The following is a 144,179-nucleotide window of genomic DNA, read 5'->3' on the forward strand; positions in this document are numbered from 1 at the left end:
ATTATTTGCAGAAGAAATAAACAGAGTGGGTTGTTTTGCTATGCTAGATCAGCCCTAAAATTATCTTTAAATTTTATCGCATTTTAATAACTCGAGTCATGATAACAGAACGTCATTTTGGCCCATTTTCAAAGAAGAAACCAACATTTTCCGAGTGAAACGCGGCAATACTGGCGGCGCATAAGTTATTTACTTTCTTTCTCCCGTCATCTTGAACCACGTTAATATGACATGTGTGGAATTAATTAGTAAAACGAGATAATCGATATTGAGAAATACACTAGTGAATAGGAGGATAATATGTGAGGCAATCCATGTAGTCTGACCTGTCACACAAATGCGGCAAAATTTTACACGGAAGCATTAATTGGAATGGTATGAAAGGTCTGCTTCTGCATACAATTCTTTAAGACAACACGTGTAAGAGTTGACAGAGTCTAGGAAATTTAGCATATACGAGAGAAATCGAACTTACAACAACGTAAATTGGACAAGTGGCCAAGTGGGACAGAAAATAAGACAACGACAGAATAACTTGTCATCTGCTACTCTCTGTGTCACGACGTATAACTTCTCCTTGTTCTAAATTTATATAGATATTAATAAATCTAGACATATCTATACAATTTATATACATTAATTAATAGATAAATCTAAACAAGACTATATATTTTAGTATAAACTAAGGTAGTGCATTGGAGCTAATGGGGCAGCAATATTTGATAGAAACATATCCACAACGAGGAGAACTTACGTATGTTGGTGCGTCCAGTGAAAGCTTCTACCGAAGAAACAAATCAATTTCACGGTTAACAAGCGAGAGAATCCCAACAGGGGCGACCTGAGAACACACGAGCATCCCAACCAAAAAAACAACATCAATCCATCACGTGTGTTCCCAGCACGCCCCCGTCGGAGCTCCCTCGCGTCCCTTCCACCCGCGCGCGTCGCCGCCAACTGCCATAGACAGTACTCTCTTTCCAACCCTCCTCCAAAAAAACATTCTAACCGACGGTAGGGTGGATGCGATTGTCTCCACCGGCACGCGGCAACTTATATAGCATCTCCTCTCCTCTCCTCTCTTCTCTCCCCTTCTCTTCTGGGTCGATCAGGTGGTAGTACTAGCTTTTCGCTGGCGGTAGGGCGGAGCTGCGAGGGAGGGAGGGGAGGAGTACGTGACGTACGTACGTACTACACCGGCGTTGGCGTTGGCGCTGGCGCGGGAGCGATGGAGCGGAGAGTAAAAGTACAACCTTGTACTGCAGGCCGCAGCAGCTGCCTCCCCCCGCAGTACAGTGGACGCGCATCGTCCCCTCCCCTCCCCCGCACGCAGCTCGGCTCGGTCGCGGTTGCTGTCCAGGATTAACAGCTGGTTGATTAGTGGGACGGGGATGATAAGGACAGTCAGGTCGCTAATTAATTAGGTACTGCTTCCTGGGACGACGTGTGTGGAGCGGGAGAAAAAATTGGCAGCCATCTAACTAATCTTCGAACGGATCGAGGAATTGATTGATGTATTTGCGTGCTTTGATTTTAATTCGTTTTGCAGGGTATATGTATATACGTGGTTGTTACAGCTTTATGATCGGAGGGTGGGGGTTAATCAGAATTGTGGTTATGCTGCTTCTGTACCTAGTTTTGCGACTATACGGTGGAAGTGCGGGATAAGACTTCTGTAAATTTAGGGGCTGGTAGTTGTTTTTTATCATAATTTATTTTATAACATGTGATTTTGAATCAGTACGAATATGTATATATAAGTTTTACCTGTAAATTAGTTTTTTTTAAACAAACAGTTTCACTTTTCCTCGTTACAAAACGAAACGATTGTAGCCTAAATTCAATATATACTATGCAGTTTGCAGTCTGCATAAGAAAGCTGAGTACATATACATCCATATACTAGTACACCTAGGACCACATAAGGAAGAGAAATTACATACAGCTCCCTGAGAAATAAAAAAAATAAATATCTCTAAAATGATATAACTTACTTCCAAGTCAAAGGGATATTTAATTATGTCCCACTCTTTTAAGTGATGCTTTCTTATCATGTTTCAGTATTTATATCTTGCCACTGAATTAGTGTGAAAGGTCTATTTTGCCCTTCCTCTCACCTTCCCTTCCCTTTTATTCATCAATGATGATATCCTCTGCTGAATCCTACCATGAGGTGGAGACGATGATGGCATTGAATCGACATCTTCCCTCCATTTATTCTTGATGGCTACCGTGGTCATTTCATTCACATTCTCCACGTCCAACCCTCCACTGGCTTCATGCTTTAGGGTCGGGACCTCCACACGAGGCTTTGCAAATGTGTCTATGGTGAGGCCGAGACTACTATCCAATGGAGTGTGTCAATAAGTGTAGACATATTTTGTCAATAAGTATAGACATATTTTGTCAATAAGTGTAGACATATTTTGTCAAGGACGGTGGCAGGACCGGGCGCCGAAAGAATTGCCTCGCACAGTGGTGGACAAGCCGACTACAAGATAGGCGTTACATGTCCTGCACCACCGACGAGTCTCTACCTCCATTTGACTACATCGTCACTAAGGGTGTGTTTGGTTGCTTGCATGGCCCTAGCCTGACCCATATTTTCCATCCAGGTTAAGTGCGGCCTGGCTGTGAAGGTACGCATGCGCTTGTTTGGTTGCTTATATTAGATTAGTCTAATTAGCATGAGATTGTGCTTGGTTTATTGTACAAGAGATACAGTAGAGAAAAGATTTTGTTTGGTTGATTGCATATACGATATGTAAGGGTACCAATATATTTTTTCGATCAAATGACCAATTGATGAAATATCAATGTAGTACTTATATCCTATATAAAACAGATACTTTCTTAGAAAATCAATGGGAAAGGAAAGATAAAGAAAAAGGGAGGAGCTCCAGCGGTGCCGGACGGCATCAAGAAACTAGCATGGCCACAACGGCCCTCGGTGGGGGTGGCATCGAGTGGCGGCGACGATCGACGGCGTCGAGCTGCACCGGCATGGAGGCCACCGACGAGGGTGGCATCGAGTAGAGCAACCACAACGACCACTGACAGGGACGGTGTCAAGCAGAGGATCTAGGGAGTAGTGTGGCCGCGGCAGACACCAACAAGGGCAACGATGGACGTCATCGAGCAGGCGGATCTAGGGAGCAGTGCGACAGTGATGGACACCGACGAGGGGGGCGTCCAGCGGCACGAATGCGATGACCATTGACGGGGGCGGCGTCGAGCGGTGGCAGCAGATCTGGGGAGCGGCGCGACTACCACAAACACCAAGAAGGGCGGCGTCGAGCGGGTGGATCTAGCATTGGGACTTTCTGCGACAGGGCCTTGGTAGGGAGGAGCAGGTAGGAGCTCAAGCTCGTCGGTGACCGTTTGTTTGCATCCACGCCTGCATGCGTCGAGCCTGGCCCAAGAGCGAAGCTCGCTCCCTGCGTTTCTCTTGGGCCTAGCCGCGGGATTCCTTTTGCACAAGTTGAGCCTGGCTAGGCAAAGCATGCAGGCTACCAAACAACAATTCGTTGCATCCACTCATGCGGGCCAACCTCTGTACATGCAACTAAACACCCTCTAAGAGATCAGGGATGGTCATCATCACCGAGAGATGAGGGAAGATGGGCAAAATGGATCTTTCATTAGGTATCGGTGGAAAAAATAGAAACCACCATAAAATTTGCATTCAAAAAGTGGCGAAATCTAAAAGTTTTAAATAATTAAAGGAATAAGTCCACTTTAGGCTCCTCATGTTGACGCCAAGTTCAAAAATCGTCCCTCAACCTCCGTTAAAATACGCCCCAACTACAATACCAAAAATCATGGACCCTAAACTTGCGAATCTCAGTTAAAATATGCTCCAAGCCGTGTAGAGGGATGGTTTCGCTGGAGTGACATCCTAGTCAGCAAAAGGAAAATTAAAAATTATAAAGGCTCTATACTGGCTGGGCTACAACCTCCGTGGCCACATGTCGCATCCCAAGTTTACCCATAGGACCAAATTTTAAAGAAAAAGGAATTGGAAAAAAATCATTTGATCAAGTCAAGAGGTAATTAAGCCAAAGCAAGATTATTAAATAAATGGATGAAATCGCCAAGAATTTTTTTCATGTATTCTTTGTGCCAAAATACAATAACATGATTTTTAGAGCAAGCTAAGCAATTTAATCAATTAAAAATCATAATCAAATTAAAATTAAACTAAAAGGGTTAAATGTCTCCATTGCTTTGTCCATGGGATGGTTCCAGCCCACTTTCCTCTTTGGGCTTTCCCGGTTTGTTTTGCCTCCCTCTCCTCTCATCCCTCCCGGTTGGGCAGGTCCACCCCTCTGCCTCCCTTTCCCCACACCACTCAACCCAATAGCGGCCCATCACCCGCTCTCCATCCTGGCCATTGACAGGCAGGGCCTGCCTATTAGGCCCTCCCTCAACTTGCGGGTGATTCGGTCGGATGGGAGCTAGCATCTTGTCGCCATCTATTCATTAGTCACATGTGCATATGGCCCTCCCACATACCCAGGTCGCCTCCCAGTATTGTGTGCCGCCGTGCAATCGCCCACTGCACCGCTCGCCCGTGACCACCGGTGGTCGTTCTACACCGCCTAGCCGCTCTAGCCTATAGTCCCCTTCAAGCTCCCCTTTCCTTTTCCCATCTCTCCCTTGCTCGCAATGGCCTCTTTTCGCTGTTCTCTAGCGCCGCTGCCAGCCAAGCCTACCTCTCCTCTCTAGCATCGCCTCCCACCGTCACCGCTCATAGTGAGGCACATCCTCTTCTTCCCCTTCGCCCTGCGCAGTCGTGGACCATGTCCGCCGAGCCGGTTGGCCGTCGTCGTCATTCTCTAGGTGTATGAGCGTGCATCTGGCAACGGGCACCGCGGTCCACTATCAATTGCGCCTCCTCCCTTGTGCACCCACCGTTGAATCGACCCCAAGGGCCAATGTAGACCGTCTGTCTCCCAACCGCCTCCCATGCCGCATGGCACCTGCACGTGTTCTAGCAGGGCTGCCATGTGGACTACCACGTGGTGCGTTGTCCGCTCACCCACACGTCGTGGATACAGTCCACGTGTGCCACCGCCCTGTGGTGCCATTGACAGAGGGTTCCACCTATCGGCGCCACTCCACCTTTTGCTGATATTAGCCCTACAATGATCGGTGCGATAAGTTGTTAAATTCTTTTCTATTTAACAAGAAAACATCAATAAATTTCTAAAATTCCTAACTAATTCATATGTCCTCCAAGTCCTTTAAAATTTCATTAATTCTAGAAGAATACTAAGAATGCAATAAAAAGGTTTCTGAGTGAATTGTGCTACTGGTCTATGAACTTCTGAGGTGGGTGCAATTTAGGCCCTGTTTGTTTTAGCTAGGAATTATTGTGATCTGGATATTGAGTCAGATTACTGTAAGCTGGATTATTATAAGCTAAAGTGGAAAGAAATGACAAATATGTGTTATTATTTTAAAGTATTCAAGGGTAGTGGGTCTAAAACCAACCAATGATCTAGAATAAGCACCTTTGAGTGAACTTATCAGATTATAGTAAGTTGGGCTCTAGATTATAATAATCTGTTATAATAATCTATCTGTTTGTTTCAGCTTACTCCTAATAAGCCAGATTATAATAATCCCAAGTGGAATCAAACATGGCCTTAGTACATGAACTTGTAAATCACTCATTTGGGTTCAGAAAACTTTCTAGTGCATGGAAAACAATGTCACCAGAACATGTCATAACTAATTTCAATGAATTAAATATTGATTATGATCTCGTTTGGGCTCACATGTCAGGATATATGACATATACATATGCTTGATCAAACATAGAGTAATTTATTTTATGTACTTTTTATATATAAGATATAAAGAGAGTACAAAAAGATAAGAAATGGAAATAAAACAAATAAAAAGTATACACAAAGTTTATTTGCAGAGACGACATTTCGTGGCCTAATGTGAGCATGTGACATACTAATTGACTCCAACTCAGCATACCATAACATAATCTTTTTGGTGCATGATTTACCGCCCCCCCCCCCCATTATGTTGTTGTGGACTTGGTTTGCACACCCTAAACAAGTATGTGCACCATAACGAGCATTTTACATTTTTTGTGTACTAATTTCACCCACATGACAAATGTGTGCACTACCAATCCAATTTACTCCAAGTTTCTTTTACTGTTTTTACTATCCATTTTATTGTTTTGAATGTTTTGCCTTGTATGTTGTAGATTTCAATGATTCAGACATGCCATTTTATTACAAGATTGTAGCCCAGTTCAGTACAAAGCCACAAGGCAAGTCATGGTCATGTCTTTGATCATATTGTACCATGTTTTAAATTATTTTCACATTTTTAATTTATTTATGCATTATTTTACAATTACATGCTATATGGGTATCTACTATGCTTATGCTATTATGACATTGTTTTATTTCCTTTACCTTGTCACTTTGGGTTTATTAATATGCTGAATAAATATAAGTTAGTTGGGACACTATTTCATATTCATGTAACATATCGAGCTAGGAGTTCCTAATGGAAGCAATTGTTAGTACATGATTATTCTAAATCAACTAAAATATGGCTAATGATGGGATGTGGGTGCATGGTTTTGATAGCAGCAGCCATAACACTTAAGGACCGGTTTATGAGAAACCCTTATGAGACAATTTGTACTTACCGCAAGTCAGCTTGGGTAATAGTTGGGCTAGGAGTATAGCTTTCTTCTCCTACATACCGGGGCAAGGGTAGGTGGGATGGAGTCGAGCCCACAAGGGGTAGGGTTGATCGGCTATCACATCTACCATGGTGCAAGGGGGTAGACTGCTCTGTAGGGTTGGCAAATGGGGCAGGTTAGGGCTGGTTTGGGCAAGAACAGCCCAGGCCCCAACCTTAGCCCCAAGTGAACACCGGGGCAAAATCCATCCCTGTCCCTGGCCCCGCGGATCCCCATCACCCGCCCATGTCCCTGTTACCTGACTAGCATGGAACTTGAGAGAGGAGAGGAGAAACTGACTTGAGTTATCAGTGTGGGGAGGAGGTGACGTCATCCTGGGCAGCCGGTGTGGGGAGGAGGCGGCAGTGGCTTGGCGAAGGCATGCAAGAGGAGTTGGTGTCATGTGCTGCCGGCGTGGACGAGGAGGAGGTGGTGTCATGGCGATGGCGTGTAGAAGGATGTAGAGGCAGAGGATGAATCGACATCTTGTGCTACCGCGGTGGCTGGAGAGGATGTGACGACTTGACTAGAGGGGAGGCGGTGGCTGGAGGTACATGGAGCAGGGATTAGGGTTTTCTATGGGTTTAGGCTATTGGGCTATTTTACCGAGGTAAGTTGGACTTTTGGGCCCCGTAGGTTCCCCGTAGGGGACTTTCTATTCCCACCCTAGCCCCACGAAATCATCAAGGCTCCAACCCCACTCACCCACGGGTCAAAAATATCCCCCGTTCCCATCGAGGCAGGTCCCCACTGGTGCCTTGGCCCTACCGTGGGAATTGCCAACCCTATTGTCCGGTAGGGTGTATGTGGAAGGTGCAACCTCAGCGTAGTGTGAGTAGTTTATGAATGGGTTATGTGGACGGTTCTATCACGTCCTCTCAATGGGGTGACGTGGTGGCACACTAGCATATAGGTATGTATGTTGGGGATTGTCTTGTGAGTAATGTTGTGCACTTGTAGCCAGATTAAAATTGTTCGGACAGCCACACCCACGGTTATGGGTGAGCAATCGATCTTCACCATGATTAGTATCGCCCTTTTATAATAATTAAAGATGATGTAATAATTTTATAGTATGGAGGGTGAACCTAGTGTTGCGTGCTATAGCACGGTACTAGTGGATGGTTGGGTCAAGTTTAGTGTGGTGCAACACATGCCGGCGATTGTTTTAATATTGATTAGTAACTACTAAACAATTTGCTTTTGGAAAATAAATATTTTATAAAGGTTGTTTCCTACAAAATAACCATAAGCATATCCTTTATACTCTTGTACATTAAATTGCATTTTGTCAATGTGACTTGTTGAGCACGATGCTTGTACTCAGTCATGCAAATTCCCTATGTTCATTAGAAGAAGGCTTTTATTTAGATGAATGACCCTTCAAGGATTAGGCATGTCTCTATGCTAAAGGATGCTTGTTGGTCGTTGCCATGTTAATTAGATTATTTCTCTTTTCTGCTACTTTGTAAGACTGTTAAATTATATTTGTTGATGTAAGGATTACCACTATTATTGATTTGTCTATTTGTTAACATCAAAATTTGGTAAATTCCCGTATTGGATTCGGATAAGGAAAGATGCAATTGCCAATAGAAATTTTATCCGGAAGAGATCGAATCCAACAGGGAATCATGAAGACCAAGGCTTGGCGGCGTAAATTTATCTGTTAATTAGAGTTAGTTAGGATTTTATTTTATCTCTAAGAGATTAGAGTCCGATCGGGACTTGTGTGTGTTTTATCTAGTAGGAGTTAGAGATAGAGTCCGTATAGGACTAGTTTGTTATTTCTTTTTTATCTATTAGGAGTTGTATGCCGTGTCCAACATGTCCTAGTCTCAACCCGAGGGTATAAATATGTATGTCCGGAGTCATTATTTTTATCTACACATCAATTAGATCAATTACCTTTGGCGCATCGCCACCCTCCTAATCGAGGTTTCAACTCCGGCGGAACTTGGCACCTGACGTGGGGCTGCATCGTCTCGATCTCCGATGGAGGGATAAGTCCTATATTCCGCTGGGCCACGGTAATCGTTTGGCTAGATTAGAGCTGTCTCGGTTCGGTCTGATCTTCTAATCTAGTTGCGGGATTGCTAGTTATCGTATTAGTTTCAACTTAGATCACTTTCATGTTTTGAGTTGATCTGGTCGACCACTTTGGGCAATCTATGTTGATTTAATATTCGCTGTTTGACATATTCAATCTAGTACTGTCTCGGTTCGGTCCGATCTAGTAGATTGCGTTTATCAGATGGTTTATGTCAGATCAATGTATTTTGTTCATTGTTCTATCGGAGTACCAGCCGATAAGTTACCAGTCATCGACTCATCGGCTTGATAGTAATCTAGATTTGTTTAGTATCTATCCTGACATTGCTAGGTTTAATTTTGAACTGTCTCGGTTGGGTCCGATCTTTTATGATTATTCTTAGCAATCTGGGCTAGATATTTTATAGATCTTGGTTGTTTGTTCGTCGTCTATAGCCGATGATTTTTGCCGATCTACATGCTTTCATATTTACATCAATAGAGTAGCCGATTGCTTTACTGTATTATTTCTATACCAATCGGCTTGATTTAGTTAGATCGGCAGTCATTTGTGTTGCATCGACTTATGAGAATTACATGGGAGTTGGGTTTAGCCGATCGTAACATATGATTCATGGTTTATTCCAAGTAATTTGTTGGTTTATCTATTAGCCTTATTGATCTTCATGTTTCCTATAATCATATCATGCTTGACTGCATACTGTTTTGGTTAAGTCCGATCTCTGTATGTCTAGTTCGATCTGGTTATATGGGCTTGTCCGATCTATTAAGATTAATAAGTGACTTGGCGGATTATATTGGTCTAGTATTTAATTCAAGTTTATTTCTATCAAGTTTCTAGCCGATCCAAACTTTTTACAGCCAATTGCTTTGCCTATCGGCTAACCGTTGCAGCATCAACACCCGATCGGTTGGATTATTAGTTGCCTATCGGCTTGCTTTACTGTTTATCTTGTCAGTTGCAGGATCAAACTGACTGGCACACCCAGGGTTCACGATCGCGTGGTTACCGCGGCGGTAATCGCGTGGTCCGCGGGGGTACGGTTTCGGTAAGTCACAGTAACCGAGTTTAAATTTAAGGAGAATTTAAAATTTTTGAGAAAATTTAATGGAAAAAATATATGTTGTATATGTTGATACATAATGTAGTTTTGTCAAAGAAATTCATGAAAAAAATATATTTTCGGTGTAGTTAAAAATCATAAACGAGAATTTCGGGAAACAAAATTAAAAACTAGCCTGCTGCAAATAATATTTCATAGGAAGATGGTTAAGAATATTTTATGTTGAGTCACTATTAATTTACACTAGACACTAGTGTATATAATGTTGAAATACAAATATATATCGATGGATATATGAAAAATATATATGGAGAAAAATTATACGCGCATGTTAGTACATACATAATAGTTTTATTCGTAATAATGGGTAGTAGGTATAGTTGTGACGCAGCAATCAAAATGAAGTTGTTGTTACTTGTTATTGTTGTGAATTATTTGGTGAAGGATAATATGACGGTGTATGTTTTTCCTATAAAAATTTTCTTGTTTTCCCGATAACATATCATATATTTCCTATGTCATATTTTCACAAAATATTTTTCCTATTTTTTCATGATTTTTTTTAGATTTTTTAAAGTTTTTTTGCATTTGACATTACACCCGCGGTCTCCTCGCGGTAACCGCGGTTTTCTCGTGGTAACCGCGGTTTCGGCCGCAAAAACCGCGCGGGAAACCACGGTTACCGCGGTTTTCATGCGCTGTTTCAGCAATTACTTACCACGGTTACCGCGCGAAACCGCGCGGTAATCATGCAAAACCGCGCGGTAAGCCGTGAAAACCGCGTAAGTTTAAATTCAATTTTTTTGGATTCAAATTTATCACGGTTTTTGCGGTTTCCGTGTGGGATCCGCGAGAACGCGGTACCGCGGTTTTGGCGGTTTACGCGGTAAGTGAAGCCCTGGGCACACCCGCACATCATTTTAAGAATTTAGGTCCTGCACTGAAGCTGTCTAAGATTGACTTCCAGGCCTTCGTGTGTGACACGTCATCGGATCGTATTTTCGATGTCAGCACTATTGTGTACCCGGGTTCGTCCTGGACTAGTATTTAATACATTAAAAATTTGGAAAGTGGTTGATTTTCTAGGTTTGACATGATATGTGCTTGGTCAGAGGGAAAGGGAGACACGGGGACATGTGCAGAGGTTTGACGAGTTCGCCAACATCAGCCACAACCCAAGCAGTTGATAGATTCAATCGGGTTGGCTCAATCCATATGAGTAACGATGGGGGGTGGCTCTATATCCACTCCAAGGTCATCGACCACATCCACGGTTAGGAGTAGCCTAGCCTACCTCTTTGTCAGCTCATGACCAAGTAGGGGTGCATGTGCGAGTCGTCAAATGGGAAGACAACGGGAGTGAAACCAACCACATGAGGAGACAAGGGAAAGTAGGTCGTCGCCGCCGCCGCTCCAATTTGGTCCATCATCACTTTTTTCGATAGTTGCGTTGAGGTTGGTGAAACCACAACAAGGGCCCTCCTACACAATTATGATAGTGTCGACAGAGGGGGCAACGGCAAGCTCGTTCTCCTTGAGCAAGAGGTTGGGCAGAGGCAACTGAAAAGCAAAAGGGACTTCACGAGACCACTGTGACTCTTTTTGCAGATGACGAGGTCCATTCCCATCCCCATCCCCTTGAGTCCACATCCCCATCCTCTCATGCTACACCGCTATTATTGAGGTCCTTGAGCACCTCCACGCTTGGTCTGGTTGCTTGTAGCCACCAATCATCGTCTAGCTGGTCGAGAGGAGGAAAAAAAAGAAAGAGAGATAGGAGAGAACGAAGAAGAGAGAGTGTTCTGTTTTTTTTCCTTGTTTGACTAATAGGTGAACCACAGTGAATTTTAAAGTTATAATTTATTGACTAGAATGCTATGCCAGCGTAACCACCCATCTTACTGCCTTGAGACTATTTTAAACATGATTCTCAACTTGAAGGTCCAAAATTTTTGATATTGTGGTTTATGAAGAATTTTCAAACTCGGCTTCAATACGAGAGACCTAAAGTGGACTTATTCCGTAATTAAATATCCCACGAAACCATGCTCCTCTTGCCAATTGCTTCAAAGCACGGAAGTGCGTGCGTGTTGAGTAAATGCCAAAGTGATTTTATTAAAAAAAATTTTAATTATCTTTTATCATAACTATACATGTCTCCGCTCTTTTAGTCCTAAAAGGGAGTAGATAGATAAAAACAAACTACATGTATTAATGATTAATGATGTAGTATACATCTATAGCTAACTACCACTTCACTCGTATAAGTCACTACAGACGTTCAAGTTTGGCCAATTTATAGTATATTTATCCGTTGTTAAAAATATTACTATATATTTATATAAAATTAGTTAAATTTAAAGAAATTTGTATTATAAACAATCTACAGTAATCTATAATATATAAAACAGACAAAGTATATTGTATAAATCAATATATGTGCTATTAAATTGATTAAATTGATGGTATATGATGTCTCAGTTTCTAATGGCCCAACTAAACTATGCTGCCCTTTTTTTCCCTCTCCGGAGGCCCAAGAATTCTTTTATTTTCTGGCCCATTTAACCACGATACCACCGGCGTGGGGCGCCGCGCGCCGCCTCGATCCGACGCATGCGGCCTCTCCCGCCGGCCGTGGCGGCGCGCCTGGCCGGCGTCCTCGCCGACCCAGGCGGCGTCCCGCTCCCGGTCTTCAACTCCCTCCTCTCCGCGCTCGCCTCCTCCCACGCCCACCTCCCGCTCCACCTCTTCCGCCGCCTCCTCCTCCTCCCGCGCCGCCGCCCCGACGCCTTCACGCTCTCCTCTCTCGCCGCCTCTCTCCTCCCGCCCCACGCTCCCACCACTTTCTCCTCCCCCTCCCCCGCCGCCGCCGCCGTCGGGTGCCTCCACGCCTTCGCCCTCCGCACCGGCCTCCTCCGCGCCGACCCCGTCCTCGCGAACTCCTTCCTCCTGCTCTACCTCCGCGCGCCCGGCCCAGGGCCCGGCCTCGCGCGGCGGCTGTTCGACGAAATGCCCGCGCGCACCGCGTCCACCTACAACACCCTCATCTCGCACTCGCCCCCAGGCGCCGACGTCTGGCCCGTTGTGCGGCGTATGGTCGCGGACGGGTGCGCGCCGGACCGGTTCACCGTCTCGGCCATTCTGCCCGTGTGCGCGTCCACGTGCCAGGGCAGGGAGCTGCATTGCTTCGCTCTCAAGTGTGGGATGTGCGGAGTGGGTGATTTCCATGTCGGCAGCGGCCTTGTGTCAATGTACTTCAGGGTTGGCCTGCCATGGCTTGCACGGCGGGTTTTCGATGGAATGGATTACAGGAACGTGGTTTCTTGGACTGCCATGGTGGGAGGGTACACGGAGAGCGGGATGTTTGAGGATGCGGTGGATGTTTTCCGGGCAATGTGGGTGATTGGTGGTGTTCTGCCGAACAGGATTGCGTTGATTAGTGTGCTCCCAGCTATTGAGTTCCTTGCAAATTTGCCAGCGGGGAAGCAGGTGCATTGTTTTGCAGTCAGGATGGAGCTGTCTGGGGAAGTATCCCTGAACAATGCTTTGGTTGATATGTATGGGAAATGTGGGGCCCTGTGGTATGCACGGCGGATCTTTAATGATGGTAATTGGTGCAAAGATGTGATCTCATGGTGTTCGATGATTCAGGGTTATGGCCTTCATGGAGATGGCGAAGAAGCAGTTGCCTTGTTTGATCAGATGCGTACTTCTGGGGTTATGCCAGACAGCATGATTGGCTTGGGTGTGCTTTCAGCATGTTCTAGGGCGGGTTTGGTATTCAAGGGCCTTGAGATATACCACTCTCTGGTGAAGGATTGTGGTGTTCATCCAACTGAGGAGATGTCTGCATGCATAGTTGATTTACTTGGTCGATCAGGGCTGATTAAACATGCCTTGGTCTTTATAAAGTCCATGACTGTAGAACCAGGCCCTAGTGTCTGGGGAGCACTTCTGGATGCCTCCGTTATTCACAATAACAAAGAAGTTCAAGATTTGGCCTGCAGATACCTTCTTAGATTGGAAGAAGGGAACCCATCTAATCTTGTCTCAGTATCTAATCTGCATGCCTTTGAGGGAAGCTGGAATATTGTTGAAGAAGTGAGAGCTAAGATTAAACAGGAGGCACTGAAGAAGACACCTGGTTTTAGTTGGATAAGTCCAACATAGTGAGACAATAATTATTGCAATGGATTGTTAGTGGTCTTCTCAGCATATCCCTGAATCCTAGAAGCATGGTCTAGCTGGCTGTGCTATGGAACCTGTTATATTGGAGATGAAGAGACGCCACATTTATTGGAATAGGCAGTTTTAGAATATACAGTTACACTGCTTCTTCAGTTTTGTATACTCATTTTCTTATATCGTCTAGTATTGGAGATTGCTTTCTAAAGAAACTGTTGCCTTCCTCAATGTGAAGCTGTCCAAAATTTCTATTATTCCCATGTCCTGATACACAGGTAACTCATAATTCCATTTTCTTATTAGGGAAAAGTTTACTATACCCCCTAACTATTATGGTCAGTCTACTTAACCCTTGGAACAACGGAATTAGGTATTCAACACCCTAAACTACGGGCATGACTCAAATAAGTACTGGTTCAAATAACTATTTGCAGTGGTTTTGGCAGTATGGTGGTTGATGTGGGATGACTCAAGAAAATGGCATTGGTGTGGTCCCTCACTGTCACTGGGTTGCTGTAATGCAGTTACTGAGGGTGTAGCTGTAGGTGCACTTTGTCTAGTGACTGAAGGTATTAACCAAGGAAGAAGATGGGAGTGGATAGTGAAACACGCGAACTTCATAGCCACATTAGTTGCCATGGTGCCAAAACCACCTCTAAAACCGCTGTTGGGGTTGATTTGAACCAATTGTTCATGGTTTAGAGGGTACAGCATTGGGTTCGTAGTTCAGAGGGTTAGCCAGACTGACCACACTATCTCAGTGGGTCGGGGGATGGGTTAGACTAATTACTTCCTGTCGTTTGTGTATTTGGAGTTTTTGGGTCTATAGTAGTAGCAGCTGTAGTCCTATTTACATAAAACATTATTGCAGGGCAACCTATAGACCGGGTTCTGAAAAGTGCAACAATGGAAGTATGAGTTTCTCTGGCGGTTCTGGGTGAGAATTGAACCCTCCTTGTGGCTTATTGGTAAATATGTTAACCAGATATGTTTGACATTATCTTTATTGCAATTGTTATATAGATAGTGCCAACTGCATAATGTCATCTTACAAAAGTAATCCATCTGTTTCATTTTACTTGCATTTAACATATGATGGCAGTCTCTGATACACATCTTTGACCATTACTATTTGTAAGAGCATCCCCAGCTGCTCATCTAAATTTAGTCATCCATATTTTCATTTGGATGATCATCTAAAATACTTTCATCTTTCATATCCCTTTGTACTTCAGCAGATCATCTATATATGGCATCCCCCATATCTATTTGGAGGATCGGAGAGAGAATATCTAAATATAGAGTTTCTCTCCTAATATGGATGACATCCAAAAATAGATGATAGGATAGATGTTCTGCTGGAGCTCAACTTTTACTCTTCATCCTCTATTTGATAGGATGGATGAGCTGTTGGGGATGATCTAATCGAATGTGCATAAAAACTGTTAGAAGTATAATGACATGAAAATGTTTTTCGTTACAAATCTATGGATGCCATCTTTTATCACCAATATTTTACCCTTTTTTCTTATGAATCAGGAGCTTAATTTTCACTAATCATACGAGGAGCATTATCCTTGGCAAGGCAGTTACAGAGGAATTCAAGCACCAGCTCCCACAGCCCACAGGCAGGGCTGCCGCTTGCCTATATCCAGGTACTGGCTTAGCACCAGTGTTTCTCATAGCTCTGATGTCATGCAATAAAGATCATCATGAAGCACGAAAGTTTCAGAAACAAGAGCATTGATCAAGTGAGAGGACCACCTGTATTGTTGCACATTAAAACTTTTCAATATCAACTCTAATGATAATTTGAAGCGCCAATCTTTTCCGCTTTATTATATCACCCATGTGCCATTGATCTCGACATAGGTGACACCTAAAGGTGTCATCGGTTCAGCAACATGATAGACCAGATTCCTTAGTTTCTTTTGCTTCCTCACGATCAAAAGCCACATCTCCTGCCTACACCGATTGCAATGTATTGTTGATAGACCACATTTTGACAAAGGATTGTTACCACTTGAGAATCTTGGAAGAGGTTAAAACAAAATTAAGCCTTATGCCCAATTTAAAGGATGTGAGGATTTTTATATCATTTCTTTCATTGCATCCCAAGATGATCTTATCCAATTACACTGCAGCATGGAGTGGTATATAGTCTCTTCCTCAACCCTGCAGCAATCCTGTCCATGTGCTGCTCTCTAAATTTGATCTGGGCTACAGAAATTCATGTATCACCTGTCAACAGTTCTTAACTTTGGTGGGGCAGTGAGCTTCAACAATTTTTGCATACGGAGTGAGTCAGGGCATACAAGGACAACCCTTACGGAAGAGTACTTCGTGTGCGCTATCCAATAACAAGTGATGCACTAAGCAGACAGAATAGTTTCCATGCCTTTCAGCTGAGGACTCGCATAACTTTTCTTAACTGTTGACCACCAGAATTTTGGGAATTGCAAGTATTAGGTGCAAGCATATTTTAGAAGTACCAAACGAGAATTCCACTCAGTTCCATCCAGCACCGGTCATTCTTGAATTATAGAATGTCTGCTACACCCAGATGGCCAAAAGGTTATGGTCCTATTTTCCGCTATCCATGGATCATACCATACATCTATGGAAGAGCGTTCGTCCACCAATCTGGTTAAGCCTCTGTTCTGACTTCTGATGCTTCTCTACCACTCATAATAGCTCCTCATATGTGAATTTATCTTTTTATTTTGAGCTCACAGGAAATCTCCACGAGGAGGCCCTGGCACATTAGGACTGTGGAGTTGTTCATAATCTTCATCATGCTTTTCAGGCATTTGACTCTGGTTTTGAAATGGTTTGCTGCTTTTGCCATCCTACCCTCCTCTTCTCAGCACGGCTGATCTACCAGTGTCTATACTGGTCGTGATTTTCTTGCATGTACAAACTGATGACATGAAACAACTCAAAGAATATATTGGTATTGCTTTCACCATTGATTTAATGAGCACCTCCTGATCCACAATAATTTTCTTTTCAGTCCAACCAGTCACAAGTTACTGAACTCAGGAAAGAAGGTGCTGAAACAGCAACCTGGATACCTAGTGAGCATGAATACCAACACAGACAACCTGGTAAAGGAATTATGGTCCTTAGTATTTTGGACTAATGCGAAGGAAGTGATTTGAGAGTTATCAAACAATTCAACCAAACAGATGAGTTCGGACAAGTGGTCCCTCCTCTATTGGTTTAGTTCTAACCTCTCTCCCTCATGAATAAGGCTGGAAAAAAAGCATGGGCTCGTGAGCTCGGCTCGGGCTCGGCTTGGCTCGGCTCGGTAGCTAAACGAGCCGAGCCCGAGCCCGAGCCGGCTTGCGAGCCGCTCATTTGGCTTGTCAAGCCATGTAAAATATGGTTTGGGCCACCTGGCCCATTAACAGGCCCATCTAAAATAGTAAACTCTAGGTACTTCGTATACTCCTAGATGACTGGATGTCTCCCTCGGTCGGCACACATGACACACGCATCGAATCGAGGGGCGAGGCTAAGGAGTCGAGGGCAGGAACAGGAAGGAGGCGGCGTGCCCGTAGCAGAACAAGCCAGCTCGAGTTGGCTCGAGCTTTCAAACGAGCCGAGCCGAGCCGGCTTTTTTGCTCGTTTCCACAACCGAGCCGAGCCGAGCCAAGCCTCCTTGTGACCGAGCTTTCACGAGCGGAGCCGAGCTTGGCTCGGCTTGGCTCGTTTCCAGCCTTACTCATGAAGGGCAGCAACAGTCTCAGCCCATGTCATTGATCATGGCTCCAGATCAGGTGGCTCAACCAAGGGAAGCAAGTTGACACATCGGTGGCTTGGTTAGGAATTTTGACATTTTGGTCCTTTTGAAAAACTTATTTTACAAAGACCCTTGAAAAAAACTTATTCTAGATATGGACCCTTTGACGGTGCCAACGTCATTGGCGCACTCCTTCAATAGGACAGCACCAATGACATTGGTGCTGTCATTGTGCCACATAGACGGGTCGGGGCGGGGAGGGGCTGACGTGTCAGGGGGGCGGCGCCAATGACATTGGCGCCGCCGGCTGACGTGGCAGAGGGCGGCGCCAGCATCATCGGTGCCACCCTTTGGGAGGGACTTAGCCGCCCGACCCCCTCCCCCACCCCCACCCGAGCCCATTCAGTCCCAGCCTGTTGTTCTACCTCTCGCCCCCTCTCTTCTCCTTTACCTCCCCTTCTCAAATCCACTTCATTCGAAAGCTTTCTTCACGGGATTTTTTTTAGGAAATCGAAGAGCAAGGTAAACTCCACCGTTCCCCTCTTGTTTCGTTCGTTTTCGTTGGTTGGTATTGTGGAGGCATTTTAGTAGCATGTCATGTGTGTGATTGGTACTAACACTTTAGAAATGTATGGATAAGCTTGGGGTTATATCATTAGTTAGATTGCTAGCCGTAAATGTATATTAATCCTAACTATGTTGGTACATGCCATTTGATAGAACATTGGTTGTGAGATTAATGCATTGTATTCGTAAGAGTTGATACCATGTTAGCTTGTGATAATTTTTTTAAATTTATGGAACCGTTGTGTTATGTACTTATGGTAGTGAGATCGTTTTGTTGGTTCGGAATATAGGATGTTTAAGAAGGACAAATAGGGATATTGAGCCCGTCAGCTGCCACCTCCTGATGCTCCCCGTCCAATGTGTTGATGTGGCGACGAATGCGCGTTTCAACGTAGTGATGGTTGGTACACATACAACCAAAGGTTTTGGATGTGTCGGAACTACGCCTATAGCCTAGAGAAGCCGAAGCCACTACAGCCCAAACCGAAAGGGAAGAAGGCAAAGACGAAGAAACCTGTTGAGGTAAAAACCTACTACCTCGTGTTATATGACAGTCAAATAACCTACAAAAGTAAATCACAAAGAGGAAGGTTAGTACGCAAGTTATTTTGTAGATATTGGTAAACACAACATCGAAAGATTAAAATTACTTACATGGTTGGGCTGGAGGCTGTCGATCTCGTTGGTGTACTGCTTGTAGGCCACCTCGGTACGTACATGCGTGGGCAGGACTTCGTCGAACATATAGGCCGCCGAGGGCCACATGTCAACGTACGGCCAGTATCTGCATTGCCTCCACTTAGGCCTACCAACGGGCAGGCACAACCACATCCAAACTTGTACAAGGAAGACACATCCTGTCAAGTTCGAAGACTTCCCTTGACGGCAAGAAGACTCACAAAACTGGTGATATGTCCATGCAAGCACCACCGAACCCCAACTGAAACGGCCCAGACTATCCAAATCCATTATGAGAGGCACCCATATAGAGGAAGCTGTCCCCTCCAGCGTCTGGAAATAGAACCCCTCTAAGCAGGTATAGGATATAGACCCGAGCATAGCACTCAACCCTCCATGGCTCAGCATCCTCAACAAGATGTGAAAAGTTATGATACAGCCAAGACTGTGGGACACCTGTGGACTTCTTGTCAGCATCCCCTCAATGACTATGTTCTGACCGAGGAGTTGCTCCAATCTGGGCTTCCACCCTCCTGTTTTAGATTTTCCCGTCACCGGCTGACCCTTCAGCGGCAACGCCAATATCATCGCCTTATCCTGGAGGGTGATCGTCATCTCCCCACAAGGAAGATGGAAGTTGTGGATCTCTGGCCACCATCGGATGACACATGTTAGTGTTGGTATGGTGAGAAATCACCGACATCTTTTTATTTTTTAAATGGTGTATAAGCATCACACAATAATACATGCACTAATTTCGATTTAAATCAACTAACAATATTAAATTATGGTCTCCAAAAATAACATCATCAAAACCACAAAAAATCAACGTAATCAAAATAATTTGCACCTACCCAACCGTGTTTCTAGTCTCAATTATCACCATACCAACACTAACATGTGTCATCCGGTGGAGGCCAGAGACCCACAGCATCCATCTTCTTTCTGAGGAGATGACAATCACCCTCCAGGATCAGGCGATGATATAGGCGTTGCCGTTAAAGGGTTAGCCGGTGACGGGAAAATCTAAGACAGGAGGGTGGGAGCCTAGATTAGAGCAACTCCTCGGTCAGAACATAGTCGTTGAGGGGATGCTGACAAGAAGTCCTCAGGTGTCCCACCCTTGGCTGTCATAATTTTTCTCATCTAGATGGGGATGTTGAGCCATGGAGCGTTGAGTGCTACGCTCGGGCCTATATCCTCTACTTGCTTGGAGGGGTTCTGTTTCCAGACATTGGAGGGGACATAGCTTCCGCTGTATGGGTGCCTCTCATAGCGGATTTGGATGGTCTGAGCTGTTTCAGTTGGGGTTCGGTGGTGCTTGCATGGACATATCGCCAGCTTTGTGAGTCTTCTTGCCGTCAAGGGAAGTCTTCGAACTTGACAGGATGTGTCTTCCTTGTACAAGTTTGGATGTGGCTACGCCTGCCCGTTGGTAGGCTTAAGTGGAGGCAATGTAGATACTGGCCGCACGTTCCGAATGACATGTGGCCCTCGACGGCCTATATGTTCGACGAAGTCCCGCCCGCGCATGCACGTACCGAGGTGGCCTACAAGCAGTACACCAACGAGATCGATAGCCTCCAGCCCAACCATATAATTAATTTTAATCTTTTGATGTTGTGTTTACTAATATGTACAAAATAACTTGCGTACTAACATTCCTTTTTGAGATTTACTTTTGTAGATTATTTGACTGCCATATAACACTGAGGTAGTAGGTTTTTACCTCAACAGGTTTCTTCGCCTTTGCCTTCTTCTCTTTCGGTTTGGGCTGCGGTGGTTTCAGCTTCTCTATGCTATAGGCGTAGTTCCGACACATCCAAAACCTTTGGTTGTATGTGTACCAACCATCACTACTTTAAAACACGCATTCGTCTTCACATCAACACATTGGACGGGGAGCATCAGGAGGTGGTAGCTGGCGGGCACAATATCCCTATTTGTCCTTAAACATCCTATATTCCGAACCAACAAAACGATCTCACTACCATAAGTACATAACACAACGGTTCCGTAAATTTAAAAAAATTATCACGAGCTAACATGGTATCAACTCTTACGAATACAATACATTAATCTCACAACCAATGTTCTATCAAATGGCATGTACCACCACTGTTAGGATTAATATACATTTACGGCTAGCAATCTAACTAATGATATAACCCCAAGCTTATCCATACATTTCTAAAGTATTAGTACCAATCACACACATGACATGCTACTAAAATGCCTCCACAATACCAACCAAATGAGGGTTCAAATTGAGCAAAACATCCAAAATCATCAAATTAGGGTTTCACCCTGATCTACTTATTCAACCAACGAAAACGAATGAAACAAGAGGGGAATGGTGGAGTTTACCTTGCTCTTCGATTTCCTAAAAAAAATTTCGCGAAAAAAGCTTCCGAATGGAGTGGATTTGAGGAGAGGTGAAGGAGGAGAGAGGAGGAAGAACAACAGGTTGGGACTGAATGGGCTTGGGTGGGGGTAGGGGAGGGGGTCGAGCGGCTAAGTCCCTCCCAGAGGGCGGCTCCAATGTCATTGGTGCCGCCCCCGTGCCACGTCAGCGGCCACAGCTTCCCGGTGGTCTACGTGGCATATGAGGGCGCCAATGACATTGGCGCCATCATGTTGAGGGTCGGCGCTAGCGACGTTGGCGCTCTCAAAAGGTCCATTTCCAAAATAAGTTTTTTTAGGGATCCATTTGTAAAATAAGTTTTCTAAAAGGACCAAAATGTCAAAATTCCAGGTGGCTTGGTGGTAGACTTTGCTAGCTAGTTTCCACAATGCCTGTGGCGGGGGAGCCAGCGCATGTGGCTAGTAACACAATGGCAATGTGGGTGCCAATGTTCAGATGGGGAGGTGAGTCGGTGTTCACACCTGAACTAATGGAGAAGGAATAGATGTTCAAGGTGAAACAAAAAGACAGAAGACTGGTCCCAAATTGAAAAGATTGGCTAGAGAGTTTTTGAAGGTTGCCTCCACTCATTTAAAATAACTTGAGAATGTGTTGAGGGGGGAGAGGGGTTTGTTTTGGATTAGAATGCTGGTGCTGCATGCTATGCATATGTGGCAGAAATTATGTCAACCATATAAATAGAAGGCATTATGCAATATACAAGGAAAAATGACATTTCACCTACCAGGCCTGTAGACTGCCAAGCTGGTTGTTGAAATTTATTTTGGTGCATATCAAGTATGCCTTATTGATGAAGACATTCCGATCAAGTTTAAATATTGGATTCTGAGGATAAGATACTTGGCACTACAAAAGGGATGCAATACCATTAGACCTAGACTGGGCAATTCCAACTACCATTGGCCACTCGATGTATTTCTCATATCGTAAATTGTTTAATTAAAGCAGCAAGGAGTTAACTTGTTGCACCAGATGTCCAGATATTACAAACAATACAATGCTGTGAGTGTATGGTATGTAGATGTTGTTGGAAATCTCATATTCAGCACTTCGGTTTCTATTCATTCGGTTAATGAATATGCATTTTAATGTGTCTTGTTTGACTGCCAATAATCAGGGTTGAATTTGTCAGCGGATGCTTTCCAAGACCAAGATCAGTTGATGGGAACCCATCAGTCCATGTCTTAAGCAAGCTCATTTTTCTCTCAATTTTATTTGAGTCTTTGTAGACTTTTCGACTTCAAACAATATATGAAGCATGTATGACTCAAGTGAACAGTAGCACCACATAATAAAGAATATTCTAACAGGGAGCATTTAGCTCTCATGCCTAATTGGGAGATCTGGTTCATGGTGGCATCTGTTCAGTCATTGAGTGGTCACTAGCTACACATATTGATTTATGCTTGCAACTTCTGTAACTTATTAGTATCAACCATGAAATCTCCATCAATCTGGCAATCTTATCTTGTAGACACCTATAAACTGCGTGTTAATGCATAGTGGTCCATGATTGAAAACCAATTGGGGTTCATTGAATAGAGAACCTGCTCTGTCATATGAGAAAGTTGCATTGAGGTTTACATGATCAGTGTACAGTAATTGTGGCATTCAAGTTGTGATAAAATTGAGTGGATGTCTTTTGTGAACAGATAAATCGCTGTGTACACTTTAAGCTTGATTGCATAGGCGATGCAACAGCAGGTATGACGTCCAGAGGCTTTCTCTATTACTACTGCAAAACTTGTCCTGATTCTTGCATTTAAAGCCTGTGGTCTATTGTTATAACATTTTGTTGAGATGTACATATCTCTGTTAATCGATATAATTCTGTGATTATCATTCTTTATGAAATACCATTTGGCTTGTTTCTTGATGCTGGTTAATATAGTTCTTTTGTTGTGTACTATAATTTGTCTAGAAATTGTTCACAATCATGCTTTCTTAGTAATATCTATAATATGGACAAAATAAGTTCGCTTGATTTGGCTTGTTGGGTTGCTATCAGTAGTTGGTGAACAATAAGAGCCTTTTCATCTTATCTTTTCACTGTTTGTGAATGTGCTCAATGTTTACTCTCAACCCATTTTCATATGGTTCTTGCAGTTGTGATTGATGCTTACAGCAATAGTTGCTATTGAAGGAATCTGCATTTGTAGTTACCAGTGTTGGTTGAGACTGGTGGGACATGAATTCATCTAAAATAGCAGTAAACCTCTGTTATTTATGTATAGTTTGTGGGATATATTTATATATGTAATGCATTTTTTCAAGACTTTGTTCATATCCGGTTTCTTGATATGTCGATTTCATTATTTTCTGTTCAGTTGCCATCACCCATCTATCATTATACAAGATATGATGGGTGAATTATAACCATCCATTCAGTATCACAACATCATGTAATCATGCCCCATACTCTATCCAGATGGAGGTTGGTAACAGACTAACACTTGCTTTGTATAATACTGTAATACATGTATTAAATTTGACCCATTACTTTAGTCATATATTTTTTATACCAGCCTCTACGATGGTAAGGAAAGGTATTTGGAGTGGTAGAGGGGGCTCTTCTTGGCCTTACTTGGACAGAAATCTTTATTTCAGCACCCACATGAGATAAGGCCACTATTTCATTGACATGAACCTGCAAAGGTGCTGTGGTAATTTTGCATCGTCTTATTGCTATGGTTAGAGGAAAGCATATAGTTAGGACCAAATTTTAGTACAGTACAATCTGCATTTGTATATGTTGCTGTGTTCTACTTGTGGCTTGAACCTAATGTTGTGCTATGTTAATGTGCTCCTGATGATGAGAGCAAACAATGTTCATATAATAGCATTTCCTTGACATCATGGAGTGACGTTTTATAATTCCTGTCGTGTTTTCTACTTCAACATTTAATCATTTGTTTCATGTTTTGGTTATATTGATCTTATGTTCTGATTGTAACAATTGTTTTCACTGGCTTGTTTGGCTAACTTTTCAGTAATCTTGAACACCCAGACAGACGTGAGTGTGTAAGTACGAGGTCAGATGGCCATGTGATCTCAAGGGGTAAACTGTCAGACCGGCGTCATGATAGTTGTCATATTTCATAGGCCTCTCCCGCGTTGCTTGGAACTGATGTCAAAAGTGATTCTTTGCTTTGGTTAGTGCCATGAGCAAGGTGCCATCTAGAGCAATCAGCCCTCCCCTGATTGGGCCGCCACTCAATTCACTTTCAGAGGTGACAGAAAGTTTGGTCTTGTGACCTTTCAGAATATATCTTGACTTGTGAGTCAGGATTTTGCAATGTAAGGGCTGTACAGTTCCATGTTGGTTAGATCCTCACCATCACACATGCACGAAGAAGAGCACAACCTCAATTTAAGCATGCTCTTGACTGGAACAGATTGAGGAACTGTAGCCTTTCATTTGAATTTTTGGTACCGTGTCTTAATTATTCTGGTCTAAACATGCTTTGTGCGGGCTGCTAGCGCCCTTTCAACGGGCAATTGCACTTGTCTTTGAAGATAGCGGCATACTTATAGCTTGTTGAGTCATTTAATATGATTATAAAGCTCACCTACACCAAATATTATTATTCTGAGAGGCTTGTCCACTTCTGAGTTGATTTCTGCTTCAGGAAGGCTGGATACACAGCGCCCTCAGTTTGGACTTGACCAGTTTTGCTCTCCTCAAGGAAGTAATTTCTCACAAAAGGCAACAGCGAGTTGGTTCACAGAGGTACACGCTTGCCTTTTACTACTTATTCCTGGCATCTATCTATCTAGTCTATTTACAGGCATTGCTCATTACCCCCATGCATGTTGCCATATTGTTACCTCATTTCTATGCTCGTCTTGTGAGTTGCCCTTACGAAGTAATTGTGATACGGACCTGACAGAGCACTGATAACCAGCCAATCATGAACTTGTACCTTGTGCTATTAAACTCCGTCTGCCCATGAAGAACTCACGTGGATGGGATCCACCGCGCCACTGTTGGATCCAAAAGTACGCACTTGAGCAAGGGTAAGTGTCCGGACGGACGGCCGGACAGCCGGCTGGACCGCCGGCGGCACAGTTGCTCCGGGCACGGCGCGATTCCACTGCGCCGGCCCAGCCCAGCGCTGACGAGCTGTGCCACGGCCGCGCCGCGGGCGCCATGTCGGAGGAGTGATCATGTGGAGCTCACATGGGCGCGCGGGGGACGAAGCAGAGTTGGCACCGGCGAGCCCGTCGGCACCTTCGGCTCTCTTGGGGGCGACAGCGACGGTAGCCGATGGGTCCAGGATCCATTTATTCCCTGGCGTGGCCCCGCAGGCTGAGCGGGGCGGGCGCGTCGCGCTCTGGGACGTCGCTCTCGCGGCCAGTGAGATCGCTGCAATGGACACAGGGAGGCTGGGAAAACCAAAGCCCGAGGAAAGAAAGGAAGGAAGGATCATTTCATTTTCTGTCATCCTGTTCTGGTGCCCGTAGCACCCGCCATGATTGCGCCTTGTTGGATACCCGGATTGGCTGCCTGTCCGTATTTGCTTGGCACCACCCTACATCGCCTCCTTCTAGGTGATCCCCCCTCTTCATTCCCTCCTCTATTACAATCCTGTTTGTCATTGGGTACTATGGTATGGTATGGATGGCAGTAACTCAAGTTTCGTATTTCACAGGAAAACTATACTGGTGTATCTCGTGCACCAACCAGTTCATCCAAAATCATGAAATCTCGCAAGAGTAATCTCCCATCACTGGACCTTACCGAGTGTGCTGCTGATGCTGTTCATGGTATGGATGACAGGTAAGGTGGCACAGCATGCCGCGTGCGTGCATGCACCCAACCCTGGATCAGTGAGAAGGAATGTTTGAAAGTTGAAGTCCGGCACTAACCCTGTTGAAGCACCTGGCATGTTGCATCATCATATGACAGTTCTGTCCTTGCACTCGGCCCTGCTGATGAGGTTGATGCTCTCGCCGATTTGGACCACACGGGAGAGCGAGCGTGTCTCCCGAAGCTTACACCGTGAAATTCTCCGATACAGCTCAGACCGTCTGACGCCTCTACAACCACAGCGTGATTGGCTGCACACATAATACATTGGTACATAGGGCATGCATGCTGGTGTATAGAAGTATAGAATAAGGCAATTATAATGCTGCTGCTGAGTACACTATCATTCATCATCTAATGGAGCTGGGTAGTATAATCCTGATATTGTAGGGCACCTGTCGTCCCTGTCCGCGTACGGACATGTGCACGTGGCACGTTGATTTTTGGGTTCAAAGTACGATACAATGGGCATGGCTTGTCCTAAACAGTCGATGGGGGAACCTTGTGCAGTTGCTGACAGCGGACGGGCTACTGCTGATAATCGAGTGCCTCTACTACAGTGCAAATCGACAGAGGGCTTCTGTGTCCTGACGTATCCAGCCGCTGAATTGAAGCTCGCTGGAGTCGCCGAATTGAAAAGGCCACATACAGATACGTACAGCTCAGGCATTATTGATGCTCGACAAAACAAATATATATTATACTTGCATTGGCTGCTGAAGATGGGCCATTCTCTTCTACACCTCTGGTATGCTTGCTGCCCAGAAAGCTCTTGTGAACTTTCCTATGCGCAATGTCACTGGCAGGTTATCAGATTATTTTTTCCTTTTGAGCAACAGTCACTTATAGATGATATAGGGTCTGTTTAGTTCTCAATTTTTTTTTCTAAAAACATCATATCGAATCTTTGGATACCTAAATGGAGCATTAAACATAGATGGAAAAAAACTAATTACACAGTTAGAGGAGAAATCGTGAGACAAATCTTTTGAACCTAACTAGTGCATGATTAGTTATAAGTGCTACAGTAAGCCACATGTGCTAATGACGGATTAATTGGGCTCAAAAGATTTGTCTCGCGGTTTCCAGGCGAACTATGAAATTTGTTTTTTCATTCATGTCTGAAAATCTCTTCCGTCATCCGATCAAACATCTGACTTGACATTCAAAAATTTTTATTTTGCAAACTAAACACGCCCATAATGTTCTGTAGATGGGATCCATGGTACCCACCTGATACTATGGCAAAGTTTGAGCTATGTGTTCACGCGTTGTGCCATAGTGCTGTTGCCTCCAAAGCTTTTAAAACCTTAAATGGTGACTAGTATTGGTATGTACTTCACTATCCCATGTTAGGAAGGCAGAATGGTAGGCCCTGTATATTCAGTTTTTTTTCCTACAGTGTATTCCTTCATGACAATTGACAAGGAAGAAACTAGAATCGAGTCAATTGGCTGCTGGCGTGAAGTAGTCAAAACTTCAATCCAGGAATCCCCCATAGTGATCAAGATGTGCCTTGTGCAGGATTGAAGGCAGGTGTAAGGATTGTACAGTCGGAACAGCACATCATAATGGAGGATTTGCACTGAAGTTACTCTCACTCTATTTTTCGTTTCTTCGGATATATGAGAGCTTCACAAATTATGTTCTTTTAGCAACACCTTTGGAAATGCGGTAAATTTCACCTCCTTCGCAATAAATTGACAGTATAGGCTAAAAATAGCTCAACAGTCACTTCTATGTATGGGAAAAATCCTCACATATACATAACTTTCCGATCAATCCATTTGATTCCTAAGAGGAATGCTCAATCACATACATAGCTGAAGCTTTTTTTTTTGTCCCCTGTATAGCTAAACTCAAAACTGGAGAAGGAAATGAAGTAGAAAGATTGGAGGGCGATTTGTTCTTTTGTGCTGGACACAACACCTAACTGCTAGGGATAAGAAGAAGAAAACTCGGACACATAGAAGATAAAAACATAAGATAAAAACTCAGGGACATGTAGAAGATAGAAAATGAAACTCAATGGAATGCAGGAGATCAAGTATTATCATAGGATCACGGAAGGGACGAGTGGAAAGTTGGAAACCCCCAGAGGACATAAGGTATTGCCTCTTTATGCCCATGGAAAATTTTCAGTTTTAATGAATAGCTTTATATGATATTTGTATATAACTCGATTGATTTTTTCCCCCTTAAAGTTGTAATCCCACTAAGTAGAATATTTGCTCGGTGTTATGATAAAAAATTTATATAATGCTAAAAGTTAAGAAAAATGCATGTCCTCTTTTTAGCAATCAAATTTGTATGTCTTGTATTTATTAAGGACGCAGATAATGATGGTAATTGATTAACATTTGGAGTTATGCAAAAAGTTCTGGACTGATGCAATAGGATAAAGATAGAATTGTCTACTAGATAATCAGTCTATTGGATTATCCTACAGATGCTCAGTAAGAGCTGTATTCATATTAAATACCAACAGTTTAATACTTCTAGACAATCAAGTGGTTCACGAAAGCAATGAGGCCATGAAAGCTACTGCTGCAAGGGGGATTTTTCGGTGGAATGTTGTAGCAATTGGGGAATGTTTTTGGTGACAAGACTTGGGATATAACAAGTGAGACTTCTGACATGACTAACCAGAAATCTTGATTATTCGGTACAACTATAATAATTACGGGATATCAAGTTGTCAATTATAAATAATTGAAGCATAGTGTTATTCTCCTTTTGGAGAGAGTAAGCATCTTCCAAGTAGCATAGACAGACAACTTTACTAAAGGTACTATTTTTTTAATAAAAAGAACTTGTGAATATTAGAATTCGAAATTGAGCCTCATCATTATCACTCCATATTACGTAAACATTAATCAAGTACATATGAATGTCAACTCTAGATTCCCTACTAACCATTAGATGTACACAAACTCCACTACATAACATTCTGTACATAAAGGCCCATGGGTACAACAAAATTTGGGCTCTACTTGATGTATCCTTAATCTGGCCTCCTCGACAATGTTAAGCTAAGCATCCATGGCACCCTTTTCTTCTCTCTCTTTTGTAGCATCCATCTACTGAACTCTCAAGCTTAACCTCACCTCTCTTTACGTTCTCTGGACCCTGTCTTTGTTTCTTCTGATTCCTTTGTTGTCTGTCTGAAGTCTGAACAGAGTTTGCTGAAGCTCTTAGCCAGCTGAGTGCCATGTTGTGCCTCAAGTTTTGATTGGACATGCACCAATATGATTGATTGCTAAGAAATTTGCAGTTAGCAAGGTGACAATGGTTAATTTCCTTAGCAAGCTAATCATCTTGTGGCGGTTTGGTGGTTCCATGCCTTGGCGATGTCCTGTGCAACCTTGACAGCATCTGACGAGACACCAGAGAGGCCTCTCCTTGTGAAGCCAACAGAGTAGAGCCCTGACTCTCCCTTCCAACCATCTGGGAATGGCACCCTTGGGTATCCCTCTTCGGTGAAGAAGTCACTTCCCTAATCATGGCAAGCAATTAACAACTTAATTAATGGAAGGTTTTTTGGATTAAAGTAAAGTACAACAACATAGAGGACGAAGGGCACACTTTTAGTACCTAACACCTTTCTAACTGCCAAATTAACATTAGAAAGCCCTACTTTGTTAGGCATCATTATCCATCCTTTTTTTTAGAAGCTTTTTTCGGCAGAATACACCTTGCTTTGTCCTCTAATAAACTAGGATCGATTTTGGAGAAGAATAAATTAAGCTTGGGTTGGAACTTAGGTGGTGTTCTTTCCGTAATTGTTTTCAATTTAAAACTCAGTTTCTGATTAAATATTGTTACATTGAAGTTTCAAAAGCCGCCCAACTATTGTAACTGCAATTATTAATAATAAGTTAAGTTTTGTGGGTGCGAATTAATCACTTATTAGGATTTTACCTTGAGCCACTGTGGGACGTTGCTTTGGTATCCGGTGGCCAGTATGACGGCGTCGGCCGCGACGCGGCGGCCGTCGACGAGCTCGGCGCCGCCGCGGAGCAGCCTCCGGATCCCCGGCACGACCTCGATGTCGCCGGAGCGGATCCTGGCGAGCGCGCCGATGTCGAGCACCGGCGTCCTCCCCTTGCTGTTCTTGAGCTCGAGCGGGCCGCCGGAGGGCCTGGTGATGCCGAGCTTGGCGAGGTCGCCGAGGAAGAGCCACGCGAGGAGGACGAGGATCCTGTCCACCAGCCAGAGCGGCAGGAACCGAAGGAGGAAGACGGCCACCGAGAAGGTCGCGACGCCGAGCATCTCCCGCGGCAGGACGTGCACCTTCTTGCCATCATCAGATCGGATCAGATCGAGCACGTCAGGTGAGAATTCAGGTATGGTATTTGCTGCTTAATTTGGTATAGTGTAGTGGTGGTTAATGGTTGTTAGTTTGCATGTGCGTGCGTGCATGGCATGGGCGTGCTCACCGAGTCCCTGACGACCATGGAGGGGAGGGCATTGTGGTGGCAGAGGTCCAGGCACACCTCCATGCCGGAGTTGCCGCAGCCGACCACGAGCACGCGCTTGCCGCGGTACGCGTCGCCGGACTTGTACTCGGCGACGTGGGAGACGGGGCCCTCGAAGTCGTCCGCGCCGTCGATCTCCGGCACGACGCGCTCCGCGTTCTCCCCCGTGGCCACGACGAGCCACCGGCCGATGTACTCCGTCTCCACCGCGGCGACGCCGGCGGCGGCGGCTGCGGCGTCCTCGGCGCGCACGCGCCAGAGGCCCGCGGCGGCGTCGTAGCGGGCGGAGGTGACGGACTGGTTGAAGCGCGGGGCGACGGCGGCGCGGGCGGCGTAGGCCTGGAGGTAGTCGACGAACTGGCGGCGGTCGGGGTACTCCGGGTAGTCGTCCGGGAAGGGCATCCCGGGGAGCTCGCAGAACTGCTTGGGGAGGTGCAGGCGGAGGCGGTCGTAGGTGCGGCGCTGCCACAGCGAGGCGATGCAGTCGGCGCGCTCCAGCACCACCGCCGGCACCCCGCGCTCCCGCAGGCACGCCGCCACCGACAGCCCCGCCGGCCCCGCCCCGACCACGATCGGCCCGTTCACCCACACCACCCTCGCGCCCGCCATCGATCGATGATCACCTCGCCCAAGATCGATCGATGGGACGATGCAGATGGAGAAGAGGAGGAGTAAGTGTGAGCGCGCGAGAGTAGCTGAGCTGAGCTGAGGTGAGGTGTAGGAGTGAAGGGCGCCACTGGGGTGGGTATAAATAGGGCAAGGGGAGGGTGGTTGAAAGTGATCACTAGTATGCTTGATCAGTAGTACTAGACTCACTCGGAGAACGGCTATAGCAAGAGGGGGGCAACGGGTACCCTTGGATTCTTTCGTGACCTAAAATCTATAAAATAACATCGTAGCCCATTGTATTTTGAATCTAATTAGAGGAGAAAAGTTCGTATTAATACCCCTATGGATATCGCTTTGGTGGGCCGCTATTCTTTCCTTTTCGCTCTATGCTAACGTGTGTAATGCTTAAAACAAATTATCGCATGAGCTAATTATTTAAGATGGTTATATAACTCAATTAAATTAATTAAAAAATATTTTAGTAGCAGATAGTTTAATAGGAGTGGCATATATAATACAGATTTTTGTTTTTCAGATGGCATGTTTCTGTAGGTGTGAAGGAAATAATCTGTTATAATAAACTGAAAAGACATCGGGCCCAACTTTCAACTAAATATTTTTCATTCTTTTTTAAATTATATAGTCATGAAAATATTACGTAAACTGTTTGTAGATGATAAGTGTACTGATTAATGGTTTTTACGTGTAAATTGGTTAAAATACTAATTTGATTTCACCGGATTTGAGGACGTCACCTACTGTACTTCATAGAGGAAAGTATATATACTAGGTAGTTAAATTTGATTCTGGCCTTGGCTTTGCCTAGATGTACGTGCTAACTAAAGGCCGTCCCACCTAGTGCCCTACTGAACTACCGTCCTTTTTCTTGAGTTAATATAATTGAAATTCCTGGCACCAATTTGGGTTACACACAAGCGGCGGTCCCAGAACGGAGATGAATTTTCATCGATCCCTGGTTAGACAACCCCCTCTTTCGTGTATGCCATTTATATAATTATTAGTTTTTTTTAAAAAAAATCATACGGTATATGAATATGAGATATATCACTCGACAAACATGCATGTTCAAATTTGATTTCTACGAGTTGTAAAAAAATTAAACTAAAACTAGTATGCACACATTCATGATTAAATTTTTTATTTTTTCTATGACCTGTAGAAGTCGGATTTGAACACATATGTTTGTTGAGTGATATATCTCATATTAATCTATTTTTTGAAATTTTTTAATCTTATTTTTATGATTGTTTAGGTGATATGTAAGAAAGAGTGGATTCTCAATCAACTAATAAAAATACTTTCTCGTTCAGAATGTGAGTATTTTTGACGTACATTTTAGGGTCCAATTAATCGTAGGACATTTGGATTTGGACGTCGATTTTTGAGCATTTCAAGTCAAATTGGTGTTATGTTGGAACCAATTAAGTCTTTTTTTTCATACTACTACTTCCGTCATCTGTCATAAATATAAGTGTTTTGGCATAGTTTATGACAGATGAAATTACTCGGTGATCTTTTGTTTAACTGGGTAACATCATGCCTAGCAGTGAAACTACCGGTGAGCAATAATAAATGCCATAGTTGAATGAATTCAGAAAGTGGCATTTCAAAATCCTTTATATTGGAGTAATGTTTATGGATAAATTTTAAACCTAAAATCTCTTATATTTACGGAAAGGAGTATCAAATGTTGAAACCAAATAAAACTTACCAAATATTTGAACAAAGTAAAACTGATGTTATGTTGAAATACCCTCATTTGATAGCAAAGAAACCAGCTCTTCATGGGTGGTCCGGTAAAGTCGTAGCTGATGAGTTGTCAAGATTTTGGACCATTTTTAGATTTTCTTTCCCTTGTCTTATCTGCAGGAAATTTAAGATCCATTTAATTTCTTCAAATATGTTGAAGTTCATTCAATACAAATATGTTTAAAACGAAAAATGAACTTGGTGAGATATCTGCTCTAACTCAAATCCTACACTTTTAAGCTACTAAAAATCCTAAATTTTATTATTTACTAGCAAATTGTCTATGCGCTGCAATGAGAAAATAAGATGGGACATAATATCTAATTAGTACTTGTCTAATTAAATTTTCATTAAATAATTATTTAGTTAATTGGTTCCTCATGTTCCATAATTATTCACGTCTTGGACAATGACGTGGTCTTGAAAACCTATCTTTGACTACAATATTTTATTATTAAAAATAAGTAAAAGTTACTTTTCTGAAAGTACCTCAAAACCTATCTATGACTCAAATGTTATTTTCTTTAAACTAAATATTTTAAAAGTTCTTGATAATCAAAGTTTTATTTGTTTTACTTTAAACTTGTCCAAAATACTAAGAATTATGGAACAAGAGGGAGGAGTTAAATTCTTAATTACCCCAATAATTTATAGTGTACGCACTGTGTCCAGATTATTATATATATAGATAACAAAAAACGGAAAACAAAGTCTATATAACTATGAAATAATCTGGCAAGGGAAAAAAAACAGAGAATTTTGTTACTTCGAAAGCATGATGGATGAGAATACTGAAACAATAGATGGAGAGCGTAACAGGGACGACGGAATCATCTCGCATTTTTTAAGTAGTAGAGATGGCCTTATTGACCAGGTTTTAAACTCTGATCCTTGCATCCATTCACATTTTAAGTGTACATTAATTGAAATTCTTTGAACTTAACAGAATTAGCATATAACCCTTTCTCGGTTTGAATGGAGAGGCACACTGGAGGATGTGTGCACGCAAAAGCGTGTTTATTGTACGTGTTGTCCTTATAATTGCAAATTGAAAATGAAAAGGAACTTGTCACAGTTGGCAGTGTTGTTTAGTCACAAACCTACAATTGGCTGGCAGAACAATCACAACAGTATTAAGGTTCACACATGACAAACATCATCAAAGTCGTCCATCGTGTTAGACCACACACATGCACCCGTATCTTTCTGCTTCTCTCTATGCTTATAGCTTAAAATTTAAATTTTTAACCTTAAATTTGAAGTTAAATTTGAGGCTTTTCACCGAAGTTTACTTTCTAGCTTTAACTTTTAAATCGCTAAGAATACATATATAAAATTTTAATTCATAAATATGCCGTTAAGCCAAAGAATCACCACCATGTACACAGCCACCGTACCAATTGATTAATATATATATTAAACCCCCTGGTCATCCATAGATCATCTATCCATACCTCTGAAACCAAGTGCTGGCTCGATGATCTGTTTCATACTCTCATGGATGGAGTATATACACATGATTATATACACATGTACATGTATATATGATCTAGGCATATGGAGTGTACATGTAGACTAACTAGTAGCTACTAGCTAGCACAGCATGGTTGCATGTATGGGCAGTGTACAGTAGCAGTATACTCTACTCTACTGCTTCCTCTTTGAGTTCTGACTTTCGGCCGGCTAATATAAGCTAGTAACCAAAGCAGCGAAATTGGGAGGAAAGTGGGTATAGATAGTCCTACAAGCTGATGTGATCCCAATTTTTTACTAATTACTTTTTTTAACGTTTAACCATTCATGCTTAATCATGCTTAAAGTTCTTTTGATAATAAAGTAAGTCACGGACAAAATAAATGATATTTTTATAATTTTTTAAATATAACAAATGGTTAAACATTGCATGCAAAAAAAATTCAACTTCTTATATTACGAAACAGAGGGAGTACTAAATTGTATTCCTCACCTTTTGGAGAGAGCACGCGGTGCCGGTGCTTGCTACCTGCATATTGCATTTGCATATTGCTAGCTAGCTAGTGGCCCATGGAGTTTTCAATTGAATTTGTTTACATGCATCAGTGGATCGAGCACTGCACTACTGCTGCTACTGCATGCCTTCTCGTACTTTAGAATTTAGTTTACATGCAGATGCAGGCAGGTCGATCAGGCTGATTGATCGACGGCCGGTTACATTACATGGCCGCGTCGGTGATTAATTAACTGGGGCCTTGTGTCTGTCTTTGTGTTCTTTTGACCGGCCGGGACCTGTGGGGTAGGGGTACGTGATTGCTAGCATGGCAAAAAATGTTTCTTTTTCAACATGGAGCAACTTAATAATTACCTTTGAAGGCATCATATTTTAACTGAAATTTCTGTATATACATATAGTAGTATCGACACGGTTTCTTGTGCTTGTGTTTGATCAGAGCATTTCTTTTCTATTTATTTTGTAGGAATATTGATTAGTATATCATCAAACCAAATAGAACTGTAGTATATAATGAGTCTATTCATACCATCTATACATCACTAGTATATATGCTTTTAGAAGTTCAATTCTCATTCCTCTGATTTTTGACATCGTTGAATTTTAGATGTATGTTTAACCGTCGGTCTTATTCATATTAGTTTCTGTAAATATTAAAAATTATAAGTAATGTTTAAAGTACCTGTAATGATAAATAAATCATAGTAAATCAATAATAAGAACATAGTTTTCTAAATATAACGAATATGTAAACATAGATTAAAAGTGTACAAGAGGTACACTGTATTTACCATAATACTCGCTACATGTATATTCTAAATACACAAACTGTTTTGGATATTTTGCTTAGAGGTGGAGTTGCCTTTCTTTGTTCCTCATCTACTAGCTGGTTCATTTACCACGACCAAAATTTGAATTGTGAAATTGCTGTTCAATCGTAAGGTATTTTTTTCAAAGTCTATATTTTACTCTTGGTTTTCAAACTACTACAACATAGTTATGAAATTGTACCCATAAATTATTTTTTGTTGCTTAGTTTATTTTTTCAACTACTTATCAGGTGTAACTATCCTACGCTTCCATTATGCTGGATTGGCCAGTAGTGATAGACGCAGAGGCTCACCTCTAATGGCCGGTCAGACGCTCATCACAGCTAAGTGGTGACTGCTAACTATAAGTAGCTATGACGGGTAATCGCCCGTAAAGGTAAATATACAAGTAATGGGTCATAGGAAATGCTCGTCACAGGTAAGCATTGACCACCATTATCTGAGTGATTACTGCATATCATAGGTGTGTTATCTCTCATGTATTCTAATATTTCATATCACTTTTCAAACCAAATACTACTTAGTTTGATGGTTCCATATGTTACCTTAGCGACTCTAAAAGCATATCAAGCTGCCCAAAATTGTGGGAGGTATGCCAATAAAAAGAGTTAGGTTGGTTGAGGCAAGTCACAAATGCCTTGTTAGCAAAGCTTAGATGTGATATTAGGCAACATTGCATTGTTCTTTTTGTGTGAAACACAGTACAAACACAAATACTCATAGCACAATGCACACATGTACAGCAGCCTACTATATAGTTACCTGCCATCATATATATCTTGAGATTGACAAAGTGATCCCAGACAAACATTATATTATTATCATGAAACGCAAGTACCTTATCAAATATAGGATTTGCATCGAAATGGGGTAATTCCAACACAAGAAAACTGGTCAGTCAAGCTAGGATCTATTAGTCAGGTAGCACATTATATTATCAACGGAAACACCATTAAATTGGAGTTTTCCATCTATACAAGGATTTTTGTGCTGATCTATTGAGAAATTTGCTATTCTGCCATTATCAAAAGTGAGTTTCGTCTATTTTGCCATTTCGGATTTGAGTTTCGCCAAAATGCCATTATCAAATGATGTCACTCCGTTGGTTTGCCGTTTTCTCTATTTCTCACAATTTGAAAATGTTTTTTTTATTTTTATGTGTTGCATGACTGTTTTGCCCCCCATGTGCTCTGTAACACCAAGGCTGGCCTCTTGTTCTGTGGTCTATTGGGCAGAATAGCAAATTTCTTGATCTATTGGGCCTTGTTCTTATGGCCAGTAAATAAATGACTTAATTTTATCTCAAGAAAGCATTTTCCTATATATGGCTTCACAATAGTTTTACTCGACAAATACGGAAAAATACAAATAAATGAAGTGAATAAATTACCCCCTCCATTCTAAAATATAAAACACAACCACTTTACTCCTCTATTCTAAAATACAAGACACACATTAATTATATTGCTATATGCATTGGTAAAACAATAACCAAAGAAAAAATAGATAGCATGCATTGGCTGGTTTGTGCTAAGTAAATATATAATTAAATGTTTTTTATTCTTTGTATATAACTCTATATTTTTTGAAACGGAGGGAGTACAAGTTAGTTGGTTAGAGTCCGTGTGCTGAAACCTGCCACCTAGTCTCGAGTCATAAATTTAGCACGGATGCTTATATTTTCTTAGGATCGATTTAGGCCTTCAAGCTTGACGCACATCCACGTGGGACTGTGTGCGCGTAAGTTTACGTACGTGTGGGTCACCAAAAAAAAGAAACGAACAACCGAAAAAGAAAAGATCAAAACGTAACACACACTAGACACGTACGCTTTCCGGTTTAATTACGTAATTAGCTGTGGAATAAAGGTTAAGAGGGCACATCATATATATCACACCGAATGTTGAGGATCTTCATTCTCAAGTTGCTTGCCGGTTGGTAGGGTTTCTGCAGCTTAACTCTCGAATTTCCATACCATGTCTCCCCATTTCAGTCAGTTTTTTTGGCTGGGGTTTGGCCAAGCAATTAACATTCTTAACTTCAAAAAGATATTGAAAAGGTAGTAATTAATTAAAATTCGTAACTCCCATCTTTTCACAAATGTGGACCTTCTAGAAGCTGGTCCAAATAGTGCTTTTCTATATAACCTGCTCTAAACGGTTCATAGTATGTGCTTTTGCATTTAGCTTTCTCTTTTATACCCCCGTGATAAATAGGTCATTATTTTGGACGTTTTCACTAGTGTTGAACACTAAGTGACGAGCTACTACTTATCCTTAATTTTTTTTAAAAGTAACCGAGTAAGTGAAAGATGCATGCTAATTTAGCCACGGAGCTAGCTAGAGGAATCCCATAATTACTGGGCATGCATGCATGCATTTAATTTGGCCAGTTAATCAGGAGTGATTTTTACTCTAGTTAAAAGGGCCAAAGAGCCAGCTGCTATAGCTAAGTAGTACTCTACACTACTACTAGTACTAGCTCTAGTTAGTTTAGTTTCTTAATTAAGATTAAGTGAATGGTAAGTTTCAGCTTATCATATATACACAAAACCTTTCGGAAAGGAAGCAGCACTAACAATAGATTATTGTTTACGGCGGCCGGCGCCGTCTCCATCATTTCCTTTCGAGCCAAGAGATCGGGCAAATTAGTTTTAAAACAAAAAAAAGCCTAAGCGTTTTGAAAATTTAAATTATGAGGTGGCTATAGAAAAATTCTCTGCTACACTTTGTAGAGGTAGGACCGGGGAGAGTACATCAAGATCACACCTTTCAGGGTTTTTTTCAAATGTTAAACGAGTACTGATTAACTTAATTTTTTTCCGACCCGATCATTAATTCAAATCCAAAATATGTAGTTGAGTATAAGCTGTTCCCACTTGGTGCATCTTGGACATATTCAAAGTACAGACGTCAAAACCATGAGTGGTACGTAGCACTGTGCGCCAATGTTAGGAAATGTGTGGGGTTATACTCATATACAGTACAGAAAAAACATGTGTTTCTTGTAGCAAATATGTTTTTGACGTCATGAAAAAGATGTAGAATCTGGTAGTACAATCGAAACAAAGTTTACACTATTTCAGGTACAAGCAAAAAAATAAATCATGTATCTATATGTACTATGTACATTGTATTGTTCTAAAAATTTAATTATTGGATGCTACCTATAACTGAGTGGTGGAGAGAGCGGGAGACGCCTAGGAGCTTGATATCCCTAAAAGCAACTCCCACAGAGCTCTTAAACAAAGCCCTCGAACTATTTATATGGTTTGAGGCAAAGAAAACAGGTTCATTAGAGCTCCTACGAGAACCGTTAAAATAGGATGGTCTTGAATCTTACCCCACCACATCTAACCATAGAGGCTTTAGACCCAACACATGCACATTGACTGTTTGCTCCTGCGGGAGAACTTTTTGTATATCTCCGTCCTTAACCATCCCCCTGCTAATCAGTTTGCCATCCATCTTCATTATCATCGAGATATCTGGAAATTAAAACTTATTGCCACCAAAGTTTCATTTTGTAGTTTTCATAATTATTTTATGTCAGTTCTTTGATAGTGTCTAGTTGAGTGTTTGTGTACTATGGATTAATTAAGATTTATGTAGGCAGCAATCATTTGTGGATGTGCTTGTATGTTGCATGAGAGAAACAGAAAAATAAATTCATAGCATATTCAGTGTCTAGTCGGTGTTTGTTAAAATAGAAAGAAAAGACAGACATACGGGTAAGATATGAGGGTCACCCTAGAGTTGAACTCAATTTTAGAGTCTTAGAAAAATAAGGGCAACCCATCCTCGAACTTTCCGGGCTTTGAAATAAGGTTTATTGTTGGAGATGTTATAGTAATTTAAGATTTATAATGGTTCTTATCTATCTCAAGTCATTTTTAAATTTACATTATCGGACCATGTTAGCAACTAGAAAAAAAAAATCCTGGCTCCATCGCTGCTGAAGCATCACCGTACCACCTATGGACAAGTCCAATAGGCTGCACCCTTCTTGAAGATTATGTCAGGTTTTTTCTCGATTTTTACGCGTCCACTTTCTAAATTGCTAAGTAGTGTATTTTTCCTAAAAAGTCTATTATACTATTTTTCAAAAGTAGATTTTAAACTTTGTAGTAATTAATTCCATCATCCATACTATTAAATATCTATAAAAGATAAAACAATCTTTCATTCTTAATCAACAAAAGAACACATTTATACCTATACATCATGGTCCCTTTTCTTGTTCATAGTTAGATGTTGGAGTTTTTTACATCGAATTTAATTGTTGATTGATAAAATTAAGACTACTAAGGCCGCATTCGGCCGGGTGGCTAAGTTATCTTAGCTCCCTCGTTTGCCACGTGCATGTTTCCCAAACTGCTAAACGGTGTACTTTTTGTAAAAGTTTTCTAACGGAAAGTTGTTTTAAAAGATCATATTAATTTATTTTATATTTTTTAATAATTAATAACTAATTAATCATGTACTAATCTATTACTATGTTTTCTGCGCCGGATAACTAACCCACCCTCTCGCTCCAAACGAACGCAGCATAAGTTTTCCATGTTGATGATAGACATTTGTATCATGTGTTATTTCTTCATCATACTAGTTACATGCTCGTGTATCACAATGGAACTATATTTATTTGACAAGGAAATAGTTAAATCAAAGCACAAACTTGATTTCTAGTTTACCAACAATAAATAAGCTTTACAAATATTAAGTAAAACATTTAACAAAGAATAATAACATATAAAATATTTCACATCCATACATACTATTTAATAAATTAAACAAGCCATATATAATATAAACACATGTCATTTAATTCTACAATAGTATTTCGTAGTATAAAGAAGTAATTGTATGAAGAGGTATAATAAGTTAGCACATCTTTATAGACAATATTCTTGGTATACGTGCCAACAATACCTATATCTTTGTTCTTTTCTGGTGCAGCAAGTGCTATAATTTTCTTGTATCTTCTTGTATAAATCATATGCACCAATTTCCTATAATGTTTGGCCTTCCCAATATGTAATATGTGTGTGTACGTAGCAAGTACAAGAATTCATGATACAACATGTAAATAGTATGAAACCCTAGCTATCGGGATGGCTGGCTATTACTAAACATGATCTCGATGACTTCTCTAGCAAATGGGGGCTAGTCAATAAGTTTCTCATGGCACTTGATTTATCTAGAAACTTGGTTGGAATTTCTTGGTCTTCTTATATACCCACACCTCCACTCAATGGCAGAGGACGGGAAAAAAATAGGTGTGACCAAGTGCCGCAAAGAATGACAATGATGGTAAAGCAAAAATAACTTTGTGTAAAGATAATGGCTTATATGACACTAAATGGAATGATAAATCACAACCCATTGAAACATTCTGAAATTATATTTTCCATATGTCCATTAATATAAAATAAACCTAAATAGCTATACAAATATACAAATCAAACAATAGAATCTTAATCATTCAATTGATTTTATACTAAAGAGTAATCGCAATAGTAAAATCATAATGGTCATTTTCGGTCTAGTGCTACTAGATATCACTAATCTTTGATCCTACCTGGCCTCATTGTCTTTATTCCTTGAGCTTGCATAGTTCATAAATCCAATACAAGCAATAGAAGAAGCATCGCTCTCTTTGCATCGCATTGCCTCGTTCGTCTCTCTCATTCGGTTGAAATGACACTATACATGACAGATGGATAGCACAAGAATAAAAAAATGAATGTTCACTACCACAGTACCACGTGGTAGGGGGGAGGGTATTCGTGTCCTAGGCAAACCAAACCTTGCCATACTAGGTGCTCCGCCGTAGACTTGGTATCTTAGTCTTCGATGTCTTGGTGTCATATCAAGTAGTATGTGCTAGTTAGATTCCTAGATGACAACTATATCCCTTTCGCATGACATTAACAATATCAATTCTATCCACAACACAATCTCATAAAGTACTAGAAACAAATCACTTTTTTACCTTCTATGTGTTGGTTGATTTTGTCGGTTAGACAACGATAAAAGGAATAGAGTCGGAGAGGGATAAAAGTTCACCATATCTTATTGTGTTCTTCTCTAACAAGAAACATATAAGAAAGAGATAAAGAGAAGTTTGTTTCTAGAGAAAATCTAACAAATGTCATTGACAAAATCTTAATTCTAAAAAATACCATCAACGAGTGTGAGTTCTACAAAATGCCATCAAACAAACAAATTTATCTAAGAAATGCCATCGCCGTTAGGGTTCCGTTATCTTTTTCTGTTAAGTGCTATAATATGAACAGTGTATTTAACGACAAAAAATGGATGGAAACCTAACGGCAATGACATTTCTCAGACAAATTTATTTATACGATGATATTTTTTAGAACTTGCATTCGTCAATGGTATTTTTTAGACTCACATGTTTGTCAATGGCATTCGGTTAGACTCAGACGTTTCTATGGTTGGTAGAATCAAATTTCCTAACTAAATGAGATATAGCCCTTATCTGCACGAATGCTTAAATACAAAGGAATAGGGGATGCCCAATTCCTTCATACCAAAACTAAAACTCTAGTTGTCTGATCGACTAGAAGCATTGGAATAGGATTGTGTAGTGGTCTAAGGGCAATCCAAATGGAGACCTGAAGCCCATTGACACCCAATCAAGGACCGACACTCTTCTTCTGCGTCAAATTCCCATTTCAATGGCTTTTCAAACTTGTTACTAGATCGCTTTTTATTTTGCATAAGCAAATGTGATCAATGTTTTTAAAACCTTTTTAATAAATAATTCCGTTACTAAACCTAGCAGGTAAATATTTTTACTATTTGAACCTTTTAGCCACGCCACCTTGCTAGTTATACCAAGATAACACTGTCACGTTAAGTGGTTGGTGTGGCAGTGCTTCCTAACATGTCAGTGGTGGCGGCTTGGCAACCCTGTGACGCCATCTAGCTTGGTGTGACAATCCTTTTATGCCATGTTAGGAGAGGTGGCATGGCTAAAAATGTTCAGATGGTAAAAATATTTATCTAGAAGATTTAATAATAAAATTATGTATTATAAAGGTTTAGAAACAAAAAATCTATTGTTGGATAAATTATCCAACACTATGTGCTATCAATCCATGCTAAGAATAACTGCTATTCTCTGTTCTTGCATAGGTTCTTCCATGTTGTTACCTTAAATTATCCAACACTATGTGCTATCAATCTATTGTTGGATAAAAATCTATTGTTCAGCATGATAGGTACTTCCATGTTGTTACCTTAAATTTGATTGCATGATTTATACGGACATATAATTAATAAAACAAGTATCAACCTATGCATTAGCGGCCACGCAGATATCAAATGACAAGTAACAACAGAACACAAAATGTGGTACTGCCTCTGTTTTATAATATAAGATATTTGACTTTTTTGGTTGTAATGTTTGACCATTCATCTTATTCAAAAATTTAGTACGAATATAAAAAATAATAAGTCATGCTTAAAGTTCTTTTGATAATAAAGTAAGCCACAAGCAAAATAAATGATATTTCTATAATTTTTAAATAAGACAAATGGTTAAATATATTACAAGTAAAAAAACCAAACATCTTACAGGGAGCAGTAAGTAACATGAGAAGCTTGAGTGCAGTTCAACCAATGGTAATATAAATGCTTTGATAAGTGAAAAGTTAGCACTGTTCGTCGATCGTGCCGGTGCAGCAACCTATCAACATGATGGTCTCTAGGAATAGAAGAGGTAGCAATTAATCCTCTCATATGCATTGTTTGGTAACATGATGAATTGACACCAACAAACAGTTAGCCCCTTGGAAGCAAACCGGTGTACAACACACCATTAAGGCAGCAGAGAGCTGATCTTGATCGATCTAGCTACACACAACATATATATGCATGCATGCAATGCATTGCACCAGATCAGAGATGGAATCATTGCATCCAAGAAATCATCAGGCGATCCATCCCTCCACACAAACAGTGGCCAAATTGCCTCATCGACAGCATGGACCGTGATGCTAGCCAGCTACGCGGTCATCTTGGCTTTCTAAAAGCAAAAAAATATGAATGAAATATTTTTTAAAAAAATAATTTATGAATAAAATTTTTATATACATGTTTATAGCGATGTAGAAGTCAAACCTGAAAACAAATTATAATAAAAAGCATCAAAATTAACTCCAATTCTAAAGTGAAAAATCCAAATTTTAATCTTAAACATAAGCAAATGGCAAAAGATGGGGTGATACCGTGATAGCCACTAGATATTTTTTACTACTTTTAATATATAATCTTGGTTATAATTTTTTTAAAAAATGGTAAAATTAGTGGCACAACGTCAAATAGTATGGGACCATATGGAGAGAAGGATGTTGTTGTATGCTGAGCCTGCGAGGGGCTGTCAACAGTGAAGTGCATTGAATTTTTTTTTCAATCTTCGCAGCCACGAGGGTCAGGGATGGACTGCAGATCGATTAGCTTGACCGGTCGTTTTCAGATCGTTGGGAGGCAATTGGAATTCTGCTCAATAAGAGAGAGAGAGAGAGAGCATGCTACTGTTCAACTCTCAACATGATGTCACATCTAATCATCCAATCGTAGGGCATTGATCGATCATCTCATCTCTAATATATACATGAGGCATGATGATCATATATATATATATATATATATATATATATATATATATGACTATGACTTTTTCTTAGTGTGACAGCCTCATTTGTCGAAGTAAATTATGAAACGAAAACATAAGTAATCGAACCTTGAGCATAAAGAAAATTATATGTACTAACCCACAGTGCTCGGAATATTTGACTCAGGGTGTGTTTATCTAACCTTTGTAAAGTAGATATTTAATTTTGTATTAGTTAATTTTATCGTATATACTATTAATTAGCAAAGAATTTTTATCTTTTATTTTTCATCGACCAAAAGAACACAACCTCAATATCGGATTCGCTGCTGATCTGGATGTATATATATATATATATATATATTCCGTTAAGGCAACGTCGAGATCTGGAGTACGTTATATACAGGGATGGTCAGAAGCAAGGGACATATATTCCTCTCTCATGAACAGTGCAATCATCTAAAGAGTCGCAGGAACCATCATGCAACTAGTGGAGTAGCAGCACATAATAATAGCAGCTAGCAGCTTAGCTACAAAATTTGGGCGTCGTTTCTCTGCTGTCCTGGCGAGATCGAGTTAAGCAGCGACGCATCCATCGATCGGTGTCGTCGTCCATTTCAAAAGCCCGGCCACAGCAGCAACCCGATCGATCGATCGAGCCGGTGGACGGTGGTTAACGAGGGAAAAGTTTTATGTTGCATGCTGCTACTTTGACAGCGATGCCTGGAGGATTATGTATTCATGGATGTGACTAATTAGTTCTAAGATATTTTTAGTTTATTATGTACTTCGGCTGTCCTGAATTTCTCCATCCGTTTACAGATAATCGATACCAGACATAGCTTGGATGTAATTAAATTAATTATAAGAATATTGCATCCTACATGTAAGCTAGTATGAAACTTAAGTTCATTGTAGTTTAACCATTTCAAGGAGGTGATTGTTTGTTTTTTTTAATAAAAAAAATCAAACAGCATATTTACAAATAAAAAATAATTTGTGAATAAAACTTTTACGTACATACTTGTAGGATCTAAAAGTCAATGCTGGAAAATAAACTTCGGTGAAAAAACACACAAAATCAACTCGAATATATATATAATATTTAAAACTCAAATTTTGGCTTATAAGTATAAACAGAAGCGAAAAAATAGGGTACAAAAGTATCAAGTGGTCAATCTAAAAGTGGGAAGAGTGAATAATACTGAGGTTGTAATTATTTTCCGACGTGTTGCAATAAGTTGGGGTGTTAACAGACTTGTTCTTCTCATTAACAAAGATAGGTTTATAAACAAGTGTCAGAAACAAATTTGTAAAATTATACTAATGTACTAGTCAGAATTGGGAGCTGGTTGATCTGCACTAGTGACTCATTAGTGATAATTAATTGTATACACATGATTTAAAACCCATATGCTTGCACGAAGCTTTTTAGATATGGACTTGTGGAAATACCCATAAGAAAATGCTAAGAGGCACCAACCAAAGCATAGTGTGGATACACGCGCACTCCCAATTCTCTTAAATATATCGTATGTATGTGAATGCATGTGTGCCATCATGGCATGCCCTTAATCAAACATATGCAGCTTTGACCACACTAATCATATACACTTGTAAAGTTGATCGAAAAGTCTATAGGTAGCTAGCTAAGGCACTTCATATATAGGAAAAATCCTGGCCGTTCAACTTGGTTAAACTAAGTCATGGTCATCAAGTTTAGCTTAAAAGCTACACATGGGAATTTTAATGTCATAGTTATTTTTTTAGATCACTTGGGCTTTCTTTTCAGCAACACAAATAATCTTCTGCCTGACTAGTACCTTGCATGCATGTATTAACAATTAGTTTGAAGGTTTGATCACACGATCAAACGATGCAAAAATCGGTGTGAGAAATATCTAGGATACCATCAAGAGATTTTGCAATAGTATTTTATTACGTGCATATACATCGATTTTTTTTTAAAAAAAATATATAGTATCTAGACGGTGATCAAAATAAAAATTTTGCAGATGATAAATGTTGAAGAGTGTGACATGTATTTGTAATTAAACGGGGGCGTAAATATAGGAGCCCGTTGCAAACATATGCCTGTCAATACTGTGACAGTGGCAACAAAAATTAAAGGAATTTCAGGCCTGCAGCGATCATCTTATGCAGGTTAATTGATAAAAGTTATCGCTCTCGAGATGTTGACCAGAGATGGGGACTCAAATCCTCTGGGTACTTCTAGTGGTGGCAGCTGTTGTCGCTGTTGTTGTTCATTAATTTGTTCATTACTGAATTGGATGAGAAATTGTGTCTATATATATAGCTTAATTTGCATGTTTTGTTCACTTGTGATGATCATCTTTGGTCCATCTGAGAAATCCAACAAGGCATGCATGCAGCTGATCATTACCACCAATTAATTGAAGATTGATTATTGCAAATGCCTTGTTGGGACGACTTCAGACATGCATGGATACATGGTTGTAGAAACCTACCCTTTCCACTTAAGTATGCATGAGTAATGAGTTTGAGTTAATATTTATTTAGTTTTAGTACAACAAATTAAGCTAGCTTATGTAGACATGTAACGGTTACTTAGATTTGATAGATTTGTGTAGAAGTAGACATCGATCTGAGGAGAGAAAAAGATTATACTTAAAACATAATTGTATATTTATTTATTTTGTATGGCCTAGATAGACGGTTTATGATTGTATCTGTAATTTTCCAGAATTAATTGGAAGTTTGATCTCAATGCTTCGTGACAGCAATCATGAAATTAAGCATCAACTCATGGATTAATTGGGCAAAATCAGTGGAGACATCAAGCCTTTCAAGGTCAAGTTCGACTGTTTAAGTTCACGAGGCGGCTATTTATTTATATAGTGTAAACCGTGACACTCTCTGTGGTGACCACGCCGGTCAGCATAGCAATTAATTTTCTCCATGTGACCATCCCAATGACACATTGTGGTGTCAACGTTTCAGAGACTTAATTTTCTTTGAAAGATTAATATCGGACGCTGAAGAATTGCGTATATATTAAGCTGACCGAACTAGCAACAAATTAATCCTCATGGGCTTCAATTTAATCTAGGATATACATGGAATTTTGCAGTTCGGAAATGGGACTAAAAAGCTAGCCCCCGGCCATAGCTTCTGTGGGCTTACATTTCACAAAGGCGCACAAAAGATGTGGTTTTCCCCTATTCTCTAATTAAGTTAACGTGTGAAATATATAACCCGAATGTTATGTGTTCCGTGGATAAATTTGTTTTCATAACCCTGAACTTCTATATTAGTCTAAATAAATGAATAAATATTATAAGTTACAAATTATTCAATTCAAACTATCCTAGACATATACTTTCAACATTAATTTGGTATATGTGGATTTAAAGTTGTTTTAGATGATGCGATATATACGGTATATAAGATTACCCCATTTATTGGACTTGACGGAGACATTCGTCTAGTTTAGAAGATAAAATATGTGGTACCATTATTTAGGGGTACATATATACGTCAAACTATAGCACAAGAAATAATGCAAGTCGGTTAAACTGACATGCCATCTTTTACTGTTTTTCATATCATGCCAAGAATCCTAAGGAAAACCGATATATTGTTTAGATTGTGTTAGCTAGAGAAATTCTGAGCTGTAAACAAATGCTGGCACATACTTCTCTGTCCTAGTTGAGTTTTTTATATACGTTTTACTATTTATTTTATTTAAATTTTTTATAAAATATATAAAGCTATATATATAAAAATATACTTAGCAATAAATAAAATGATATAAAATAATTATTAATTATGTAAATTGTTTGAATAAGACGAATGGTTAAATATGTATTAAAAAATTAACGACTTTAACTATTAACTATTAGGTAGGGAGGTAGTATACAGCAGAAGAAGGGGCAGGTCGTCCGGGTGGATGGATATAGGTAGGTTTCATCAAAAAGTATCGATCCGTTACCGTTTTTTTTAAAGAAAGTGATGAGCTCAATGCGGTTAGATTAATATTAGCTGTAGTGTCAAAAGAAGAACGCGTTAGGACAGCTACGCCCCCTACCGCCCTACACGGGAGTACCGGATGCTCCAATAGTCGAATATTTATATATATATGACCAATGCTAATTCTCTCGCTATCGTACTTGCAAGCGCCATGTGCTTCTCAATGCATGATCGACTAGATGCACACAATCATCATCTGTGTGGCTAATAAAGTTTAACCTTAAAAGTCTGGAATGTTATTGTTAATTCATACATGAAGCAATAAATTAAGTACCACATAAAGTTTCTGGGTTCAAATCTTCATATGAGCATGAATTTTAAATTGAATTATTTGAGGGGCTAAATTTGCTACTTGGGCTAAGTTCCGGAATTAAAAAAAAAAAGATGGTTGCATATATTCGGTTGGATATAGAGGTCGGGTAAAAATATCCTTATCTTAAAAAAAATTCATACATCAAAATTTTCAAAGTGGCATAACTGGCCACAAAATTGGAACAAGGTATTCTTTTTTCCGATCTCTTTTTTTCCGCAGAATTCAACATAATCATTTAAGTTATAACAGGTGTTTGCACAGGTACATTAAACTTTTTGCCACACGTTAATTAGTCCTTGCGTTAGTTTCCAAAAGTTAAGCAAGGGTCTCCCACGGCTACAACGGATCATCATAGGAGGTTTTTGAACCTTCTGACTTTATGTTGTTGTTGAACCTCTATTGGTAAGGCTCTCAACAAAAACTAAAACCCTAAAATTCTTCAACTATGAAAAAAAATAAGTCAAGTGGATGAACTGTCTGAACTACTAAACTTAAATGATTTAATCCCTTTTTTTAAAATTATTTATTTATTTATTTTGAATGAATTTAGATCAAATTAGAAGAAAATTCAGAACAGAACAAAATTATCTAAATAAATAAAACTTCCGATGCCTTTCACTAATTCATGTTTGAAACAAAATTTTGGGTTTCAAATAAATGTAAAGAAATCAAATGTAAGGTGAAATAATCTAACTAATGTGAAATATCTAGTATTTTCACCCTCCCCCCTAAATTTGGAAAACTAAATTTAGTTCTAGGATTATCTTCAAATGTTTTTGAAATTCATACCAAAAAATAAATTGTGACGGAGAGTTCTTTCATTTAAGAGTGAAGTGTACCAGCGGTCTCTAAACTTGTGTGCATGTGTCATCTAGGTCCCTAAACTCTCAAAATGCATTTTTGAGTCTGGGGTGTCATATAGGTCCAAACGGGCTCTGACCCGCTCCATCCGCTGACGTGGCATGCCACGGTGGCACCTACGTGGCGCTGACATCGCCCGGCCGCCACCCGGGCTGTCACGGGCCAGCTATCTCCCACTCGGGCGCACACATATGTGAGAAGGGAACGAGGTAGCACAAAAAGGAGTGGAGGAATCGAGAAAAGAATAAGGAGAGAGATACTGATATGTGGGACATACATGGCCCCACAAACACGTAGGCGCCACCATGGCATGCTATATCAGCGGATGGAGCGGGTCGGAGCCCGTTTGGACCTATATGACACCCTAAACAAGTTCGGGGACCCAAAAATGTATTTTGAGACTTCAGAGACCTAGATGACACATGCGTAGAAGTTTAAGGACCGCTGGTGCACTTCACTCTTCACTTAATTAGTTAGCACGCCAAGCGTGCGTTCATTTAGAGGAGTTACGAAAAGATTCTCGATGCACGTAGAATAGAGTGGTCAAGTAACACATGATTAATTAATTGTTATCTAAAAAATTGAAAATAAATTAATGTGATTTTTTAAACAACTTTCTAATAAAAAAATTTAAAAAAATCATTAGTATTCTAGAAAATGTGCGTGAAACGAAATTGTTTTGCTTGGGAAGAAGAGGGAAACAATGCAGACTAATATCATGTTCGGTTGGATAACAAAGACGGTTAGTTATCCGGTGCGGAAAACAGTAGTAGATTAGTACATGATTAATTAATTATTAATTATAAAAATTGTAAAATAGATTAATATAATTTTTAGAGCAACTTTTCTATTGAAAATTTCCGTAAAAAACACATCATTTAGCAATTTAGAAAGCGTCGGCATGAAAAACGAGAGGTTTGGATAACTTGCCCAGGTGCCGAACACGGCCTAAGGAGTCTAATATGTAACATATATGCTAGGTGCCTTAGGCGTCGTAAAACTAGATAGATACACCGTGCGTTGCTGCGGGAGAACTGTGTGATAATATAGTAGATATGAAATCTAATAAAATTTCTTACCTACTATACGATTTTTTTCTTGTGTTTATATATTTTTTTGTGCCTTTATCAATTATTGATATGTTATAAATGGTTCGGTTGTATGGTGTTCCTTTTAGGGGAAGAGATGCAATTTATTACCTCTTGCTGAATCATCCAAAGGCTAAAAACAACTGAGGTGATGTAAAAAGATACAATTTACACTCTTGATGTATCATCTATCGTCGTAAGGATAAAAACAGTTGAGATGATGTTGTTTAATTTACACCTTTGATGTATCATCATAAGGCTAAAAATAATTGATGTGATGTGGCCTCATGAGAGAAGAAATAACAGTATTAACTTTATAGAAAGTATGGAAGAAATAACAGTATTAACTTTATAGAAAGTATGGATTAGAGAGAGATTTCTGAGGCCATTCTCACGGGAGTTTCATCCTCAGTTAATATAGCAACATATTAGTTAATGAATGAGAGCTATTTGTTAGTTAATGAAGAGAGTCATCAAATAAGTATATCATCTAGATGAAACTCTGTTTATATTGTTTTCAATACAACTTGTCTCTGGCATATATTGCTTATGAAACAATGAAATAAAATAATACATGGTAGGTCATTTTAATAATCAATTAAATATCTTTGCAGACGTGTTTTTTTTTGAAAAATAAAAATGAAACCTTCTACATGGAATGGCCTAACAATTAGTCCTGGCTGAACGGCACTCTGATGAGACGGGACCTGTGTCCATTGCCCATTGGCCTAACCTAGAAAAGGAATACTAAAAATCAAAATTCTAGGTTAATAAAACTATCAATAGGGCACACTACTCTATATGGGCCACATCTAGCAAGAACTTTATCAAGGTAATGTTCTCTAATCTCAACAGGTGGGAAGCTAAAACTCATCTGGCATGCATAGAAAACAAATTAAGGGGTTATAGGGCATAATATTGTCTCTTAGGCATCGTTAAGGACTTGTTTTGAACGTGAGAATTTTGTAATGATTCAACAAGGTCAGCACCTTCAATGAATGTTCTGTTTACTATGTATCATGCATGAGTGTGGTTTTGGAACCCAGAGGATTATATATATTCGACAACTTCATTAGCAACATATTAAAATGGTTGAAAATTATTGGTACGTATCGGAAAGTTCATTGTTGACTTACAAAAGTGAGTTTCAAATTGACATAGATACCAAGAAATAAAGGGGTAATTGTTCAACATTTTCATGGAAAAAGCCAATCTTACGGTATATTTGCTAATGAAAAATAATTTGTGAATAAAACTTTCATATATATATTCTTAGCGATGTAAAAGTCAAGGCTAGAAATAAACTTCGGTGAAAAACCCCTAAATCTACTTTTCTTCGACTATTTCATATAATTTTTATAGGATTATTGAAGTTGTACCAAGTAGAAAGATTTTCAATAGAGTCCAAATCCTACAAATTTACTATGTTTCTCTTCTCACAAAACTAGAGAAAGCTTATGATTCACCTTGGGTGTTGTGCAGCTGCCGGGCTCTAGTTCATTTCATTAATTAGGAGATAAAACATAGGCTTTGTGGTTCTTTACCTTATCTTGACAAAGGTAAATTAAGTAGTCTGTATCTTTGATTCAAAAGGGTATCCTACGATACTGATGAGAATGATGGATTCATATTAATTATATATACTCTATGCTAATTATGCATGGCTACACGAATTAGGGACGTAGGGTTAGTTTTCTTCACAACTGTGCCTAGATAAGGAGTCCAAGGGTTTAGCTCCATGAATCTAGCTAATTTTGTTTTCTGTTTGCGAGGATCAAGATTCCAATTGATGACTTAGGAAGAAATGCCATGTTCCAAAAGCTGGTATTGAATCGTTCCTAGGACTTAAGTACTGTTAAGTCCATTTGCCAGAACAATTAATTGATAGTCTAGTTCTACATATATCTACAGGCCATAACAAATGTGAAATGCTCCGGCTAGATTAGGCCATTAGGGTGTCCCATTACACTAGCCCAATAAAACTAGTCAATAGATCATGAATAATGCAACACATTCCATTTCCCAAATCAGCGCAAACTTTGTAACTAATTAAGCACGTCATCGTCATTTCAGCTTTTGGCTGGGAGTACGTAAATTTGGAAGAAATCCTGAATGAGCCATGTAAGGGGTCATAATTTGGGAAAACGTCAAACGACGTTTTTGAAAAGAAAATAATTATAAATAAAAGTTTTATATACATGTTCTGAACTAGGCTTAGCAACTTTTCTGCCGGGACAGGGACTTGCCCCGGCGAGGACGAGTTCGGGGATAAAATCGTCCTCATAGGGATTCGGGGTTGGGACCTGCTTTTTTCGGGGACAAGGACGGGGACCATATTTCCCCGCAAGGATCCCTACGGGGCCTTGAAATAGAAAAACTATTTTTAGGCCATTTATAATACATAGTGTATTGGGCCTTTGGCCCATACAAAATATAAATTCTAGTTTTTTACTCTCTCATGTTCACTGTCTCACACTCTCACAACTCAGCCCACCGCCACCTCCCCCCATCTGCCGTCTTCCAACCACCTCACCTCCTGCTGCCGCCTACGGCGAACGCCACCGATGGCCTCTAGCTAACGATGCCAACTTTCGTCGTCCGCCCGCCGTCGCCGATGGCCTCCGCCCGTCCGCCCATCCACCCAACACCACACCTACTTTCGCCGACTATGTTGTGGAAGTGACCGACCACACGTCTTTGGACAAGTACACCTCCGAGGAAAACGGGGCCATTCGAATTTTTCCTGGATTTGATTTTATGGCTGTGGCCGGGCATGAATTTGGGGCCCCACTCTATTACCAACCCTATTCTTAAACGATATAAAACCATAAGCTAAAAGTAAACTACGATAAAATTCCTAAAAGTAACTCTAAATTTAAAATTAAATATATCGTGTTTAGCTTGTAGGTATACTCATATGCAAAATGATAAGGCTGGAACCCACTTAAATACCGTTGGACGCAGATAGTAGGCAGTATAAACTATTGGGTTCATATATATACTTCTAGTTGTTGGAGTGTATAAACAATTACCAATCTTTCCCTAAAAGGCTAATTAAGTTGTGTTAAGTTAACTGCACCAGCTAGGTGCACCTAAAAGCCTAAGCTTATAGAGAAAGACAGACAATTCACTTTATACACTCCAACACTCCCCCTCACGCGAGACTCCCTTAAGTCCCAAGTGTGGAATATTGGAGTGGGCTGCAATTATTTTATTTAATTGTGCACCAGCCAGGATTCAAACCATGACCTCTCAGTCTGATACCATGTTATTACATGCACCAGCTAGTTACACATAAAAGCCTAAGTTGATAGGGAAGAACAGGAAAGTCACTTGATACTAGTAGAAGACTGTTGACGTTGAAAATGATCAACAACGTGTCACACACGAAGGCCTGGAAATCACTTCTCAGAACGTTCCAGTGCAGGACCTAAATTCTTAGAAAACCGGACGTGCCAGTCAGTTTAATCATGTGACTGACAATATATAAATATAGAAAAGCAGTTAAACCTAAACCGCTATCGGTCGAACGGCCGATACCGCTTTAGGACACTAGTCGATGCGCTAAAAAATCGACCTTAGAGGAAATTCAGCCGATCGAACCGATCTGGTGCTTATTGTACATGCAGTCAATAGCCAATAGGAGACTAAACATGAAATTTCGAAATAAAACTAGATTGCTATGCTAACTACTAATACAAAGCAATAACAAGTAAACACACATGCTCACGCTAGACCTAGAAGATCAGACCAAACCAAGACAGTTCAGATCTAAACATAACCACGCCTGAGATCAGTATAATATTGCACTACGTGAGTAATCAAATACCAAACTAGCGTAATCTATCGATCTATCTTCTAATCTTGGTTGATCGGACAAGCTCCTATAGCCGGATCGGACCAAACTTACATAGATCGGACCAAACCGAGACAGTATGCAGTCGGGCTCGATATAACTATAGAAAACATGAAGATTGATAAGCTTAATAAATAAAACGATGAATTACTAGAAATAATGCTAGCTAGAACTCCAGCGATAAGCCCTCACGAGTACTCAATCCAATCTAACAATACAAACCCAGTCAACGAGATTGATCAGACTAAACCGAGTCAGAATCAAGTTGAATAGGTTCATATTGACAGATCAAATAAAGAACTCGTGAGGACTTGATCGAGAACCTATCACTACTTCAAACTAATACCATAATAAACTAACAACAAGCCTTAGATAGGCCGTCGACCGGCTAGGTAGGAGATCGAACTAAATCGAGATAGTCCTGTTCTAGCCGATCGACGGGTTGACGAACACGAACTACCTTACAAAGCTAACAATCCTCGCGCCGAGAGCTCGCTCTATCGAAAAGGTTGGCGATGTGCTAAAGATGTATCGAATGAACTGATTATTCTTTTTACAAAGCTATGGGATACCCTATTTATATCCCAGAAATTAACTAACCTAACTGGATACGAATCGTATTAGCAACTAACATATTACACATAGACTCTAATTAGATATAAAATCCTAATCAAACTCTAAGTTACAGATAACTCTAAATTACACAGACTCTTATTAGTTTTGAACCTATCTCTAACCATGTGGGCTCAATCGGACTCCAATTCTTGTTCGATTCAAACTCTATCGGTTGAACCCTTATTGCCTTCAGGTTATTCCTCAGTTCGATTGCCCTTTTCTTATCCGATTCAGTCTCTAATAGTGCATTGATCTTCAACGGTTATTTACCAAAATCCGGCGTTAACAAAGACCGACCGAGACAAAGAAAAAAAGAAAAAAGTCAAACCAGGAGGCCGGAGCTGCCTTCAAGAGACTTCATCAAAGCTGCAAGACATCATTTAGCATTCTTTTTTTATGAATAGTAGACAAAGCAAGATTTTTTTCGATGAACTTTCGAGTTATACAAGCTTGCATGCAAAAAGAATTGATTAATACTACAAGCTTGCAAAAAATACTTGGCTAATTACCGAAGTGTTGCGTTCATACGAGTGTGAAATCATCTTCATGACATTCACCTATTATCTAATGAATGGTCGGTGGATTCCACTAGACTCAATTTCTGTGAACACATTCCGTTCAGCGGCATGTTTCCAGAGCTGCACGGTACGACTTTTGCAAAAACTTTATATATATGAATCATTATAATATTATTCCAAATTTATTTCTTTAACTTTGTAATAGTTAATTCATTTATTTTTATCTGTAAAAAATATCATAAATCATTTAGCTATTCATCTTCATACCTTGGGCATACTGTACATATATTCTAATATATTAGCTTAGACATTGTAGGTGACGTGGGAACCAGAGCTCTCTTACTAGCTGTCCCATCTTTGCATTTATGCTTATGTTTATAAGAAATTTTTAAGCTTAATTTTAGAGTAGATTTTAGGGTTTATCATCGTGGTTTATTTTTTAGCTTTGGCTTTTAGATCGCTAAGAGCACGTATACAAAATTTATGTTCACAAATTAGTTTTTATTTACAAGTATGCCGTAAAAAGCCAAACAATCACCCTCATGTGGTTCACAACATCCTAAAGCACGTACAAGAAGACAAAAGACTAGAAGATACAAGGTGGCGGATAATCCGACTGTCAATGATAGTCAAACATTGCCAACGGGGGTTGGGCCACCCCGAGAAGCAAGCGGAGATGTCCCACGCCTGCCAGCATGACATGCGGCTGAAGGTTAACGGGGGACCCATGGAGAGAATGTGTAGCAAAGGGATCACATCTACCTCATTTAATAGCACACATGCATCATGTCAGGAATATGTAGTATCTGAGATGCTACCCTATGCAACTGCATTAAAAGAGATGAGAAATACGCTTATTATTCTTTGGATAGGTGTGGAGAAAATGGGGAGACACCTCTCTCAGTCCACCAATCCTATCATCATCGTCACCAGTGTACAAGGGCTAACGGATGCCGTTAGCTCGATTAGCGGTCAATTGTTATCACCCACAACTGATTGGTCCCTCTTCCCCTTTCAAAGATTCCTCGATGGTCAACAACTCCATCTGCCCCTTTGATGTGCAGTGCACGTGGGGTTGACTAGCCCAAGAGTCACCCACTGACTTCCTACGCCACCAATCCCATCATAGCCCTGTAAGTAGAAACATGGTGTGCCCATTAGTGGCTCCTCTAGAAGATTTCTAACATATTTATTAGGTTCCTATAGATATACTCTTTACACGACAGTGTCGTATCCTCTTGAAACTATAAAAGAAGGAACCCACCTAACCTAGCAAGGGGCTGGGAGGATTCAATCTCAACTAATTTAAGAATATCGAGGAATTTAAGCTTTTATCTTAAGCCCTCTCCACTTTAATCCAAGAAATCATACGAACACAACAAATAGTAGGTTGTTATGCCTCCGTGTGGCTGAAACCTATATACTCTCTTGGTGCTAGTGTTTTCTTCACATTTACTTCATCGCATTTGAGCTAGTAATTTCTCCCAACTACCTGAGATCAACACAAAAGGAGTCCCACGATATCTTGCTCAAGGAGTTCACATTCCGATAGGTATCTATTCCAATAATCTGTTTAGTTTAAGGACATGTTCATATTTTAATTGCAGAATTTGATCGGCGGAGAAAACAACTGTCTCATTTATCAGTATCATTTCATATTGTTGTTATATCACTACCTTTTCATGAAATTCGCCTATTCATACTGATGAGCACTTACATTATCATTACTGAATGTTGGTTAATTATTCAAGTAAAAGATTAATGGAATGAATTAGTATCCGACGGCTGGTTCTTTCCATGGCCAACTACTCTTGTCTTGATAAATATGACTTTTTTTTAATACTATTCATTGCATGTACACTCTAATCAGATAGTTTAGTTTACTATATATCGAAGCAAAACGTTGAAAAGATTTGTAAATAAGTATGATATAACATGTGTAGCTCCTGACCCACTGTTCAATGGAGAACCAATTACTACAGTAAGGTGGAGAAAAAAAGGAAATACTAATCGAGCAAGAAAAAAAAGATGACTTAGCATTTTGATATTTCCCGAGTTGAGAATAATATTTATAGGGACAAGGTTGTCACTCGGTGACGATGAAGATGGAAGATGTGAGTGACCGAAGATTTGACGGACCAACTCAAGTGATCGAGGCGATCAATGGCTCCAATCCGCTCTTGGTAGCAACAACATTTTCTTGGTTTTGCCGTCATCCTACCATAGGTGGGTCTCTAGCACTTACATGGTAAGGATACATCCCAGTCATTGGGTGCATGGCTAGTTGTATCTTCCATGACCAACGCATGCATGAATTATTGACCGTGAAACACATGGCTAGAGAGAATTGACTCCACATCTACCCTACAGCGCATAGACATGATTTACTTGTCATCATCATCATGTGACACATGTAACGACCTAAATCAATATATATCAGATTGGACAGTCGATCTGACTCCTCTCTCTCCAGTCGCCTCCTCACCTCATTTGCCCATACTCAAACCCAAGACGTTGTCGTCACTGTCACATGTCCGATGCCTATCCCTGAACCCTAACCCCCGTCATCGTCGTCGTCGCACGTCCGTGGCTTGGACTCGCCTTCGCCTACTTCACCATGTCCATGCTACGCCACCGCCCTACTATGCCCCACCACTCTCATCGCCGCCCCTCTACGCTCTCCTGTCCCTGCTGGATCGGATTCCTCAGTCCCCCGTTCGTCGCCTCCTTTACGTCCTAGGTAGATGCAGCATGTACTCAAGGTTACAGAGCTTTTTTTTCATAAATAAGGATATTACTACATATGTAGAAAATGTGAAATAACAATAACTGTGAATAAAAGTAATTTTGTAATATGTTTGAAGTTCTGAAACCACAAGTTCAGTTCAGCTCAGTTCTGAAACCAAAAGTAATTTCGCATGTCAATAAGTTCATCTCTAGGACAAGTTGGTTGCGGATTGGCAAATATTTTAGCTGGAGAACATCACATTTGCATAGTGAAACAACATAATGGAGATATAGCTGCATTTTTTTCACAGAGGTGTATATGGTGTTTTTCTTAACAACCTTGCTAATGACGATAGCTGTCAAGAAACTTGACAATAAGCTACTAAAAAAAGTGAAACAGTTACAAACAAAAAGCCATGAAGAAAGTCAGGTGTTGATGAAGAAAGTGTCAATTATCTCGTTGCATGCTTAATTCTGAATGTAATATGCAAAGTGCAGCGCACTACGTATGAATATTTTTACAAATGCAGCGAGAACCAATAACATAATATTCCAAATGAATCATGATCATAATTTTATTACCATAAACATGTACAGATGAGGCGAGATTAAACTTCTTGTACAAGCAGTAGCCAATATAATTTCAAGCATGCATAAAAATACAACTATATAGATTGAGATCTGGGAACGTAGAATGTACTTTTTGGAAAAGGATATACCATACTTTGACGAAACCAAATAGATTCTACAATACACCATGTCCATCGTCGCCTCTTCCTTGACCTGGTCATCCGTCGCCACCTCTACGCCAGGTGTGTCGCCACCTCTTCCACACCCTAGTCAGCCACCACCGCCTCTTTATTTATTTGAAAGACTCAAGTTCCTTTTCTACCCTGGTACAACTGCAAGATTCAACTTCCTTTTCCCCTAAAAGAAAGAACTACAACCCTATATTATCGTGCAACAGTGCAATCTGCTTACTAATTAGTAATATTGTCTCCTTCCCCAATAGTTCTAGAAAAAATAAAATTCAGACAACAAAAGAATCTTAGGGAAATTCAGACAACAAAATAAACCTAGGAAAAATTAAGATTGAAGGTTTTGGCAGTGGCAATGATGTTGCGTTAGCAACTGAAATTTGGAATGTTTGATCATTTTATAAGAAATGAGATAAAGAAAAACACGGACCCTATGTCGAGATGATAAGAAAACTACAAAGACAACAACTTATAATTCATTTAATAACAAAAATGAATTAGTTGTTTCTAATAACATTGAAATGGATAAATTTTGGCCTTGTAGAGCATTCTGCTAAGCAATTTATAGGAATGTGCAAATATCAAGTATTTTTAAAGAAAAAATAATGATTTAATTCTAAAGTTTGCATTTTGAGATAGTCAAAACTTTTTCATTGCGCCTCCTTTCATTTAAAAAAAATGTCATTTTGCTGAAAACGTATTATCTAAATTGAATGTATCCTTAGCCCATTTTCTGAATAGTCTATTCAATACTATTTTCTTTTCCAATCTTAACAGCATGGTAAAGCAAAATTTTGTCAGAAGAAGAGGAAGATCATCACTGGCCTGGATAATCTATAAGTTGTAACTATTGGCTATTCTAGCATTTTAAATGCTTACATGTTGAATCAAACTATTCCCTTCATCAGACATATTATTTTTGTGGTGTTCTACATTTTTTTGCTCTTCTGTATATTGTCCATGCTCTTGCAGTAAACTATGGATGATGATCTGCTGAAATCATTTCTGGTAACTTCTACATTTGACATCTACATGAATCTCATTTGTATATTACTCTCTGTTGGCTAGGCTTTTATTACAAGATGATACTTAATTTAATGAAAATGGTTTGATTTAGTAGGATCTATCGCTAAAAGCAGATAAATTAGTTTACCACATCAAACCATCAACTTGTTTCTAATGTTATCAAATTTAGTTGATTCTTTCAGGTAGCCATCTATTTGGGCTTAATAATAAAATACTCGGTTATATGCCAGATCAAATGCAAGTTGATACCAATACTTCTGTAATTCAAATGTACAAAGATTAAACCCTTTTTCTTGACAAATTAGAAAATAGAGCACATGATGTTCAGGAAGACCTGCAAATGCGATCATCACAATGATGCCACTTTTTTGCAAAATTTAAAATCTGGGAACACTTTTTTATCTAAAGCTAAGTACTGGAGAGCCTAAAAAAATTGTGTTGCATTGGTTGTCCAGAAATATATTAGTAAATGATATATGTAGGTCATTTGAGTTGTTTTCAAAAAGTGAGCGCACCTATATACAACACAGCCAAGGAGCAGCGTTTGATTCAAAATTTAGTAAAATTCAGCTCCAAATTCGGAATATGATTTTATTGATTTTTCCCAACCTATACTTGCTTACCTTTTCTGTGGCTTGAAACTCAAATTAGAAGGTGATGTTTAGCCTGTGAGTTATGTGAATTTAATATTTAGTATTATTTTAAATATTAAATTTACTTGATATTTAGAAAGGTGGAGTTATTTGAAACATGTGGTCAATTTTGTTACATTTGTTACAAATATGATGATTATAATACATTATAAATAATTAAGTGACATTTGTTATAAATTTGATGATTAGAATACACTATAAATAATTCTGACATCTCATATTACATACATAGTATTGTTTAGTGGCAAATAAGACTATAGCTATTATATTTTTTTTGTTATCACACATAGATAGTTATTCGTGTTACTCTTGCTAATAATCACTAAAGTCAACTCCAAATTTATAATATGATTTCGCTGATTTTTTTCCTAACAAGTACTTGCTTACCTTTTTTTGGCATGGAACTCAAATTAAAAGTTAATGTTAAAAAACACGGTAAGTTATGTAAAACCTACGAGTTATTTGAATCTAATATTTAATATTATTTTAAATATTAAATTTACATAACATTTTAAAAAGTTGGAGTTATGTAAATCATGTGGTCACTTTTGTTACACTTGTTATAAATCTAATAATTATAGTACGTTATAAATTAGTGAGTGACATTTGTTTTAAATCCGATGGTTACAGAATATTATAAATAATTCTGGCATCTCATGACATATATTGTTTAGTGACAAATAAGACTATAGCTATAATATTTTTCATTATCACACATGGTTAGTTTTTCGTGTTACTCTTGCTAATAATCACTAAAGTAAACTCCAAATTCATAATATGATTTCATTGATTTTTTTCCTAACATGTACTTACTTACCTTTTGGTGGCATGAAACTCAAATTAGAAGTTGATGTTAGAAAAATTTGAGTTATGTAAAACCTGTGAGTTTTGTGAATTTTACATTTAATATTATTTTAAATATTAAATTTACTTAACATTTAGAAAAGGTGTAGTTATGTGAAACCTATGGTCACTTTTGTTACATTTGTTATAAATATGATAATTATAGTACATTATAAAAAATTAAGTGTTATTTGTTATAAATCTCATGATTATAATACATTATAAATAATTCTGACATCTCATGACATATATTGTTTAGTGACAAATAAGACTATAGCTATAATATTTTTCATTATTACACCTGGGTAGTTCTTCATGTTACTCTTGCTAATAATCAATAAAGTCAACTCAATTCATAATATGATTTCATTGATTTTTTTCCTAACCTATACTTACTTACCTTTTTCTATGGCATGGAACTCAAATTAGAAACTGATGTTAGAAAAATCTGTGAGTTATGTGAAACTTGTGAGTTATGTGAATTTAATATTTAATATTATTTAAAATATTAAATTTACTTGACATTTAGAAAGGTGTAGTTATGTGAAACATGTGGTCACTTTTGTTACATTTGTTATAAATTTGATGATTACGTTATAAATAGGTGAGTAACATTTGTTATAAATCCGATGATTAGTACATTATAAATAATTCTAGCATCTTACGAGACATATTATTTAGTGGAAATAAGACTGTAGCTATCATATTTTCTTTTTTTGACTGAATAGCTATTATATTTTTCATTGTCACACCTGGGTAGTTATTAGTCTTCCTCTTACTATTATTTTTTTTCAAACTATACTTGCGTACTTTTTTGTGGCTTGGAACTCAAATTAGAAGCTGTTGTTGGAAAATCATGTGAGTTATATTAAACCTGTGAGTTATGTGAATTTAATATTTAATATTATTTTAAATATTAAATTTACTTGATATTTAGAAAAGGTGAAGTTATGTGAAACCTTTGGTCACTTTTGTTACATTTGTTACAAATCTGATGATTAAAGTACGTTATAAATAAGTGAGTGACATTTGTTATAAATCCAATGATTATAGTACATTATAAATAATTCTGTTATCTCATGACATATATTGTTTAGTGTGAAATAAGACTATAGCTATCATATTTTCATTATCGCACCTAGGTAGTCCTTCGTGTTACTCTTGCTAATAATCACTCATGTACTGCTTTGTGAGTTACTCGTGCTAAATTATTGAACATATTATGGCACTGTAGTGTTAGTATGGACACACATTACTAGTAATCTAGGTGGTTGTAGTCTACAATGTCAAGAGATAGCAGAGCACTGCTAGTAAGACCAACTTGTACTTGCTTGGAGAATAGAAGATTGAGGTCATGATGTTCATAAGCAGGATCAAGATCCCATCTAATTTTAGTAGGGTTGCCAACGGGTGGATCAGAGCTAGGTTGATCAAAAACGACCTCTGCCCCAACCCTAAACTTCATCTTTGGTCACTAGCCCTGAAAACGAAAATATGGAGAAACACTCCGTCGGTCTGTCATGCCTTGAAATTTACACAAATTTCTGAATAATAATATGTATTAAACATCGGTTCAGGACCAGAGTTCACTCTATGATAAAGTTGAATACACAATTCCATGTTTTAAAACATATAAATAAATAATAGTCTATTAAATGCAGCGGAAAAAAGAAAACAAAATGCTAGGTAATCTTGAGCTTGAAACGACGACACAACGCCATAGGCAGACTTGAGGATCGGATGAACCTTACTCCTGTGAATTTTCTCGACCGGACTAAAACTCTGGCTATGGCTGGAAATTAGACAAGACTGAGTACAATCCAAGTTATTCAACAAGTAGCACTCAAGAGAAGAAAAAATGAATACGATGGATAATGGCTAAAGTTATTTTGCATAAAACAGCAATTATTTAGCAACAAAAAGTAACGTAAACAATTGTGTCATCCATTATCTAACGTTATACCATGTTGCAACAGGTTTAAACCACCAACTGAACTACACTAGTTTGAAATTAATCAAGTTATTAAACATGAGAATAATCACGGGGAATCTGACAGTTTGCCCCATAACCGCAGGCATGGCTATTCAAATAGTTTTACTCTGATCATGGGTGTACAACTTTACCCCTAAGACATGGCCCCACAACACGTTGTCGTACACCGACGTATCACCACGACACTCCGAAAAGAAAACCATGATAGAACCTATCGCATGACCATCTCTATCCAATCGTATCCCACTTCAGGTTTCACCCCAACCTTTAACCCAAGGTAGGCAGCCCCCTCTTGTGTCTAGATAAATTCAAAAGCAACATAGGCTGTTGTGGGACTCATCCATACCCCGTCACGCTCACCCCTGGTAGGATACATCATACAGAGAAAAGCTATACTACAAGTCCGACCGTTGCCCACTCTAGCTTGTGTTTAGTACTAGATTATTTCAGGGTTTCCTAAGAACCGTTCCATAATTTCCATGGGCACGACTCTCAAAACAATACACCCACAACCCACCATTAAGCAATATCTTAGTTTCATTAACTCTCACAAGGTATTTAATCAAAGTCATTAATTATCATTAACTAGCATTAATTAAGTGAGGACCCATGAGCTAGTTGAACTAAGCTTCTTAAGCCTTTCCTAATCCTAATTTCACTCAAATTACCCATATTATACAAGAATTGTAATAGGGAAATAACGGTTAAACAATAGGTAATTGCCCAATAAATAAATTAAAGTAAAACAATGCATGTTTGAATATAAAGCAGGACTTTTAAAATCATAGGATCTATATGATCAAGGTTATGGTGTCACTTTCATTGCTCTGCACCTTGAGGTAACTCCACAACGACTTCAATATGAATCGGTGCATCGGTGGAATCAAAATCTACACGACAAACAAGAAAAACAAGCACAAACAGGCTATAAGACTACTAAAACAGAACATGAAACTATTTCTAATGGTTTCTTAACAAAATTATTCATCCACTATAATTTGAATGGGCTTAAATGGACATTTGATTAATTAGTTATGATATTTAGAAGATATATTGTTTTCTTGCTTAACCTGCAGAAAAAATAGGTTACGACTTTTTAATGATGAGTGTGTGTCCAGTTAATCGAATTCGACACTACAAAAAATGAAAACATGTATTTCCGGCCTTCGGGAAGAATTAATTAAATAATTTCTTTTGGTTGATTACCTCCTAGCTAAACCAACACGCTTTCTTGTAATTTGATTTAGGGAAATGACTTGTTGGCTTAGGGCGAAACTCGGGATGCAACATGGCCTAGACCTTGACAGATCCCAAGAACCAAACGGTGCCATGGTGCCCCCGAGAAACAATGCATGGAGAGAAAGGGAGGGACTCACCGTGGCCGGAGAGAGAAGTGAAGATGTTGGCCGGTGTGCCTCCCCACCATCGCACCATCCCTGCCACCGGGCAGTTGCCTCACCACCGTGGAGCACAGGCCAGCACTTGGCCACCACGCCGCCTTCTGGTCGTGAGACGGTGAGAGAGAGGGAGCAGCTAAGGTTTGTTAGGATTTTATTGGGCTTTTAACCTTTCGGGCCTTCAATTTACGGTATTTTAAAGTCAACCCTCCCCTGCCCCTTCTCCCTACCAAAACCGAAGCCCCGGCCCCAAATCCTCACGTGGCCAAAATATCCCCCGCCCCCGTCCTCGTGGAGAAAATTGCCATCCATAAATTTCAGTACTATAGAGGACACCTGCTACTAGAAAAAAAATACTCTCTTCGATTTTATTTGTTTGATTATATACTTATATGTTTACTGGCAATGTGCTTGTGCGTTACAATAAGATCGGTTTGGATTGGGAATTGAAAGTGATAATTCACTCTTGAAGCTTCTAGTTTCAACAAAATGGTTTGGTTTGTGTTGGAATGGAAACTTGGAACAAGAAGGATTGGGCATCATAAAGCCCATGACGCAATTCATGGCTAGATTTGTTCGACCGGATCTTGCATTGCTCATGAGGATTACAAGCGAAGTGATCCAAAAAATTTTAAGTAGGTAAGAAATAGAGGACTATGCCGTTAACTCTTGGTAAATGGTAAGGAGATGCATGTCGCGTCGCTAATTATGTTGGTAACAAGGGATAAGGTTGGATCGGAGTGATGGGTGAGGATCTCTTGCTTATGCAGTCTTGGAGGAGGAACCGCGAACAACGATGACGAGCAATCTTAGGTGATACAAGAAAGAACATGCGGCTTTGCCGTGCTGCAACGTAGATCGGTACGTAGACGGGTCAGTCTATTACATACATACGCTATTGTAATAATTGAAATATTATATATCTTTCAAATCACCTCTCTTTCTCTATGTTAGAACTGTGAACTTATGTCTTAACTGCAACGATCATTTTTTATTTTTAACAATAATATCTCTCCTATAATTTTCTAAATTTGATTATCCAGCTATTAAAATTGCTAAGTCTTCTTTATGTGGCATTTCATATTGTATTGGATCATCTTTCACTGCCCTAATGATTTGAGTACTAAAGTGAACATCTTTATGTTCTTCAAATAGATTGCGAGCATAGGAAATGTTTACTTTGGATTATGTTCATCAAGCTTTTTTTTAAAGTTGTTTGGCTATATAAGGATTAATATTTATATTTTACATTCCTTTTTATTTAGAGCGCGTATTCTATTTTCAATTTCATTCATAGTATCAAAAATCTATATCTATAGTTTAGCACATTTTGGAGTATTATCAGGCTTAGGTAAAAGAGATCCAATACTGTGATGTATCTATCCACTTACACGAAATGCTACTGCGTTGGTAGCTAGCTAGCTTAGCAACAATCTCCCAGCGAGCTCTTGCAAAATGATGGTCTGTGATTGATGACAGTGATTAAACTGTAGTTAGTTTTGTTTAATATTTTTATCGGGTGAAATATCATACGGAATGGCTAAAGTGAATTTATTGTAGGCACCGACGACGCCAGGGCGGCAGCCGCAGCAGGGAAAGAAGCCACGTTCGACACAGAAAGATGGTCCGCGAAGGATCCGGAGATGAGCCGTGTTCTGGATAATCGGACGACGACGCTAACTTGCTCGGATAATCAGACGATTCAAGCTGCGCCACGTGGACATGCTCGTTAGCCGAGAAAGTGCATGGAATTCGGTATTAGAGATAGAGATTCCATGATGTAAAGACCAGAAGCATGACAAGGTGCAACTGAGGATAGCACGGACTCCTGGTAAGTAGACAACTCTGATAGCTAAGCAAAAACGGCTGATGACCGGCCAAAACGTATATATCTTTTCGCTTTTACTTTCTGTTTATAAGTTAAAATTTGAATTAGTTGATTTTTAGAATTTTTCATTGTAGCTTATTTTACAGACTTGGCTTTTATAATACTAAGAACATATATATAAAAGGTTTATTTATAAATTATTTTTCGTTTATAAATATGATATTTAGCTTTTAAAAAAAAAAGGCTAACAATTACCATGAAGGTGTTGGGCCAAATTGAGCAGCTGTGGAAACAGTAGAGGAGCAGAAGGAAGACAGGCTTGCAATACCAAGTAGGCTAAGATTGGACTTCTGTATCATGCATGACTTAGGCTGCGGCTGTTTGCCACTTCTCCTAATTTCTAATTCATTTTTTTTTCTGTAAGCACGTTTCCCAAATTTCTAAATCATTTTTTAAAAAACAAAAATCTATACAAAAATTGCTTAAAAATCACACTCCCTCCAGTTTAATAACTCTTATCGTTTTGGACAACGACATGATCTTCTAAATCTATGTTTGACTATGATTTTTTATTAAAATATATCAAAATGTAAACAAAAGTTTATTTTTATTAAAGTATTCTTTATTTATTATTTATACATGTTGACCTAGTATTTTGAAACTAAGTATTTAAAAGTTATTAATAGTCAAAGTTTTAAAAAGTTTATCACTCTTGTCCAAAACGACTAAAATTATGGAACTAAAGGAAGTATTAATCAATTTTCAACTTTTTTTATCTAATATTATCTCTGTTTCATATTATAAGATTTTATTAAAAAATTGTTTTAAAAAATCATGTTAATCTATTTTTAAGTTTTTAGATAATATCTTCTTCATTCTACATTATAAAATTTCTAGTCCTCCCTAGATTCATATGGATGCTAATAAATTTGAACACATATATAAAACATATACATCGAATCATGGATGAATATAGTTAGGACTGAAAATTTTTGTAATATAAAACAAATTGAATACTTAATTAATTAGGCGCTAATCCGCTTTGTGTACCATCAGGAGAGGTTCCCAACACCTCCTGCAGAACTCAGCTTACGTTGTCCTTATGTGCCCATGAGTTCTCCCTCTATTTCGTTCTATGCCCATTAAATTTTGGGGAAAATTGCAAAGATGCCATTATAATTTTGCGAAATCGTAGATATACCATCCTGGCCCACTTGTCATTGACTCACGTGGACCCTACATGTCATTGAGATACCAGTGGCATATTTCTAACTTTGCAAAATTATAATGGCACGGTTGCAAATTTCCCTTAATTTTGTGTCATCCCTTACATGTCCATCTGCATTTTTATACCTTGTATCCCCATTTTGTTAGTTGATCGTGAGTTTACCATTGTTTTTTTCTAAAATAACTATATTGCCCCTGTTACACCTATGTGTAACCTACTTAAAAGATGTGAATCTTGGTGTGAATATTCTTTCCTTTATAATAAAATCAAACATCCCAAATTTTTTAATTCCAAATTGACAAACGAATTTAAATTTTGACCCAATTTCAAAACTGACTAAATCCATGCAATATTTTCAACGAGAAATTGAGTACAGAATTATCTTTTATTTAGTTTTGAATCTTGGTGAAAATGTTGTCCAAAATTCATCAAATATGGTTTGAAATTTATTTAAACTTTTTAAATTTAAGTTCTCAAGTTTCTGGTCAAATAATTTTATGCTCTGTATGTTTTACGAACGAATCTATTATTCAAATTTAGAACTTTTAGTAAGCCAGGAAACAAGGATTAGAGAGGGGTAATATGGTCATTTGGATGAAAAAAAATAATGGTCAACTCATGTTGTTGGTACAGAGGAGATCAAAAGAGAAACTCAGTGGCATTTGGGAGATGTGACAAAGTTGGGAAACAATTGTGGGTATATAAGGAATGTTCTCTATTAAATAAATAATCTTATGATATTGTCTTTTTTTTTCAAAATATAAAATACCATTAAAAGCTACATAACCTCCTAAGATACCAAACTGTCTGTGATGAGCTGATACGCAAGTTGAAATTCTAAGAGTACAACAAATGAATCAGTTGTCGGTGTATTTTGGCTATCGCTGTCCTATAGACATTGAGAGCATGATCGTTGTTTTTGCGCGAACAATGCTTTCAGCCGGCTCCGCTCTCCAGCGTCCATGATATGCCCCAGCGAACAATGTTTTTGGACTTGTTGAATAGGCCCAAGTCGTATGGGTAAGTCCTGAAAAGACTTTTTATGAACAATTTATTTTATTTAACTAACATGTATAGATGTAAAAATTTTAGATATATAAACTTAAGTACATAAACTCGACATATATAAATTTTAAATATATAAACATATAGATTTGAAATTGAAAAACCTGGTTCGAATTAGAGTCAAATATAAACATATATAAAATTTCTATAAAAGAAAATAAATTTATGCAAAAAAGAAAAGAAATAACGAGCGTTCGTGTGAAAACCTTTTGCGTGGCCGTTTGCTAAATAGCCTTTCTAAAGTCCTACCCCCTTACGGCCATAGACATGGAACGAATTTTAGATGACAGACCAACGGAAACACGATGCAATAGAAATAACCGGATAGATATGAACAGCGAGATCGATTCAGACTTTGCATTAACGGATGGAACCTACTGGCAGAAACGTTATCAACTTGTGTTCTTTTCCAGAGTATTCTACTAATAGTATTATACTGTAAGTAGAATTAATCTTAGTTATTCATTAAAAAAATAATTTAGTAATATATTAATTAATTGATTAGTACTATTTTATAATTTAGATATTTTTTGTAAAAAAAAATGTATTACGCACATGTATTAAGTACGGGATGTTAGATACCTGGCAGAGTAAATCATTTTAACATTCACGGCCGTGTTAGCTATCGAGATTATGATGAAATTTTCTAAAAGAATTAGGCTTTAGGATCATAATAAAAAAGACAATATTACTTGTACTACACATAATATAATATAGTTGATACTATAATCTAATCATAGTCACCCGATAAAATAGATCAATGGCGCCGGTTGGGACCCAATCCAACTTTTATCATAATATATAAGTAGAGATTTACGAACCGTTAGTGTCGTGCTTGATGCAAACCTTTCGCTCGTATCAGCGAAACTTTCTACCGGGATATTCACAGAGATTCTATGGAGGCCTCCACTGCTTCCTCTGCTCGTTTTGTCCGTGACTCTTGTCGCTGGTGCTGCTGCCACCGGCGGCTCCATATCCGTCCGCGGCGAGCCACCGTGTCCATAGATATCCTGCTTGTCTGCTCGACGTACGGCGTGCTGCTGCTACGATCTGCTGCCGGCGAGACGGAACGACGGGTTTGTAGTGTACTGCAGCAGCTCTGCGGGTTACCGGCCACTTTCTGTCCCACGGTCGAGATGAACTCGTCGTTTACTTCGCCGCCGGCCAACCACTACCGTTGCTACGTACCCATCTTCATCAACCTCCTCGAGCACGGCCCTGATCATGTCAACGAACAAAACAACATTGGGGCAGCAGAACGTGGTGGATAATATTATCCAGTTGCTCTCATACGTATGTTACACGATACGTATACTCTCACCATCGTAGGATATAGTAATAAAAAGTTTTATACCTAGACATCTAATACCGAATTCCATGCATATTCTTAGGCGGTGGGTGTGTCCACCTGGCACAACCGTACCATGATCAGCCATTTGACTGCATTTGTCCATCTAGCAGAAAGCTATTGCTATAGCCCCTGCCTACTGCTGTGCCTAGCACTGCTGATAAACCATTTTATTATTCTTAACGATTCCCTTACAAAAGATACTTCATTTTAATCTATCACACGTATACCAACACAAAAGGTATAAAAACAAGAACGTTCATCACTTTGTAAACCTTTAATATATTTGTCCCACACTTTTTCAAACTTGCATACATTTGTCCCCTTTTAAATCTTAATGTATTTGTTTTCTACTTTACCAAACTCTAATAAAAAATTGCTAAAAGTAAAGCATTTATCCATAATTTTTTCACCTATCTTATCTTCTAAAACATTTAGGGACAGACGAAGTAACCTCCAAACTTATACATAACTAATTATAAGAATCAATATATCATCATATACACTATATTTGTTCAAAAAGACTTCATATTTGGTTCTTATTTTCCATAAAAGACTTTATTTTTTAGTAATTATTGAATGGAGTTGATAAAGTAAGAGACAAATGCATTGATATTTTAAAAGTAGCAGGCAAATGTACTGAAATTTCAAAAAGTAGGAGACACACGCGTGATGATTTACAAAAATGAGGGCATCTCGAATTTATAACTTTATATAGTTACATGTAAGATAAGTTAAAAATAAAATATTTTTAGGACAGAGAAAGTATGCCATTACCTATAACAGAAGAATATAACCGTTTATCTTAAAATATTTTTCTTCTTCTTCCATCCCACACATACTAATAGAAAAGATGAGAACTATTATACTTTCACTTTATCAAATTCCAGTGCAATTATCTTGACTTTATCTAAATCCAATGTATTTGTTCCCAACATTCACAAACTCTAATACAATAGTTGCTCAAAACAAAATGTATTTTGTGACAAACAAGATGAATAAAAATAATCTTAATTTAAAATGAAGGAAGAACAGTTCACATCTCTACGTTCCAGCGCGGCAAAGATGCGCTGCTTTTCTAGTGTGTATTAAGGAAGTTGGTGAAACTAAATGGGAGATTGGTCAATAGAAAGATTGTGGTTGATTTAAAAAATAATAAAGGTAGAAGTTATAGTTTATTTTGGGACAAATTTTAACGCTAGAAATTACTATTACAAAGTTTGGAGAACACATGGGCTGGCCTGGCAAGGCCCATCATGCTTCATGGCCCAATTACATTTTGTTCAAAATATGAGGGCAAAATGAAGCATGGGAAAATATGAGCCCAACACCTTCCTTCTTGCCATTTATGCTAGCTTGAGTTTTACAAAAACACCAAAAATAAGAACCATGTATCACTGTCCGATGCTTATGTTCTGCGAACTGTACTGAACACCACAATCGGTTCAATCTAATTAATCATTCCCTGTTCTAATCACGCAAAATATGAAGGGAAAAGCAAAGTGAAGTGGAGCATGGAGAGTGCTGTGGGCGGCATGCCTCACCTGATTTGGATGGGCGGTGCCATGTAGGGATGTCAAAGGCAACGGTGGACTACATCGCTGGAGGCCTGGAGCTGTGCTGGGAGGGCAGTGAGGAACGAGGAACGTCGGGGTCGGGAAGCGAGGCACAAAGACAACGGCTAACAATGTAGCACTCGGGCATGTTCGTGGATGTTTGAGATAAAATATCTGTAACTAGACATAACAGAGTCTAATAAAAACTTTAGAGATAAAGATAGAATTCCAGACAGTCACAATAGAATATATATATATCCCATAAGGGTCAGCGTAATACACAACATAATATAGGATTTCTCTATATTCAATATTTTTCACGCGTTATCACAACCATAGACCAATATTATCATATCTTGGTCGTCATAACACCTGTTTGCACCGCCCTAGAGAGATGATTTCTACATAAATCTTCCTGGGGCGTCACGTCAATTAGCTACCATAAATTATCCATAGATTAGTATTATATCAATTTCTTTTAGTCATATAAAGACACATAAATGCCACCGCTATCCCTTGAAAAAATGTGTCGGTGCAACCTGGAGGTAAGATGCAGTCGATGTCTTCACCGAGCTTTCGCGATTGTGTCTACTACCTCTTCTACATCATAAACACAGTCATCTATGCCGACTACATCGCTATGGTCTCCATCAACATGGTAATGCATCGCCATCGCTTCGTCCATAAGGAGGGACATCTCATGCCCTCCGATAGGTATCTCTACAACGCGGTTCCTCGATAGCATCGACCGCATCATCTACGATGGAAAAGTCTCCATCAACCTTGGTGGCAACATGTTGCTCTATCTTCCGTCAGGTGAAGATAACTTTCGATTTGGAAAAACTCGACACACGCGATCCAGCTACCGATCAACACGATTTGAACCTTGCAATCGTAACACCACGTCTCCTCTAGTTGTCAACCGAGTATAAACTCGATTGACCTCACCAAGAAAGCTAATCCCTGTATGCGAATCGAAGAAAAAGCGAGAACAAGAAATATAGCAACACAATTGTAGATGGTGATTAATGAGTAACTCGAAGTTGAGGTTTTACAAACCAATCTATCGGCGAAACTACAATGATAGATTAATCTAAAGTAAAACTCAAAAACCTAACGTGGGGTATGACGACTAATTATAGTGTTTCGGATGTGATGCCCTTGGAAGCACCCCTTAATGGGCTCTAAGACATTACACTGCCCAATAGGCCAAAAGACGGTGGCACGACACCCTGGAAGATTCTGAATGCTGACTTGTCTCGACGATTCCCATTAACTCCGACATAATTTTAATGTCAAACCAAAACCATTGGATAGATTCTAAATTATATTTTCATACATATGTGGATAATTGAAAATAGAGTATGTATGGTATGTATGTATTTTATGCGTCTGTTTTAGTGCATGCTGGTCCTGGAGGCCAAGGCAGACTTTAACTCGGGTTGAACTAGAACTCTTGCTTTTCTGGGGCATCCTTGAAAGTTTTCTCCAACTCCAAAACTCTCTCCATGTACTTCATGATCCTCTTCAATATTTTCTGAGCATGATAACATCATTAGGTAGCAATCTATTTTTAAAACTATGAAAAGAACTACATAGGAAGGAGCCCACCTCTAAATTCAATTGGCGGGTACAATCTCTACTAATTGGACCTTGCATAGTAACTTGGGGAGTATTGTTATTGTCCAAAATAGTGATGTCTTTATCATCCTCCCATTCTTAAAGATGAGTCGTCCTTGACTCAAGCTCATCTTCTTCTCCCAAAGTGATGGCACTAGTATGGGTGGAGACGGGAACGAACACACCAAAGGAGGCAGCAACAACACCAACAACATCTCATCTAATTCAGGAGCGTACTTCGTCACCTTCGTGTTTGACATGGATGATGTTTATCTTGTTATTACCATGCATGTTCATGTTTAGCACTATTACTAGATTATTCTATATACCTATCATGCTTAGTACGGTGCTTTTCTAGACTAAAATATATTGAATAATGATTAGATTTCCAACATTATCATCAATTAGTGGAGGGCTGAAGAATAGTTGTGAAGATATTTTACCATCATAATCAACATCTCCTAACCAGTGAAGAGCAAAGAAAAATTAGTTTATGAAGATTTTGAGGCACACTTCATTAAGGAGGGGATAGATCTTATCTTCCCCTTTATCCATTTTTCACCCAAAAATTACATGTTTCGATGATACCTATCAGCACAGTTGGATTTATTCTAGCGTTTAGTTTCAACCGCAATGTTGTTGTATACGCATTTCATTTGAGTGGGGTGTTAAGTATCGATGTCAAGGGTATTATGCTAATTTTTAGTGTCATGTACAAATTATTTATATTTATCTATATTTTTCTATTTAACAGTATACTACTCTGTCCAAAAAAACTAATTCTTTCGTTTTCGTGTCCAGTGTTTGACCATCTGTTTTATTTGAAAAATTTCAAGAAATTAAAAAAAATAGTCACACTTAAAGTACTGTTCATGATTTATCATCTAATAAAAACAAAAATATTAATTATAAATTTTTTTAAATAAGATGGAGAGTCAAAAGGTAAAAATGAAAGATTGATTTATTTTGAGACGGAGAGTAGATTATAGACCATGGAGAAGGGTAAACACGTGTGTTGGAGGATCCTCCGCCGTCAAGGAAAAACACACGCATCGCACGCGATCGGCGGCAGCAGCACTGCATATCCCCCGGGTCAGGAAGCCACAAAAATCTCATTCCCCCGAGCTCGCGCCTGCTCGGCTTCTTCGGCTCTTCCTCCCCTATCCCGGCCGCTTCCTTCGCTCGCCGCCGGCATCCTCCTCCTCCTCGCCATGTAAGCATCTTACCGCCGTCCTCTCCGGCTGCCCCTTCGTCGCTCTCCTCGCGAATGCCTCTTTCTTTTCGTTTCGTTTCTCTGTTTGGTTTCTTGATTTCGTTCGTTCGTTCGGTGTTACCAAGGGAGGGAGGTGGCACCAGTAACGGCGGCGGCGGCGGTGAAGGGTGGCTGCGGCCGATGGACGCGGAGCAGCTGCGGGAGTGCGGGCACCGGATGGTGGATTTCGTCGCCGACTACTACAAATCCATCGAGGCCTTCCCCGTCCTCAGCCAAGTCCAGGCGAGCACTCACTCCCTCTTCCTTCAGAGTCCTGACAGATTCCTGTAGAGCCTGTTCAAACACACTAGTATATTAGTACGATAGGACAACATGTTAGACAAATAGTACTTCAGTTAAGAATGACTCGTCAATACATACCCTGTGTCATGTCCTCTGGCTTTTACCCATCGGCAAGTAGCTGTAGCTATACTTTCACATTTTTGTTCTGTACGATGAGCTGCACATTTTGTCACTTCTATCGGCTAAATAAACAAGTGGGTGAATGCAACCACTCTTTGCAAATTGGGTGAAAATAATAATGCGGCCACTTGTGGCTGCCTACGTTGAACTAATGAATTCCTTTCCCTCATTATTTTTTCTTTTTTTGGGGGGTGCTTGATATACATATGTTTTTAATTGGTGCTTGATATACATATGTTTTTAATTTTGCATGTTTCAGTTCTGTCTATATTGTTTCCATAATAGAAGTCAGAACTGCGATAGCTTTCAAAATGGTGTGGTGTTTTAGAATGAAGTTTCATTGTTCACTGATTTGTTAGCAGTAAAACATGCCATTACATTTTGATCATAAAAGGATAAAATCAATACCTGCATATTTTCACATTTTTGAAAAAAAACATATTATACCTTTTGTTTTCAAAAAAAAAAAACATCTCCATGCCTTAATTTATACCGTGTAGAAAAAATCACTTTGGTTATTGAAGCTGCATAAAATTGTATTTTTTGTTTTTGAATTTTACATATTCATTCAAGAAAACCAAGAAAGCAAATGCTGCAAAAAAATGCCAAGGAACTAATGAAGTCAAACCGTTTATTTAGGTTGTCTTGTGTTCTAGGGCGAGTGAAAAGTATGGAAGATGGTCCACTTGTCAGTCCTACATTGTAATGCTTTTTATTGGAAAACAGTAGGGGAGGTGTAATTAGTTTTTGAGAATTACAAGGTTTATCTACAGGCAGAAGTTTACCACATTGTAATTATTATAGGTATTTTATTGAGGACAAAATGTATGGAATATACATTGTCCTGGTTGCCACGCACTTACTCACCCACACCCTTGATATCAAGTTATCAGCTGTGGAGGCATACATCATGCCCTTTATAGTTCAGTATCATTTTTTTTCGAGCGGACCCACTTGAATTTCATTCAATAAAAGCTAAGAACCGGTATAGTTCAGTGCCATTTATATCATCAACTGTCGAAGTATCATTTATTTCATTCCAAACAAGTAACATACAGCAGTTGGGCCTCTTCTCTACCCTCTTGTCTTTGTTTCTTTCTGTTTATTGCTTAATCTAGTTCTTAGTCTGCCAGTTTAATACTCTATTTTAATTGTAGAACAATGTATCCTTCATGTTTTGAAGGGGTGAACTGGTAATGTTGCCAGTATTAACTGTTAAGAACTAAGAGAGCCGACATGTTTAATGTACTTTTACCTAGAGGAAGGTTTACCCTTTTATTTAGATAATGGGTCGTAAAACCATCTGACTTTTGCATCCAGGAATGCACACTGCTTCAATTATTATTATAGTCATTGGTTCTGTTATGGAATATTGTTGCCACTCGGCTAAGGTTTCTGTTTCCATGGCCACTGATTGAGCAACTTCTTTGCAGCCAGGATATCTAAAGGAAGTTCTTCCAGATTCAGCCCCGAGAAAACCTGATACTTTGGATTCCCTTTTTGATGGTGATGACCTCTTTCACTCCATTTTCATGTAATATAAAAGTTTACTCTCCATTATTGATATTTGATAATCAATACACTCATCTGTGTTACTTGTTCATCAAATGTACCTCCGTAGGCTAAACACAAAGAACACTTCATGTTTTCTGATAAAATTCTCATGTGTGCAGATATTCGAAACAAGATAATACCAGGAGTAACACACTGGCAAAGTCCAAATTACTTTGCTTACTATCCTTCAAATAGCAGCACTGCTGGATTCCTGGGAGAGATGCTTAGTGCTGCCTTTAACATTGTTGGCTTCAGTTGGATAACCTCTCCTGCTGCTACTGAGCTAGAGGTTATAGTCCTAGACTGGTTTGCAAAAATGCTTGAGCTTCCAAGCCAGTTTCTGTCAACTGGTAAGGCATGTTATCTATTAGCTAAAATTGCATGTTTTTTAATTTGGTTCCTATGTAATACTGTAGTACCATATAACTGATTGAAATACTACATGTGGAGCTTCCCAATTTAACAGTTTCAATTTCTGACTTCCCAAAAGAGGAAATAGGAGTTGCTATAGGCAACGATAAATTGCTCTTGTTTTGAGTTTTGCATATTAAAATGTGTTTCAATATATCTTATGGAGTTATTTTTCTTATTTCCTTATTCTTAGTCAGTATTGGATATTTGGTACAGTTTTGCATTTGAGTCCTGAACTAGTTGTGTGCTCTATTTCATCATCTTTCTCAGTGTGCTACTGTATATCCATATCAGACAACGTGAAATTTGTATTCTACAGCAAAAATGCCCGTGAAACAATAGTTATTATGTAATTTATAAATATCTCTATCATAAGTATAGATGGTTTATTTTTTTCTTGCACAAGTTGCCTACCTGAGTTTCTCCTTTGCTTCTCTTTGTAGCTCTTGGTGGAGGAGTAATACAGGGTACCGCCAGTGAAGCTGTTCTTGTTGCACTATTGGCTGCACGAGATAGAACTTTAAAGAAGCATGGGAAGCAATCCCTTGAAAAGTTAGTGGTTTATGTATCTGACCAGACACATAGCGCTCTGCAAAAGGCATGCCAGGTATGAAACTGAACATGTCTGACTTGGCATCTCAACGATGAATAACCAGTTCTCTAAAAGGTTTTTATTTTCTGTAGCACATGCACTCCTTATGTCCAAAATAACTTGTCTCATTCTCTTCCTCAGACTTCTATTAGCAAAATAAGAAATTAAAATTGTGTAGTAAATTTTGTATGTGTTATACTCCCTCCATTTTTTTATGACACCGTTGGCTTTTACATCTACATTTGACCATTCGTCTTATTTAAAAAAATTATATAATTATTTTGTTATAATATGAGTTATTATTATAGGAACTTTAAGTATGACTTATAATTTTGCATATTTGGATTAAAATTTTGAATAAGGCAAACGGTCAAACGTAGATTCAAAAGTCAACGGCATCCTATCAAAAATAACAAAGGGAGTATTAGTTTCTAATTTATGTTTTTTAATTGCCATACTTCTGCTTACAGATTGCAGGAATTTTCTCAGAGAACATCAGAGTTGTAATCGCTGATTGCAATAACAACTATGCTGTTACACCAGAGGCAGTTAGTGAGGCCCTTTCCGTAGACCTTACTTCTGGTTTGATACCATTTTTCATCTGTGCAACAGTAAGCAATTAGCTTTGCTTTCTTCATATGCCAGTTTTCTAGACCTTGACATGTTTCGGACTTGCATGCTAGTTTGGACATGACACTTCAACTTCAGTTATTGTATTGTTTCTAGTAATCCCTCCATCCTGCTATATGATTCCATTTACATGAATCTATAGTTTCACAATGCAATTCCATTGAGAAAATCAAGTTGTTGCTATATTTTCATTCTCCAGAAATTGGATAGCTCTAGTATACAATTTGTAAAGAGATAGAAATAGACTGGGAGAAAGGAGGAGCATGACATGGAAAGTTAAAGATAAATGGCTATACAATCTATACAATCAAATATATCCTCTAATACCAGTTAATAGGGGTCTGTATGGTCCAATGCCATAACATCCACATGGGTAAATTCCCTATGTACCCTTGAAAATTCTCTCACTCCGTTCTATACCCATGAAATTTTAACTTGATCCCTTCCATGCCCTTGCCGTTACATTTTCCTTCATTTCATTGTGAAGTTTGTGGCGAATGTCTTTAATGCCCTTGATGATTTAGATTTGAATATAAGCTTGAGAAACGATTGAAAATTTTGTTTGAGTGCATACTATATTGTATGCGTTTTATGTAACTAATGAGACTAAATAATTAGTGTGGAAAATTTTGACATGAATTTTAAAAATAAAACAATGTAATAAATTAAAATTTTTATTTAAATTTAATAGGAAAATAGATTTTTTTGATCGGGAGCATTCTTAAAAAAAATTAATAGGACAATAGATTTGGTATTCGTTCATCTGTATGTGCTATGGGTTTGGACATTAAATTGCAGGACACATAGTCACATATTGTTAACCCATCTCATTATATTTTGGACTCATGGTCATGCATGCTATATTGAATTATATCTTCATTTTAGTCACAAAGCATGTTATTGGTTTGTCTTGTGTGCTGCAGGTTTGGCTTACTTCTTTTATTATTAATGCTATCAAACTTACCTACTTAATTATTAGTATTCATAAAACCTAAGGTCAATAACTTTGCAGCTTTAAACATAAGTTTAATATTTTGTCTTTAATTATTCTTACCATGATTTGTGATGATCCTAATAGCATTTTTGACAATAATTTCTCTTCATTGGCACAAGAACAATTACATTATCTCTATATGCATGAAAGTTTGTTTTTCTTAAAAAAGTAATTTATTGCAGGTTGGTACAACATCATCATCAGCTGTGGACCCCCTGCCTGAACTAGGACAGATAGCAAAGGTATTCATACCTGATAGATAAGTACCAAATGATGAAAGATTAACATATTAAATATTTAAATGTGATCTGGTATTAAAATGCCTTTCTAGTTGCTAAAATCCAAAGAAAACACATGTTAATCTGACTATAAAAGTTTAGCGTTCTCCATTGCTGTAATTTCATTAAAAAAATACTATAGAAAAACATTACTAATCTTTATCAACTGGGCATATAATGTGGTTTTTTTTCCTGCTATGTGAAGAGCCATTACTCATTCCGTGAGGAAATCCTGCAGCTGCAGTTGCATGAGCATATTCTATTCCCATCACATTCTGCTGTCCTATACAGGATTTGAAATCTAGATAATACCTTGTTGGTTAATGGTGACCTGCAGTAGTCTCGGTTGGGACCAGAATAAGAAAGAATTTTTTTTCTCGAAAACGCAAGAGAATTGCCTTTCATTTCATTACGTGGAAGAAAATAAAGGAAAACATTTTGATGCTTTTAAATCTCCCAAGCCACTAAGATAACCAAGGAGTTGAGCCTTTTCGCACATCTTTTGGCCAGTATTTTGTAGCTTGGCTCCACCACCTCAAAAGACGACCGGTTGAAGGTTGAGGCACTACATCAGAGATCCCTAGCTTCAAGAACAGTGCTGTCCACACTTGGCAGGAAAAGACAGAAGAAATCAAAATGTGTTGGATGGATTCTTCACTTCGATCACAAAGGGAACAGGCCACGGGGTGCTGCAGTCCTCGCTTCGCAAGCCAGTCAGTTGTCCAACATCTATTACTGACGGCCAACCAGAGGAAGAACTTACAGCGAAGAGGAGCCCAACTCTTCCAAATGTGTTTCCAAGTAGCAAACTTGATCAATTCCAAGAAATAAGCTTCATAGGTAGATTTACAAGTATACATTGCATCAGCGGTTAGCTTCCAAACATGCTGGTCTTGTACATCTTGTAGCAGAACCACCTCTTCTACCAACGACCAAATGGTCAAGTACTCATAAAGGACCTGAAAAGATAGTCCCCCATGTATGTCAGCCACCCATCTCCTGTGTTTCCAAAGCCTGTGCCACAGTACGTTGCTTTCTTGCCCTCTTGGAGATCAAGGCAAAGAGATTAGGGGGCAGCTCTGCTACTGTTTTCCCTTCAGCCAAGAATTCATCCTGTTTCTGTTAGAACTTAGCTATAAATTTTGTACTGATATAAAATTTCATGCTATTTTCTAATTGACGTCTCAAGAGATAGCAACACCTAGTTTTACCAGTTTTCAACTAGGGAATAGTTATTATCTGCACCTCCTCACTCTGCTGTCTTTTCTGGAACCATTTTATGAAAACTTGATTTCAGAATAAGAATTCTGCAATTATTTTGTTAAGTAAAACATATCAATCTGCAGATGTCTTGGTCATATATAATTAAATGTTGATTGCTTGTTTAACCATTTGTTCTTGTTAGTCCCATGACATGTGGTTCCATATTGATGCCGCATATGCTGGAAGTGCTTGTATATGCCCAGAGTACCGACACCACCTCAATGGAGTGGAAGAAGCTGATTCATTTAATATGAATGCACACAAATGGTTCCTTACTAACTTCGATTGTTCATTGCTTTGGGTTAAGGTAGGCTAACCATCTATTCAGTTTGCATAACATGTTTTCTTAATTTTAATTTCATAAAGAATCTATTTTCTTTGTTTTGGTCCCAAGTATATCAGTATCTTACTATGGTATTATTTCATTATTGCTTATGACAAATGGAAATCGTGCTAACAGGATAGGAGTTTTCTCATACAGTCATTGTCTACGAATCCAGAATTTCTCAAGAACAAGGTTAAAGTTCTTTCCTTTTCTAAGTTTATGTGGATAGTGAATACTGGATTTGTTATACTGTTTAAGAGATGTTTTTGTTTGGATGGTTTATGATAAAATAATAATATGTGTTTCATAAAACCAAATATACAAATTCTGCTTTGCAGCACTTAAATGTTTTCTTGTGATATAGTAAAGACTATTCAGGGATTGAATTTAACATGTGTTGAAAAAATGCCTTTTATTCAATTAAGAATAGAAAAATGAATGCAGAAGCCCATTATTCTGCTAGACATTTTAATGAAAGTCATGTTATTTCTAATGAAAGAAATATATTTTTATGTGGCACCAATGTGGAACAATTATCTACTTTTCAGGCTTCCCAATCTAGTTCAGTTGTTGATTTCAAAGATTGGCAAATTCCACTTGGACGACGCTTTAGGTGAGACAGTTTGGCAGTTTCCATCATCATTTTTATACTTTACGATTTATCTCTGATAGATTTACCATTTTATGTCCATTTGATATTTTTCTAAGAAAAATAATGCAACTACATGGTTACAGATGTTTTGAAGTTTCAAACTATTTCACGTATAGTGTGATAAGTTAGTAAAGTTACAGATGTGTGTTATCGTAGTTGTGATTGGAATCCAGGATCCAGAAAGAACTGTTGTCAGTTGCTCTATTTCCTCAGAGAGATGAGACTTTAACCATGTTTCTACAGCCTTTTATTAATACAAATTAATAAAATTGTAATAGATTTCAATTACTTTTTACTAAAAATAGATTTTCTTAATTATGATCAGGGTAATTCTATGTTTGTGATTATTTTACTTTGCTAGCAATTAAATTTACAACTGCTTAAAGTTATGCTCAATTATACAAGGTGTGCACCATTAGTAATTCCGATGTGTATGTCCTAAATGCAATGTTATGCATTATGGTTCATTGCAAGTTATGATTTTGTAATTCACAGTTATTTGCTCTGCAATCCCTGTAATAATTGGCTGTATCTTCTTTGAAGCAAAGGCCAGAACAAATTTCATTATCTAAAAAGAATGACTCATTGCAAGTTGTTGACCTAGATATTGGTTTACACCTCACGCATTATCATGCATTGCATGTTGTTCAAGATATATATATATTTATGCAATCGGCTCCTTGACCAATTGGATATATTTCCCTTATCAAGCAAAGAGCCTTTTGTTTCAGATCACTTAAGCTATGGATGGTCTTGAGACTTTATGGTGTGGACAACCTACAAAGTTATATTCGGAAACACATACATTTGGCTCAACATTTTGAGCAACTTTTGATCTCTGATCCAAGATTTGAGGTAAAAGAAAAGGGAAGCCAACTCTGTCCTCGAGACTAGTATACTGTCTTTCATAGTTTGAAAACAAAAGTGTAGCTCTGTCTTTATGTTATCTTGAGATATTTCCAAATCATTGGTTCAGGTTGTGACTCCAAGGACTTTTTCACTGGTTTGTTTCCGACTTGTGCCTCCCACTTCTGTCCAAGACAATGGCCGTAAATTGAATTACGACCTGATGGACGCTGTAAACTCAAGTGGGAAGATCTTCTTGTCTCACACAGTGGGTTGCATGCAAATCCTTCAGTGATCATGATATCTACTCACATGAACATTGTATCAGTTTTGGACTCTTATACTTGTTTCTGCCTTCTTGATGAACAGGTTCTTTCTGGCAAGTTCATCTTGAGGTTTGCAGTAGGAGCGCCGCTTACAGAGGAGCGACACGTGGATGCCGCTTGGAAGCTTCTACAGGATGAGGCCACCAAAGTCTTGGGAAATGTGTAGCGATAAGTGAAATACCAGTGCTGTGCTCACAGATTCAGCTCATTGTTTGCCCTTCGATCGTCGAAGGTGCCAAAGTTTATACAAGAGAAGTTTCAGATAAGCTGCAGCTGCCTACTGTTATTGTAGTGGCCAATAAATGGTAGCATGATTTATTCAGATATGCCATAAGAATACATAGTAATGCATTTGTCTGATTCGTTCTATGTGTTAGGTCAATTGACCTGCAATTCTTTCAAGTTGAAATTAAACTTTCTGCAGTATACTCCATACAGGGTGGTGAGAGGTGGCAGTAGAATATTATTACCTCTGTTTTATAATAAGATGTTTGATTTTTCTGGTTGTAACATTTGATCATTCATCTTATTTAAAAATTTAGTATAAATATAAAAATGATAAGTTGTGCTTAAAGTTCTTTTTTGATAATAAATTAAGTCATAAACCAAATAAATTATATTTTCATAATTATTTGAATAAGATAAATGATCAAACATTGCAAGGAAAAAAGTCAAACATCTTATATTATGAAACGGAGGGAGTACGTACATTAATTTTTCTTATCCAGAAAACACGCGCAGCTCGCCTTGTTGTAGGCCTCAAAGAAAAGCTTCAGTGTCACAGCTTGTGTTGTGTCCAGCGGTTGAGTCGAGTTTTCAATTAGATTTGATTGGAATTTAAGAGAAATGGTAGTCAGGCGGAGAAAGCTCCAAGAGCTTTGCCCCCTTCATAATCAGATCCTCGCTTTGCCCTTGATTGCTAATTAATTACGTTAAGTTTGGGTTCATATAATCCATTCGTATGATGCTGGTGCCAGATTCTGAATCCTAATCGTTTCCATCATGAATTGGCGAAGCGTGTAAGGAAATAGAGTAGATGGTATATGAACGTGTATTTTCAACATCTAATAATATATGCATATATATTATTTTTTGAAACATTTTGATACAAAACCTATAGCTCCTCGAAACAAATTGCAAAAATTAAGGAATTTTGTTATAGATGTCTCAAAAACTGCGATTTCATGATATTTACTCAAAACTTAACATAGTCTAGAGATTTGCTCCAGTCTAATAAAAAGTATCTCGAGTTTTTTTTTGTTAGACCGGACTTTTCATAATTTCTTTGTAGTGGCACCATTGAAAGCCAAACTTTTCAGTGGCATATCAATTTCAAAGCTAAGATTAGGTATATGCATGTTATCCGTCTGAATATAATTTATACTGCATATTACTGTACAACAGAGAAGTTTTCTGCACGCATATAAAAGCAGGGGGAGAAAAAAAACCAAACCAATGAATTTGAGACTGCCAGGGACAGTTTTTTAACATATAGATGGGCATCCACACAATCTAAATAGTTGTTAAAAATATTAAAAAATTTGATAAGATAGATTAATATAAAATATATTAATGCACAGATATGCAAGTTTAAATTCAGTTTCTACCCTTTGGTAGAAATAAAACTAAAACTAGTACATATACTCATGTCTACGTTTATACTTGTTATATTTTTTGTTATAACTTATATAAGACGAACTTTAACTCACATATTTCGCATATTAATCTACTACCTCCGTTTTTTAATGTAAGATGTTTGAATTTTTAAGTTATAACGTTTGACCATTCGTTTTATTTAAAAATTTAGTATAAATATAAAAAATAACAAGTTGTGCTTAAAGTTCTTTTCATAATAAAATAAGTCACAAGCAAAATAAATAATATTTTCATAATTTTTTGAATAAGACAAATAGTTAAACATTAGAAACAAAAAAGTCAAACATCTTACGTTAGGAAACGGAGGAAAATATTATTTAATTTTTTTAATATTTTTTAATAACCATTCAAGGTGACATGGGTGATGTCCAACCAAGTGCTACTAAGAACACTTTCAGGTCAGGTATGAGAGAGTACCACACTTCTGTTTCCTGTGTGGCTTCATTGGCCACTCTGATAGAGCTTGTGTTAAGAAGATGAATGAGGATGAGATCCCTATGCGGTACTCGGCGGATTTGAGATGTTCTCCACTACGTCAGTTTGAGAAACGGGTTGGGCGTGTCCAGGCGAATCCCTCCCACAAAGTTAATAGGGGGCTACAGTTTGATCAGGCAGGGAATACCAATTCTGCTAGCTCAAACAGGAATCAGAAAACACCAAGTCAAGTTGACATCAATGATGACTTCGATACTCGGGAGGGCGCTAAGGTCATTGATGATAACGAACTTGCAAAACAGGCCAGCAACATTAGCTTGAATGGTGATCAGCAGACGAGGGGAGAAGAAGAAAGTGGCAAGCAGACAACGCAAGATAAGGAGAAAAGGGTGCTGAAGCCAAACAGTAGCGAGATGATCCCAGCCATCAGGGATCTGAAATTTAACCTGGAATCCAAAGGTGATTCTTCGGCTAGCGAGGAGATTACTTCCCAGAGGAAACGACCAGTCGTTCCTATGGATGGTGAGGTTCAGCAGGTGCAGAACCCAAATAATGCCTTGGTGATTTTTGATGCTGTGCCCGAGGGGAATGTACAGAAGAAACTGAAACAGTTTGAGAAGAATGGCTCCTGTTCGAACAACTACAAGAGGAAGGGGAAGACAACACCAACACAACATTTGGCACCTGTCACGGATGCCGTCGACACCCTGACGGGGCGAGTTCAGCCCCGTCAGGAGAAATGAGTTGCCTCAGCTGGAACTGTCGTGGAATAGGGAATGCTATGACAGTTCGGGAGCTCACTGCTTTGGTAAAAGCAACTAATGCCCAGATTGTTTTCTTGTGTGAGACTAGACAGAAAGTGGAACGTGTTTGTCGTCTTAGGAACAGATTAGGATTAAAAGGCTTTACTGGTGTTAGTAGTGATGGGCTTAGTGGTGGTTTAGCGTTATTTTGGCGTGAAAGTTTGTACTTGGAAGTCAAGGAGGTTAATGAAAGCTATATCAGTGTGTATGTGCGTTTGTCACCGGATGCACCCCTATGGCATCTTACTTGTGTTTATGGTGAGCCGAGGACTGAGAACCGCCATCGCATGTGGAGCAAACTGATTGCCATTAGACAATCATCCAATGTGCCGTGGGTGATAATTGGGGATTTTAATGAAGCTTTGTGGCAAGTAGAGCACCTGTCTGTAGTACGAAGATCTGAGTCTCAAATGCAGGCCTTCCGTGATGTTTTGCAAATTTGCCGAGTTGCTGATTTGGGTTTTGAAGGCTTGCCTTACACGTATGACAACAGACGGGCAGGAACACGAAATGTCAAAGTCCGGCTGGACCGAGCACTTGCCGATGATAGTTGGCGTGATATTTTTACTGAAGCAAAGGTGGTTCATCAAGTGTCACCATGCTCAGATCACAGCCCAATTCTATTGAAGCTAATGGGGGCAGTACAGGATTGATCCAAAGCACAAAAATGTAAGCATTATGAGATTTTCTGGGAAAGAGAGTCCGAAATTCATGATGTAATTGCTGATGCTTGGATCAATGCGGGGTCAAAGTCTGACTTACAGGAGGTGAGTATGGCGCTAAGGAATGTGATGGATTCGCTGCAGCGCTGGAGTAAAAAGAAGTTTGGGAATGTGACTCGTAAACTGGAAACACTGCGACAGGAGTTGCATGATGCCATGGCTAGTAATGCTGATATGAGAGCTATTAGAAAGATCAATGATCAAATGAATGAACTCCTGTATCGAGAGGAAATGCTATGGTTACAGAGATCACGTATTAGCTGGTTAAAAGATGGTGATAGAAACACAAAATTCTTCCACAGCAGGGCAGTTTGGAGGGCGAAGAAAAATAAAATCACAAAGTTAAGAGATGAAACTGGCACTGTGCACACGGACAGACAGAAAATGGAGGAGCTGGCAATCGGTTACTTCCAGTCCCTATTCACCCGAGACTCAAACCTTGTTCCTGATACTGTGGTCCGACTTTTTGATGGAAAGATTAATGATGAGTCAAACAACCAGCTGTGTGCTGATTTTACAGATGAAGAGATATCGACAGCCTTGTTCCAAATTGGTCCGATTTAGGCGCCTGGGCCGGATGGATTCCCGGCCAGGTTCTATCAGAGGAATTGGGATACTATGAAGGTCTCTATTATTGCTGCAATCAAGCTGTTTTTTGTTACAGGGGTGATGCCGGAGGGGGTCAACAACACTGCCATTGTTCTTATTCCAAAGGTGGAAAATCCACTTGAATTAAAAGACTATCGCCCTATTAGTCTTTGCAATGTGCTGTATAAAGTGGTCTCGAAATGTTTGGTTAATAGGATGCGTCCACTACTGGGGGAGATAATTTCGCCGAATCAGAGTGCATTTGTGCCGGGGCGGCTGATTTCGGATAATGCCTTGATTGCTTTTGAGTGTCTACATTCCATCCACCAGAACAAGAAGGCGGAGAATTCGTATTGTGCGTATAAGTTAGACTTATCAAAGGCCTATGACAGAGTTGATTGGCAATTCTTGGAAATGACGATGCTAAAGATAGGGTTCTCTCACAGGTGGGTCAATTGGATAATGCAATGTGTGACCACTGTGAGCTATCAAGTCAAAGTTCAATGGAACCCTATTAGATGCATTCACTCCAACTAGAGGACTCCGACAGGGCGATCCTTTATCCCCTTTCCTGTTTTTGTTTGTAGCTGATGGCTTGTCTAACTTGATGAATAAGGAAGTCCAAGAAGGAGGGATCTCACCTATCCGAGTTTGCAGAAGAGCACCCGGGATATCACACCTCCTTTTTGCAGATGATACCTTGTTGTTTTTTGAAGCAAAAGCAGCACAAGCAATCAAAATCAGGGAGATACTGCACAAGTATGCACAGGCTACCGGGGAGCTGATCAATCCTTCTAAATGCTCCATTTTATTTGGCAAGGCGTGCCCTGACCAGCCAAAGGACGATGTCAAGAACATACTGCAGATCTCCGGCGATAACTTCGAAGATCTCCGTCAGGATTTGGCGTGATCCATGGATTCCACGGGATTCCACTAGAAGAGTTATAACGCCCAAGGGGAGATGCCGGGTTAAATTGGTGTCCAGCTTGATTAAAGTTGATGGTTCATGGGATGAACAATTAATCAGACAGATCTTCCTTCCCATTGATGTGGATGATATTCTGAAGATCCGCATTGTTGGCCACCTTGACGATGATTTCCTTGCCTGGCATCCGGAGAGAACTGGATCATTTACTGTAAGATCAGCGTATAAATTGGCACTGAATAATAATCTCTCTGACCAAAGTACTGGGGAAACTAGCTCCAGCATGGATGGAGGGCGTAAGTGCTGGGACACTATCTGGAAAACCCCTGTACCGCCGAAGGTTCGTATTTTTGCTTGGAGAGTAGCTACTGACTGCCTACCCACACAAGTTAATAAGCGGAAACGGAAGCTAGAGAGGATTGATACGTGTCCCTTGTGTGGTATAACATCAGAGGATGAATTCCATGCGCTGTGTGGTTGTACATATGCCACTGAACTTTGGCGAGTGATGAAGGATGTGTGGTGTCTCCCGGATGCAGATAGCAGCCGTGGTGTCGGCTCTGAATGGCTCCTGTTGATGCTAGCAAATTGCTCAGATTTGGGAAGAACGCATCTGTTGATGCTCATATGGAGAATATGGTTTGTTCGCAATGAAGCCGTCCACGGCAAGCCAATGCCCTCTATTCAAACTTCAAGACATTTCCTGCTGAGCTACCTGGACTCCATTCTGCTGATTAAACAGCACCCGGGGACAAGTATTGAAAAAGAAAAGCAAGTGATTGATCGAGACAGGCTATGCACAAGGAGTCACTCCTCTAATCGTGCTGCCACCCAGGTGCCAATGGTATGGGAGAAGCCCCAGACAGGGTGGACCAAATTAAATGTTGATGGCTCTTTTCACATGCAGGACGGGACGGCTGGAATTGGACTGATCTTGAGGGATAGTGACGGGGGTGTGATCTTCACATCCTGCAGGGCACTAGGTACATGCCACGATGCTTTTGAAGCTGAACTGATGGCCTGCCGTGAAGGGTTGCTTCTAGCATCGTCTTGGACTCTTCTTCCAATCATCCTGGAAACAGACTGTGAAGAGGCAGAGAATGTAATCATTTCTTCGATGACCGACCGATCGAGGCTGGCTCTTCTAGTGAGAGAAGTTCGACAGATTATCTCTGGAAGGCGGAATGTGTGTTAGGAAGATTCACCGAACTCAGAATAGAGTTAGTCATGTTCTTGCTAATCTAGGAAGAACAGGTTCTCATACCGGCTTCTGGTTTGGTCATGAGCATAATCCTGTTCAACAGTACATCCTAGACGATTGTAACTCTACTATTTCTGAGTAATATATTTCCCCCTTCCCCGCAAAAAAAAAAAGAACACTTTCAGTTTCACTGCGTGCTGATTTCTGCTGCCGAAATCAGATCCGAATCCGCCTTTCTCTTTCCTTCCCAAGCTCCGAATCCGAAGTGGAAGAAGAGCCGAAGAAGCATACATGAATCGAATCGACAGGCGGTGCCTGAATTCCACCTGCAGGCGGCGGCTGGTCGACAGGACTTGGCCACCGCCCGTCGACTCCCGCGGCCAAGGCGGGGCCCAAGCCCCGCGCTAGCCGCTCCCACGACGGTGCCGCCGCCACAGCCACCGCCACCATCACCACCTTGCGTGCAGCCGCCTCCTCCAAGCGCTCCTCAGCCACGGCAGCGGCCAAGATCGGCCCGCCGCAAGATCGCCATCACCGACTGCCTGGCCGTCCGTGCTCCGCGGAAGAAGACCGGGCCTTCGCTGCGCCGTCGGAGGGGCCTGCCGGAGCTGCAAGTGCGGACGGCCAAAATATAGCAGCAGTAGCTAGCTGCCCACCAGTGTAGTAGTTCGTCGTGCTCGACTAGCTGCTAGCAGCGAGCGCGGGAACCTGACAATTGAACCGAATAAATTTGTAGTAGAGCCTGCTTCTGCTTGTGTATAAACCTATTTTTTTTATTCGGTTCAGTTCACAAGCATGGGTAATTTGGTACCCCTTTTGTTTGATGTTAATGTGTTATAATATGTTTTAATTTTCCTTAGATTTATTTACAAAGATGTGCAGAAATATGTCACGCACTTGTTTTTAATAGAGCACACACCTCGCAAGTGTGTTCTTGTCTGTTTTTTCATTCCCTCCGTCTTCTTCTCTCACATGTGGCTTCTCCCTCTCTCTCTCATAGTATTTAAATTATTAAATCAGATTCATTTATTATAAAAGGGTGAGTCTAATCACGACATGATTCGTTCAATTGCCCATAACTACAGGTGATTGTTTGAATTACTCCGATCAAAAGTGGACAACTTTACTTACAAGACAGCCCCAACGTACGGACACGTATATCAGTATGCCACCACGCATCCCGATGATAGACCATGACATAGCCGTCTGCATTGCACCTTCCATACCATTTCCCTAATTGAGTATATTACCCTTTGTCATGGTAAATGCAGCAGTCGATCAACCCTTGTCTGGGCTGACACAGCTTTTAACCTTTCTCTCTCGTAGTAAATAAATTACTACACACATAGTAAATAAATACTTACGAGATATTGATCTAGACACATCCAGCATAATTTATCTTATATTAAAGATTTCACTGCCGCTACTTATACATAATTAAAGTGTGCGGATTGGATATCGGGGATGATTTCTCCCATAGTAATTAAGGAATTTACTCCTTTTGCAATAGCTAGGTGAGTTATTTAGTTCTGTACGCTCGTTATCCTGTCTCACAATTTACGATTACTTTAGGTCACATGAGTAATGTTATCATGGAAATAAAGTTAAAGAGTATTGGTACCTTAACTTTGGAGGAGGATGCATGTGGCATATCATTTTTCTTGTTTGACTTTACCTTAGGGCTTCGACACCTAGTCTGCATTACGGAGTCATTTAACACATGTACAAAGGTCAAGCACGTAACAATGTATATGATTTACCTCATAATCATCAGATGAGAGGACTTATCTCTGCCTTCTTTTTTTCCCTTCCTATACTATTGATCGCACAAGCACAAAATAAAGTTAGCGCAACAGTTGTTTTGAAGAAAAATCACAGTAGTAATTCACAAGGCTGACCTGAATTTCTTGTGTTAAATTTTCCATATGAGCACACATTGTTTGGATCTTGGTTGGATTCTCTGCCATGTCTATTGCACATGTACATGCATGTTCCTGTTCAGGAAATTTTTTGAAATATGTGGATGATAAAATTTTGAAACAACCGCGGCCAATGAGTTATCATGTACCGGGTGACTTGATTTATTCGCGTGTGTTTCGGAGCGATTTGCAGTACCGTAATCTTTGGATGCATCTATCGGGAGCTTGATATCATCAACAATCTAGTTTTGAAATGTAAAGATCATTTGTTAATACTAGGTACTTACAAATTATAATTAGAAAAATAAAAGCACATGAGTTACATGAACTAATCCAAACTGTATTTTTACATGGATTCTCGCCTTACTCTCATCCCAATATTGTGTAAGTGGTTTATCTCGTCCTGACTAATCTATGCATGTTTGAATTACAGTTTGCAACAGCGACGTTCTCTTTCCAGTATATAAATAGACATCATATCTATACACGTTACAATGATTAGATTGAGTATTCATCATGGAGCACCCCACGTTGCCTCCATCGCAAGCCGGTAGACGCCAATTGTCTTCGTCGATGGTTACAAGAAGTTGTAGCCATGTCCGTGCAACCAATATCGATGATCATGTTGTAACTGGTGTTGAAGATCCTTTTCGATCACCGCCCCTGCTAAAAAGAACATAGGTAAATGTTAATAGTATTTGGTTGTATTTGGTGCAAATACAATTAATAATTAATAGGCTGGTTATTTTTATAGGTTTCGGGGTTGCAAACCCAGATTCTTTTGAAGTGGGAATCGGTTTCTTATGCAATATTTGACTTGAAAAAAACAAGTAAATATGCTACAACAAGAATTGCAAGAATTTAAAACTGACACTGAGAAAGGATTTGACAATATTGAGATAATTTCGGAGCTTCAAAGCAACAAACTTCAGTACGTGCAGCTTTGTACAAACCTCATGTGTTACTCCCTCCATCCATCTTTGATCAGCGTATAAAAAAAATTGAGAAATCTAAGATTGATCAGCGTATAAGTTGGGAACTCGCTTTTTCCTTGAGCAGGGCGCTGGATTTAATTAATCTCTTCTCTGCCACTGTATTGCATGCTGCATGCCGTTTCCTGTGGCCATACAAGAACGTTTCTTTAGTGCATGGTGCATTCAATGCTATATTCATGGTGCCAGATATTTGTTTTCCTTGGTCTTGGTGCTACAACCTTATGCGCTGATCAAAGATGGATAGAGGGAGTACGTAATATGGTTACAATATATATGTAACACTATATTTTAGAGTGCATGCACTAACACATTCATGGTGAAACCAAATATCTGAGCAAAAGATATATGCAGCAACAATATCCTAGTTCAATTGCAAAATGGTTCCGAGGACCCAAAGTTAGAATTATCACGCGAACAAGTTTTTTGATTTGCACAAAATGTCTTTAGTATATCGTAAGCCAGACTACGAATTTATGTGCACAATGGAGGAGCAATGTGTTGTAGGACAAATTAAATTTTCACACCCTACAAAGCCAATTATTCACATTGATGATGTTGTTTTGACGAGAATTGATTTGGACGGTCTCACCGGAGACTATCCTTGCAAAATTGATAAATCCGTCATGACAAATGTATGTACTTAAAATGTTTTCTTCTATTTTTATCTTTATAAAATAATGTATTATTTGTTCATAGGTCATCAAGGCATTTGTGATGTAATTTGGACAAACTAAATCGTTAGTGTATATAGAAGAAACAATGAACATGGTTACATAGAGGACCCATATGTTGTGACAATGTTAATGAAATATGCTTTTTTGGTGGTCATGACATTACTGATGTGGAGCTCAACAAATATAAAATTGTTGGAAAAAAATACCTCGATCATGACATGTTAAATATATCAACTACAATTTTTCTATTTTAGAATCGCTACATTTATGTTTATGAAATTTCATTGAAATTTTTTATTAGATATTTCTTCCAATATGTACATCCACGAACCATTGGTACGTAGGGTTTATCAATTATACCACACCAATAGGTAAAAAAATTATACCACGCCAGTGGTCCTGGTCCTTGATCAGATATACACATAAACCAAGTTAGACTTGCGGTAAGTTTTCTTAAATATTTTAAAGGGCGCACATAAACCAAGTTATTTTTATAAATTCACTAATTTTAGATGACATGCAGATGAGAGGAATGCAAAAATATATTGACCATGCAATGACCCAAAATCTACAAACAACATTGAAAGATTTTAACATTGTAGCTTGGCTTATCACAATTAGATATAAATTACCCACACAAAAGGACATGTACGATATATACTGGTATAACTCATATATTTGCAAAGTTTCATCCAATGACTAATAATTTTCTTCTAATTATTGGTACAGAACATCTAGCGGACTGTTTGCAACAAAATTTATCATGTATTGGAACGGAGATTGTTTTACCAAAAAAAATTTACCAGCTAAGTTGTCAACTTAGTGCTGAAGAAATGACACAAATTTGCTTTTTACTGATTTAACATGTATTGTTTCCTCATGCAGGAATATATTAACGATTATAGACAAAAGATTGTTGTATCTTGTATCGGTCGCTTGCAAACAAGATAGGACCTTCAAACCAAGCAAATTATAGTGTTGAAGACTCCGTCGAAATATAATGATGGCAGTAGTAGGCATACCTATAGTTATAGTCATATATGCATTTAGTTTCGGACATTTAATTTGTAAGTATTGTTATTATATTTATTCCAAATACACAGACTTGGGAAGCTATATGTGATCTGAAACACCTGCTATTTTACCTTTGATGTACACATGGTATGAGTTGGAGTTGTTGGCTTAAAATAAGAGTAATTAGTGTTTATTATTTTCCAGGGTATAACGGCTGCACAGACAATGAGGGGAAAGTTATATTTTAGTTATAACTTATATAAGACGAATATATCGCACATTAATCTATATTGATAATTTTTTTTATATTTTTAATAACCAGTTAAGTTGACATGGGTGATGTCTAACCAAGTGCTAAAAACACTTTCAGTTTCATTGCGTACGTGCAGATTTGTGCTGCCGAAATCAGATCCGAATCCGCTTTTTTCTTTCCTTCCCAAGCTCCGAATCCGAAGTGGAAGAAGAACCGAAGAAGCATACATGGATCGAATCGAAGTCGGATTCGAACCGCGACGCGCGCCTATAAATGGCGGCAATGCGAATACATGCAGATGCAGCTCGCCTCCTGATCCAAGCGATGGCGGAGATGAAGAAGACGCTGCTGCTGCTGCTGCTGCGGAGCTCCGAGGGGACGGTGCTCCCTGCGCCGGTCTGGGACCACCGCCCGACCGCCGCCGCCGCCCTGGAGCCGGTGGAGACCGGGGTGCCCCTGCGCGTCCTCGAGAAGACCGTGCTGTTCTGGGCCAGGCACGCGCTGCTGGAGGCGACCGGTCGCGAGCACCACGATGGCTGGGACGACAGCTTCCTGCGCTGCCTCCGCCAGGACGGCCTCGCCGTGGAGGCCGTCGCCGCCGCCGTCGGGAGGCTCCGCCTCATCCACGCGCTCGCCGATGTGGTGCCTGAATTCCACCAGCAGGCGGCTGCTGGTCGACAGGACTTGGCCACCGCCGGTCGACTCCCGCAGCCGAGGCGGAGGCCAAGCCCCGCGCCAGCCGCTCCCACGACGGTGCCGCCGCCGCCGCCGCCACCACCACCACATTGCGTGCAGCCGCCGCCTCCAAGCGCTCCTCAGCCACGGCAGCGGCCAAGATCGACCCCCCGCAAGATCGTCATCACTGACTGCCTGGCCGTCCGTGCTCCGCGGAAGACGACCGGGCCCTCGCTGCGCCGTCGGAGGGGCCTGCCGGCGCTGCAAGTGCGGACGGCCAAAATATATCAGCAGTAGCTAGCTGCCCACCAGTGTAGTAGCAGTGAGCGCGGGAAGCGAATAAATTTGTAGAGCTAGCCTGCATCTGCTTGTGTATAAAACTACTTTTTTTATTCTGTTCAGTTCACAAGCATCGGTAATTTGGTACTCTGTTCCGATTTTTTCCTGACGCCATAGACTTTTATCAAACATTCGTTTTATTAAAAAAATATATAATTTTTGTTTATTTCATTATGATTTGATTTATTATTAAATTAACTCTCTAAGTATGATTTATAATTTCATACATTTGGACAAAATTTTTAAATAGGACGAAGGCTCAAACATAAATCAAAAAGTCAACAGCGTCAAAAAAAGCAAAGGGAGTATCTTTTTGTTTGATGTTAATATGTTTTAATTTTCCTTAGATTTTATTTATTAAAATGTGCAGAAGCACATCATGCACCTGTTTTTAACAGAGTACACACCTTTTTCATTCCCTCCGTCTCCTTCCCTCACATGTGGTTTCTTCCTTTTCTCTCTCATAGTATATAAATTATGAAATTAAATTTATTTATTATAAAAGAGTGAATCTAATCACGACATGATTCGTTCAATTGCCCATAACTACAGTCGTGACTGTTTGGACATTTTACTCAGATCAGAAGTGTATAACTTTACTCACGAGACACAGCTCCAACGTACATACCCATATGTCAGTATGCCACTACGTATCCCGATGAGAGGCCATGACATAACTGTCCGCATAATCTCCTTCTAACCGTCCACGTCACCCTGAGGTTGCACCTTAATACTGATTCCCTAATTGAGCAGGCTACCCTTGTGTTATGGTAAATGCGGCAAACGGCAATTGATCGATCAACCCTTCTCCCGGCTTACCCAACTTTTTCGATCGATCAACCCTTCTCCCGGCTGACCCAACCTTTTCCCTTTCTCTCTCTTAGTAAATAAATTACTACATATGCATAGTAAATAAATAGTCACGAGGTATTGATCTAGATCCATTTAGCATAATTTATCTTCCATTAAAGATTTCACTGCTGCTACTACATAATTAAAATGTGTGGATTATATATTCGAGGATGATTTCTTCCATAGTGAGGATTTTACTTTGACTAATGTGAAAAAGAAAGTGCATGAGGCAGGAGAGCGGTGGTGTGGATTCAAGGGGAGTCCTCGGGGCTGTGTGGGCTGGACGACCGAACAGGACCCCAAAAACCATGGGTCCTAACATTTACAAAGTATATTAAGTATATACAATAGTTTTAGGCTTTTTTTAATTAGAAATCAGCCTAAGTTGTCTTGTTTGGCCCAAACTTAGCCTGTTGGAGTCCATGATACAGAAAATGCTGATGATCCTAATCCTAATGATGATCAGCCAGCGATAGAAAATATTGCTGAGCAAGTTCCTAAACAAATTGATATATTGGCAGAAAAGGGTCCTAAAAGAGATTTATCAATTCAGAAAGGTCCTAAGGATAGATTTTCTAGTAGGTTTTCTGCATTATTCTATACTAGAATTCTATCAAATGGAGACGAGTACGATAGAGATTGGCTTGTGTATTCGAAAGAACTTGACAAAGTATTATGTTTTAGCTGTAAAATATTCAATAAAGGGCATCGAAAAGGTAATTTGGCCACTGCTGGATTTAATGGTCGGGCGCATCTCAGTGAAAGACTCAGAGAGCATGAGACTAGTGCAGACCATGTTTTGAATATGGCAGCTTGGTACGATTTGCGTAATAGATTGCAAAAGGACCAAACTATTGATAAATTTGCTCAACAACAACTTGAAAAAGAAAAGGAGCATCGGAGAAAAGTTCTATTCAGAAAAGTGGCCATTGTAAAATTCCTTGGCAAACATAATCTAGCATTTTGTGGTCATAATAGCAAAATTCCTTGGCAAACATAATCTGACATTCAGAACAAGCTCTTCACATCATACCCATGCATCCACCAGCGGCATCCCTATATTGTAAATTACTTGGAAGTAACCGAGGGTTGTTTAATTTGTTTAGTAAAATAGTGGAAAGGGGGGAGCAACTATATGGTGGGAGTAATTTTTTTTTTATCTAGATCAATAATTCATGAGTTATTATTTTACTGAAAATGTTGAGTAATTTATTTACTAATAGAAAGGAAAAAGGAGGAACCACAGGCCCGGAAGTGAGGCCGCGGGAACAAAATAAGCAGGGAGGATGCACATGCTCTATTAAAAATAAACGTAGAGGGCGTTTAAGAGCATCTGTGTGATATATACATGTGTGTGTATATATATATATGGTGGCGCTATGTGACGCGCCACATAGACGATGCGCGCTACGAAAAAACGTAGCGCATCACACAACGATCAACTAACCAACCTCCACGTCAGCTCTCCTTCCCCCCACCACCACCCCCAACAAAACTAATGGAGTTAAAAAATAGCTGACATATACGAGTATTTAAGTTAAAAAAAATAACTTACATGCGTGAGGGTGTTTATTGTAATACGCTGTGAAGTTAAATTTTAACTAATGTCCGTGATTGACGTGGAGTTAATATTTAACTTTTAATTAGGCATATGATGGTTTTGACAATATGCACGTAGAGTAAATTTTTAACTCTTGTGCACATTCTATATGAGATGTCGATCTGTTGTTTGCGGTTTTATTTAGGGTATAGTTATTTTTTTAACTTGTTGTCATGTGTAAAATTGATAATGAATATATCTAACTAACATTTTGAAACAAAATCGCTATGTTTTCTCACCACAAATTTTAGCGAATCAAATCACGTTATTAGTTGCCCTATATAAACTACGTACCCTGCCACCATTAGTCCGCACCCAACTCAACCATAGAAGAAAAACATCCATCGTGTACGATCAAGAAAGCTCCTGCCGAGTGTTCCACATCCACCTCAACCACTCATACCACGCCAGATCACAACGATGGAATATGTGATCTACTAGAAGAATTCCGTGTGTCGGGGCCTCCTCCGCCATTATCCCCAACCTTTCCCCGTCGTCACCGTCAGCGGAAGAAGATGACATGATCTATGTGGGGGATTTGGGATACATGTCTACCCCATGTCCTTCACCCCTGTCGGGCGTCAACAACCTATACCCACCTAAAGACCCCAACGACACCATCATTCTGCACCCCGCTTTTGTTGACAATGATGACATTAATATAATCAATGAGGACATATATAACTTTAGATATACAACCAAAGCCCACCGCGAGATGCTCAGTCATCGACCACCCGGTTCAAGCGGCTTAAACATGGCTGAGGTTTTATTCGCTTCCTTTTATATTGCACGCACACTCTTTTGGTGTTCACGACCATATGTTTTTTTTATGATTTCCTTTTGTACACAACAAGTAATTTTGTTTCAATGTGTTAGGGTTTGCGGTATTTGTCAACCAAGGAATGCTCCCTCATCACTATATATGTGTTTGAAACATATGCACCACAGAACATGTGAGCCTTTTTATTTAATCTTTTTTAAACCATTTTTTTTACACGGGAGTTAGCTTGGTGAATGTTTTAGAGCGTGTTGGAGTACATGTTGTGTTTACGAACACTTGTATGCTATTGTTGTTTTGGTAAAAAAACAATATATCGTAAAATGGATGACCTAAAGTACATCAAGATATGTTTTTAGTAAAAAAATTCTTCATCACTATTTCCCGTATTATAAATGTAACACCTGTGGCTGCCACAACAAAATTATCCAAAACAATATTAAACAATAACCATTAAAGCGTTTATAAAAATAACACCATATACCAAGCTGGATCGAAAAATATAACTTATTGAGACTCATTTACTTCCCAACCAACTGGTCCATCGGCATGGGCGCCGTCATCATCTGTATCACTGATCGCAAAGTCCACGTCCTCATTGCCCATCGACTCCCACTTGTCCTCCAGGCATCCTCACAATGGTGATCTATCGCCCTGACGACTCCTTATTATTCTTGAACCATTACCCCTACCTGAGCAGCCCGTGTTTGTAGCAAGACCTCTCCCCTACATGATCCATGTGGTCTGCCTCTCTTTCTCTTTCCCCTATTTGTAACCTTCCCGATCATATCAAAATTTGCCGGATTTTTTGGGCATGCGTTCGCATAGTGACCATCCCTCCGACGCTAACGCAGCACTACAGCGTGTCAGGTTATGACCTTTTGACTCTGGTGGTTACATACAAATAAAAGAATTACCAATTAAAACCGATCAAACAGAAAAAGGGTATACCCACCCCTTAATTGGTACTCGATGTATGATTCATTGTTGTATATGTTGTTAATTTTTTTAAGCACAAAGTGAGTTGCTTATACTACCAAGACAGTAAATTTTTAACTGATGATGATGTGGACACCTCATTGGTTGTGATCCAACTATATGTGCATTCCAGCAAATGTTTAACTGAGTACTGATTCTGATATTTACAAACACTGAGTGAATTGTTCAAACTACATAGTCAGTCAGAATTTAATTGATATCTAGGTGGTGGCCTCATGTGTTATGACCCAAATGAGGCTGAACTCCGGTAAATGTTTAACTTAGTACGGATGCTAATTTTGTACAAACATTGAGTGATCTGTTTTAAACCTACTGATCCAACAAACTTTTAAATCTAGCACCTCATGGGATGAGATCGAACAATTTGTAGTTCAGTAAAAAATTAACTAAATACACTACGTCCTATTAAAAATTGTTGCAAAAAAAATCAACTGTAAAGGAAAAAGGAAAAAAAAAGGTGCTCACATCGTCGCCTGATGCATCCTTGTCGGCCGACGTAGCACATCGTTTCCTTTTTGGCTTCCGCTGTGCTGCTTGATCCCCCGCCATTGATGAAGATGCTCCACCGCCGGCCACGGATAGAGGCAGCATGACCTCGCACTCAATTTGTGAATCGGCGAACCTAATCCTCTTCACCCTAGCCGGCATTTTCCCGGTTACCTCCATCGGCGTGCCTCTAGATTGCCAAAGAGAATCATTAGCGAATAACCCTAGTTTGCGGTCAGAATGAGATGAGGAAACAAAAGCAAACAACCATAAAAAAATAAAAAGAAGAAGACATGATTGAGTGGCAGAGGATATTGAGAGTTACCTACCGGCCACCTTTGTGGGAGAAGAATCGCCAGGAGGCAACTACGACAGCACCGTCGATCCCCAATACTGACTCTGCGATAAGAGTAGGGATGGCAATGGGTCGGGTCGGGTACAGGCGAAGCAGGAACATACTTGACCTGATACCCGCCCATCTATACTTGACCCGTACCTGAATTGGCTAGAAGGTAAATTGTTGTACCCGAAACCCATGCCCGATGGGCGACCGGGTACCCACTGGGTACCCGGTGGATGAGCTCTGACAGGACGCCGGCCCCCCGCCGCTCCCTCCTTGACAGGCGAGCTCTCCCCCTTCCTCCGCCGTCGGCCTGCCGAGGAGACCGTCGGCCCGCTGTCGGCCTGCCGAGGAGACGCCAACCCACAACCGACATGGTCCCACGCCGGCCTACCGAGGAGACGCCGGTCCACCGCTGACCTGCTGCCTACTTGCACGCCAGTCGCTTGACGCCCGCCCGCTCGCCGTCGGCCTACCCCCGCCCGCTCGCCTCCGGCCCGTCGCCTAGAGCCCCAGGCCCCAAGATCTGGAGAGTTGAGACTTGAGAGAATTAGAGGTAGGTGAGAGAATGAGAGCCTGAGACTGAGAGACAGAGAGAGTGAGAGGTGAGGCCGTGACTCGTGAGAGCGGCGACCGTGTAGTTTGTAGAGATTTTGGATGGAGTTAGGGTTTTCATTTTGGTATATGTAAGATGGGCCAAGTGGGCTAGAATAGAAAAGGTCTATTATATATCCTCTATCTAATTTTCGGGTCAGGTACGGGTTACCCACGGGTAAAATTTGGTACCCGGCTGCTACCCACTATGTTACCGGGTTACGGGCGGACATGCCCACGGGTAAAAACTAGCGCCCATACCCATGCCCGTCGGGTCGGGTACCCGCGGGTACCCATACCCGTGGGCACAATTGCCATCCCTAGATAAGATGGGGTGGTGCTCGCCGTCGACGGATAAGAAAATGAAATGCCCGAAAAAAAGTGTGTGCATTAATAACTACACCGGTTATGGTGTGCCTATACCCTAAAGATTCGCTGCCATGAATTCTGTAACTGCCATAAAACAAGCGGCACGAATTTAATATCCCACCTCTGAGATCGAGGTAAAAAGTAACTCGCTTCATATATCCAAAATACATTGTGCCTTATACAGTATGAGTTAAAAAATAACTAGCTTTGAATTTAGTATAGTGTTACTTGATGGGTGATAGAATTAAAAAATAACTTACTCAAACAAGCACGTCGTATACCCAATCGCGTTGTGCCATATCCAGTATGGGTTAAAAAATAACTAGCTTCGCAGATAGCATAGTGTTGCGTGTTGAGTCTAGAACTAACTCAAAAGTGATTGCCCACTTATTAAACAATGTGTTGGTTGTTTAGTTAAAATTAACTTGCGTTTACTGGCTTGTATTCGTGCTTCAGTAAGTTAAAATTTGACTGAAAAGAATCAAAACTTAACTCAATTTATTTAGGGTAGCCCGCAAGTAATTCAAATAGTTAAAATTTAACTATATCTTGTATAAGCGGGGCAGTTACTCTATTAGTGGGTGGTGTGGGGTCTGGTTTGGTGGTGTGTCACACGCTGTGTATTAAGTAGTGCTCATAGCGCCATATGTATAATGGAGTTAATACTCCCGAACCATAGGACTAGATGAGGTAAGTATTTGGCGTCATTAAACTTTTTCCATATGTTTAACCATTTATCTTATTCAGAATTATGTAAAATATAAAATATATCTTATTTCCAAAGTACTCGTAACAATAGAATAAATCACAAACAAACAAATGATAATTGTGTATATTTTAATAAAATAAATTGTTGTATTAAACTTGTGCCTAAAAGTTAATGATATCGAACATTAAAACTGAAGGGAGTTCTTAAGTTGCTATATTTTGAAAAACGGAGGAAGTATACCGACGTGAATGCAAAGCACTGGTGATCTGCTTGTATGCTCACCGGATGGCATTTAGAAAAAAAATTAAGGTGGCTCTAGAAATAACGGTTTAACGAAGTATTGATTCTCTGTATTTTAATTATACGATGCTATTTACTTTTAGACATAACACAGAAATAGAAAAAGTAAGCCCTACGAAATATCTTTAAGTGTGTCATAGTCCATTTTTTTTATTTTTTTATTTGACGTCTTTAACTTTTGGTTTTACAATTAACCATTTTTTATTTAAAATTTTTATGCAAATATAAAAAATATAAATTATTATTAAAGTTCATTTAGTAATAAATCAAACCATATAAACTTTTTTGAATAAACAAATGGTTAAACATAGTTATAAAAGTTAACAATATTAAATAAAAAAATGCAGAGGGAGTAGTAATTAAACTAAATGGTTAAGGATGTTGTGCTGGTAGTCTGCAAGCCATTCACCCTTTGTAAGCCAAAATTTAAATGTCTAAACTTAAATATGGAGTTTATTTTGGGTTTTTTCCATCATAGTTTATTTTTCAGTTTTGGTTTTTAAATCATTAAGAATACACATATAAAAACTTTATTCACAATCTATTTTTTATTTACAAATATACCGTTTGACTTTTTTACCACAAGCAAAAAAAATGACCCTATTGTCTTGCCCTACGCTACGCAATTCTTTTTGCGAATAACTGGGTGTTTGGATCCCCTTGGCTTTTTTTAAGTCCTCGTCATATCGAATATTTGGATATTAATTAAAAGTATTAAATATAGACTATTAGTAAAACCCAACCGGTATTTTGGACTATTTCGCTAGACGAATCTATTGAGCCTAGTTAGTCCATGATTAGTGAATGTGATGCTACAGTAAACCTTTGCTAATCGTGGTTTAATTAGGCTTAAAAAATTTGTCTAATAAAATAGCCTATATTTATGCAATTAGTTTTGTTATCGGTCTATTTTTAATACTCCTAATTAACGTTCAAACATTCGATATGACAAGAGACTAAAAAAATCATTGAATCCAAACAACCACTGAATTAATTGTTTTCCTTCACCTGAAGGGGTTACTGTAGGGGTGAAAACGGGACGGATATTTTCCGCCCACCCAGATTAATTTGGGATAAATTCGGATAAAAAATTCGGGTACCCGGGATTTTACACAGATCCGGAGCCGAATCCGAGTAATTTTTGGCAGATATGGGATCGGGTTCGGGAAGGTAATACCCGACGGATACGGATTATCCGGGATATATTGTGGATAATACCCGGATATGTATCCGGATTATTATCCGGTTTAATGGGCCATGTCCTGCTTTCGGCCTTTCAAGTTTCAACGTCCAAGCCCGGCATGAAAAAAACACTAACGGAGTAACGGGCTCACAGTCACGAGAGGGAGTCACGCACTCACGCGAGTACGCGACTCACGCTGCTCCCGGCTCCCGCACAGGCACAGCACAGGAGCACCGCCGTGGCGCACACAACTCGCTGCCTGCCTCCCGCCGAGCCTCCGCCCTCCGGTCCAGTCTTTGCGTTCCCCGCCGAGGTGGCGTCCGCCGTCCACCTCCGGTCCTAATACCGTCACATTTTGGGTATATACAAATGTGCAATAGCTATTGTCTATGTGATATATATGGTTGTTGTTTTGACTTAATATCCATATAAATATTTGCACCTGTAAGCGTTCGTATCCGTTTTGGTACGTATTTTTATCGTATTTGTATCTGGTATTATCCGTGATTGTATCCGTATTCGATAATATCTATTAGATCGGGACCCGATTGCAAAATGTGGGTTAGGATATGGGAAAGGTGAAATCCAACCGAACCCGACCCGTTTTCACCCCTAGGTTACTGCCGTCGATGTCAAGTCCCAAAGCTGTCACTCAGACTGTGTTGCCTTAGACTTGCGGCTTGCTAATAAGGTGGTGTTTAGTTGCCAAAATTTTTTGGCAAAAACATCCCATCAAATGTTTGACCGGATACCGAAAGGGATTTTCGGACACGAATGAAAAAACGAATTTCACAGCTAGCCTAGAAACCCGAGACGAATCTTTTGAGCCTAATTAATCCGTCATTAGCACATGTTGGTTACTGTAGCACTTATGGCTGATCATGGGCTAATTAGGTTCAAAAGATTCGTCTCAAGATTTTTTCCATAACTGTGCAATTAGTTTTTTGGTTCATCTATGTTTAATGCTTTATTTAGTGTCTTAGAAACTAAACAAGGCCTAAATAAAAATAAAAGAGGCAAATTCCACGGCAGATAACGAGGTTGCTAATAGAAAAGGTCATGAGTTTGTTTTTTCTGCATAACAAGTGAGTTCCGGGACCTCCACACTGCTAGGCTGCTGACATGGCAAAGGAAAAAAAAAAACATTTGTCACCTCTCTGATGTACAGTTTAGCCAAGTCAGAGCATCCCTAACAACTCATCTAAATTTAGTCATTTATATCTTTATTTGGATAATTATCTAAAACAGTTTCGTTCTTTATATCTCTTTGTACTCCAGCAGATCATTTATATATGATATCCTTTGTATTTATTTGGAGTATGGAAAGAGAACATCTAAATATAGACTTTCTCTCTTCATATATAGATGATATTTAAAAATAAAGAATGTGATAGATGTTCTGTTGGAGCTCTACTTTTACCCTTCATTAGATAGAGGATGAGATATAAAAGCTGTTGGGATGCTCTTATTGTATTAGCCTGCTTATTATTCAAGTTGCTGTGCCTAAATGTACCCATCCATCAAGTTCTCTACAATTTATATTTTTAATAAGACAAATAATTAAACTTTTGCGGGAAGTCAAATGTCTGCATGCATTTAGAACAGGGTACCTGTCTCTCTGTCTAAATAAAATTTCCTTGTCCATTGGAAAAAAAAATCTCCAAGTTATGATTGATGTTAGGCATCGATATTGCAATCTACTTGAGTACCATCTTTAAAATTATCCTAATATGTATGTGTTTTTCTTCCCCTAAACCCTAAACGATATTAATTTTATCTATAATAATAATAATAATAATAATAATAATAATAATATGAATACAAAAAATCTTTTGCACACAAAAATTTTATTAAAAAAATGCAACCACCATCTATGGATTACACCCAGTTCAAGCTTGACCTTTTAAAGCTAGCCTTATTTAAGTATACACATATCACGTCCCGACCCTAGGAACCCCCTAGACCGGGCCTGTACTCTAGGACATCAAGACTTCCCTCACACAATCAACACATGTCTTTTCTACGTACTTTGTCCTCACTCTGCGCACCCATCCCAAGATTGTTCTAGACCAAGCACGCTTAACCCGAATTGTTGGTATGAGTATATATCAAATCTTATTAAGCCTTGGGCGAGTATCTATCAAATCCTATTAAGCCTTGGGCTGGGATGTAGATGTTACATACACCCAGCCTTAAAGTACCCGACATGTCCGCGCCCCTGCGCCCACACGTGCCCGTGAAGATTACTTCAGGCCAAGCACGGTTAACCTTGGAGTTCTCTTGAGGTAAGTTTATGAAAAAATTGGTATGAGTATTTATCAAATCCTATTAAGCCTTAGGCTAGTATGTTACAACACCAATTTACATAAACATATTTTAGTTTTAGAATATATTTTCGGTTCATTGGAGAGCGAAAACCCACACGTGTGCACATCATACTACGCACGATACGAGACATGATTCCGCGCAAGTTCTCGTAACACAGGCTAAGAGAAACATACGCTAACAAGAACTCTTAAACTTCACTAACCTTATTCATATGTGTGTAATATTTATGGACACATGAATTTGAACTCTAAAGAGCACTATAACTCTATCACTAAACATATTCCTTTTTTAACAATATTTTTATTTTTTTGTCGTCTTCTTTAGCAAACATAGAAAAAAGAAAAAAAATTCACAAATTAGTCCTAAATCAAATTATAAAATTGAAAATCAATATCAAATTATAATCAAGAACCCTGTTAAACATAAATTAAAGAGCATTTTTTCTATTCTTAAAGAGGTACCATGAGATATCACTGTTTTCTATATACTAAAGGAGAGGAGATGGTAAAATTGCTCTAAATTAAAACTTCCACACTTTTGCTGCTACTAAGTTCCACCACCACCACCACCATCATCATTATCATCAACATCAAGGGATCAACATTATATCACACCAAACATACCACAGTCCACAAACCAACACCCAAGTGCAACCACCAAGCAATCAACTCCCTCTCGCAAACAACAACAAGAACACAGCCAGATTATTTTGAATATAAAGGCTCATCTCTATCTACACCGCTCTTGAAAAAACCATCCAAAAACAAAACAAAAAAAAAGACCATGACACAGCAACATAACACATGCAGCAAGCAGGGGCGGAGCCAGCCAACAAAGACGCCAGGGTCACTGTGAAATAGCATTTGCAAAATACCGATAAAAGAACCATGAAAACCTCTTGGTTTTTGTCAATTCGCTAGTTTCAGAATGTTTTTCATTACGGAGTTGATGAAAAAAATCATCAATAGTTTATGAGTTTTAATTTTTCTACGAAGTTACGCAAAAACCATCGATTTTTACTAGCCAGCAAACCTATGCCAGATGTGGGCCAAATTTTACCAAGAAAAAATAGCATATATCCTATGAATTCGTATATTTTAACACTCGCATATACTCTCTCCATTCAAAAATATAAGGGCCCTTTGAATGACATGAATAAAAAAAACGAAAGAATAGGAAAAACAATGAATTTTGACAGGAATGGAGGTGTAAAACAGATGATTACAAAACACAGGAAAAACGTAGGAATGACCGTTTGATTGAACCACAGGAAAAACACAAGAATTTAAGGAGAGATATAGATTCAAAAGATTTTTTCCATGAAGTTCAACCTCTTGTTAAATTTCCTTCAAAACTTGCATAGGAAGTTGCATTCCATAGGAATTTTATAGGATTTCATATGATTCATTCCTTTGATTCAAAGGGCTTTATAGGAAAAATTCTTATAGGAATAACATCATCTAAAATTCCTATAAAAATTATTTGAATCAAAGAGGGCCTAAAGGATTTTAGTTGGATGAGATACGTGCTAGTACTAAATCTGGACATTGGAGGGAGTAGCATCTAATGATGCATATATAAAATATTGAGAGGAATACAGCTCCATTACAAGTTTGCTTCCTGTCAATTTAGTAAAAACGGAAAAGTTAAAACATACGTAGTAGTACTACTGAAGAATATATTCATTTGAGCTGTGAACAACAGATATCGGTTTTTAATTTTGTTACCTGAAGTTGTGCTGAAAGGAATAGCGGACCTTACAAGCTGCATTTACTTTTAGTACTCCAAATCGCAATAAAATCGTCCTTTTATTTCAAATGGATCTGTTAGCTTAAGGGCCTTGTGTAGTTCACGTGGGCAGTCAGGCCAATGGGGTTGCAAACCAACCGGCTAAGCACAAAGATTTTAATTACTGGATGTGCTCATGCAAGAAAAACAAATGGGCTGGGGTCATATCAACAATTTCACCGGGGTCTCATTCAACTACATCATATTTATCAAGTGAAATTTAGCTCCGGTCGTCGGTGTCCAACAACGTTAGCTCCGGCCCTGCAGCAAGGAGTAAATAAGAAAGACCCGTGTAGAATAATCCCTCTTTATTACAATAATGCCATTTTTATCGTATCTTATTTGTCTCAAAATAGCTTTATCCTTAAGTAATCTTGTGTTAGAGTTTATAAAACTAGTGAACAAATATATTGAAACTAGATAAACAGAGCATAATTACATTGAGATGCGATAAAGCAGAGGACACCATTTTTTCTCTTTTATAACAATAAACTTATTTTGTAATGGAGAAAACGGTGGCAGCAAAGCAAGCTATGCGAGCTAACAATACAACTGAGCCCGAACGAACAATAATACTTTTCGATGACCATTTTTATGAATATTAATAGTACTTCTCTAGATTTATTAATGTATCTATTGCATATGTTTTGTATATATGTATAGATTTATTAGCACACATAAAAATTATAAGTTTTAAAAATCTTATAATATAAAACAGAATAAATAATTCACAAGCTAAGTAGGGAGTGGCAGATAGAGGTGGCAACAGGGTGGGTCGGGCCGGGTTGGGCAAGAATGGCCCCGGCCCCGATCCCCGAAGTTCATCCCCGGACCCGGCTCTGAAAACGAAATCGGGGCGAAATCTCCCCGCCCCCCGGCCTCGATGGATCCCCGGACCCGAACGGGGCCCCACATACTCGAGAAACAACTGAGAGAGGGAGGAGACTCATGTCTATCGCTGGAGGCCGGAGCACGCCGCCCTGCGCCACGCTGGGCCGTCGCGCTGCCAAGGCCACCACAATGAGCTGCAATGCGCGGCCACCGCCAGGTTGCGCTGCCCCGCCTAGCCGCGCCGCTGCACCACACTACCCCGCCCCACATCGCCGTCACGCCGTACTGCGCCGCCATCTCCTGGTGAGATGGAAGAGCTGAGAGTGAGAGAGACTATATCTAGGGTTAGAGTTAATACGAGAGCATGGGTTTTTTTGTTTGTTGTGTCTTTGAGCGTTATATTTTAAAGTCTAAATGATATCCTTAGGTTTTCGTGAGAAACCATTCTCTGAACCCACCCTCAACCTAAACTTGAAGCTAGAGCCTCGTCCCTGAATCCCCGAAGGTGAAAATTGTATCTCTCTCCGCCCCGGCAAAGGCTGTCCCCCCGCCCCGCGGGGGAAATTACCACCCGCAGGCGGAGACAGGGCATCGCTGGGCCCTGGCCCTGCCGCGGGGAGTGAGTACCAACAAACTCTACGTTGAACAGTATAGTCTAGTGTGCCCCATCTCCGGATAAGCGAACACCGTAAGGTATGTGAGTATGTCAGTGTGAATTAGACACCACACCACGCAAAGCACTCAAAAATTTCTCCTTGTTTTGGTCCGTCTCTCCCCGTCTCCTTCGCCCCGCCGCCGCCGAGCAGCGGCGCCGGCGTCCTCCTCCTGCTGCTGCTGCTGCTGCTGCTGCTTTTGCTTGCTTCCGCCGGGTACTCTCCTCTTGACTCCTTGCGCCCCAAGTCAATCCCCCGCAGCACACCCCTCGGCCTCGACTCCCTGAGGTCTCCTCGCCGCCTGCCTGCGCCGATCTCCACCCCATCCCGCGAGGGGAGCAGCGGCGGGTGCCGTCGTCCTGCTGCGCTGCTCCGGTGAGCACCCGTGCCGATCCCCCCCGCACCATCCTCTTTCTTTCTCTCTCGTCCCTCGTGTTCTACCCGCACCTAATTTTCTCGCTGCTTAACCTTTACCTTCTCTTGTAGATCTGGGAGCTAGGGTTTTCTCTTCGTCTTCACCTTAGTACTAATCACAGTTTTTTCCCCAAAAATCAACCTCCACGCCCCATGTTAAATCTTAGGGTTAAGACGATCACAAAAAAAATTGGGGGCTATGTCCTACGAGCAATCAAATCCATTTATATTTCTTCCGGAAATGGATGCTCCAATCCGTCGGAATTGTTAGTGTGTGTGTACTGCACTGCTGATGACAGGCCGTGATTGATAGCAGTTTAGTTTAGGGTTTCACGTTAGGTCCACCTGGTGGTGGTTATCACTGGAATGTCATGGCATATGCAGTATGCGCCCCACACGCACTGCAATTAAATGCCATTGGAAGTGGATTGGTAAAACGTGCTTATTTATGCATGGTTCAAGTCAGGCAGCTGGGTGACGCCTTGGATTCGCTTAGGTCAGACCAGCTGTCAAATCCGTGAAATTTAGCAAGCATGTTACATAAAAATTAGACTAACTCTGAAACAGCAACAAAGCACCACCCAATGTAGTTTAGCTGCCTAATGCACCATATAATGCCTAATTGTGGTGGCTACCTGGCACCTAGCACCGACTCTTAGAACACTGTTATGCATGTTGGAATGTGCTGCCAAGAGAAAAGAAAATTTTTTATATGTACAACATGGACCTTCCTAAAGTAATGTTTTTAGTGTCAGTTTAGTTATGTGCTGATACTGAAGCAAGCAATATCATAGAAATATAGTTCCTTTCTGGTAATTGGTTGTCTGTACAACATGGACCTGCCTATAATAATGGTTTTATGTCATTTTAGTTTTGTTTTGACAGTGAAGCAAGCATATCATAGAAATATAGTTCTTTTCTGGTGACTGGTTTTATGTACAACATGGACCTGCCTATAATAATGCTTCATGCCATTTTAGTTATGTGTTGATAGTTGATACTGAAGCATCTTATGGAAATATAGCTCATTTCTGGTGTGCTTCACTGCATGCTGGAATCTTGACTAGACTATTAGCTTGTACCTTCTTCTTGCCTCTTCCGTTGATTTGAGCACAATTCTTGCCTTACCACAGTGGCAGAATCATCGCTTGCTGTGCTACCTAACATATATTTATTTCCTAATTTTGGGCCAAGATTTATTTCCTAATTTTGGGCTCAGGTAGTACTTTCATATTTCAGTGTTTGCACATTCTATGGTTGCATATGCTCCTTTTTAGCACTGATTATTATGTTTCTTTGATGTAGGTTGAACTATACTATTCAAGCTGTTCTCCAACTGCTGATGGATTGCCTGTTGGATAGAGAGTGTAAAGGGCATTGAGTCAGTTGCATATAGATGGAAAAACTGGCTCTGGATAATATATTTTGCTTAGTTGTTATACATTAGCCTAGAGAGCCTGATGGAGCCTAGAAAAGATGATATGCGTTCTGCAGCCCAAGGTACCATCCATGGATCCTCGAGCTCAGCACCTACCATTTCTCCAGTACCAGACTACCCTATTCCAGGCTCTGTCAAGCCTGTCCTTAATTATTCAATCCAGACAGGGGAGGAGTTTGCTCTTGAATTCATGAGAGATCGAGCTATACCTAAGAAGCATCTGGTTCCTGGTATTTCTCATGATCAAAATGTTGCATCTTCTGTTGGTCTCAAAGATCCTAGAGGAATCCTTGGTGCTCACCGGACAGGTGCAGAAAATAGATTTGATGGAGCAATATTTTTGACTACTGATATCCCGCAAACTGAGGGAATTGAAAGAAAATCTTTTGCTGAAAATGAAAATAGAAGCAGGCATGTGTCAACTACCTCAGTTCCACGAATCCCATCTCGCAGTGGAAGTAGTCAGAGACTGTCCCATAGCTATGCTTCTTCTGAGTCTTCAGATTCCTCCAGAAAGATAAAAATTCTTTGTAGCTTTGGAGGGAAAATATTACCCCGACCAAGTGACGGAAAGCTTAGGTATGTTGGTGGTGAGACACATATTATTCGAATCAATAGGAATATTTCCTGGCAGGAGCTCAAGCACAAGACAACAGCCATCTATAATCAACCCCATGTTATCAAGTATCAACTACCAGGTGAAGATCTTGATGCCTTGATCTCAGTCTCAAACGATGAAGATTTGAGAAACATGATGGAGGAATGTGGTTTTCTTGATAATGGGGAGGGGTCCCAGAAGCTTAGGATCTTCCTCGTTTCTTCCATTGATTTCGATGACATGAGTTTCAGCCTGGGCAGTATGGATAGTGATTCAGGGATTCAGTATGTTGTTGCCATAAATGGTATGGACGTGGGGACTACAAAGCCTTCAAGTGGGCATGGTTTAGGAAACACGTCCATCAATGAATTGGATCAGTTCATTAATCTCAATATTGATAGCAACCAGCAAAATTCAAGTAGAGATGGTTCAAATTTGTATAGTGTGAGTGCATCAACTACTGCTCCTACTGCTATGGTTTCAGGACCATTACCGGTGACTCTCTCCAGTGATAGTACTGCAAATTTGCATCCTTACGATACCCATGGGATTCATCATGTTCAGGGTTCTGATTACTCCCTTCCAGCTTCCAATGAAAGATTTTATGACATTGAGGGCCAGACATCTATTCCTTTATCTGTACCTTCTGGTTATAGATATACTTCTCAGTGCACACCATACTCGGGAACTACTTCAATGCAATCTTTCGACCAACAGATTTATCATGATAGTATGATGGAAGGATCAATGAAGGAGGAAAAACAGTCTTTTAGAGTGCCACTTCAAAAGAATGAACTAGATTATTTCCAATCCCTTGAGAATATGAGTGTTCCTGTCATTCATCATGACTCTAGTACAAACTATATGAATTCGGATGTCCCAGTTTTAACTTCCATTCAAGAAGGCCTAAAATCTTCTCTTCAACCAAGTGACAGTGCAAAGAGCCTAGAGACTTATACAGCGTCAAAAGCTATGTCCACCGCTCAAGATTCAGAGTGTAATGAAGATGATCGCCACTCTAGTGGAGCTTTTGCATCTGGCTGCTCTGACTTTCAAGTTGGCGTGATGGACCACAGTAATAAGAATCCTCCACCTCACCCTGGAAGGGTCTTTCATTCTGAGCGCATACCTAGGGAGCAGGCAGGGTCGCTGAACCGGTTATCTAAATCTGATGATTCACTTAATTCTCAATTTCTAATTCTTCAATCACAGTCAGGTGTGGGAAATGAGTCCATTGCAGAAGCTTCTGATCCTGCAAGTGAGGGAAACGAAAAAACAAATTTAGCTGTGCAGGAAATTAATTTGAATGATCCAGCTACTGCGGATAGTGTCATACCTGAGAAAGAATGTGCCAGTACTGTACAACAGACTAACACATTTAGTGGACAACTGCTTGGTGAAAAGAGGTCGTCAACTGACACCAGTACAAGAAATGCAGAGAAAAATATGCATACAGCTGACAATGTTGTAGCTAAATGTGATCTTAATGAGGCAACTGGTGATGGCATAGAAACAGTCAATCAGCTGGGAGATCATTCTGCTGTGCCAAATCATGTTAGCTGGGATGCCCTCAATCCTGCAATCCCAGCTGATGTTGGTTGTGATCCTTTTGTGCCCTCCACCAGTTCTGTAGATGATTCTCACAAGGAACCAATTATCCCTAAAAATATTAATAAGGACATTATTGGTGGTATGGGTGAGAGGACCTCCCCTGACATTCTTTCTGATTTCTTTGCCAACACTGCAGCACAATCATTAAGCCCTTTCAATGATCCTGTACTTAGCTTGAACATGCCTAACTATGAACCTCAGAGATGGTCATTCTTCAGAAACCTTGCACAAAATGAATTTGAACATAAAAATAAGGAGCAAGACCTGGCAAAGATCGAGGAGGGAGCTTATCCTTTAGCACATTTTGAGCATGATGTAGTTAACATGAAGAATGTGGCTCCTCAGAGTGATGCTCATGTGGAAACATATCCAGTGTCTTCTGGCATCGATCTTGATTCTAGTATTTTGCCTCCAGGTTTCATCTCATCGCAGGACAACCCACCTATGACGAAGAATGTTGAAGGGTTTCAGGTTGACAATCCTTATACTAATATGCATGAGATGATGCCATCTGTTCCTGAGTTTGAGGTACTTACGTCTCTAAAGAAGTCTGAAATTCCTTTTATTTTGCAAGTTAATGGTGCATAAATTTGTGATAATTCACTCTGTTTTAGGAGCCAAAGTTTGAAGAGGGAAAAGCTGTTGGGCCAGTCATGGATGCCTCTTTTAAAGATAATAATTTTGAATACTTGCAGGTATAAATGGCTTTTGGTTCCAGAGAAGTTTATGCACTGTTTTAGTCTCCCAGTACTGGTTTCTTTTTATAAATTAGAAATAGCTAACATGCTTGTTCTATTCTTTAAGTACAACAAACATAATATACCATGCTTGTATCGGCACACTGGTATGTATCTCTATGAGGGCATATGGGTACCATTTGGGTACCATATTTGGCCATTTGGGTACCATATGCACCTCTTTGGTCTTCTATTGAATGAAGAAATTCAAGCAAACAAAATAAACCACTGAAAACAAAGTGATCATCCAAGTTTTCCTTATTCACTCTTGCATACAGCCTATTAGACAATGTGTGTCCCTGCTGTCTGCCAACTGTTTGCATACCATTGGCGTCAGGTTCTAGTGTTCTACAAGGTAATGGTTAGAAGCAATGCATTCAAGAGTGATGAAGCAGTCACATGGTTCACATGATTGGTCTGGAGGCTGCAAGCATTCATGGGATAGGAGTGAATCTATTCGGGGTTTGATCTGAGATAATGGCTGTTGCAAATGAGATTGGTAGGAAACTAATACTACAACAGCAGAAAATACTAACAGTGCCATATGTTCCTATTACAAACAAAAAAGCTAATACTATTGTAGTTGAAACTGATGACGTAACTGGAATTTAAGACATGATGGTTATGTGATGTTAGTCTTAGTTAGAGATGGTGGTGACTGGTGAGGCCATTGTGGACAGCTTAGAAGTAACTGTAGATCCCTTGGTGCAACAAGTGTCTACAAAAGCATATTTGTCTTGTGGTTAGTCAGGTGGTATCTGATAGTGTTTTTTTAAATAACTATTTTTAATATTTGATTTATTGGGCATTATAGTGTTGTTCAGCCAAGGGCCAAGTTATGACCTATGCGATTTTTTCCCCTAACCTGAAATAAAAGGAAAACACGAACAGCTATTTCAGTGACATGTTATTTTGAAAATTTTAGTGGCTTTGGTTATTGCTATTAATCGTGTTGTACATTTCTTGAAATATTGAATGCAAGGACAAAATATAAATACCTTCCTATTGCAGCAAAATTATTTTATTAGTTTTTATACTTAAACAGAGAATAAGTCCAAATCTTTACTGAATCTATGTAGCAACGGCTCAAACATTACAAGATACATCGAGTAATGGTTAAGTTATACACATTTGCACTGAATCAGGAGGACTGAGGTTTGATGAGTCAGTTCCATGATTTGGTTCTTCTGAGATAGTACCAATGTTATCTGGTCTCGTTTCAACTACTTGGATAACTGATATTAAATAATGATTCCCTTAATTTGATATTGCTTTTTTGTAATCTACTTTCAGATCAGTAGTCTAGGGTTGTGCCTTAGCCTTGTTGATACATTTTTCTGTGTTAAATTTGTGCAGATGCCGTCATATCATCTTCTACTGTTTCTTTTGTTCTTCTAGAATCACATTGAACCAGAATACTGCTGAATTTGTTCCGTTAGAAATCGTACCTGTTTGTTATTGACTTGGGGATTATTTGTGCACACTGGTAATTTATCTTCATGTGTGCTAAATTAGGCCAGAAGTACTACGTTTTTATTTGCGATGGCTAATATTTTCTTAGTAAGGCTGCATTGGCAATGTATCTTCATGTTGTTTTACAAACTTGATTTATTTATTTCTCGATTATCATACTGTAAGTATGATTTTGAAAATTTTATCCACAGATTATCAAAAATGAAGACCTTGAAGAACTTAGGGAGCTTGGTTCTGGAACATTCGGCACTGTGTACCATGGAAAATGGAGGGGAAGTGATGTGGCTATCAAGAGAATAAAGAAAAGTTGTTTTACAGGACGATCTTCAGAGCTAGAAAGACTGGTGAGCTCTTCTGCGACTTTGTTGTACATCAATTACAACACTGATGTTTACATTAATATGTCAGTAAGGCAGTTGGACAAAAGCTTGTATTATACTGACACTTGGTCATATTAGGGATTTGGGTAACTGTTGTGTAGTGATGTTGTGTACACATGATCGCTACTTGCATTGACTAGACAGGGTACTGCTATGCTCAGAGCCTAAGATGCTGATGTTCCACACCCACTATTGTTCGAATAACCTTTAGCAGACATGTGGAATCACAATTTACTTTCTATATTTGCTGTTTTTTTTTTCAGGCAAATGAATTCTGGCGGGAAGCTGAAATTCTCTCTAAGCTTCACCATCCAAATGTTGTAGCGTTTTATGGTGTTGTGAAAGATGGGCCAGGTGGTACCTTGGCAACCGTAACTGAGTTCATGGTTAATGGTTCTCTTCGGCATGTATTGCAGCGCAAGGACAAGTAACTGCTTCCTGTGTTTATTTTTTGCGGTATCTGATTTGCTCGTTTATGGTGAATAACAGTCTGCCTTCTCTTACTGAACAGGTACCTTGATCGTCGTAAGCGGCTCATCATAGCGATGGATGCAGCATTTGGGCTGGAGTATCTGCACTCCAAAAATATTGTGCACTTTGATCTAAAATGTGATAATTTGCTGGTGAATCTTAAAGATCAATCTCGTCCTATATGTAAAGTGAGTTGCACTTCCATTTCTCTACTGTTATATCACTGTTTTATACCATTTTTAAATAATTGCTTTGCTTTTCAATCACTCGGTGAATTTACCATTTCTGTTCACTATTCAGGTTGGTGATTTTGGCCTATCCAAAATAAAAAGAAACACACTAGTTTCAGGTGGTGTGAGGGGAACTCTCCCGTGGATGGCCCCAGAATTACTCAATGGTAGCAGCAATAAGGTGTCTGAGAAGGTAAAAGCATAATTTCTTAGTTTTCCTTCTATTCTTTTTTAGCCATGTTCTTAATAATCCTTAAGGGCCATGAATCCTCTCTCAATCTAGACTGCTAGCACCTGAAACTATTTCCAGGTTCGAGATTAATATGCACTAAATTCAACTGTGGCAACACTTCTTAATGTTTTTTAGTAGACAAGGAAAGTTATGTTTAGGGTACTGAGTCATCATATATTTCTCAATGGTACAGGTTGATGTATTTTCCTTTGGCATTGTTATGTGGGAAATTCTTACTGGAGAAGAACCCTATGCCAGTATGCATTATGGCGCAATTATCGGTATGCAATTCATCCCTCAGTTTCTAGTAATATATGAGATTGTTGCGTGCATTTTCCTTATTGAGAAAATTAGACTCGCTTTGCCCTGTGAATCATTGAACCTGCCCAATTCTTGTGCAAATTTATGTTCTCCCGTTGAGGTTTGATTCACCTAATCTACATGTATTGATAGCTGTTCATGGCTTCATGGTAACATATCTACAAGGTTCTGGCTCATGTAGCCTGTAGGTAAAACAAAGATCATTTTCCCTCATCTTTCAAAAACTGTACTAGTTTTTCAAGTGTGGTTTGAATTTTGCACAAACAATTTAAGTCAAAAACTTCTTTCTTTACTGATTGATAATAAAGTTAAACAGAAATCCTTATTTGAGATTCTATAGAACAGTACATATTGTGTGCTTCCTTTGATAATTACACAGTCCTGAACCCTGACTGTCTGATAGACTATTCCAAGTCCTCTGGTACTCAACATGAGTCTTGTGCTGAGCTTCCATTTTACCTCCTTGAATTAAGTCCATCAACATATAATATGGGCATCTCGAAACTCCGGTTGCAGGGGGGATTGTAAACAACACATTGAGACCACCTGTGCCAGCCACATGTGATCCAGAGTGGAGAAGACTAATGGAGCAGTGCTGGGCCCCAGATCCGTCACAACGGCCAGCATTCACAGAGATAGCCGGACGACTCCGTGCCATGTCAGTTGCTGCAAATCAGGCGAAGGCGGCTTCCAAATAAACGACTCAGGTGGAGTACTTATGGGCCCCAGTTTGTATATTATTCTTTTTTGGTTGATAATGTAATACATACATGTATTTGGTTGAAAAGTAATACATACATGTGTGCCCTATAGAGAGTGGTCTGAAAGTTTAATTGCTTCTCATGGGCAAGGTTGCTTCCAGTTATATACCTTTTTTTAAAACTTTGGGGGTTTTATGATGTACAAAGCTTTATTTGGATTTGGAGAAATCATTATTATTGAAAGCTCCTCGCCCATAAACTGAAGCTGTGTTATAGTGTACTTAAAATGTGAATAAGAAATACCATACAGTACATTTACATTTAAAGTCCGTTACCATCTTTTGTTTTTCACATGAATGTACAAGTTTTAGGTGGACAAGTGTTCGATCATCAATTGTTTTCGTTCTGACTGTAGGGTAAGGTGGCCTTTCCTCAGTTTTGAGAAGTCTCTTAAAGAACTACACCTAACAAGTAACCTCTAATTGTTTTCAGCTATTGGTTTTCTTTGTTTGCTCTCCATCCACCTTATTTGACACCAAAAATGAAAAGAAAAGAGATTCAAACTGACAGTTGCCATTAGTTTTGAGACATTGTTTGAGTTGACAATGGTGTCTTCCCAAAAATAATGTATTGAGATTGGCTATAATCATCGATGCAGTTTTTTTATTTCTTCTATAAAAAGTCAACATTGTATGGCACGCACACCCTTTTTTTAAGAGATTAACCGGTGTTCTTTTGCAAACCGAGGTGTGATGAAGTGACTAATCTTGTTCGAGCCAAAGAAAAAAAAAATCCTAGAGCATGTGACCAATTTATTACAGGATTATCTCGCAAAGGTTTCTTTGCAAGAAAACGGTAAGCAGGGACTGCCAAATCCTCATCTTTTCCTGTAAATTGAATCATGAAATGGGCTTCACTAATAGTTGGGCACATGCTTGCCTAACACTACCAAAGTTGCATGCACTGTCCGAGTTCATCTTGTAGAGAGGCTTATCCACCCAAAAGGAGCCAAAGAAGGCTCCTAGGGTTCCAATCCATGCATCCAGCAGGACTGCAACAAACGGTGTAAGGGCTCCTGTTTTCACTGGTTTGCACCCGAAATTAGGCAGAGGAAACAGAGCAACCAATGTGTGATGGCGATCATACTAGCAGATCTTTAAACTATCACGTTCCTCACCGGAGACAGTTATTTATTTATTTTTTATTTTCTGGAACTTTGGGTAATACTGGGACTCACCGGTGAATCCAGTTGGTGGAAATGCCACATTTTTCAGTGTTGGATGATGCTGTCAATATGTGCCATAGTGGGTTTTGCTTGAGCTCTCAAACAATTCATGGATCTAGCTACCGTCGAACTTGACCTGACGATAGAAGTTTGCCTAATCGTACACACTAGTCCACTCCATTTAACTAAAAGTGTGTTTCTTTTTCCTAGCTTGCTAATTTATATTTCAGAAAAATTGTAAACGAACACCCGTCTATCTATCTATGGGCATCCTCAGTCAACGGGAGACGAACAAATGTTCGATTGGTTAGCTGCAGTGAGCCCTATCTGTTCGTTTATGTTTATGTTTATAATCTAAAATTAAAGTTTAAAACCTTAAATTTAAAATATATTTTAGGGATTTTTTAATAGTAGTTTATTTCTAAGTTTTAACTTTTAGATCGCTAAAAACATATATGATTTTTTATTTATAAATTATTTTTGTTTGTAAATATATCGTTTAGAAATAAGTCATACAATCGTCCCACGCCTGACTGCTAATGTAGATTTGTGAGATCATATAGAAACCTCTCTCCGGTCACTTGTGTCTATCTATTCTCCCTCGCGCGAGCTATATATGAAACAGGTAGGGATGTATTCGTCTCTTTTCTGCAACAGAAACTTAATAAGAGGTCAATTTTATCTCTGGTTAGAGCATCTTTAAAAGATGTCGATCTCTAAAGCTAAAGTTTGGGAATTAAGCAAGAAAATATATATCCAACAGGTTTCTAAAAACATTTCTAATAAATTAAATCACTTGTATCCTAAATTTAGGGCAAAAATACTTGTTTCCTAATACACGTTATTTATTTTTAGATTTCTAGTGGAGACGGCATAAATTTTATGTCTAATATTTTTTAGCATTCTCTTGAAGATTGAAGATGCTCAGTCTATGGCCACAAAGTAGTTTTCCTCTTTGCACAGTACTACTGCTAGAAGAATATAAAACACAGTACTACAATTAATTACAGTATACCCATTCACTAGTAGAACAGAAAAAGGGCACCAGTTCACTCTGATTCCATATATATTTCCATGGGTGGGTAGCACACTAGCACATTTAAAACTGATAGCCACATAAAACAAATACAAAAACAATTGGCGCCATATTTTGGAGTGAGCACATCAAACTCTCTCTCTCTCTCCCCCTCTCGTGTTATATAAGCAGCCATCGCTTCCCTCGTCTTCCTTCCCGCCACGGACAACGCAGAGAAGAGAAGGAAAGAAACCGACACAGACAACCACTGCACTGCGCCGCCACCATCTCCGGCCGATCGAGGAAACATCGACGGCGATGAAGCACCCGTCCGTCGCGGCCACCCTCCTCCTCGTCCTCCTCGGCGTCGCCGTCGTCTCCACGGCCACGGACGGCGCCGGCGTGTACATCGTCATCGTGCAGCCTCCCGCGGGCGGCGCCGACACCCTCGCCTACCACACGGGCATCCTCGCCGCCGCGCTCGGCAGGTAGCTAGCAGCAGCAGCAGATCATCTCACCGATTAATTACCCTGTCTCTCTTAATTTTTATTCTTCTTCTTCTTCTTCTCTGCAAAACTGCAACTCTGAAAGCGAGGAGAGGGCGAAGGTGGCGTTGCTGTACAGCTACAGGACCGTCGCCAGCGGGTTCGCCGCCGTTCTCACGCCGCCGGAGCTCGCCGCGCTGCAGAGTGAGTCGCTGCTTCTTCCATCCTTGTCCACCACACCCAGCTATGAACTGACCTGTAAACTCATTACTTGTGTCGGCTGCAGTAGAACTAATATATCTTCTTCATCTCGCCAGTAAAATCTTCCCAGCTGCTTCCACATGATCATATTAAACTATAATACTATATGCGTTAAGCACAGTTGTCAATACTAGTTAAATGCGGTGAATTTTAATTCTGTGTGATTAGTTGACTAAATTTTGTCAGTGGACAAGGGGATCCTCTTGGCAATTCCGAGGTCAATGTAAGGCACTTGCACTCTATTTTTTTAGGAAATGGAATGCACTTGCACAGTTGCACTCATCCTAAATCTTGACCTTAGCCAAAAGGTCGAGAAAGGTATAGCTTCGTCGAGGATGTATTCGTGTAAATTTCCGGGTTTTATCTTTTAACTGGAGGAAGGGATCATGCATTCATGCTCACAACTGCAAAGAATAAAGTGCATGGAAACCAACTATGTGTTCTCTTTTCAACTTTCCACCCCTTTTCTTGCTCTTTGCTTGTGTAATGTCCTAAATATCATTGGCAACTACCAAAGTAAACTTTTGTGTGCAACTTTGTAGTTCAAGTTATCCTAAAAAAGAATAAAACTTTGTAGTTCAAGTAGACAACATTATTCTTTCCTTTGGTGCATGTATATGCTAAACCTTGGAAGCTTACAAGATTCAGTCTTACAATTTGTTTCTTTTTCCTATTCAGAGAATCCTGCAGTTATTCAGGTGCGCCCTGATCAGATGTATCACGTTGTGGACAACCTCAACTGAACGCTCTGCTCCTTTGAGAGGATGATACACCACAGCACAGTCCAATACTGAAATGTTCTTCATCCTATGTTTGGTGCTTGTGCTGATAGACAGTTTAGGCAGTACAGAAAGCTATAGGTTCAGTTATGGAAGTATAATATGCTATTATTTGTTGACCTTCCATACATCGAAATATACAGCAAGTGTACTAGGGTATTGTTAGTTGCTTACAATGTTGTTCTTTTAACTCCTACACATGATAATATACAATCTATATGTGAGCCTATAATATATCTTCTGAGGGATGAGTTCCATTTCGCAAATTAATCCCCCACAGTGTTGACTTGTGGATCACTTGCACATACATCAGATTACTCGTGATGTGTTACTTGTGGCTAATTCAATGTGATAAAATTTAAGAATATGATATACAAAAGTAATGCGAAGTATTCACTCGTTTTTCCCTACCACAAGAAAGATTCATACACACCAACAATGAATACAAATACACGCTACATGTACACACCCATGCTTCCTTGCATAGACAGATCTAGAGGGTGGTACTAGACCACCCAAAAAAATCCTAGCTTAAGTGTGTATAATATAAATATATATGAGAAAATATTATTTATTAACATATGCATAATAATAATATACTTTTGATTAATTTTATATTTCTATTATATCTCGTATATTAATTTGTGGCAATTAAAAAAAATTAAGTTGGGTCACCCAAAATAAAAATCATGGATACACCACTCTCTCATTTAGCTTCTCTCCTCAGCGTTAGATTGAAGTGAGGTGTACAGGCTAATAGCCACTTATTACACTTGCTCTCACAACTCTAGTCTCTTTATCAAGTGAGTGTAAAGGGTAATAGTAATACTTGTTTAAGTTCCCACAATATATCATAGCAACTTGTATGTAGGGATAAAAATGGTTTAGAATTGAAAGTGCATCTAGGCCCCTAATTTATTTTGGTGATTAATGACAATCAAATGATGAGGACTAATGACGTGTGTGAGAATGCAAAGGTATAAATAGTCCTCATGAAAAAGTTGTTGTTGCGCCGCCCACGTGAAAAGAGAAGTAAAGTCTGTATATTCGTGTTGGCGTGTGTATTTACATTGAATTTGAGTCAACTAGGAATGTCGTACTATAAAGAGGGTTGTGCAAATGAAATCTAGGAATGAATCCAGTGCTCGGAAATATTTTTGAAGTGCATCTTTTGCTATCTTTTTGAAGTTGTGCTGGAATTTACGGAAGTTCCGAAGGTACTGTCGGAACTTCCGAAGGGGTTAGAATCGGTTCTGTATGTTTCACGGAAGTTCCGAAGGGGCCAGAATCGGTTCTGTAAGATTCATGGAAATTCCGAAGGAGACCTTCGGAAGTTTCGAAGGGGCCAGAATCGGTTCTGTAAGATTTACAGAAGTTCCGAAGGAGTCAGAATCGGTTCTGTAAGATTCACAGAAGTTCGAATATCTTGACTGGAACTTCCGTTGACTTGACTTTTCACAGTTAACTAAGTGTTGGGGGCTGCTATTTTGAACTGATCGGAAGTTCCGAAGGAGACCTCCGGAAGTTCCGAAGAAGGAATCTTTTGCCCCCAACGGGCAGAAATTAAGAGGGGGGTATAAATACCCCCCAACCCCTCAAGCTAGGGTTGCTGCTTCACATGTTCATCTCTATGCCCTTGGCTTGCTTTTCTTGAGATTCACTTTGAGTCTTGCTTTCTCACTTCCTCCTCTCCACGGATCTAAGTGATTTGGATTTTTTGTGTGTGAGAGTTGGTTGTTTTGAGTTGGTTTGAGTGTTTGGTGTTGACTTCGTGAGAAATTTCATGAGCACTAGATTCATCCCAAGATCTCGTTGCCAGCTTGTTACTCTTGGTGGTTGAGGACACCTAGACGGCTAGGCGCCGTTCCTCGAGCCACCGAAGCTCTTGTGATGTGCCGGGAAAAGGTTTGTGAAGGTTGGATCTCACCTCTGAAAGGGAAGAGATATCTCGAGTGAGGGGGAGTGCACGAGTGCAACCCCGAGGAAAGGGTTGTGGAACCCGGCTCAAGTTTGAGCTCCTCTACAGAGAGTACAATCCCCTTAAGGATTGGAACTTCAGTAAAAAGTCTCCGTCTACACTTGTGGTGAAATCTCTCTAACTTGTTATTTAAGCTTTGCTTTTGGTTGCCGCGCGTACTCTAGTTGCTGTTTGTGCAAAGCTTGGGGTGGTTTGCTTATTTGAGGTTTGGTTGGCTAGATCTACTCCTTTCTCGTTCTAGATCAGGTGCTGTCGGAAGTTCCGAAGATCAACGGAACTTCCGAAGGCCGAAAGTTCCGAAGCCACTGACCGGAACTTCCGAAAGTCTCAGCTTCCGCTTTTTAGGTTTAATTTTTAAATCGCCTATTCACCCCCCTCTAGGCCTTGATATACTCTTTCAATTGGTATCAGAGTCTAATCTCCTTATTAGGCTTAACTGCTTGGAGAGATCATGTCGGGAGAGAGGAAGGGTGATGATGCGAATATTCCTCATGGTCGAAGCGGTGATTACTCCGTCGTCAGGCATGAATACTCCACATCTACATCCTATTCCTCTTATAGCGGAAGAGCACCGTACTTCAATGGTACGGAGTATGCCGCTTGGAAGCATAGGATGAAGATGGACTTAAAGTCTATTAACCCATCTATTTGGAGGATAGTCGAAAATAGCTATGTTTTGCAGAATCCAACCGCGTCCACCGAAGAAGATGACAAGAATGAGCATAAGAATGCTCAAGCCACCAATACAATTGCTTAGTGCATTGAGTTCAACCGGGTCGATGGGATCGAGAGTGCCAAGAAAATTTGGGACACCCTCCGCAATGTCCATGAAGGCACCGACGGGGTGCATGAATCCAAGGTGAAAATTTTGAAGGGACAATTGGAGAGGTTCGTGTTGAAGCCGAAGGAGACCTCAAGTGAGATGTACGACCGGTTGAGCAAGATCGTCAACGAGATCAAGGGACTTGGGTGTAAGGACATGACGGATAGTTATGTTGTGAAGAAGATGCTCCGGGCCATCACACCATGGAACTTAACCTTGGTAACTCTCATACGTGAGCGTGCCAACTTCAACACCTTAACACCTCATGACGTGATTGGGCGAATCCTCGCTCATGACTTGATGGAGCAAGAATCCAAGGATGCTTGCAACTTCATCTCTCAAGGCTCAACACCGAAGAAACAAGACAGCCTTGAAAGCCGTCAAGGAGGCCGAGGTTGATGAAGAATGTACTTCTTAAGCCGAGGATGACATGGCATTGTTCGTCCAGCGGCTTGGGAAGTACATGAGGAGAAGAGGCTTCTCCAAAGGAGGCACCTCCAAGTTAAGCTTCGGCAAGTCAAGGGGAAGGCACTCATCACGCAAGTGTTTCGAGTGTGGTGAAACCGGGCACTTCATCACCGAGTGCCCTAAGCTCGATGACGACAAGAAGAAGAAGAAGAAGAAGAAGGAGAGACACTTCAAGAAGAACAAGGGCAAGCATGGGAAGGAGGAAAGGGGGCAAGCTCATATCGGTGATGAGTGGACCTCCGACTCCGAGGGCAACTCAAGCTCAAGTGATGAAGATGGAATGGCAACCATCGCCATCAAGTCTTCACCACCACCGCCACCAACCCTCTTCAACTATGATAGCGACAATTACGCTTCTTTTTGTCTTATGGCAAAAGAGCGCAAGGTATCACCTTCCTCAAAATTATTTAGTCATGACTTGATTAATGAAATTTGTGGGAGTGATGATGACAAGGTTGAAGATGAGTTGGTCGATGAGTTAAGCAAGGAGTACTTGCCAACCATGTGTGAATTGCTTGACACTATTGAGGGTCAAGAGTCCCTTCTCGAGAAGCAAGAGGATATGCTCATTCGTGAGAAAGAGCGTAACCTTGAACTCGAGAGTGAACTCACTAAGGAGAGAAAGAGATATGAGACACTTTTGCGTCTTTACAAAGACACCAAGGACTCATGCTCACTACTTGAGGAGTCAAATGCAAAGCTTCTAGAGAAGGTGGAAAGTTTGGAAAAGGCAAACCATTCTCTAGAGGATAAGCTTGACACACTCAACAAGTATTTTCCCTCCCTTAGTGAGATATCTAAAAACTCAAAAGAGTCAAGTAATGAGCCATGTGTTAAATGCAAGGACCATGACCTTGATGCTTGCACCTCAAACGCTAAGGCCGTGAAAGCCTTGACCGCTCAAAATGAGAAGCTCATGGGGTTACTCAACAACGGGCTTCTCAAGTGCCATATGGGTAGGAGTACCTCGGGTACCAACGTGACAACCATAACCGTGAAGGCCTTGGATACATTCCTGCACCTAAGTGAAGAGTTGATAGGAGTGTGATGATCAAGAAGATCAAAGGGCTTGACAACTTTGTCAAGGCCAAAAGTATCCTCCCTATTACTCATATGCCTCATTGTTCATTTGACACATCTTATGTTCTTAGGAGGAATGCCAATGGTCGTGTTGTGGCTCGCTATGTTGGTCCTCGGGGCAAACATATTTCTATCAAGAGAGCTATTTGGGTGCCAAAAGCACTTGTCACTAACATGAAAAGACCCATGCAAGTATGGGTACCTAAAGCAAGAAGTTGAACTCTCGTAGGAATATGTCTCCGGTGGAAGGAGTTGGGTGATCGATAGCAGTTGCACCAACCACATGACTGGAGAAAAGTCGATGTTCTCATCTCTTGATGAAAATGGATCCTCTCAAGAGAACATCGTCTTTGGATACAATGGTAAGGGAAAGGTCGTTGGATTAGGTAAGATTGCAATCTCCAATGACCTCTCTATCTCAAACGTTCTTTTAGTAAAATCTCTAAATTACAATCTTCTTTTCGTTTCTCAATTATGCAAGCTTGGATATAATTGTCTATTTACCGATGTGGATGTGATCGTTTTTAGAAGGAATGATTTCTCCGTGGTTTTTAGAGGTGTTCTCAAGGGCAAGCTTTATCTTGTTGACTTCTCTTCGAAAGAAGCGAACCTTGAGACATGTCTAGTGGCCAAGTCCAACATGGGGTGGTTATGGCATCGGAGACTAGCCCATGTTGGAATGAGAAATCTTCACAAACTTCTAAAAGGGGATCACATTAAAGGACTAACAAATGTATATTTTGAGAAAGATAGGGTGTGTAGTGCATGTCAAGCCGGGAAACAAGTTGGAGCGCGACACCCCGTCAAGAATGTGATGACCACCACAAGACCTTTGGAGCTTCTACACATGGACGTCTTTGGGCCGATTGCTTACATAAGCATCAGAGGTAACAAATATGGTCTTATAGTGGTAGATGATTTTTCACGTTACACTTGGGTTTTCTTTTTGCATGACAAGAGTGAGACACAAGAAATATTCAAGAAATTTGCAAGAAGAGCCCAAAATGAGTTTGATATCAAGATCAAGCAAATCCGAAGTGACAATGGTGGTAAATTTAAAAACACCAACATTGAAGAATATCTTGATCATGAAGGCATCAAGCATGAGTTCTCCGCTACCTACTCCCCACAACAAAATGGTGTAGTAGAGCGGAAGAATAGAACACTTATAGAGATGGCGAGGACCATGTTAGATGAGTACAAGACGTCAGATCGGTTTTGGGCCGAAGCCTTTAACACCGCATGTCACGCTATCAACCGGTTGTATCTCCATCGCCTTCTAAAGAAGACTTCCTATGAGCTTCTTACCGGTAACAAACCGAACATCTCATACTTTCGAGTTTTCGGTAGTAAGTGTTTTATTCTTAACAAGAAGGCAAGAGCATCCAAATTTGCACCTAAAGTGGATGAGGGGTTCTTGCTTGGCTATACGTCAAATTCATGTGCATACCGTGTTTTCAACAAGACCTCCGGTGTTGTTGAGATCGCGTGTGATGTGACGTTTGACGAAACTAACGGCTCCCAAAAGGAGCAAGTTGATTCTCATGTGCTAGATGAAGAAGAAAAACCCTACGAAGCTATACGGAGGATGACTATTGGGGATGTACGTTCTCAAGTGTCAAATAGAGATGACCCTTCTTCATCAACACATGTTGAGCCATCAACATCACAAGTACAAGAACCACCGTCACCAATAATCCATGAGCAAGATAAAGAAAGCTGTGAAGATGTACCACAAGTACCACATCCAAGAGTTCATCAAAGCATTCATCGTGACCACCCCACCGACAACATTCTTGGTGATATAAATAAAGGGGTAACAACTCGATCTCTTGTCGCAAATTTTTGTGAACATTACTCGTTTGTTTTCTCTATTGAGCCACTTAGGGTGGAAGAGGCACTTGAAGACGTCGATTGGGTGATGGCCATGCAAGAAGAACTCAACAATTTCACACGCAATCAAGTGTGGTCGCTAGTAGAACGACCACAACAAAACGTGATTGGTACAAAATGGGTTTTCCGCAACAAACAAGATGAAAGCGGCGTTGTTACACAAAACAAGGCAAGGTTAGTGACGCAATGTTTCACACAAATCGAGGGACTTGATTTTGATGAAACTTTCGCGCCGGTTGCTAGACTTGAGTCAATTCAGATATTACTTGCTTATGCAACTAACCATGACTTCAAGCTATACCAAATGGATGTGAAGAGTGTCTTTCTTAATGGGCCTATTAATGAGTTGGTATATGTAGAACAACCGCCGGGCTTTGAAGTCCCCAAGTACCCAAATCACGTGTACAAGCTTCACAAGGCGCTCTATGGGTTTAAGCAAGCTCCTAGAGCATGGTATGAATGCCTTCGTGATTTTCTTGTGAAAAATGGCTTTGAAATAGGTAAAGCCGACACCACTCTCTTTACTAAAAGACATGGGAAAGATTTATTTGTGTGCCAAATATATGTCGATGACATTATATTTGGTTGTACTAACCAAGCTTTTAGTGATGAGTTTAGTAGGATGATGACTAAGCGCTTTGAGATGTCCATGATGGGTGAATTGAAGTTCTTCCTCGGTCTTCAAATCAAGCAATTAAAGAAGGGAACATTCATTTGCCAAACCAAATATGCTAAGGACATGCTCAAGAAGTTTGACATGGAGAATGCCAAACCGGCCCGTACACCCATGCCTTCAAATAGGCATCTTGACCTCAACGAGCAAGGTAAAGACGTCGACCAAAAGGTATACCGTTCCATCATTGGATCATTGCTTTATCTTTGTGCATCTAGGCTGGACATTATGCTTAGCGTATGTATGTGTGCAAGATTTCAAACTGCTCCCAAGTAATGTCACCTTGTGGCCGTTAAGAGAATCCTTAGATATATAGTTCATACACCTAATCTTGGTCTTTGGTATCCTAAGGGCGCACGGTTTAATCTTATTGGTTATTCCAATGCGGATTATGCCGGGTGCAAGGTGGATAGGAAGAGCACATCGGGAACTTGCCAATTTTGGGGTAGGTCCCTTGTTTCTTGGTCTTTCAAGAAGCAAAACTCCGTCGCCCTATCCACCGCCGAGGCGAAATACGTTTCGGCGAGGAGTTGTTGTGCTCAATTGCTTTGGATAAAGCAAACTTTGCAAGACTATGGCCTAAATGTGAGCAAAGTGCGGCTTTCTATGTGACAATGAGAGTGCCATCAAAATTGTCAACAATCTCGTCCAACACTCTCGCACAAAACACATAGATATCCGCCACCACTTCCTAAGAGATCACTCCAACAAGGGCGACATAGAAATTTCTCATGTGGGAACCGAAAAATAATTGGCGGATATTTTTACCAAGCCCTTAGATGAAAATATGTTTTGTGCCTTAAGTAGTGAGCTAAATATCTTGGATTCTCAAAATGTGGCTTGATATGTTGCATGCATGCATAGCACATTGTGACAAATTGCTTATTCAATTCATGAATGATCACTAGTCACTCTTGTGTGTATAAATTGAATCTATGTGCTTTTGAAGCTTCATTTTGTGTAAATGTTGGTTCTAGCACAATTCACATGGATTCATACATGCCCTTCCTAGGAAGGGTAATATGCATGTGCATATTTTATCTCATGCTTCAATATGATAAATTGCAACTTGATATGAATGTTTGTAGTTTAGCTAGTTGCATTCTCATAATGAATCAATGTGTTTCAATCTAACTCATCCAAATCATCAAAATGTCTTTGGTCGAGTCTTCCCTTAGAAAAATAAGTTTTAGAATCCTCCTAGAATCTTCGGAAGTTTCGGTCAGGATGACCGGAAGTTCCGGAGATCTTACAGAACGAAATTCAACTTCATCGGAAGTTCCGGTCAGCCTGACCGGAAGTTCCAAAGCCTCAAAATTCGGTTCTGTATCTTTGTCGGAAGTTCCGGTGAAGGGGACCGGAAGTTTGTGGTTTAGCTAGTTGCATTCTCATAATGTATCAATGTGTTTCAATCTAACTCATCCAAATCATCAAAATGTCTTTGGTCGAGTCTTCCCTTAGAAAAATAAGTTTTAGAATCCTCCTGGAATCTTCGGAAGTTCTGGTCAGGATGACTGGAAGTTCCGGAGATCTTACAGAATGAAATTCCACTTCATCGGAAGTTCCGGTCAGCTTGACCAGAAGTTCCGGTGAAGGGGACCGAAACTTCCGAAGGGGCCTCCAAGTATATAAAGGGGGAGGCCGTGGGGAGGGTAAAAGTTTTTCACTTTTTACCTCTCCCCCACGGTTCTAACTCTAGTTCTTCACCCTTCACCAAAAACTAGGGCTAGATCCAAGTTCTTTGGAGGCTTCCTTCACTCCACGTGGTGTGGAGGCGGATTTGAGGCCTTCAAGGGACGATCTCCATCAAGTTATTCACAAGTTCATCGTCTCAAGGTATTTTCTTCGGTTTCTCTTTGGTTCTTCCTCAGATCTACATGCCTTAGGACAATGCCTTTGGATTCCGCTTGGTAGAACCATAGATCCGTGGTTATAGAGTACTTTCCTAGAGTTTATTCACAGTTTTCATAGTTGAATCATGCAAATCTTGGGTTTTGGGGTTCAGGTTTGAACTCCTTCGGAAGTTCCGAAGGGCTGACCGGAACTTCCGGTAACCGGAAGTTCCGACGGCTGCTTCGGAAGTTCCGAAGAGGATTCAACCCCGAGCACCATCTCATGCTTTGCATTCCTAGAGTCCTCCAATCCTTATTTTCTTGTTCTTGTTTGTGTGAAAGGATCATGGCTCCAACAAAGAAGTTTTCCAGCAGGCAAAAGGGAAAGAGGGTTCGCACTCCCACCTCCTCCTCAGAGAATGCCACTGACAGTGATTGGTCTCTCAGCGACCATGAGCACGTCCCTCAAACAAAGAGGGTGAATCTTGGAGGAAGGCTGCCAGGAAGAAGGGCTGCAGCCAAGGTGCCAGCAGGGCGCTTTGATCCAACCAGACAGGGTTTTCGTACTGGGGACGTGGTTGGTCCCATGTACATTCACAGACCAGTTGGCAACAGAAGCAGTGTGACCAACTGGAACAAGAAGGTGGAAGATCTTGTGAGGGCCAGATCTTAGAGTGGGCCAGATGCGACAAGGTCTGCCTCAGATAGTCGCTTCTGGACCAAGTTTCAGCAGGACTTCTGTGAGACAGTGATCATGGCAAAGCAGCACAAGACTGTCCCCATGCAGTGGATAAACTGGGATGGTCTGCGCCGGCTGGATGTTCCCGTGGTCAATGAGATCATCAGCATTTGTAAGCGTATGTACCTCTTAGAGATCATGGAACTTGAGCATGATTAGTGTGAGGAAATAATAGCTCACTTCTATGCCACAGTGTACTTTAGAGGACCTGAGGGAAACACCGTGTTTTGGATGACACAAGGAAGGTGGTACAATATCACCTATAATGACTTTGTGGTCCTTTTCGGCTTTGATAAGTACCCTATCGACATCTATAACAAAGTGCACAGCGAAGATGTTCTTCCTGACAGGATGTTGTCTCGCATGTATATTCCTAGAGGCAGTCCAGATTTGGGGGCAGTAAAAGGACTCAAGTCTACCTTTGTCTATCTCAACAGGATGTTGAGGAAGACCCTTACTCCCAAGTATGGTGATGCTAGCCACGTCAACTCCTACACTCGCAACATTCTTCGCAAGATGAGGCTTCAAAATCCCTTCAATGTGCCTAGGTTCATTTGGGATGAAATATGCAATACCTCTGTCTCTCATAGAAAGGGTCTGGGCTACTCTCCTTACATCATGTTTATGATTGAGATTGTCACTGGGACCACCTTCGTCAAGGAAGTGAAGCACACCAAACTTAGTCTTCGCCTGGATCAGCCAACCTATGAGTCTGGAGGAGAGGGGGAGCAAGGAGGCACTAGTCAGGCTGGTGGTTCTAACCAGGCTGGCAGATCCCGACAGCGTGACATTTCTACTTCCCGGGGTCACGCCAGAGCTTCGAGTTAGCAAAAGTACTCCTCCCTAACCAAGTTCTTAAAGAAGATCTTCAACATTTGTTACTCCAACCACAGCATTCTTATCAAAAAAAGGAATGCAAGAAAGAAGAACACCCAGAGGTTGAAGAGATCCAGAAGCATCTCAACTTGCCACATTCTGACACTGGATCTGAAGGCCAAGTGAGTGAGCCAGAGGTGTGGCAGTGGGAGTCCGAAGAGGAGTTTGATCCCGACACACATGCACCCCACAACTGAGTTCTCACCATGTTCATTCACTTCTTCTTTTTTTGGTGTCTTGATGCCAAAGGGGGAGAAGTAGTCTATCTTCTATCCTCCTTAGTGTCGAGTTGGTTGGAACACTTGAACTATTTGCATTGCATAGCATTCATCGAACTATCTGCATCACATGTTTAATGTGCATTGTCCATGTAGTGGAACACTTGCTAGTTTCTATTCGTTTAAGACTATGTGATGTGATGTAATATCATTTGTGAGCTTTCTATTTCTATTGCTATATCTATGCTTGTTCACATTTGTGCTTACTGTGAGATGCAAGGTGTAAGGGGGAGTTACTCCATGCGTATAATGCATACCTTAAGGGGGAGCTCAATCTTTACCTTGTGTCAAAATTTCGTCAATTTTATTCAAATATCTCTTGTGAATAATATGGTTGTCATCAATCACCAAAAAAAGGGAGATTGAAAGTGCATCTAGGCCCCTAATTTGTTTTGGTGATTAATGACAATCAAATGATAAGGACTAATGACGTGTGTGAGAATGTGAAGGTATAAATAGTCCTCATGAAAAAGTTGTTGCGCCGCCCACGTGAAAAGAGAAGTAAAGTCGGTATATTCGTGTTGGCGTGTGTATTTACTTTGAATTTGAGTCAACTAGGAATGCTGTACTATAAAGAGGGGTGTGCAAATGAAATCTAGGAATGAATCCGGTGCTCGGAAATATTTTTGAAGTGCATCTTTTGCTATATTTTTGAAGTTGTGCTGGAATTTACGGAAGTTTCGAAGGTACTGTCGGAACTTCCGAAGGGATCAGAATCAGTTCTGTATGTTTCACGGAAGTTGCGAAGGAGACCTTTGGAAGTTCTGAAGGGGCCAGAATCGGTTCTGTAAGATTCACGGAAGTTTCGAAGGAGACCTTCGGAAGTACCGAAGGAGCCAGAATCGGTTCTGTAAGATTCACGGAAGTTCTGAAGGTCTTGACCGGAACTTCCGTTGACTTGACTTTTCACAGTTGACTTTGAATTTTCTAAGTGTTGGGGGCTGCTATTTTGAACTGACCGGAAGTTCCGAAGGAGACCTCCGGAAGTTCCGAAGAAGGAATCTTTTGCCACCAACGGACAGAAATTGAGAGGGGGGTATAAATACCCCCCAACCCCTCAAGCTAGGGTTGCTGCTTCACATGTTCATCTCTGTGCCCTTGGCTTGCTTTTCTTGAGATTCACTTTGAGCTTTGCTTTCTCACTTCCTCCTCTCCACGGATCTAAGTGAGTTGGATTTTGTGTGTGTGAGAGTTGGTTGTTTTGAGTTGGTTTGAGTGCTTGGTGTTGACTTCGTGAGAAATTTCGTGAGCACTAGATTCATCTCAAGATCTCCTTGCTAGCTTGTTACTCTTGGTGGTTGAGGACACCTAGACGGCTAGACGTTGTTCCTCGAGCCACCGAAGCTCTTGTGGTGCGTCGGGAAAAGTTTGAGCTCCTCAACGGAGAGTACAATCCCCTCAAGGATTGGAACTTCGGTAAAAAGTCTCCATCTACACTTGTGGTGAAATCTCTCTATCTTCTTATTTAAGCTTTGTTTTTGGTTGCCGCGCGTACTCTAGTTGTTGTTTGCGCAAAGCTTGGAGGTGGTTTGCTTATTTGAGGTTTGGTTGGCTTGATCTACTCCTTTCTCGTTCTAGATCTGATGCTGTCGGAAATTCCGAAGATCAACGGAACTTCCGAAGGCCGGAAGTTCCGAAGCCACTAACCGGAACTTTCGAAAGTCTCAGCTTCCGCTTTTTAGGTTTAATTTTTAAATCGCCTATTCACCCCCCTCTAGACCTTGATATACTCTTTCAAGAATCATCTTTCTGGATTCCGGACCAGTTTTCGGAAATGGAAATCGTCGGTCGGAATTTTTTCGGAATTTATCAGAAACGGAAACGGATTCGGAATTTTTTTCTCAGAAATGGGAATGGATACGGCAAGGGCACTATCCGTCGGAAATTGGAACCGGTCGGAAACTTTCCGGAATTTTTCTCGAAAACTTTCCGAAATTTTTTTCGAAATTTTTCTGCAGGACTATATAACATAAATCCATAATATAAGCCTAAATAGTCCAGCTCACTTCAGCAAATTAGCCTTAAGTCCTTAATCAAAACATATATACAAATACTTTACTTTGTAACATCTTGTATGATGCACACTTTATTTTATAATATGATATGTGAATTTTTATAATAATCCGCATGATTTGCACTTTACTATAATAATTTATAAATTGTAGCCTTTATTTGGTATTTAGACGATCATTAACAAAGTGACCTATGAGCTTGGTTATAATTAATGATAAAAGGTGGTATGGTTAGTTACTAATGTTTGAAATTTTTGATCTACTTTTTTAGAAAAAATTGAAACCTCGGTTTGAGAGTTTTTATATTGTGATAAATTTCCGTTACCGTATCCGCTCCGATTCGAATTCGCTTTGTTTTCGTATTCGATAATATTCGATTATCCGAGGTTTCCGATTTCGATTCCGATCCTGAAAAGATATGGAAACGGAAACGGTAAAGGTGGTTTGTGTTCGTTTTCGAGCCATTTTCATCCCTACTTGTATGAATAGCAACTTGTATCCCACATTTAAGAAAATTGGCTGGTGGAGAAGATGGAGAGAATGAGAGAGAAGAGAGTTTTATTGTTTGCTTATTGGTCATTGCTTGGTAGTAGTCCTACTATGTTACTTCTACCCACTTTATTGTCTAGGTTATGATGGTAGACCATGTAACTAGCCTTATTATTACTTACTTTTTGGTATATTGTTGATGATCTAAGGTTAATCCTAGTGAAAGTTTCATTATAAATATAGTGTCATGTTAGCACTTTCGATGATATGATAAATAATTTATGATAAAATGTGTTTTATTTAAATGAAAATATGTTCACATTGTTTCCAATGCAACATATTTCTTACATATATTATTGCTTATAAAACAGTAAAATAAAACTTATGCATTGTATGAACTATTTTAATCATCAATAAATATCATGTTACTTACGTGGCAATCTTAGAAATATAAAAATAAAACCCTTCATTAGGAATGACATGTGGCCAATGCAACCAATGGGCTGATTAAATTGATGAAACTGCCCTTCAAACACCTGCTACTAATTATAATTTGGTGATTAATGCACACATGGCTCATTCAGGGAGCGTTTGGTAGCGGCATTCGGAGCCAAGCGGGTTAGAGCATCTAGCAGCTCATACATTCAATCCACTATCGTAAAAATAGAGGATGAAGAATAAAATTAGAGTTTCAGTAGAACATCTACCATATCCTCTATTTTTAGGTGTCATCCATATCAGGAGAGAAACTTTATATTTAGATATTTTCTCCATCCTCCAAAAAGATATGGAGGATATCATATATGGATGAGCTGCTGAAGTAGAAAAGAATATAAAGAATAAAACTATTTTAGATGATCATCCAAATAATAATCAAATTTAAATGAGCTGTTAGGATGCTTTTAGCCCGATCGAGTAAGCGTGGAGCCAACATCAGAACACAGTGGGGGCGTCCCCTTCGATACGGCCTGCAGAGGGTGCAAACAAAGGAGGGATCAAATCGGTTCGCACCCTCCCACGTTCCTCTCTCGGAATCGCTGGATCCACCGGATTCCTCTGCCGATCGACCCGGCGCCCCTATCTGTAGCAGCCTCCAAGCTTGCCTCCGCCTGGTCCGGTTAGTTGCAGTAGTCCCGACATGAGAGCATTTCCAACAGTTTATTTATCCCATCCTCTATCCTGAAAGCAGAGAATGAAAACTACAAATTGAGCTTCAACGGAACATTTATTTTTAGACGTCATCCATGTTAGGAGAGAGAACCTTCATATTTGGATGATGTCTCTCCATCCTCTAAAGAGATATAGAGGATGTCATATATAGATGATCTAGTGGAGTGCAAAAAGATATGAATGATAAAACTAGTTTAGATGATCATCCAAATAAAAATATAGATGACCAAATTTAGATAAGCTGTTAGAATGCTCTCACCAACCCCCAGTCGCCCAGCTTATGTCGGCGACTTCGAGCAACGCACTGTCGCCTAAACCCATACGCCCTCAGCTCGTTAATAACTTCACCGAGGGAGCCGGGTGTTGCGAGTCCCTCAAGTCCGACGGCTGCAGCAAAGACTACGACGAGATCACTGCCACGATAATATTTACATTCGAATAACACACAACTGTAGGTATTCAAGTAGTTTGAATCCGGATAAACAAACAAGATAATGTCATTGTATATGTCTGCATCCTACGTAGATCAAAATTTAAAGGACTTATATGTCCTATAATAAATGGTTACGCTAACAAATCAAAGACATACACTCTTTTACCATGTGGCTCACGCTTTCTAAATAAGTCTTATATACGAGAGGTTCCACGCTTTCACAACAGAAGCAAGAAATTTGTTGGCGTCAAGTGGATGAATAGAGATGGCAACGGGGACCCATGACCCGAGACCCGATAGGTATTTACTCTATTAGGGTACAGGTATGAACTAAATACATCACTCGTGGGTAAGTAATCGGGCAAATAGCTTCACCCGATGGGTACGCGGGTATGGAAACGTTCTTATGATCCCCATACCCGTTTACCCATGGATAATAAATACCCATAAGTTTAAATGCATGTCATGGCCCAATATCAAATTAGTCTAGCTCAATTAACTAAAACTCTAGGTATTTAAACTATTCATACATTTTTCACCGCACTATATGAATATGTGATATCTTAAGTATCCAATGCCTACTATAATATACTATATAGAAACTATGCAATTTAGATTGTTTTAAACTATCGTGGATATATGGGTGACCTGACAGGTGAGGTTTACCCAGGTGGGTATGGGTGAAAGTTTGTCTACCCATGACGGGTATGGGTATTTTGATGGTACAAATTTTACTGTTGGGTATGGTTCTAAGGTACCAATACCCGATGGATATTTACCCATTGCCATCCCTACGGGTGAACAGAGGAGGCTCACGATGGTCACAAGATTTTCTTTTCTATTTCTTTGTTGTCGCTTTCAAATTTGTTTATATGGGGCTAAAATTTTAGTATGTTTCTACTCCCAACGGATGAAACCGTATGGAAGTACACATGGTACTTAGGCAATAACAATAACAAGAAATAATGGTTATAGAACATTATCTCGTTCCATTACTCAAGATGAGCTCCATAGCATCGTATAGGGTAGGGACGACAATTTCTTGTCGGGAGCAAGAATCTGCTAGGGATCCGCCCCTGCGAGGCTGGGGACTAAAAAGTTTTTTCACCACGGGGCCACCAAATGTTAGAGCCCACTAAAATTCTGTTTTTAAGCCCAATATGCATAATAGGCTAGTTGTTAGAGCATCGTATATAATCCTCAAACACTAGCATTTTCTCCCCTCCTCCTTCAACTCACGCCACCATCGGTCACCACATGTCAACCGCCTGTCACTGCCTCTCGCACGCTCTTTGGCCATCGCTACCACCCTCAACTCTGCGCCCATCACCATGCCGCTCATCATCCACCCACAAGGCCTTGATTAGGGACTAGGGCCCACCGAGGTTAGGGTTGTTCTTGACCGACCCGACCTTGACCTGTCCTGTTTCTAACACTAGTACGGGGGCAAGGCTATTTCGTCAAATGCGACGGCCCACCTAGTAGTACTTTGAAGGTGAGCGCCCTTAATCTAGAATAGGAAAACCGTGGGCTACAAGGACATAAAGGGCTTGCGTCGTCTTTAGCCTAGCCTCATCAATACGATGGAGTGGATCCACACCTGTAGGCACGATGGGAGATGGCCCCAAAATGGATTAAAGCTCGTGTATGATGTGCAACTAGCCAGTTGAACATCATATGGGAAAAAAAATTTGGTTGCTATTTGGCTATCATATACTAATATAGATATAAGATGGTCATGGCCACCGGGTATCACTGAATACTAGCACCAGATATGGTATCTATATAATTATGGGATCTAATACAATAACAACCCGTGTAATAAAATGCTAAGGAGGTATATATTTATAGAAGGGGCTATCATGATTAAAAAGATGCTTAAAAACCACTTAAATATGTCTAAAAACTGACTTAAATCTTTTTGAAAGTAAAAAAAAACAGCTTTCAGCGGAGGTTCGCAATACGAACAATCCTAATACAAGACATTAGTCATGATTTTCATATCTCTCACGTTAAAAAGAAATGAGTACTATAAACGGCTCTTATAATACAAACAAGACTAATTTATATTTATATTTAATGATATTCATCTCTCATTATATCATGCGTATTGCGTAGAAACCATGTTTTACATAAGATTTTTTTCCTTGCTACATTATCTGTATAACAAATCATTTAATTCCATACACTCATCTGAGGGTATTCACATTACAATGACTAGGATAATTTTTGTATATTAAATGAGTTGTCGTCTAATATGAAAGATGATTTGACAAGTGATTAAATAGAGAAAGCAAAGAAAACCATGTGTTGCAAAGGATATAGTTTCCACACAACACGTAAGACATGATGAGAGATGATTAGCATTAAATTAAATTAGTAGTATCTACAGAGCATGTACAATAGCAGACTATAAGCTAGCTATAAATATATTTTAAGGAGATAAAAGAGGAGACAGAAGAGCAGAGCTACAGATTTGTAGTCAGCTGTAGCACGGATGATCCAAGATGCAATATGTATATGACATGTGGGACAAGGTAGTATATATTTTGTAGGTGGCTATTAGATTAACTATGGATGATTTGGAGCTAGTAGTTGGCTATACTATTGAACTTGCTCCTAGGATTGCTCTGGTTAGAGCAAGTATAATAGCAGACTGCAAGCCAGCTAAATACTGAGGTAAAAGAGAGAAGGGAGGAGAGAGAGGAGAAGAAGAAGGATGTAAGCTTATAGCCAGCTTGAGCATAAGAACCAAAAAAAACTCTGTAAAAGAGAAAAGTGGGTCCTACATTAATGATGACTAGCTAACTATGGACTAAAAGAAGGCTAAAAAAATTTTATAGCCAACTGGCTATAAAATTAGCCTTGCTCTTAGATCAAGTATAATAGCAGGCTATAAACCAGCTAAATGCTAATACGGAGGAGAGGGAGAAGCGAACTATAAGTTTATAACCAGCTCAAGGCACAAGAATCAAAATACTCTATTAGAGAGACATGTGAGTCTTATATTAACGATAAAAAGCTAATTGCTATATGAGTGGACTAAGAGCAAGGCTAATAATATAGCCAACAAGCTGGCTATAAGATTCTTTATACTCTTTTGTTAGTCCACTCATATAGTAGTTAACTACTTATCCTTAATGCAAGACTCATATGTCTCTCTCATAAAGTTTCTTGGTTCTTGTGTCCAAGCAATCTATAAGCTTATAGTTAGCCTCTTCTCTCTCTCGGCCTCCCCTCTCTTCTCTACATCAGCATTTAGCTAGCTTATAGCCTACTGTTATACTAGCTCTAAGAGCAACTCCAACAGCTCTCCATCCTAACTTGATATCTCGGTTTTTTGGCAAAGTGTAAAAAAACTGCCTCCAACAGTTTGTTATCCGGGTTTCCAAATTTTGGCAATTTTCCATATCCCCTCGTTTGCGCGCACATGCGAGACCCTGGATTTCACTTGGCATCCAGAAAATACAACGTTGAGTTTCTCTCGTGCCTCTGCCTAGAAGTTTCACGTGCAACGAAAAGAGAAGTCTCGGTGTGAGCTACTCGCGGTCCAGTGCCGACCCGCCGCCGACCGGCGACGCCGCCGCATGCCATCCCATCGCCGGCCAGGCCCATTCCCGGCCGCCGTCGCCCGCTCCGCCCCGGCGGCCGCACGCCCATGCGGCCGGCGCCCCTACGCTCTGGTCGCCCGCTTGGCGTAAAGTAACACGTGCGACTTGCATCCTTCACCAACCATAGAGGTTTGGCATTGTGTTATCTCTATCTCCAGTCTGGTGTTTTAATTAGTTTTCTTGGTATCCATCAATCTAGAATTATAATTCATAATTGTATCTTTTAGGAAGAAAAGCCCGTAATGAATGTCCATTATTTAAGTGGTTGGTTTGTCGTATTAGTGCTAATAACCACGGCAGCATGGTTGGCTTGTCATTGGCTAATTAAAGAATTCTCTTTTCAGCTAGCAAGTGCAGAGAGTTTATGCATGGTAGTTTGCAATAGGTGATGCGTGGCGGCCGTGGCGGGGGCGTGGCCATCTTCAACTTCTAACCATTTTTTATGACCAAATCTGTTTTTAGCGAGTGATATATCCCTAGCTATTGAAAATAAAACAATTTCCACATTGTCATCTTGTTTACAAAGTTGTTAAAACAGCAGATTTGAGAAACTATTTTTGCCTAAGCTCGAAGGCGTCGTTTAGATGGCAAAAATTTTGGTGAAGATGTCACATCGACATGTACGGTCACACATTTGAAGTATTAAACGTAGTCTAATTACAAAACAAATTTTAGATTCCGCCTGAAAACCATGGGACAAATTTTTTAAGTCTAGTTAATCCGTTATTAACATATGTTGATTACTGTAGCACCTATGGCTAATTATGTACTAATTAGGCTCAAAAATTCGTTTCACGATTTTCCACATAACTACGTAATTAATTTTAATGTTCATGTATATTTAATGTTTATTTAAATGTCGAAAGATTCGATATGATGTTTTTAGAAAAAGATTTTAGGAACTATAAGCAGAGCCTAAAAGAGCACAATAGCCTGTGGATTCGCACAACTCAAGGGCGGTTTGTGTGGATGGACTTATGCATAAGTCCCTCCACTTTAGTCCCTTTTAGCCCCTAAAATACTAAACAGGAGAGACTAAAAGAAACTAAAACTATGTATATCCATAAGTCTCTATAAGAAATGCTAAAATGGACTAAAGGTTTATAATATACCTACTCTACTATTCTAGATCTATAACTATGTATGTGTGGTGTGTACTATTAATTAGATCATTTAATAAGATTTTTGTCTCTTTTAGTTCCTCTAAATAAATAGGATAGAACTTTATGTTTTATTTCTAGGATTAATTTTTAGTCCCGCTCTCTCTCTCTCTCTCTCCCTCCTCGGTTCCAACAGTGTCTGCAGCGTGGACTCTGGAGTCTGGACGACGATCGTTACAGTCACTGACGATGCCAAACTTGTCGTGCGGTGCGGTCCGGCCAAACTTGTCCCTTCGCTTCCTTGACGCGTATATGCCCAACCAAACTTCGCCTTTGCCTCCTCTTTCCCTCCCTCCCTCTCTCTCCGTCGGCATCGCCGCCACCACCCAAGCTACGCCTGCCGTCGTCCGTCCGCACGCGACCGACCGCCAATAGCGGCAGCGGCGGCGTGCGGGCCGGCGAGGCAAGGTAGCAGGGAAGGAGGACCGCGGTGGCGATGCTCGCTTGGAAGGAGAAGGTGGCGGGCAGGCTCGCCCGCCTCCTCGCCGACTCCCCGGCCTCCCCCTCCGCCGCCGCCGCCGCCGTTGAGCCGCGGGTGAGATCCCTCGTCCCTCCCGCGCGTGCACGCTGCGTCGGATCCGCATTTTTTCCTTTCTTTCCTTTTTTTTTTCTTTTTTGGTTTGGTTTGTGGTGGTGGTTGGTGTGGCGTCGCGTCGCCTCGTCCATCGATCCGGTGGTTCCGGAAAGGCGGAATCTTGGAGCTTGCCGGTGTCGAAACGGGATCAATGAATTGTTTTTTCCCCTTCTCTATAATTTAATAATGGCGTAGTTCCTCGTCTTAGATTTGGATCTGGGGCTGATGCCCCCCTGGGCAGACGATGTTGTTTTGGCATTACCATTGTGGTTTTGTATTGTTTGCTGCTTGGGCTCACCAATGGTGTTTTGTTAGGATTTAGCTGTTCAAATGGTTGCAGTTTTTTTTCACCCAATGCATCATTGTTCTGTATTTTTATGATATTTCGTAGTTGTCGCCGTAGCCAAGAGAAAAACTGTAATTGCCGTTCTTTTTTCAGGCCAAAAACAAGCGATTTGGCAACAATCCTGACCAAAAACTAGCGATTTGGCAACAATCCTGAGTACCACCAGCAGACTAAGCTAGAAATGATTGAGACAGTATTCGGACATATATGGGTCTACAGAAAAACTAAGTTGATGCTGAATCAATACTGATGTAGTTCCAGTTTGTAATGCACAATCTTTGCCGTTGAAACATTAGCTTATATAACTCATAGAAAGAAGTACATGTAAATTTTGCATGGTTTGTGTCATCTTAAGCCTCAAGAGGCTTTTGGAGCTTTTAGCAGTGAGAACTCACAACCTTTTTTTAATTACTTCTGTTTTAATAACATGTGTTTATTCAGGAAACTTCTTTTCCAGTGGAGCATTTTACTTCTCCTAACAAAGGATCATTATCCTCTTACATGATGTCCCTTCTGCCAACCTCAATTTCGGGACATGAGAGGACTTCACCGAGTTCAATGAATATGAAACCGCTACCTCCTGAATCACTTCCTAAACGATGGAGAGGGAATGATTTCTTGTGGTGTGATCAGCCACTGGAATTGAGTGAGGAATCTGGTTATGAAAGTGAGGGAGAGAAAAGGAATGGAAATTCTGATAACGAGCAGCAAATCCTGCAGTCATACAGGTCCAGGGATAACTCAAATGGAAATGAAGAAACATCAACATCAGACTGCATAGACTCTCTTTGTTATTTAACTGAAAAGTCTAGATTCGTGTCTCCAAAATTGTTTGGATTTTTTCAGTCTTCTCTCCCTGGGACCTTAAGGGGATGTCACTGGGTATTGCTTTATAGGTATAAACATGCCATGCTTGCAAATTTTTACTTAATAATGTGTTTTTTAGTATTGCCTTTTGATTTCTTCATTCCGTCTTGTTTTTGGCAACTGAAGTGCAGCACTTGGAAGCATGGAATATCTCTAAGAACACTTTTTCGTAGAAGTGAAAATCTCCAGGGTCCATGCCTATTGGTATGTCCGACTACGTGTTATGCATTTACCATGAAATATTGATACATGCCATATCAATGCAACCTCAATACTTGTTTTTAGGAGTCAGGGCTTCTTCTGAAATATTTCTTACCCTTCATATTAGATTGTCGGAGACATGCAGGGGGCTGTGTTTGGTGGCTTGTTAAATGGCCCTCTTAGGCCTACAGAGAAAAGAAAGTATCAGGTCAGACATTAGAAAGTTGCTATTTATGCTTATGAATGCTAGTAATGCTGGACGTGTTTGCCCCACTGTTCACCAAGGCACATGAAGCTAGTCAGGCATCATAACCTTGGTGATTACGCAGGCTTAAGCAGAAAGGTGCCCTGTAGCACCTAGGCATTGCCTAGGGGTGGCTACCTTCTAGAGCATCCTTTATTCGTTTTCCCCAGATTGTGTAATGATTGTATCTATATTCCTGATGGAGCAGGGAACTAATCAGACATTTGTATTCACAACGATTTCCGGTGAACCTAGGCTTTTCAGACCAACTGGTAAGCATCTTATTTTGGTATAACCATGTCAGACAACAAGTTTCACTTTAGCACACATTCTTTATAAATTACATGTCTGCCATCATTATATATGACTTGCATCTGAGGTCCTGAGCTTTTACAAAAGTGGCATCATCAGCAAAAGTGGAATCAAAAGGAAAATGGCAACGCATTAATGAAAGTAACTAGTATGATGTGCTGATGAGTTGTAATTTATGGTGAAATTATAAATCGGCACACAATTTTGTAACTTACCATGTTAATACTGTATTCAAAATTCAATTGGATTTATTATTTTTAATAGTAGTTCACCACAAATGTTTTCTATCAACATAGTTAATATTGTAATATTTGTGGTTATACTTA

The 144,179-nt window shown here is 39.9% G+C and overlaps 6 protein-coding genes and 1 long non-coding RNA gene across 14 annotated transcripts in view; 6 read left to right on the top strand and 1 right to left on the bottom strand.

Annotated features, from left to right (window-relative positions):
• The first annotated feature begins 12,442 nt into the window (after positions 1 to 12,442).
• On the top strand, positions 12,443 to 24,310 carry LOC102717263 (putative pentatricopeptide repeat-containing protein At3g23330). Of its 4 annotated transcripts, XM_015839912.2 has the most exons (6): positions 12,443 to 14,297; positions 14,894 to 14,990; positions 15,562 to 15,677; positions 16,167 to 16,668; positions 16,758 to 16,935; positions 17,036 to 17,283. In XM_015839912.2, the coding sequence occupies exon 1, from the start codon at positions 12,451 to 12,453 to the stop codon at positions 14,005 to 14,007; it is 1,557 nt and encodes a 518-aa protein (XP_015695398.2). In that variant the 5' UTR covers positions 12,443 to 12,450; the 3' UTR covers positions 14,008 to 14,297; positions 14,894 to 14,990; positions 15,562 to 15,677; positions 16,167 to 16,668; positions 16,758 to 16,935; positions 17,036 to 17,283. The 4 variants fall into 4 exon arrangements, with proteins under 4 accessions (XP_015695398.2, XP_015695400.2, XP_040381992.1 ...); XM_015839914.2 differs by lacking the exons at positions 16,167 to 16,668; positions 16,758 to 16,935; positions 17,036 to 17,283 and adding exons at positions 22,555 to 23,141; positions 23,544 to 24,310; XM_040526058.1 differs by lacking the exon at positions 17,036 to 17,283 and having other exon boundaries at positions 16,758 to 17,029.
• A 1,545-nt stretch (positions 24,311 to 25,855) lies between these two features.
• On the top strand, positions 25,856 to 28,457 carry LOC107304626. Its single transcript, XR_001550701.2, has 4 exons — positions 25,856 to 25,988; positions 26,090 to 26,995; positions 27,772 to 27,921; positions 28,101 to 28,457. It is a non-coding gene; the product is annotated as an uncharacterized LOC107304626 (long non-coding RNA).
• A 632-nt stretch (positions 28,458 to 29,089) lies between these two features.
• LOC102700358 (probable indole-3-pyruvate monooxygenase YUCCA5) lies at positions 29,090 to 31,568 on the bottom strand. The gene is made up of 3 exons (XM_040526046.1): positions 30,687 to 31,568; positions 30,169 to 30,540; positions 29,090 to 29,743 (listed from the first exon to the last, which is right to left on the bottom strand). The coding sequence occupies exons 1-3, from the start codon at positions 31,332 to 31,334 to the stop codon at positions 29,561 to 29,563; spliced, it is 1,203 nt and encodes a 400-aa protein (XP_040381980.1). The 5' UTR covers positions 31,335 to 31,568; the 3' UTR covers positions 29,090 to 29,560.
• Positions 31,569 to 74,976: 43,408 nt separating this feature from the next.
• LOC102717726 (tryptophan decarboxylase 2) lies at positions 74,977 to 83,870 on the top strand. The gene is made up of 13 exons (XM_006657585.3): positions 74,977 to 75,081; positions 75,207 to 75,363; positions 76,977 to 77,049; positions 77,217 to 77,447; positions 77,952 to 78,115; positions 78,571 to 78,711; positions 79,907 to 79,966; positions 81,408 to 81,572; positions 81,726 to 81,782; positions 82,139 to 82,203; positions 82,974 to 83,097; positions 83,219 to 83,356; positions 83,458 to 83,870. Coding segments are annotated over exons 1-13 (1,500 nt in total). The 5' UTR covers positions 74,977 to 75,079; the 3' UTR covers positions 83,581 to 83,870.
• A 25,602-nt stretch (positions 83,871 to 109,472) lies between these two features.
• LOC102718006 lies at positions 109,473 to 118,779 on the top strand. 3 transcript variants are annotated; one of them, XM_015839697.2, is made up of 10 exons: positions 109,473 to 109,798; positions 111,143 to 114,012; positions 114,099 to 114,179; positions 115,886 to 116,038; positions 116,338 to 116,501; positions 116,586 to 116,733; positions 116,846 to 116,968; positions 117,201 to 117,288; positions 117,845 to 118,035; positions 118,521 to 118,779. In XM_015839697.2, exons 2-9 carry the CDS (start codon positions 111,298 to 111,300, stop codon positions 118,024 to 118,026), a joined length of 3,654 nt encoding a protein of 1,217 aa, XP_015695183.1. In that variant the 5' UTR covers positions 109,473 to 109,798; positions 111,143 to 111,297; the 3' UTR covers positions 118,027 to 118,035; positions 118,521 to 118,779. The 3 variants fall into 3 exon arrangements, with proteins under 3 accessions (XP_015695183.1, XP_015695182.1, XP_006657649.1); XM_015839696.2 differs by having other exon boundaries at positions 118,445 to 118,529; XM_006657586.3 differs by lacking the exon at positions 118,521 to 118,779 and having other exon boundaries at positions 117,845 to 118,288.
• Positions 118,780 to 120,495: 1,716 nt separating this feature from the next.
• Positions 120,496 to 122,053, top strand: LOC102700915 (subtilisin-like protease 4). Its single transcript, XM_006658449.2, has 3 exons — positions 120,496 to 120,757; positions 120,861 to 120,958; positions 121,694 to 122,053. Exons 1-3 carry the CDS (start codon positions 120,588 to 120,590, stop codon positions 121,756 to 121,758), a joined length of 333 nt encoding a protein of 110 aa, XP_006658512.1. The 5' UTR covers positions 120,496 to 120,587; the 3' UTR covers positions 121,759 to 122,053.
• A 19,479-nt stretch (positions 122,054 to 141,532) lies between these two features.
• The window catches only part of LOC102718287 (oxidation resistance protein 1), a 4,904-nt gene continuing 2,257 nt past the window's right edge, over positions 141,533 to 144,179 (top strand). Inside the window, exons 1-5 of one of the 3 annotated variants that reach the window (XM_040526372.1) lie at positions 141,533 to 141,844; positions 142,671 to 143,125; positions 143,228 to 143,300; positions 143,425 to 143,505; positions 143,750 to 143,813. In XM_040526372.1, coding sequence (XP_040382306.1) covers positions 141,746 to 141,844; positions 142,671 to 143,125; positions 143,228 to 143,300; positions 143,425 to 143,505; positions 143,750 to 143,813 — 772 coding nt within the window. In that variant the 5' untranslated portion in view covers positions 141,533 to 141,745. Of the gene's footprint in view, positions 141,845 to 142,322; positions 143,126 to 143,227; positions 143,301 to 143,424; positions 143,506 to 143,749; positions 143,814 to 144,179 lie in introns of all 3 variants that reach the window. The other 2 variants (XM_040526374.1, XM_040526373.1) reach the window with 2 other exon arrangements.

The sequence above is a fragment of the Oryza brachyantha genome, chromosome 7, assembly GCF_000231095.2.
Source record: "Oryza brachyantha chromosome 7, ObraRS2, whole genome shotgun sequence".
NCBI lineage: Eukaryota > Viridiplantae > Streptophyta > Magnoliopsida > Poales > Poaceae > Oryza > Oryza brachyantha.

Excerpts from the sequence above, each read along its gene's own strand:
- LOC102717263 (XM_015839914.2), top strand. The coding sequence starts at position 12,451 with ATGCGGCCTCTCCCGCCGGCCGTGGCGGCGCGCCTGGCCGGCGTCCTC.
- LOC102700358 (XM_040526046.1), bottom strand. The coding sequence starts at position 31,334 with ATGGCGGGCGCGAGGGTGGTGTGGGTGAACGGGCCGATCGTGGTCGGG. Across the intron at positions 30,541-30,686 it reads CCATGGTCGTCAGGGACTCG|GTGCACGTCCTGCCGCGGGA; the intron begins GTGAGCACGCCC and ends GATGGCAAGAAG. Across the intron at positions 29,744-30,168 it reads ACGTCCCACAGTGGCTCAAG|GGAAGTGACTTCTTCACCGA; the intron begins GTAAAATCCTAA and ends TGCCATGATTAG.
- LOC102717726 (XM_006657585.3), top strand. Across the intron at positions 75,364-76,976 it reads CCGTCCTCAGCCAAGTCCAG|CCAGGATATCTAAAGGAAGT; the intron begins GCGAGCACTCAC and ends ACTTCTTTGCAG. Across the intron at positions 78,712-79,906 it reads CATTTTTCATCTGTGCAACA|GTTGGTACAACATCATCATC; the intron begins GTAAGCAATTAG and ends AATTTATTGCAG.
- LOC102718006 (XM_015839697.2), top strand. The coding sequence starts at position 111,298 with ATGGAGCCTAGAAAAGATGATATGCGTTCTGCAGCCCAAGGTACCATC. Across the intron at positions 114,013-114,098 it reads CATCTGTTCCTGAGTTTGAG|GAGCCAAAGTTTGAAGAGGG; the intron begins GTACTTACGTCT and ends ACTCTGTTTTAG. Across the intron at positions 116,734-116,845 it reads AATCTCGTCCTATATGTAAA|GTTGGTGATTTTGGCCTATC; the intron begins GTGAGTTGCACT and ends TTCACTATTCAG.
- LOC102700915 (XM_006658449.2), top strand. The coding sequence starts at position 120,588 with ATGAAGCACCCGTCCGTCGCGGCCACCCTCCTCCTCGTCCTCCTCGGC. Across the intron at positions 120,758-120,860 it reads CTCGCCGCCGCGCTCGGCAG|CGAGGAGAGGGCGAAGGTGG; the intron begins GTAGCTAGCAGC and ends CAACTCTGAAAG. Across the intron at positions 120,959-121,693 it reads GGAGCTCGCCGCGCTGCAGA|AGAATCCTGCAGTTATTCAG; the intron begins GTGAGTCGCTGC and ends TTTCCTATTCAG.